This window comes from Periplaneta americana, chromosome 7 (assembly GCF_040183065.1).
Source record: "Periplaneta americana isolate PAMFEO1 chromosome 7, P.americana_PAMFEO1_priV1, whole genome shotgun sequence".
Lineage (NCBI taxonomy): Eukaryota > Metazoa > Arthropoda > Insecta > Blattodea > Blattidae > Periplaneta > Periplaneta americana.
In genome coordinates this window covers 123,255,318-123,371,626 of record NC_091123.1, presented here as the reverse complement: position 1 = coordinate 123,371,626, position 116,309 = coordinate 123,255,318, and the positions used below count along the sequence as shown (strand labels likewise).

At 36.1% G+C, this 116,309-nt stretch overlaps 2 protein-coding genes across 2 annotated transcripts in view; both read right to left on the bottom strand.

Annotated features, from left to right (window-relative positions):
- Positions 1 to 21,987: 21,987 nt before the first annotated feature.
- LOC138703423 (cytochrome P450 9e2-like) lies at positions 21,988 to 73,173 on the bottom strand. Its single transcript, XM_069831269.1, has 9 exons — positions 72,819 to 73,173; positions 66,988 to 67,217; positions 59,980 to 60,168; positions 49,940 to 50,055; positions 48,726 to 48,945; positions 44,041 to 44,231; positions 33,496 to 33,717; positions 26,647 to 26,907; positions 21,988 to 22,298 (listed from the first exon to the last, which is right to left on the bottom strand). The coding sequence occupies exons 2-9, from the start codon at positions 67,188 to 67,190 to the stop codon at positions 22,126 to 22,128; spliced, it is 1,575 nt and encodes a 524-aa protein (XP_069687370.1). The 5' UTR covers positions 67,191 to 67,217; positions 72,819 to 73,173; the 3' UTR covers positions 21,988 to 22,125.
- Positions 73,174 to 109,571: 36,398 nt separating this feature from the next.
- The window catches only part of LOC138702790 (uncharacterized), a 120,051-nt gene continuing 113,313 nt past the window's right edge, over positions 109,572 to 116,309 (bottom strand). The window contains exons 18-19 of the mRNA XM_069830088.1: positions 113,592 to 113,852; positions 109,572 to 109,822 (exon numbers count right to left, since the gene is read on the bottom strand). Coding sequence (XP_069686189.1) covers positions 109,656 to 109,822; positions 113,592 to 113,852 — 428 coding nt within the window. The 3' untranslated portion in view covers positions 109,572 to 109,655. The remainder of the gene's footprint in view (positions 109,823 to 113,591; positions 113,853 to 116,309) is intronic.

The window sequence follows — 116,309 nt, the reverse complement described above, 5'->3', positions numbered from 1 at the left end:
CCATAAAGAATCAAGACAGACCGGCCTCACGTCCACATGCCTCAGCATAGATGAACGATCATCCAACCAGTACGGAGGTATCGTGTAGTTACCACGATGTTGCCCCCAGAGCCTTCTTCAGTTACAAGCCGGAGCCATAGGCTACATCGGCAACACTGTAATTAACTGTCAACCGGAGATCTACTTTCCAGAACACGTGTTTGTGCTAATGCCGATTTTCAATTAAATTAATGTTACAATATAAGTGTGTGTGTGGAGGAAATTATGTTCGTGTTCGTACCAAACGTTAATTGTTGATATATTATAAACTAAGTGCGTGTTGGCGATAAAAACAAGTCAATAAATGAAAATTTGGCCGCAGTCGTTAGCAATTTTTACGGTTATTATTAATGACAAAGTGATTGACAATTCTTCCAAATATTAAATATTGTATAAACTACATTTTTATAGTCTTACTTGTGGCTTGTGGTGTATCAGAATTCTGGCCAAATTGTTGGGTCTCGCCTGGTATATCAATAAAGTTACGCCGTTGATTTTCAAGTTCATTGTAAACAGCTGTTTTGTGATCCCATGTTACAGTTTTGTTGAAGATTCGGAATGCGTGCTATACGTCAGAACTACCTTTAATTTGTAGGTGCATACACTCAATTTGTTGGTTTTCAAGGTTTGTTACTTTATTTATTTTTCGTACAAGTAACATTTTTTTTAAGTATTTATTTATTTTGCCTTATACTATCAATAAAAAACATGTATGCTTTTAATTTATGTAAGTTATAAGTGGCTGTATGCAAGTGCTTATGCGGTATTTTGAAACTCAAATAAAATGCCATTTCGGACTTCGTAATAAATTACGTACATCAATACACTGGATCTTGATCATATGCACTTAGTTTTGTATCAATTAATGTCGAAAATGTACATGTGACAACGAAATCAAAGCATTAAAACGTCAAACGTCATGCCTTTATTTCGTCTCCGCCCGCCTCCACTCAGCGTTGCCAAACCTGCCCATGCTCCGGCTTGTAACTGAAGATGGCTCTGCCCCAGCCGTTATAACCCTGTTCACACGTTGCTACTTATAAGCTGGGCGCAGCAGGTTCGGCAGTCGCAACTTTTCGGGTTGCACCGTTGTTCACGCGTCGCAGTACGAGAGTTGCGCAGTTTTTCGTACTGCAGCGCTTCAAAAGTAGCGATGTGTGACCGTACCTTTAAGGTACGGTCACACGTCACTACTTTTGCAGCGCTACTTTTGTACTGCAGCTGCAAAAGTTGCGTGTCGTGTTCACACGTAAGCCGAAAGTAGCGCGCTGCATGCTACTTTTCGTGCTGCGCAACCCGAGTGCTGCAAAAGTTGGAGTCTGTTCACACGCAAGGCGCTATTTTTGCAGCCGAAGTCATGCTGCAGGTTCCCATCTCCGTGTTGACTTCTCAATATACATTTTGTGGTTATGTTCTCATTATTAAGAAACTCATGCGAAAGCTTTCTTATCTATTATTTGCTTTTCTGTCGTATCTAGTATTCAGAAATTGACATTTTTACTATAAGGCTTTTAAAAACGCCTATATATTTAAATGATAACCAACAGTATATTCACGTAATCAATGTTGGCAGCCCTCCTGTTTGGAACTACGCTATGGAAAATTTAATAAATGAATTATATCGTCAGCAATTATGCTCAGACTGTGTTATGTATTTAATAACTGTTACAAATAATTTATTTTCATCACATTTAACATTAAAATATATCCAAACAATAAAAGTATCATTGGCACATTTGGGTGGTAACGCTGGTTGCAACCGCAGCAAAAGTTTCAACAAAACCGATATCAAAAATGCTGCGGCTGCAACCCTGAGAACCCTGTTCACACGTCGTTACTTTTAAGTTGCGCGCAGCATGGAAAAGTAGCGGGCAGCAGGTTCGGCAGCCGCTACTTTTCGGGTTGCATCGTTGTTCACACGTCGCAGTACGAGAGTTGCGCAGTTTTTTGTAATGCATCGCTGCAAAAGTAGCGACGTGTGACCGTACCTTTAGATAACGAGGTTGCAAGTTTTACAAACACGTACCGGTACACGTTTCTGTGATATCTTACAACTATAAGCAGAACGACTTATGGTGCGGCGGACGAGCCGTGTCAGAAGCTGTTGTCATCAGTTTGTGGTAGAATTACAGACCTACGTACACTGGCTCGCAAAACTTTTGTCCTGTGAAATAATGTGGAAGTGAACTTTGTGTGATATTATGTTGGCAATATGTCTACATACCCGTCCTGGGAAGGGAGGTATGTGAACTCTGAGTTGCAGATATATACCTAGCTAATCGAACCAAAGACAAACTTTTAGAGCAATAACGGTATATGTAACCGACAGAAATAAAACATTGAGTCTATTTTGCACCGAAATTTTTAAAACATGTTGTTCACTTCTCTTGAATATTATACAGAGTGATTCATTATTGTGTAAATACTTTGTGTGTGTATTGTGGAGGTGAAACTAAGACTGAAACGTTATATACAACTTTTTCTCAAAACCTTTAATTCCAGAGTTCCAGTAGATAGCACTTACGTCGTAGTAACTGCATAGGCATTACTGTTCTCCCACACATTTGGTGTGGTATTGTGGGGAATCAGTTACTCGGACCTCCGCGGTTGAATAGGGAAATCTACCGTGCATTCTTGGAACGCGAATTGCATGATCTGCTACATGATATCCCTCTTGCAATGCGAGTGTACTTATGGTTTATGCACGATGGTGCTCCTACGCATTACTGCCGCAACGTAAGGGCGTATCTCAATGCTGTGTATCCAGATCAATTGATAGGCCGCGCAGGGCCAACTCTTTGGCCAGCCAGATCACCGGACATGAACCCTCTGGATTTCTACCTTTGGGGCCGCCTGAAGTCGTTAGTGTATGCCTCTGCTGTACCTAACATAGAAGTACTACAACAGCGAATTGAACATGCGTGTGGAATTGTTCGTAATGAGTTGAACGGGCTGTGTAACGTTCAGAGATCTTAAGGCGGCGAGCACAGGTATGTCTTCAAGTTGAGGAACAGCACTTTGAACATGCATTATATTAAGAATTGTGCAAATGTGTAAAGTGTAGAAGAAATTGCTTTACATTCTTTACTGTGTTTGGTTTTAGTTCACAAAACGTGCATAAGTGGACTGCCGAGGATATGGGTTTAGCGACTTTGGTTGTTTTGTATTGAAGTCCAAATGCACTGTCGAAAGTGATAATTAGTTTACATTTGGTGTGTTATCCTTTCTTTGTTTGGGAGCAGAAGTTCCACGCAAAATGGCATTAACTCTGAAATTAAAGGCTTTGAGAAAAAGTTGTACAGAACGCTTTAGTCTTAGTTTCACCTCTAAATTACATACACAAAGTATTTACAAATAATAATGAATCATCCTGTATAGTATTCCGGGAAATTTTTCATCTTCCCTGCACGTATAAATATCATATTGGATAATAAAAATAGAATAGATCACATCGCGTTTTGACAAGAATATTATGAATATCCATGGGAAAATGTAATATTTTCAGATTAAAAGATTTTCTCAAACACCAGTCATGGGCCTATTCAGGTATTTCGTCCTATTGGGTCCACAAGGTTCCAGCCAGAATATGTAATATCAACACAACGTGGTGGACGTATTTCTGTAGCTGTTTGGGGATGGATTTCCAGCCTATGAGGAGGAACTCTGTGTAAAATTGAAGAGAATTTGTCTTCTCAGCAATATATCCACATACTGGAAAATACGCTACCTAGCATGCGCATGTTGCAACCTGATAGAATTATATTTTTTCAAAAGGACAATTCCTCCATCTACATATCTATTTGTATCAGACATGGTTTCAATATCATGTTTGGTGTTGAAAGCACAGACATTTGCTTTTTCTATATTGTATGCTTTGCTTATATTTTTGTTCGTTACATCCACATTTTCCTGCCATTACTATGTATATGAGAGTAATATGCAAATCTTTTTTTATATGTGCAAAATATAAATTAAACTGCTGTATCCTACGGGATATAATTGACAATCAATTTTTAAATTATACACATAGGCTTACTCATAAAAATTTGTCTTAATAAAATTATTTACCCAATTTTTCAGAATATTAATCTATTGATTGTTAGTGCCACCTTTAATCAATGTAATTTTATTAGCGTAGTATTATTACCATGACAATAGCCAAGAAAAATAAGCTATAGGGGCATTATAACGCAAAGAACCATGGCGTGAGGAGGAGCTACAAAATGCCGTGTTTATTAAATAAATTTATCTATATCACTAGACCACTAAGTAAACATATTCTCTTTAAGTTTACTAAGTAGCTTGGTTCAACCTTTCTGTTTTGAGGAGGGGTGGTTTGTTTCTTTCTCTTTTTCTTTTCTTTCTTTCTTTGTTTTATTTTATTCTTTCTCTCATTCTTTCTCCCTTTCTCTTGTTTCTCTCCTTTCTTCCTTTCTTTCTCTCTTTCTTTCTTACTTTCTTTCTTTCATCCATCCAAACATCTATCCATACATCCATTTTTTCTCTTCTTTCTTTCTTCCTTTCTTTCTTTCTTTACTTCTTTCTTTCTTTACTTCCTTTATTTTATTCTTTCTCTCATTCTTTCTCTCTTTCTCGTGTTTCTCTCTATCTTTCTTTCTCTCCTTTCTTCCTTTCATCCATCCAGCTATCTATCCATACATCCATTTTTCTCTCCTTTCTTTCTTTGTTTCTTTCTCTTTTACTTTTCTTCTTTCTTTCTTTACTTCCTTTATTTTATTCTTTCTCTCATTCTTTCTCCCTTTCTCTTGTTTCTATCCTTCTTTCTTCCTTTCTTTCTCTCGTTCTTCCTTACTTTCTTTCTTTCATCTATCCAACCATCTATCCATACATCCATTTTTCTCTCCTTTCTTTCTTTGTTTCTTTCTCTTTTACTTTTCTTCTTTCTTTCTTTACTTCCTTTCTTTTATTCTTTCTCTCATTCTTTCTCTCTTTCTCGTGTTTCTCTCTATCTTTCTTTCTCTTCTTCTCTCTTCCTTTCATCCATCCAGCCATCTATCCATACATCCATTTTTCTCTCCTTTCTTTCTTTGCTTGTTTCTCTTTTACTTTTCTTCTTTCTTTCTTTACTTCCTTTATTTTATTCTTTCTCTCATTCTTTCTCTCTTTCTCGTGTTTCTCTCTATCTTTCTTTCTCTCCTTCTCTCTTCCTTTCATCCATCCAGCCATCTATCCATACATCCATTTGTCTCTCCTTTCTTTCTTTGCTTGTTTCTCTTTTACTTTTCTTCTTTCTTTCTTCACTTCCTTTATTTTATTCTTTATCTCATCCTTTCTCCCTTTCTCTTGTTTCTCTCCTTCTTTCTTCCTTTCTTTCTCTCTTTCTTTCTTACTTTCTTTCATCCATCCAACCATCTATCCATACATCCATGTTTTCTCTTCTTTCTTTCTTCCTTTCTTTCTTTGCTTCTTTCTTTCTTTACTTCCTTTATTTTATTATTTCTCTCATTCTTTCTCTCTTTCTCGTGTTTTTCTCTATCTTTCTTTCTCTCCTTCTTTCTTCCTTTCATCCATCCAGCCATCTATCCATACATCCATTTTTCTCTCCTTTCTTTCTTTGTTTCTTTCTCTTTTACTTTTCTTATTTCTTTCTTTACTTCCTTTATTTTATTCTTTCTCTCATTCTTTCTCCCTTTCTCTTGTTTCTCTCCTTCTTTCTTCCTTTCTTTCTCTCTTTCTTTCTTACTTTCTTTCTTTCATCTATCCAACCATCTATCCATACATCCATTTTTTCTTTTCTTTCTTTCTTCCTTTCTTTCTTTCTTTTCTTATTTCTTTCTTTACTTCCTTTATTTTATTCTTTCTCTCATTCTTTCTCTCTTTCTCGTGTTTCTCTCTATCTTTCTTTCTCTCCTTCTTTCTTCCTTTCATCCATCCAGCCATCTATCCATACATCCATTTTTCTCTCCTTTCTTTCTTTGCTTGTTTCTCTTTTACTTTTCTTCTTTCTTTCTTTACTTCCTTTATTTTATTCTTTCTCCCTTTCTCTTGTTTCTCTCCTTCTTTCTTTCTTTCTTTCTTTCATCCATCCATCCAGCCATCTATCCATACATCCATTTTTTCTCTCCTTTCTTTCTTTGTTTCTTTCTCTCTTTCTTTTCTTCTTTCTTTCTTTCTTTACTTCCTTTATTTTATTCTTTCTCTCATTCTTTCTCTTTCTCTTGTTTCTCTCTTTCTCTCTCTCTCTTTCTTCCTTCCTTCCTTCCTTCCTTTCATCCATCCATCCATCCTTCCATCCATCCATCCTTCCATCCATCCATCCTATCTTTCTTTCCTTTTATCTTTATTTCATAGCTTTCTGTCAGAATTCTCCAATATTCCCTATTTTATGCCTTCCTCTTAGTCTCTGCTTACGATCCGTATGTCTTAATATTGTCTATCATTTGATTTCTTTTGCCACGAACTTTTTCCCGTTCACCATTCCCTCCAGTTGTTCTCTAACAATTCAGCCTTCCTTTTGTCACTCTTCAAACTCAGTTTTACGGGTCATACGTCAACATTGACACTGCCATCGCTTTATAAATTGTGTCATGGTATTCCTTCTCGTTCTGTCTTGATTTTATATTTATTGTTTCATTTTTATTTACATTATTTTTAATAAAGCCCGTATCGTAATTAAATATATGGTAGATACTAAATTGAAAATATTAAAAAAATACACTTTTGGTTTTCCACCGTGTCCTGGAATTTAACAGTACCAACGTTTCGGAACTCAACTGCGTCCCACAATCTTTGACAGACGACAAAAACTTTGCTGTCAGATGGACGGAGGAGAGTAATGGCTATTTAACCAATGGTAACAGTCATATTCTATGGTTACCTTGAAGGCGATCTGAATTGTTCTACTGCAAACTGCATTAAACAAAAGATCATGTTTCTGTACCTTCATTAACGGTTGTATACCAGTCAGTCGTAAGTCTTGTGTGATTACTGTCAACATGGGACCAAAAAAAGTTGAACATTCATCCTCTGTTCGAGATAAAATTGTGTTATTGCACTCACAAGGAAAAAGTTACAGAGTAATATTTAGAATACTTTCAAGAAGCTTCTGTACTGTGAGATCTACAGTAGGCTACACAAACACAGAGAAAGAGGATCCACACGAAGCAACCAAAGATGTATTCGCCCATGAAAATTCACATATCGAGAGAAAAGAACTATCATACGTTTAGTCCAAAAGAAACCTACAAAAAGTGCTGCCTCTTTAGCTGCTGACATCGCAACAACATCTAACAAGATGGCAAGTGCTCAGACAGTATGGAAGGTCTTGAATTGTGCTGATATTCACGGCAGGTCTTCCAGCAATAACCAAATATTTCCTAGGTAAGCAGGAAGAAACGAATATTGTGGAAAACCATGGGAATTCTGGGACACTGTCATATTCTCAGACGAGTCCAAGTTCAACTTGTTCGATTCTGAAGGACAGAAAAAAGTGTGGCGAAAACTTAACACAGAATTACAACAACAACAACAATAACAACAACACATAGTTCCAACAGTAAAACATGGAGGTAGGCATGTTATGGTCTGGAGGTGCATGGCATTCTCGGGAGTTAGAAATCTGGCCTTTACTGATGGAGAAAGAGATCAGTACAAATTCATTGGTGTATTGCGGGATATTTTGTCAAACAGTGTGTACAAACTCAGCCTGATGGGGTCTTCCGTTTCCAACAAAATAACGACCCCAAAACACCGCTATAAAAACAACAGAATGGCTACTATTTAATGCATCCAGAACACTTTCTACTCCACCACAGATCCCAGATTTAAATCCCATTGAATATTTGTGGCATTATCTTGAAAAGACCAATCGCCGCCCATCTGATACAGAAGAGTTTAAGAGGGTTCTTGGATGTATGATACGAAATTTTGTCGAAAACATGGGGTTGAAGATTTAAATAATTAAATTGGTTAAAAATATCCGTCAAAAAAGCTAGTTCACTAATTCACTCTTCATCATCTAAATACACACCAGATCGGATTTCAGTTTTGTAAAGTATTTACTTTATCTCGTTTTTTCATTTTAAAAAGGCCAGTCCATACGCGTATTAGTGATAACTGATAGCCAACGCACCTCGGTAATCAAAAACAGTTGAGTGTGTGTGTGTGTGCTCGTGCGAGCGTGCGTGCGCCATCTCCTCAGTGCACGCAACTTTATTAAATTTACCACTTTTACAGCAATGTTTAGCATTTCGTGTGAATCAGGAGTTTTTTTCACAACCAAGATTTCTCTGTGTAATACAATGTTGCCAAATTATTTTATGGTTTATTTCGCGAATACGAGCAATAAGTTACAGAGGATTGTTTGGAACGACTTTTGAATGACGTCATATGCATCAGAAATCAAACGACAGCTGAACTGCGGCGAGAGATAATAGATCTGTAGTGAGTGATTTCATAGTCAGAGTGCACGATGTCTCACAGCAACAATGCGCAGGAAAAACTAGCATTTTGAGAGGGGTACATTACGACTCTTTTCGATGCCAAGTACAGTTAAGTGAAAATAATAGAAGTCTGCAAAAAAACGTGGTTTCGTTATTTCCAAGAAAGGCATCTTCTGTGTACTTAATAAGACTGATGAAGCTCGGATCGGATTAATTCGTTTCATTTCGAGAGGTATGGCTTGCAGCGGGGAGTGGATTTGCTTGCTTTTTCCCCCTCTGGAATTAATCCCATCCAAACTTTGTCGGTCTTATTAAGTACACAGAAGATACCTTTCTTGGAAATAACGAAATCATGTTTTTGTCGAATTCTATGATTTTCACGTAACTGTACTTGACATCGAAAAGGGTCATAATGTACCCCTCGCAAAAAGATTACATTTTTTTGGGCATTGCTGCTGTGAGACACCGTGCACTCTGATTATGAAATCATTCACTGCTGGTCTGTCACCTCAAGCCGCAGTTCAGTTGTGTGGCTCTTGGACGCACATGACGTCATTCAAAATTCGTTTCCAGAGATCGGAAAGAACCTTCCGTACTTTTCTGACTTGTCAATGAAGCAACTCCATTTGTGGAAACACTTACACACCAGTCCCATGCCAAATTTAATTCTAATCTTTTGAAATTATCAAGAATTTTAAAAATATTATCTCACTTTGTATGTTATGGCAATTGTTTACATCCCAGAAATTCATCAGCAAGGCACATTTCTTAACATGAAAATAGCGAACATACAGGGTGATCCGTTTGGGTATGGGTAAATAAAAACACCGTAAAACATTTATTACTAAACTTTAATTTGTTGAAACTTTGTGCATACAACATTGAAAGATGTGAGATTCCTCAGAGCTCAACATGACTCCCATTGCGCACCCCGCACAACTCATAACGGTGATGCAATTCAGCCCATGTCCGTTGTAACAGAAGAGGGGTGATTTGTTGAAAAGGTTGGGTAATTTTTACTCTCAGATCATTAATGTTCCTGGGTTTCTTCTCTTGCTTATCGAGACAAGGTATAGCTGAGTATCTCCGTCACACCAGATGTAGAAATGTTAAATGTTATGTTTTATTTAACGACGCTCGCAACTGCAGAGGTTATATCAGCGTCGCCGGATGTGCCGGAATTTTGTCCCGCAGGAGTTCTTTTACATGTCAGTAAATCTACTGACATGAGCCTGTAGCATTTAAGCACACTTAAATGCCATCGACCTGGCCCGGGATCGAACCCGCAACCTTGGGCATAGAAGGCCAGCGCTATACCAACTCGCCAACCAGGTCGACCCAGATGTAGAATCCGAGAGAGAGGACAATATATAGGAAGATGATGAGTTCATAGTAGATAATGTTAATTCCAGAATTATTGATTTCGATTCGTGTACAACGTACAAATTTGCTAATTAAGTTCTTCTTCATACGAAATGTGCAAGAAGATGGCAATATACTGTAAGTGAATTTCGGCAGACTGATGTTTCGTCTGTCCTAGGAGTATTCTTATAATATTATTGTTATATCATCATTATTGTGTTTAATTTTATTGTTATCGTAAAGTAATGAAGTTATTTTTTTCTGATGCTTTTTTCTATTCATAAAAGCACATAATGTACATAGCAAGGCAGAAATGATTGTAAAAATCATAAACACATACCGGTAATACTTAAATAAACAACTAAATAAAATTATTATCATCACCCTGAAGGGGAAGGTGATTTCTAACAAGAGAACGTTTATGCTAACAGCCAGCTCGGCGCATTCCTATACAAACTCCACGGACTGACTACATCAAGGTTCGCTGAGTATCCAGGTTCCGAACAGAAAATCCCACTCGTCCCTTGCCCAGACACTTCTGTGCGTCATCAGCCAGCGAACGCGGAATGTTGTGTGGAATGGTAATGGAATAAAGATAGATCGTAATCATATACTGTATATGACTACCATAGGCAAACAGCAGAACCCTGAGAAAACCCTCAACGGCTACCTTGTCTACCACAAGTTTCATTGTGGATTTTTCAGTGAAATATTTCAGGCATGACATCCACTCAAATCCGGACCGCCAACATGAGAGGCTACGATCTACATGTAAAGCCCTAAACCACTCTACTAGTCCAGAAACTTCAACCACGTTCATTCAATAGACCTTTAAACCAGTTTCATATCTACTTTGTGAGGATTACGAACCGACAGTGAAAAATACACGAATAATAAGCACGTAACAAATGTTTTGCTGTTTTCACGAACAGTGAGTCAAGGTTTAAAAACAAGGCAGAGTAGTTTTGTGCCTCGTCTGTTGTCTGAACACTATAGCAGATGCCACACATTACGTCATGAAGCCAAGTGATAAATGTCAAATTCTGAACCAAGGTCATGACCTGGTGACGCTATGGCGAGAACTACATTGACTGTGATTAGGACCTATAAAGACAATAACATACATCCCCTCTAATATATTTGACCCATATCGTGGTACAGATTTTTCGGTGAATTGTACACGTGTTGGCTGGCTGACTGGCTTTACATACACTTAGGCATACTTTGGCCCATGGTGCGCTCTATATACGATAATTTTCCAAGTCCGACAGGTGGCCTGGGTGACGTTCGTGAATTTGACGTTGACAGGTGGGCCATCATGTCTCGGCGCCCATTGGAGCCAGGTCCTGTTTCACGGTCGAGTAGCCTGGAAAGTCCTAGGGGCTGTGGAACCCCAAGTCGTTCCTGATCAGCCGAAGCTGACAGGTGGGCCATCCTGCCTCAGCTCCTGATAGAGTTACGTCTCGTCCGCAAACGAATAGCCTGAAGCTCTGATAAGCCCCAGGGGACCGCAGCCCCAAGCCCTTCCTATATGAGCACAGAATTAAATCTATTTCATTTACCGTCTAATGAAAATAAAAATAAACTAATATATATGACTCTATTTATAAGCAATACAAAGCGTTTATATTTGAAGCAATGCTCACAAGGGAGGTTTTTCAGTAGAGCGCGATGGACTTGGCTGAAATTGTTAATGCAGACTAATTTAAGGTTCCTAAAAACGATGGTGAAGGTCTCTCGTTTCGGAATTGCATATTTGTAAAATTATAGCAATTTTTAAAATCTGGATTGTAGGCTATGTCGTTCTTGCGCGCATCTTGCTCATAATCTACTTGCAGAGGTGAGGAAACTACTTTCTTTCAGCCCTGTTAGAAATCTAGAAGTGGAATATGTTCACATTCAGTTGTTTACCATCAGTTCTGCTCTCCTCTTCTACAAGACATGTTAATAAATGCTTGGCAAAAATGTGGCTGATATACAGGAAGAAAAATAAACTCCTTCAAAAATGTACTTCAAACACTGTTGCGTGGGGGAGTTAGTGTCTGTTGTGTCGATGAGTGTGAAGAAGCAGCCATTATAAGATGCCTGTATAGTGAAAAGATGCTGTCCTGAACATTTCTTGGTGAACCCACATTATCATGTGCGAACGTAACAGATGAGTTTACCCATTACACTAGTCAACAAATTTTAACTTTTTGTCTGTCACAAAAATGAAATCAGCTGATTTTTACTAAATCGACTCTGCTGATTACAAAAATGGCAGCGAAAAATCTGTAACACGTAACGTTTTTGTGTGACAGAAGGGGAAGTATTTTGATTAAAAAAAACGTTTTCCCTCATTTCGAAATACGTAATTACAACAGTGAAAATAAATAAATTCCTAAAATGCAAAATTTATACACAAAATACACTGACGTTTCACAGAAAAATAATATCGCTGCATAAATAATAATTACAATAAGAAAAAATGGCCTTATGTCCCTTTTTTACCTTCAAAATAGGCTTTTACTTTATTAATTTAAAACTGGATCAAATGAACTATAATTTGTTAAGGTTTATAAATTAAATAGATTAAAATCTCAAATCAAATAACTTAGGAGACCTGCATTGAAGTAAACAACCATATACAGACTTCAAGCTAGATTTTTTAAAAAAGTATTTAGTTAATTACAGTTATTTTTTTCCTCTTGTAGTCTGAGTCACCTTCTCTGAACAAAAACCAACAGTAGGCCCCCATCATACTAGAATGCCACGTTCCTTGATATCGTTGTTCCATCTGTGTATATCTTGATGGAATCTTGCCCCTTTTTCATCGCTTACAGCTCCTATGTTCTCTGGGAAAAAGTCCAGATGGGAATGTAGAAAATGTATTTTTAATGACATTCGACAACTGAGCTTCTGGTAACTATGCAGGAGTTCTTGTACATGCTGTTGGTAATTGTCAGCTTTATTGTTATCCAAAAACCCACTAACAACACTTCCAAAGGGATTCCAAGTTTCTAGTTCCTCAACACAATTTTTTTTTTTTGAAGCTCTCATCTTTCAAAAGTTTCCTAATTTGAGGGCCAACAAAAATTCCCTCTTTCACTTTAGCCTCACTGAGTTTCGGAAACATATTCCTTACATATGCAAAACCTTCTCCATTTTCATCCATACCTTTAACGAAATTCTTCATTAAACCAAGCTTGATATATAAAGGAGGAAGCAGTACTTTTTCCGGTTTTACTAAAGAGACATACTTGATATTATGTTCTCCTGGGACATAGCTTTCTCTGGGAGGCCAGTTTTTCACTATATAGTGTTTTTCAGTCACTCTAATATCCCACAAACAGAGAAAGCAACAGTATTTTGTGAATCCATCCTGAAGTCCGAGCAATAAGGCGACAATTTTCAAATCTCCGCAGAGTTGCTAGCAGTATGTTTTATATTGGATTGCATCTGACAAATTTGTGTAAGTTTCCTTCATATCTACTGAATACGCCACTGGAACTGATGGTTTAGTGTTTCCATTGTGCAATAGCACTGCTTTTAAACTTATTTTGGAAGAACTATGAATAACCTCCATTCCTCTGGGATGTGCTGAAATCCTAGTTCTTCCATTAAACCGTCTATATTTTACACACATGCACATAGAATGCTTCATTATAAAATACTTCGAAAACCGTTCATGTCTCTTCTGGTACTACCAGGTTCCATTGTTGCAGTCTAGACCCTAAAATCTCAGCTTGTTATTTAGTGAGATTAAGATATGTATCTTTTTAAGTCGTTCAGTTCACATTGTTGAATTAAATGGGGTTCTTTATGATGTTCTGGGCCATAGGACTGATTAGAGGATGTTGATGGTTGAGCCAAGTTATCTGTTTGTTCTATTAAAAGAACCAATTCCTCCAATTGCGAAGGATGATTAGGAACATGAAGTTTTGGTCCATGTAGTATAGGTCTTATTGCAGATGGAACGTTAGGATATTCAATTTTAGATCTTGTTTTCTTGTTAAACAGAAATAACAGTCTTCTGCATGACTTGTCGGTTCACGCCAGATCATTGGAACTGCGAACGACATACTTCGATTCTTCTCTCCATGCATCCATTTTATCAGTTTTGAGTAACATGTTATGCAGTACACATGGGGAGCTCATGATTTGCCCTCATCACACACATTGCATTCAAAATGGCAATAATATGCTTGTTTTAATTTATCTGATAAAGGCCGACGCTGCGATTTTGCCGTAAATTCTCCACATACGTAACAAAAGCTGTCCGGCGAATTTACACACGCACGACGAGATTTTTTTCATTCTGAGAAAGCGTAAATGAACGCGAAGATAAACACTTAAAACCAGCGATACAACTTGTCACAAGCTCAACCAATATTCAACTTATCCTAAAATGCAATCTATTTCACTCTAAAAGCCCACCCTCTCAGAGCTTTCTGTCGGTCTAGCGCCATAAAGCAATAAAGTAATACAGATATAACTTACTGTATATCACCCACTACGCGCCTTATTAATGCAGACTCATGTATTTGAAAGAACCTATCCCTTAAAATACACTTCTAGTATATCCTGAGCAACAATAAGTTATAAAACGTATGAATTTACTGTGTAACCATTTAAATAAAGTCCATAGTTCGATACCCGAGTTCTTTGGTAAATTCATTCTTTTTTTTTTTTTTTTTTTTTTTTTCAAATTTCCAATTTTCCTCTTAAATGGTGCGTGATGGAGCATTTTCAAGTTTAGATCTACTATCAGCACACAAAAATTGATCTAAAATGACCATTTTCATCCTTGTGACAAAAACCTTGTTGACTAGTGTTATTATCCATTTCGTCTTAAATGCAAATGTGAGCACATTCCATTTCTAGATTTCTAACAGAGATGGAGGAAAGTAGTTTCTTCGCCTCTAGTGCTCTCTGCAAGTAGGTTATGAGCAAGCTGCGCGCAAGAACTACATACAATCCAGATTTTGTACATTGCTGTATTTTTCACAAATATGCAATTCCGAAACGAGAGACCTTAACCATCGTCTTCAGAAACCTTAAGGGCTTAGGTACAGCTTACAGCAGTATTTTTTTGGAAATATTCACCATTTTTTCCTCCATTACTTTATCTTGTACAATAATGAAAGTTAGTATGAGTAAAAATATTTATATATATATATATATATATATATATATATATATATATATATTTAATTCAAAAAGGTGACGGTTTACTATGCAGTCATGAAGCATTTCCCTCATAACTCATAAACTTGTTAACTTTTTCATGTTCTCTCTCTTTTATTTTATTGCTGAAACTCATGTTTACAATATCATGCTCTTTCAACAACATTCCTTAAAAATATATGTTTTTTTTTTATTTTGTATTAGAAGAAAATACTGATATTTGACCATTTTTAAAATGAATTTATTTTTTTATCAGACAATCTATCAAAGGTAGACAAGTGATTTTGCATCATATTGTAGATAAGCATAAATACACATAAAAAATTTCATCACAGAATGTTGGATAGTTTTTTAGTTATTTGGGAAACGCTTCATCACTACACAGTGAACTGAATTTTGAAAAAAAAAAAAAAAATGTAAATAACTTGTTTAAATCATAATTTTTTTTTTTCATACAGCAAGACAGTCTTTTACACATACTGATTTTCATTATTGTTAAAGATACAGTAATGGAGGAAAAAATGTTGAATATTTCCAAAATTTTACTGCTTTAAGCTGTACCTAACCTCTTAAATCAGTTTACATGAACACTTTCAGCCCTACTGAAAACCCTCCCTTGTTAGTTACATACAGTATTTAGATTTACTTCTCCTAGTGCATTTAGGCCACGTTAGAAAATAAGTAAATTAATAAATTAAGTTATACACTATCTACCAAAAAGTAATTGGGCACTGTTTTTTGCCCCTTTAGAACCTCGTGATACCACCTCTTGTTGCTACAACAGCAGCCACTCTATCAGGCATGCTCTCCACTAGTTTGAGTAGGATATCCACTGGAATGCGTCGCCATTCCTCTTGCAATATGGCACTCAGTTGGACAATGGAAGTTGGCCGAATTTCCCGAAACCTCAATCGCCGGTCCAATTCGTCTCAAAGGTGCTCAATGGGATTGAGATCAGGACTCTGTGCAGGCCAGTCCAACCGGTGAATATTATTGTCTGCATACCACTGCATAGTAGCCGCCGAAACATGGCATCTAGCACGTAAAATCCTAGGTGCCCAATTACTTTTTGGTAGATAGTGTATTACAGTGAGGGGGATTGTTCGCTAAGAAAACGGCTATACGAGTATACCCAATGATATTTTCTAAACTTCAAATGCTATATAGTTTAACTAAGCCACGTCATGACGCCTTAAGCCTTGGTTTTTCTGTACCGACGCATGCGAGTTGCGACGTGCGAGGCCCGCCTCGCACAAATCCGGACTATACGAGAGACAGTGAGTGGTTTCTATAACTACGAGGTACGTAGACCTCGCAACTCGCAGTTATAGAAACCACTCACTATCTTTCGTGTAGTCCGGGCCTCGCACCTCGCAACTCGCATGCGTCGGTTCAGAAAAACCAAGGCTTTAAGCCTAGGGTTGCGATGTATAAGACAAGTGAAATCGGAATTACTTTTCGGGATTGGTGTTGGTTATAGTTGGGAGGGATACATAATAATAATAATAATAATAATAATAATAATAATAATAATAATAATAATAATAGTCTACGTACAAATATAAAGAAACGAATTTATTTTTTAAATGATTAAGCATATTTTTCTGACTCTATTATACATCCCATCACGCTCTTATATTTTTAAATATTATCATAAAACTCATTACAACTGAAGTTTATCATGCTGTACTGTAAGAACAAGATTGCTATAATCGATTGTACTTTCTAACCTATTACGTTCACCAAACCACTGAGTGTACAATAATTATGAGAGAAAATATCCTCTCTACATTAGCATTATGGCTAGGAATGTTAAATAAAAGCCAACCAATTTCAGTATTTCTGAAAACTGCTCGGAATACGTGCATGAAGAAAAAATGATACCCACATTGCATCTTCTTTATTTTTGTAATTGTCCTCATCTAATTCTTCTGCACATATTGTTTCAAGCATATTTACTGCTCAGATAGTCAAGAATCATTTATCTCATTGTATTGCATTGTATTGTAATATATTTACATTTCATGGTATTCGTACATCGCTTTATAGCGAGAATACGGAATATGTCAAAAAATATTAATAGTATATGACAAAGTCCTACTTATAGTTATAGTCTAGTTTAAATATATATAGAAGAGTTTCACAATATAATCTACTAGTACAGCACAAAGGCTTAGTATCAGTACTTAATACAAGACAGGAATATTCATGGAGCGTTATTGAATGTCATAAATTCACCAATAGAATAGAAGGTGTGAGAAATTAGGTACTTCTTTAATTTGATCCTAAATAATCTTACGTTTTGTGTCTGATTTTTTATATCCAAAGGGAGGCTATTAAAAATATTTACTGCCCGAATAGCACTATAGACTTGCCGATGGTGTATGAAAGTCATTTTTCAAGCGTATTTATGCCATGAATTGTTGAGTTAGTTACAAAGTTTTCAGGATTACATACGAGGAAGTTTATTACAGACATGGACAAATTATTAGACTAAATTAATTATATGTACAATGAAGCTGTATTTATCGGTAGAAATAATGAACAAAAATGTATTTTGCACAGATATAATGAACAGAAAATTGAGTCTTGAGGTAACTAATATTTTGTCAACATTCCCTTATTCTTTATTAACACGTTTATTTTGTCAGGGATGCTGGAAACCAAAGTTTGACATTTTCTTTCAATATCAACATCATTTAGCCAGATATCAGACAGTGCTTAAATGAGTCCATGTTTTGCTGTAAGTTTCTTTTTGTTGACTTTCTTCTTCAGTATAGATCACAGATTTTCAATTTCGTTCATGTCCGGTCTTCTTGCAGGCCATGGGAGAATATCTTCTGCAGTATATAATTAAAACACCAGTAGTACCAACATAGCTAGAAAAAATATACTTAACCTTTGGAAAAATATACCAGAAGATGTAAGCAATCATATTTACAACAAAAGAGAGACTGTTAGTTGATACTGATTTTTGATATGACGAATTATATTATGTTTACAAGAAAAAGTTTTAATCTAATAATCTGTCCACATCTGTAATGCAAAAAATATACTGATAAGTCATGAATATTATTTGTAGTTTTATATGGTCCTACACGATTTCTTAGATTTGGAACCAACTATTATTCTAATTACTTTTTTGTATTAGGAATATACTGTTATTACCTGTAGAATTTCCCCAGAATATTATTCCAAAACTCATTACCAAGTAAAGTATGCAAAATATATTGATTTTAAGGTATTGATAGCAAAACATGCTGAATTTAGTTTGGGGTAATTTCTTTAATATGATTTTTCCAATATAACACATTATCGATTTGTAAGTCAAGAAATTTGGTTGCTGTTACTTCTACTAGGGACCTATTGTTAATATTATTGATGTCCGGTATTTTATAAATTCTACATACTTTTCAGTCTTTTCCCACTGAGGGATCTCGTGAAAAATCATCCACTTAAAACACATTAAATCTTCAAAATATGCCACCTATTTTTCAACATACAGTATGCATAACATGCATTATAAAACTTCGTGGTTTATTTCTTCAAAGACTTTACTTCGCAGTCTGACAAGTTATTTAAAATAATTTTAATCTTAACGTCGTGTTTATCATGACTCATGACTGTTCACACTGATATCTGAAGTCACGGTTTTTATAATTTTCATAGATTTCTGGCGGGACACTTTTCTTGGTACACAAAGTCAGGACAATCCCGACTTCTAGGGACGTATGGCAACTCTACTTAAACCACGATACTACGCCGCGGGATGACAAATTTTACTACATTCTGTTCCAAAACGATTTCTCCGATTTTAGCATATTTGTAGACGACATATTTATATAACTATTGAAGCTACAGCAGCGAAATAAGTACCAATAGATAGGTAATCTCTCCAAGTTTTGTTTGATACCTTACAAGTTCACGATATGTGAACCTCTGTTTACACGGCACACATGTAAGAGATATTCCAATTCCCACCATACTCTGCGCAGCTTGTCAGTCATCTACAGCAGTGATGCTATGCCGTACCTCCTGCAGGTTATTGGCCAAAAAGGAGACGTAAACATCGCCCTTGAAGGGAAGACGACACTGAAATTTGACTAAAATTTACATTTTTTTTTTATTTTTTTTTTTTCGTTTGAAATATTTTTTTTTTAATTTTAGAGCATATATAAAGAATAAAATTCAAGCCCTAACTCAATAGTATGACATTTAATGAAACCATTTTTAAAACTCTATTAGCCCATTTTATTTTCAAATCTCATTTGTAGACAGTGGATGCTCGATGACTTATCGTTGAATGTAGGTGCACATTAACTATATGGTACATTTTTTTCATTCAGACCATTAGCTCAACATGTTTTAAACTTAAACAGACGACGTCAACATGCTACTGTATCTCCGTACAGTCAGAAGGAAAAGAAAAATGAAATACTTAGCACATACCTCGTCATCATTGATGGAATTACTAGCGTTGCAGTAAACGACGATATATTCCCGTAAGTTGTCGAAGTTGAATCGTCTTCGCCTATCGCTTAAACAGTTTTTGTACCGAGAGAATTTCTGAAGAAAGCCTCTAAAATGGGGATCACTCAATTTCTTTACAGGAATATTTGCACTGAGCACATGTTGCACATGTCTTTGCAAAACGTTTCGTTTAGACCCGCACAAATGATGATGATGATGATGATGATGATGATGATGATGATGATGATGTAAATGGTTCCTCAGATTTCATTTGAACGCATTTCCTGTGCGATGTACTGTTGCAATATTTCTCTATAACCTGCGTTCTGTTTTTTTTTTTTTTTTTTTTTTTTCAATTTTACATACATTACAGACGATATTGTCTTCGTTAATACATAAAATGTCATCCCCATACTTCCTAATTGCACTTCGTATCTCTGAGCGACTTGAACGTTTTGCCTTCGACGTTATGAATGGATCAGCACAACACTATTCAACGCGTACTAAATACTTGAGCAGGATAACACAACTGCACACATTGCGTTGCAATATTACTATGAACGGACTGGGGTGCCTTCGTTCTGTACGCTGCTGTACTCTCCTGGTACCCAAAAGACGGACGACGCGGCATGTGCCATATACTCTGATACGAAACAACTTCACTTTTCCGCAAGTTATCCCGCATACACTGTCTGCTCATTTGTTTCAAATTTACCGCATTCTGAATTTGATTTCAATTGGTGATTTTATTTAATTTCTTTCTTCAGTAGTGTAGCGGCCCTATCTCCATTAGTTTTTCGTTGTATTCTGCAGATAGCAGGAGGTGGTAGACTATTATTTCTTGAGTTGTTTATGTTAGACATGCTCGAAAATTGTTTTGATCCAAAGTATAGAAATGTGGTACCGGTAGTTACATCTTGACAGAAATAGTTATTTAGTGTCTGAAATTCCGTCTTTGTTTGTATAGTGGGCCGTCCTTCAGAGGTTTCACCCTCTCAAGGGAAATGATTGGGATTGTATGTATCTTGTAATTCCCGCAGATATGACATGACAGTAGAAGAGTGACTGAATTTTCTCTTAAGGTCAAGGACCTGCGAATAAGTTGCGTTGTTGAATTTCGTGAGGTTATGGGCGTGTTCGATTACATGTTACGAGTACCACCTGTGAACTTTTCTGAGATATCTGTGCAGTCTGTCTTATTCTGGCCCTTCTGGTGTTAACATTAATATGTTTTATATTTTGTGTTTTGTTAAGCTTTGCCAAAACAAGTGAAATCATATTTATTACGAAAATGTATTGGAAATTATTTCACCTTTACCACCGAGGCAAAAGTTATGTTATTTAAAATTGACTGTAAGGGTACATTTTTAAGAATCAGGCAATTTTTGCGACACCTTTCACAGTTGGCCAAAAAACAAAAAAAAAAACAAAAAAAAACTGTTTCATGACTATACTTCGTTCCATAATCTCTGACAGGAAATATAAACATTGCCGGCAGAGGAGGACAGAAGTATAATTGATATTGCACCAATGGCAGAAGTCTCATTCCACGCGTGTATCGAAGTTGGGCGGCCTGAAACGTTCTAATCCCGCCCAACTTCAAGACAAGCGTGGCGTTTACTGTACAAATTTCAAGAGAGGATCCCTGCGAGGGGAATATGGTCCTTGCGGGGTAAGAGGAGAGGGTAAGCAAGTAACTCATCTTCTCCGAAGGAGCAGGTGGATGGGGATGTTGTCATTGGCCGGCTGGGACAAACAAGGCTCAGTCATTGGCCAGCCGACTCCGTATCGAGCATTGGTTGTAAGAGTGGGGGAAAAACTCGAATTCCTTGCTCGGATTTTCTCCTGAAATGCGAACAGTAGAGTAAAACAATTCCTATTATGGTGTCTGACAATCAAGACAATACTCTATTCACAGAGCGAGGTTGTTCAGACGGTAACGTTTGAGATTCGCATGCGGGAGGTTTCGGGTTCAAACCCCATAGTAGGTCAATCTAATAGATTTATCATTAATGGTTTCCCTCAGTCAGAAATACAAGATTGTAAATGTACATACCTGTACAGTTGTTCATTACCGCCTTAATAATCAATATCATAAGGATTAGTCTAAAACAAGAAATCTAAATCAGTTACATAAATAAAAACCATCTTTAGCACACAGCAATAGAAACAGAAACTCAGCAATAGTCACCGACCTATTGATATAGCCAAAGATCCTACACAAGCGATATGATCATATGTTAACAAAAAAATATTTTTGTCGTTACTTAATGACGCCGTCTCGACTGCGAGGTTATCCAGCATCATGATATTCTTTTATTATACTTTGTACATAGAGAAGCCCAAAACTGGAGGTGAGCATAACTTTGCTATACAACCACGCCAAATTGTCGGTTGACGCTCTGATAATGGTAGGTACTACTACATCCAAGACACATGAAGGTACTTCGCTTAAAAATAACAAAAAAACACCTATCTAAGCCCTAGGGGCAGAGCCAATTTCTGCTCTTTCTGTGTTAAGAAGGATTTGATTTCTATAAGGTGAACGTTTTTAGAAGCAAGAAGGCGACATTTATGTAACTGTAGATTTCAGTACAGTTCTTATGAAGTCATATGGTACCTAATAATTTGATTTTATGAGACACTTTCAGAAATATCTGTACATTTTTCTGGTTTGAATTAGTGTTTATTTGTCGGTCCGCTTGACCAATTGCATCCAGAGTCCACCCTTGGAGGAAAGTATGAAGTAGATGGGATCCGGCACAATGGGAACTGGAGTTCGACCGCAAGACCGCAATTCAAAGTTGGACAAAAGGGAAGCAATTCCTGCTTTGGTCATCATCATCGCAAAGCGATATCCTAGAACAAAGCAAAGGAACAGGTCATATTAAACTGATTTCCTAATATACAATAATAATAGCAAATAAAATTTTTTGAGTTATAACTGTGATTCTTATTTTCTATCCGATTTTATGAATCATAAGCCTAAATGTCACAGAACGTAAAGGGAAATGGACGAATTATTGAAAGAATTTGTCAGTGGCTAAATTAGAAAAGGAACATAGTAGTTTAATTAACTAATGGTCAATAACGTAAAAGTGAAGGGAATGCTGACGGCAGAAATGAATAGTGAAGGAAATAACAAACCAACAAAAAAAATTAATGAATAAACGAAAGAATTAAATAATAATGTATAGAATGAAGAAAATATCGAAACAACAAATTAATTAATGAATTAACTAATGAATGAATGAAATAATAATATATAGAATGACGGAAAAAAGAACCATTACATGATTGAGCGAATGAATCATTGAATAAAATTACACTGTATAGACGGAAAGGAGATAGGCCCTAATGAAAAACAAACAAATTAATTAATTAATTACTCTAATAATGCATAGAATGAAGGAAATGTCGAAACAACAAATGAATTAATGAATTAACTAATGAATAAATGAAATGATAATATATAGAATGACGGAAAAAAAGAACCATTACATGATTGAGCGAATGAATCATTGAATAAAATTACACTGTATGGACGGAAAGGAGATAGGCCCTAATGAAAACAAGCAAATTAATTAATTAAGAAATTACTCTAATAATGTATAGAATGAAGGAAATGTCGGAAATGTCGAAACAACAAATGAATTAATGAATTAACTAATGAATAAATGAAATAATAATATATAGAATGACGGAAAAAAGAACCATTACATGATTGAGCGAATGAATCATTGAATAAAATTACACTGTATGGACGGAAAGGAGATAGGCGCTAATGAAAAACAAACAAACAAATTAATTAATTAATTACTCTAATAATGTATAGAATGAAGGAAATGTCGAAACAACAAATGAATTAATGAATTAACTAATGAATAAATGAAATAATAATATATAGAATGACGGAAAAAAGAACCATTACATGATTGAGCGAATGAATCATTGAATAAAATTACACTGTATGGACGGAAAGGAGATAGGCGCTAATGAAAAACAAACAAATTAATTAATTAATTAATTACTCTAATAATGTATAGAATGAAGGAAATGTCGAAACAACAAATGAATTAATGAATTAACTAATGAATAAATGAAATAATAATATATAGAAGGACGGAAAAAAGAACCATTACATGATTGAGCGAATGAATCATTGAATAAAATTACACTGTATGGACGGAAAGGAGATAGGCGCTAATGAAAAACAAACAAATTAATTAATTAATTACTCTAATAATGTATAGAATGAAGGAAATGTCGAAACAACAAATGAATTAATGAATTAACTAATGAATAAATGAAATAATAATATATAGAATGACGGAAAAAAGAACCATTACATGATTGAGCAAATGAATCACTGAATAAAATTACACTGTATGGACGGAAAGGAGATAGGCGCTAATGAAAAACAAACAAACAAATTAATTAATTAATTACTCTAATAATGTATAGAATGAAGGAAATGTCGAAACAACAAATGAATTAATGAATTAACTAATGAATAAATGAAATAATAATATATAGAATGACGGAAAAAAGAACCATTACGTCATGATTCATCGAATGAATCATTGAATAAAATTACACTGTATAGAAGAAAAGGAGATAGGCCCTAATGAAAAACAAACAAATAAATAAATAAATAAATTAATTAATTAATAGGTCAATGAATAAAACAGCGAGAAACTGAGTGAGTTAGTGAGACAATGTAGGAAAGAAGTAAATATTGATCAAAAGAATTAAGAAAACGACGAAAAACGAATTAATTATAGTCTATTATAGTGTATTCCGTATCTCCTGAAACTTACCTGCGTGTGAAGGGAAGGAAAAAGTGAACTGGTAAGCTTCCCTCGCTCGCTATGTTTCAACTTGCAGCTAGCTAACTCACATAAGGTTCTTACTATAAGCTACGTCGCACACATGCATTTGGCATTTGAGATAACGAATGGTCTATAATTAACGATAGAACGAAGGAAATAACAAGTAAAAAAGTGAATAAGGCCGTGTCTCAAAGCTACATTCTCAGCTGAAGTGAAGATTGTTAGCTAAATAGCCGGATGTGACGTCAGAAGTTATGATCCAAAGCTACATAGTGCGTAGCAATCAAGTCCGTAGTAGCTAGTAAACGAAAATGCTTGCTTGATTGATGACTTGTTCACTAAACAAACATGGATACCTCATCAGCAATTGAGGTTATGAAATCTGAAAATGCTTTGAAAGTGAAATAATGTAAATATAATGTAGAATAACACGTTAACTTTGAACACTGACATTGTTAGTATCTTCTGTACAATGTTTTAAACATTATTGTAATATATTAAGCCCTTATCTTTTCCACATAACTCGTAATGAAACTGCATTAGGACACTGCCTTCTTAATTCAGTGCTGCACCGTGATGTCATGGTTTTTAGAACAATTGGGCGGGTTGGCTGCCAAGTGGTGTAAGTCACAAAAATTGAAAAATGGACTAACACCATTTATAGTTACTAGACATTCAGTTCTTTGTATCCTACAAGTAGTGTGCGTCCAAGTTCAGTAGTTCGCTCACAAATAGAGCAGAATATTATTACACTGAACGAAACTGCTGAGCGCCTTGGCAGTGAAATGGTGTACGTCCAAGTACTCCTGCCAGTGTTATCAGCAAACAGATTCTGTGCTGTCGCCGCCTTTGCACATTGTTTACTCTGTTGTGTTCCAAACATTTTTATTATTAGGTAAGTGTTGTTCAAGAATAAAATAACGCAGCCTGTATATGAATCATTCATATTAAGTGAAAGTTGCTCACGACTGTAAATAACATAGTCTGTATGTGAAACATTTATAATGTTAGTTTGTGTTCCAAACTGTGAAATAAACGTGGCCACTGCCGCATTACCCTGATGGAAGATTCGTCACAAAAGCAAAGAAAAATTATATAGGGGACCCCTTGTCACCATTTTTTTTCTTGGCCTAAATTGTAATCTTTGAACTACAGTATTTCAATGACGATGAATAAGTTGATGAAATCATAATATCAGATCCATTTTGTTCTTTTCAATGTTCATTTTTGTTTGTGTTTCTTAACAATAAACAACAGTTCTGCTTTTGAGTACGGTTTCAACTTTTATTCAATCTCATTTCCTTCCCCAATTTATTTTTGTTGTTTTTGTTTTATAATTTTAATTTGTACTCACTAGCTAGCTAGTTAAATAAATTAAATAAATAAAATTAGGGAAACAATATCTTTTCCATGATCATGGTTTTGAAAAGTTCACTTTTGAGGTAGTTAAACCAATTGCAAGATAGATTTATAACTTGTAATTGAAAGTGTGTATGTTCCACTTATTGCCAAGCCATTATTTATTCAAGACATATACAATTCTGAATTTACAGTGAATTGCAAACTTTAAATTTGCTCTCCTGAAAACTTAGAAATTTGGACGTACACCACTTGGCAGCCAACCCGCCCAATTATCTATGAAGAAGGCCATGATTCCAGCATACATGTCCAAAGCTCCCTAGTGTGTAGTTTACAAGTCACCTAGTGCCAGTCACTAGTGTGTAGCGTAGACTTGAGCTTTGAGACACGGCCTAACTAATTGATTGGATGGGTGGGTGGGTGGGTAGATGAATGAATGGGTGAGAGAGAGAGAGTGTGGGTGTGTGGGATGTGTGTGTGCGTGCGTGGAGAAAACAACAAAATGAATGAATTAGTGAATGAATTAATAGATAAATTAATGAATGACTATAGGAAGGAATAAATATTCAGCGAATGAAACAAAATAATTAATTAACGATAAAATGAAGCAAATATCGAAAAAATGAAGAAAACGTCTAAAAAATGTATGCATGAATGGTTGCTTGGTTGGCTGGCTGGTTGGTCACTTGGTCAGTCCGTTGGATGAAAGGAGGATGGAAATAATAAACAACGAATGAAATACATAACGAACAAACAACAAAATTAAAAGAATAACGTACAAATTATAAACTAATCAAAGCTATTATTTGTTTACTACAAAACTTTTATAATAATAATAATAATAATAATAATAATAATAATAATAATAATAATAATGGATATGTCTAAATAACGAAGACACAACATTACCCTCCCTCACGTGCTCTTCCAGCTCTACTCCGAGAGGGGAAACGCGCTCCGACGCCACAGGTTGGTCAGTTGGAAATAATCGTCTTATAGTAGAATCTTACACTCACCCAAGCACATGCGCGGGCCGTCTCCGAAGGGGAAGAAGGTTTGACGGTGCCGAGCCTTTTTGTTCTCCTCCGTGAAGCGCTCGGGGTCAAAGCGCATGGGATCGGGGTAGTGCTGCGGGTCTCGGTGGATGGCATACAGCGGCACAGCCACTGGAGTCCCTGCCTCCAGTTCGAATGACCCGCCCGATGGTGTCTCTAGTCTGAAAGGCTTGACGCATTTCTTAAGGAGAACAACTGCTGGCGGATACATCCTCAAAGACTCTGAAAAGGGAAAACATCATATTATTATTTTGTACAGTGCGATCAATTTTGCTTTCCATCAGAGTGTTTTGCCTATGGACATCGGCGGGCAACTCGTGCTCTCAAACTGTCAACACAACCTCAGTCAGGCAGAACGAACTCTCTTCTATCTGTAGTGTCTTTACGCGATTCTTGTAAGACATAAGTGCTCTCGAGTCTGCAGTAAGCGGCGGCTCGTTATGAGTGAAACAGTATAATCTGATCAGATCGTTTCCCTTTTATTGACGAGTGAGAAAAAAAAGTAATTTTTATTGAGAAGGAAGGTAAAGTAATACAGAGTGTTTCAAAAATACGGGGCATAATTTCAGGTATGTATTTCCCACATGTAGACAATCAAAATAGTTCATTACAACATGTGTCCGGAAATGCTTCATTTCCGAGTTATGGCCTTCACAACATTGAAATTCACCGGAACGTTTTTCTTTCCGCAGGTCGTTGTCATTAAAGAAGATGTTCAAAATGTCCACCTCCTGCTTGAATACAGATCTCACATCGATGTCTCATTGACCTGCGAACACGATCCCAAACTCCAGGAGTATTGCGTATGTCCTCAGAACATGCCACAATTCGAGTCCGAAGGGATTCCAAATCAGGCACCGGAGACGAATAAACCAATGATTTTAAATGGCCCCACAAGTAGAAATCGAGAGGGTTCAGATCAGGTGAGCGTGGAGGCCAAGAAATTGGGCCACCTCTACCTATCTATCGATCAGGAAACCTTCGATCCAAGTACCGGCGAGCCGTACGACTGAAGTGTGCAGGAGCGCCATCGTGCAAGAAGTGAATTGTTGACGATTGATCAGTGGAGCGTCTTCTAAAACATGAGGTATGGTGTTTTCCAGGAAGTTTGTGTACGCCTGCCCCGTAATCTGTTTACAAGTACATGGGGTCCAACTAATCGATCACCAATGATACCGGCCCACATGTTGAGGGAGAACCGCACCTGGTGATGAGATGGAACAGTTGCACGTGGGTTTTCATACGCCCATACATGCTGATTGTGGAAATTTGTTATGCCATCTCGTGTGAACTGTGCTTCATCCGTAAATAATACTAAGGCAGGAAAGTTCGGATTTACACTACACTGCTGCAAGAACCACTGACAGAACCTAACTCGTGCAGGGTAATCTGCTGGTGACAGGGCCTGTACACGTTGCAAATGATAAGGATACAATTGATACTTTTTCAACAGTCTCCAGACAGTCGTATGAGGAACATTGACTTGCAACGCTACCCTTCGTGTGCTGATAGAAGGAGTCATGTTCACAGCCTCCAGAATCTCCTCCTGTACTTCTGGAGTTGTAGATCTTGGTCGTCCCCTTCCCAAACCAGGAGAGTTAAATTTTCCATACTCGCACAGACGGTAATGAAGACGTACAAATGTCTTCCGATCTGGACATTGTCGCTGTGGGAACGTACCTCTCCTGGTACAAACGACGAGCCAGCGCAGCATTGCCGTCCGCCTTACCGTACATGAAGTGTATCTCTGCCAGCTCTTGATTTGAATACATGTCGCACAGTCTAACGCCTACACAACACTGAATGTAACCTTCGCCTTGGAATTAACTGTCAGAGTGCCCTCTTAATGTCTCCTTTGACGGCAACGATCTGCGTAAAGAAAAACGTTCCGGTGAATTTCAATGTTGTGAAGGCCATAACTCGGAAATAAAGCATTTCCGGACACATGTTGTAATGAACTATTTTGATTGTCTACATGTGGGAAATACATACCTGAAATTATGCCCCGTATTTTTTAAACACTCTGTATATACGAGTATTATACTCGTTATATGTTTCTTGCACATAACATTTTAACTATCAGAAGACATTTTACAAATAAGTTATATATGGCGAAAGTTTTGGTAAAGTAATACTGTATGGCCCTGCAAGAGAAAGCTTGAGAAGAGCTAAAGGGAAAAATGGGATATCAACAAGGTGAGACCGATATTACATGTCATCAGCTCGTTGTGCAGGCGAATTACAGAATTGCGCGACATATGGTCGACCAGCTACGAGTATTTGTATATATATTTAAAATCAAGCGGAACATAAACAACTTTTCCACTTTCCTTCACTAGAAACTGTCGTGAAGAGTGATGAAGAAAATCTTATCAAATATAAAGCTCTTCTCCAAGACCTTACAACAGAATTCACTGGTAGGTTTGGAGAGATAGTGACAATGGACAAGACTTCCCTATAATGCTTCCAAATTTGAACCAGATTTTAATGCAAGAAAGAAGTGTCAAACCTCCAAATGTACAGAAAGATTTCAGAAGTAAGTTTATTTCATTTTTATTTGTAATATTATTTGACGCTTAAAACTAAAGAATAATGGTATTTTACAAACAACTTCAAATTAGTGTAACTGAAAATATTGATATTAGGACACATGTGTATATGACATTTTTTGCTCAGAATGCCTTCGGAAAAAGCTCCGTAATTGACGGTAAATCTTCGTGAATCACCCTGTATTTTTAGACTTGTCATGATTGTAGGACTTGTCAGCTTTATGAAACAGGGCCCTGACCGGGAATCGAATCCGGGCGCTAGCACATCAGCCGCAGTCACGGCTTGAACCATACACTACAACAAATGAAAAGGAAAACCGAGAAATGAAGTCAATTGCACTGTTATTTGAAGTAGGCCTACGTTCGAACCTTGTTTTACTCAAACATTAATAAATTGTATTGACATCCACTGAGCAATGAGTTGTTCGTATAGTCACGTACACTGAATTTTTTGTGAATTATTTGAGTTGTTAATGGAAAGCATCCTGCGCTAGGAAGAGTATTGCACTCTAGCAGATGTTGTGATGTACTGACGACCAAGTTGTAAACTTCGAACAATGCCTTTGTTTTAGATGTTAAGTATTGTTGTGTATAAAATAAATCCGAAAATTTCATGTTAATGTTCATGTTTGGGTTTCGTTCTAAACCGGAAGGGGGGGGGGTATACAGTGGATGACATTTTTTTTTTTTTTTTTTTCGTTCTCGTGAACTGGAATTGATAACTACAACAACTAAACACCGCATTTATTTATCATACATTCAGACATTCAGAGATTAAATATATCAGTATCTGCACTAATTTTAGCAAAATTGCAATGTTACAAGATGCCCGTATTAACATTTTAAAATCTGGCATATGTTAAACTATGAAGCAGAAAACAAGACGTAGGCCTAAATATACATTACTAAACAACGGAAAAAAAAAAGTCATTCAGATGTGAAGGTAACTACAACGCGAGTAGTTTGTCTCGTCAGAAGTTTGTTGTTTACGTTAGCACAGCAGGCATACTAGAGGCGCGTCCAGGTAAGAACTGTTTTGAAATCGATGATTCAGAAGGTGCCTGATATTTTGTGTACTTTTCTATAAACCCTGTAAAGCAGCCGTGTCGAGAACCTGACTCACGAGCACATTGTGGCTCGCTGTGCATTTCTCCTGCTTTCTACCTCCCACAACCCCCACCCTCTCACTCACTGGAGTCAAACTCCGTTCCATTTGTATTTGTCTCTGTATCGTCGCAATGTCTCTCTCGAATACATGTACACCTACAAAAACGAAAGTTTCAAGTAGGTTGGAAGGACGCATTTTTTTTTTTCCTGCCAATATGATGAGAATATTAAATGTATTATTTGTTCACAAATATTACGAGGAAAACGGTTGTGTAACATAAAACGGCATTATACTACATGTTACTGATGAAACATTAAAAGGTTAAGTGTTATTATTATTATTATTATTATTATTATTATTATTATTATTATTATTTTTATTATCTCTGTACGTCGATCCTTTTTCAGCAGATGTACGAATAATGCGGTTAGATCTTCAATTTAAACTCACAGATACAATGTGATGTTAAATGAAAGCTAGATGTAAGGACTTGACAAATGTGTAACTTTCCAAATCTTTGCCAAAAAATAAACATTCGAAGCTTCATTCATTCGCTTTCTCTTTTGAAGCCATGTTCGCTACAACTTACGTTTGTGAAAAATTATTTTCAACAATGAAAATAATAAAAGCCAAATTTAGATCATGACTGACAGAAAATACCTTCGTGATTAACTACGACTGGCAGTAAGTGACATCTTTCCTGATTTTGAAACTCTGTCGCAGGAACATTCTGAAGACAGTTAATTTTAGTTTGTGATAATGTGTCCTATGTTTCATTGTTCATTTCTTTCTTCGTTACACGTACTAAACATTAGTTTGTAGCCTTGTACTGTATAAAATTGTACTTAAGTGCTTGACGTAAGGAAAATGAAAATCCGTTAATAAGTCAGACAGTTGCTTCACTTCCCCTTCGGGTGTTCGCCTCCCTCCATAGGTGCTATGCACGTTGCAGGTTACACAGTGGCTCGGCGCACGTTGACACTTTCGCGACATCTGCTGTAAAGTGAGGATTGTCGAACGTTTTGAATGGAATATTGCAACTTATCATCATTCGACACAAATCCTGGCAAAAGTCGTATTTCATATTTGAGGCGGAATTTGAACTTGAACCCTTATTTTCTTCTGATATAGTGTAACGTTTTTCATTTGTTTCTGTATATTACATTGATGTTCTATCGATTGTTTTGTTATCTTTTTTAATGCACAGATACATAACTCACATTTAATTGTTTCACCAATATCACTACTAAAGATGTGGACACCATATTCTTCTATTAAAAAATACACTCTATGTTTTTTAACATGTCTTCTGCATTATGATCACTTCACCGAACACAAATGAATAATATGTTTACGTATCTCAATGTTCTCTGTTCCCGTACGGACGAGGACTGACTGATAACGCAGAGTGGCAGTTGTTTTCGGTGTTCGCGTGGTGCTCTCTGCGGACGGTACCGTGTTGTAGCTACCTACTTGGAAGCGTGCACACCTCATGCCATAGTCTATGCGTACAAAACTTGTAAACCGTAGACAAGACTTTCATTTGACTTTTTTTCTGCTGTCTACTCATATTTTCAGCTCATGTTTTGCTAATACGAATTTTTTCCAGAATACAAACTCACTGAAAATGTAATTTAGATTTATGCTTTCTTTAAAAACCTTTGTCCTCCGTATTTCCCCGTATAATCATTATTTTCTCTACTGTTGCTACTACTGCTGCTAGTTTTGAGCACGACTTACTTAAAATAAAGTATTTCTCCTAAACTCCACACCAATATTCAGTAGCCTCAATAACAATGTAGCCCAACTACAGAAACCTCCTATGACATACGAAACACGAGATGTCAGAATTTCATGACAATTCTACAAATATGTACAATTGTCAAGAAATTAGTTGACACTTTTTCTGTTTCTGTTTCTGAATAGAAGTTGTGCCCGAGAGGAGAGTTTTAAGCTTAGTTCATAAGAGTCCGATATGTAATAATAGACAACAGAGTCAGAAGGACTGAGCAATGGATCTTGTAAACCGTGCGCTAATTTGTAAGTGGGGTTAAGAGGATTAGAGACATTTAACGACACCAAAGGGAAAATACTGAATGACAAGAATGGCATTTCAAAGAAGTGGAGGCATGGCAATGATCTTGTAAATCGTGCGCTAGTTTGTAAGTGGTGGTTAAGAGGATTAGAGACCTTTAGCGGTATCGAAGGGAAAATACGCAATGACATCTCAAAGAAGTGGGGGCATGACTTCATATTTATAAACTATAGCTAGGAACAATATTAACTTTTAGCACCTAAAATTCTGAGCTCCACTAATAATTAATAACCACGTTTATTGTAGTGCTTGAACAATGTGTATGTTGGTACACTGTACTGAAGATATAGACATTGACAATGGAAGAAGGGAATGTTGTCGAAAATATGAAAATTAGAGAAAATTATCATAAGGGGAAATATAATCCAGAAACCTGGCTAAATGAAAGATTCGATTATTTTTTGGGGGTTAGCAGTGAACGCAAATATTTTTTATGTAGAAGATAGTTTTCGTGATTGTTCAGTGAGGTTTAAAATATATTTCTTTTCTAACATTACAGTTACATTATTTTCGACAACAAACAGAAAATCGGTGACAAAAATTTGTAAATTTACACTGTATGCTTGTAACTCATGTTAATAAATGAAGATAATTTGTAATTTTTTTCAGCCTCATCCACAAAACTCTATTTTTCTCCATTTAAAAAACAGTGTGGGTTAACCCATTCTTTCGGGCATGTCTTAAATGCAATATTTAATTATTTTTAAATGAACGAATCTGGAAAATGTAAGTTACAGAAAATGTGAGACAAAGTTTCGGAAGGTGTGAAGTTCTGTCCATATTTAAATGGTTAAGTCATTTGATATTCTCACTTTTATTTAGATCATGACTCGAAAAGTGAGAGAGATAAAATAGATTTTTTTCACCATACTATTGAGGAAAATCCATTAAAAAAGTCTTCTTCCGAAAGTGCATATCCTCCCTTAAACTAAAACCCTTCTTCCGTTCTCCATTTTGTAGAATTTAGCTAAGACGGAATTCTCATCTCCAAACCGAGATACCGAAATTGGAACCATTGTGACCCATCTTAATAACACGACATTCTAATATTCTCTTACCATTAACAACCATATCCAAGTATGTCATTTCCTGAAGTCCATCATAAGTAAATTGACCACTATGTTTCTTCAGCACGTCGTCCACCTCTTGTCGCACTTTCGTCTGTACATCGGGATTGGTAGCCAGGCAGTACAAAGTGAAGGCCATACTGGCAGAAGATGTCTCAAAGCCATCCACAAAAAATGTAGTTGCCTGGCCAATCACATCGTCTTCTGTGAATACTAAAATAACAAATGCAATTATTTGCTTACTGCATCTTTGTAACAGAGGTTATAATTAATGACAACTACATAATGATGCGACAGTGGTGGCTTGAGATTGGAAGGGATACCAAAAGAGTAAGAAAATATTGCCACCCAGCCCCTTTTCCGTAATATTATACAGTATATTCCTGAACTTTCATCTTATTTGTTAAAACATTTCAAACTGCCTTAATCATAACGGTATCCCTTGTCATACGCATATAATAATTACTTACTTACTTACTTACTCACTTACTTACTTACTTACTTACTTACTTACTTACTTACTTACTTACGGCTTTTAAGGAATCCGCAGGTTCATTGCCGCCCTCACATAAGCCCGCCATCGGTCCCTATCCTGAGCAAGACCAATCCAGTCTCTATTATCATATCCCACCTCCCTCAAATCCATTTTAATATTATCTTCCCATCCACGTCTCGGCCTCCCCAAAGGTCTTTTTCTCTCCGGCCTCCCAACTAACACTCTAGATATATTTCTGGATTCGCACATACGTGCTACATGCCCTGCCCATCTCAAACGTCTGGATTTAATGTTCCTAATTATGTCAGGTGAAGAATACAATGCGTTGCAGTTCTGTGTTGTGTAACTTTCTCCATTCTCCTGTAACTTCATCCCTCTTAGCCACAAATATTTTCCTAAGCACCTTATTCTCAAACACCCTTGACCTATGTTCATCTCTCATAAAATATGTAGTAATATATAATAATTAATAATAATAATTTATTTATTTAATCTGGCAGAGCTAAGACCAGCAGGCCTTGTCTTCCGCCCAATCAGACTCTAATTCTAATTGAATACAATTGGTTACATAGTTATTACATTAATATCTAGACCAGTCATGTCAATTGATGCCCATAGGAGCAAGCGCGCGCTTTACAGCTCAGGAGAGCCTGAGCGCTTTACAGCGGAAAGGAAAGAGATAGACGAAAGAGGTAGTATATGCCGCTTGATCAAGCTATATTCAGGGATGGCCACCACTGAGTCAATAGATAAAGGGAAGAGAACTTATTAAAATTGTATCCATGTTAATTTTTAGATTTTTTGAGGAGTATAAGTGCATTTATAAGAATGTAAGTTTTAATTTTAATGCTCATTTTTCACAAGTTTGATTTTTTTTATTCAAAAGAAATATGTTCTCAACTTCTTTTTATAGAAAAGTGAAATTTTCAGATATAGGCCTATTCATTTAGTAGGCTTACAGAATGTTTTCGTAAATCTAATATAGCGTAAATACGTATTACTGGAGAGATAGTGTACTGAAAATTTTGAAAATATTCGCATGGAAATTGTTTGTAAGGAAATCAATTAACAAAGCAACTACTGTTACATCATAAACAAAAGATACGTGCTCATGTGTTGTAAAAATGTCAGCTCTATTGCTTCAGCACATTTCGAGAAAATAATTTAATATTCTGATGATAGGAAATTGCTCACCAATATCACCTTAAAAGCACAATGCGATAAGAGTTTTGTTATGTAATATTAATTACAGTTAAAACATATACAGACCTAGGTAACTTTGGTTTGTTCTATAATAATGTTTTGATTAGTTTATTGATTACTTTTATAAGGCTAAAGGTACTATCAATATCAATTCCAACTCATCATGTCACACTCAGTCTCTTTTTATGGGATATCACTTTATGAACGATGTGTTTCGTCCATTTATGTGAATATTCCTTCTTAACTCTTTATTATGTTCTTAACATTTAAAACACAACTGCAGTATTAAGTAATCGGTGTTAGTACTTTTGTTTTACGACAATATAGATAATATCAAGCAGAAAGAAGCCATATAAAAATAACGACATAAAATTTCACGTTCCGTTTGAAGTTTGTGCACCACTGTTTTCTTAATCCAACAGGCTGCTTATTCATATACACAACCCTTCTTTCCATACTTAGCGCCTGATGCCCGCGCAGACGTCAAGTTCAGAAAAATGCGCTTGGTTTGACATCATTGATCTAGACCATAAAACAACACAAAAGTAAATAATGAAAGTTTGATAAGTAATGTTAGTCAGACAATAATAAACATTGGTAAGAAATAGTAGTAATAATAATAATAATAATAATAATAATAATAATAATGAGATAATTTATATATTTATTCTGTGATATATATAAAAATTGAGAAACTTGAAACATCTATTATTGTTAACAAGAATTGTTATAAAAATATTTCCTTAGTCTACTCTGAAATTGGTTTGATGTCTGAAGTCCCTGACATTACTCGGTAGGGAATTCCAAAGTCGAGGAACAGCCACAGTGAAAGAAGATGAATATGAGGATGTTCGGTGGGAGGGAATTGATAAAATTGAGGAGTGTTATGATCGTGTGTCTAGGTTATGGTGGGTGGACAAATTTGGAAAACGAGTCGCAAGATAGACAGGAGTGGAGTAATGCAATGTGTGAAAGAGAAGGGAAAGACAGTGGATTTCCCTACGATCTTGTAGACGGAGCCAGGACAACATATGGGACATTCCATGTGAAATCGGACAGGAACAAAACCTTATAACTGTGTAATTCCTTGAAATAAATATATGTATATATATATATATATATATATATATATATATATATATATATATATATATATATATAGAGAGAGAGAGAGAGAGAGAGAGGCAGGAGATACTTTGTTGTATGAAATCTGTTCTCGTTTAAATTCATTAATTTTCTTGTTTTAATGAGTTAAATTTATCTTATTTCAGTAACAAATCTCCGATTTCATAGGGTATAAACTTGAAACGATTTATGACAGACATTCCAACAAAAGTTCATGTTATAACTGAGAGTACAATATGTATAACAATGTATACACTATATTTTACATTAATACTAGCTGGGAACACCCTTCATTGCTCGGGTTTTCATTTCTGATTTTGTTTTTAATTAAACTGGTTGCTAGACTTGTCGGAAATCTCGGAAACTCAACTATAGACAACCTTGTTCATAAAGATGATTCTTTACGTAGCGTCACTTATATGAATTAATTAATGCCTACCAGGGTTAACTCAATTTAAAACAGCTGTTGTAGATCAGGCACCGAGAAGAAAACTTTGCATCATGAGTCTTGCGTTTAACAGTTTTTTAAATTGAATTATGTATGTATTTTTTTATTTATTTTTTTATTTATTTAATCTGGTGTAGTTAAGGCCACTAGCTCATCTCTTCTACAACACCAGAAATAAAATAAAATAATAGAAAAAATCAAACTATAAACAAAGTAAAACCAACGAAAATATATAAACGCTACAGTTACACGAACTTTTAGCATTGTCTTGAAGTTCAGCAAAACAAAAACACACCTCTTGGTACTTACACATCCACTTAGCGTTGCTCAATGTTCTACAGATCTTACATTTCATTTCTGGTGGTCAATGACTGTTAAATTTCAAGTGGCTTATCTTATTCGTGGGCATTACAACCTTTTACCCACCTCTTTTTCTCCCCACGCAAATGTGACCCTACACAGAGGCAGAGATAAAATGATATAAGATCTGTACATTGATGTGAAGCTGTCCTGACACACATTTCACGTAATTTCATGACTATGTGTGCTTTCATTTGAACTTCAGAGAGAGCTAACGATAAGTAGGGAATTCCCTTGTTAACAGTCTTAACCCGTTGGGGTGTCATGGTCAGAAAAAATTCTCTCTCTGTCGGTCATACCAAAGAATCAATATATACGTCATGTAATTTGATATATATTCGAAGATTTTATACCCCTTGACCGCTGTACGCCAGTTTATATCGTACCCAGTTTTTTTAAATATGACTTGAGAAATTATATCTCAGAAATTAAGAACATATTAATTATATTATATCTTATTTTATATACAAAATAAAGATACGTTATATAAATTCGCAATAAGTCAAAAATAACAAACAACAATAGCAAAAATAATATTTTGGGATATGTACATTTTAGAAATTAAGACATTGCCCGCCGAAAACGATTTTAAAACCCAACAGTTTTGTAATTGTTTTCCATGGGAAAGTCTATGAAACATCTATATATCTGCTAATGTCCCTGTTAAACATTAATATAAAATATGGTGCATGAATAGGCTAGTTATGCAAATCGTACTCTCGGGTATAATAATATGAACTTTTGTTGGAATGTCTATTATAAGTTGTTTCAAGTTTATGTTCTTTCAAACTGAAGATTTTTACGGAATTACGATAAATTTAACGCATTACAAGAAGAAAACTACTGGACACGAGAACAGACTTCACACAACAAAGTATCTCGTACCATTCCATATATGTGTTTTTTTTTCTTTTTTCTTTTTTTTTTATAGGAATTACACAGTTATAAATTTTTTTGTTGTCCGATTTCACATGAAATGTCCCATATGTATAGTGAAAAGCAAATTTTTGCTTGTTCTTCTTACTGCATGCATTATTTTTGTTAGCAATAAATTTTATTCTCAAGATCAGCTCTCACTTTTTCTTCCCTCTCTCATGATATAAAGCATATACACAACCAAAAGAATTTTCGGTTTCAGGCAAGGGGAAATCTGTTATGTTTTTCGTGCTCTTTAATTTAACTTGCTTAGTTAGGGTCGTATTAATAAACGAGTCTTTGGATGAAGACTTTCCAAAGTCGACTTTCGTAGTAAAGTTTAACTTTGTTGAAAGTCCTATTGCAGAGCCTTCTTCAGTCACAAGCCAGAGCCATACGTTGGCAACACTGTAATTAACTGTCAGCCGGAGGCCGACCATACAGTACACGTGTTTGTGCTAATGCCGATTTTCAATGTAAATTAATGTTACAATATAAGTGTGTGTCGATGGAATTATGTTCGCGGTCGTACCGAACGATCATTATTGATGTATTATAAACTATGTGCGTGTTGGCAATAAAATCAAGACAATAAATAAAAAAAAAATTGTTGCAGTCTTTGGAAATTTTTACGGTTAGAGATGGCAAAGTAAATATTAAATATTGTATTAACTACATTTTTATAGTCTTACTTGTGGTTTGTGATGTATCAGAATTCTAGCCAAATTGTTGGGTATCGCCTGCTATATCAATAAAGTTACGCCGTTGATTTTCAAGTTCATTGTAAACAGCTGTTTTGTGATCCCATAAAATAAGTTGCAGTTTTGAAGATTCAGAATGCCTGCTATACGTCAGAAATATCTATAATTTGTAGATGCATACATTCACTTTGTTGGTTTTCAAGGTTTATTTATTAATATTATTCCTTTTGTAATAACATAAACATGTTTCCTTTCACTTCGTATTTACAGGATTTAAAGTTCACGCTAATTGGCACATACTTAATAGATAATGATGTGTTTTGTTACGTATGTTGGAGGTATTTTTCTTAATCTTTTCATAGATCTTTATACTTGGCCTTGGCCTATTTAAAATTATATTTTTAAAAATTTATAACAAATAATTTAGGATAACAGTATTGTTATAATGACTGGCGAGGTTCAAACTAAAACTGGCTTCCTGGGTATCGGAAATATTTATTGAAAAGCACGACAGATCACATGGAATTAAAATGTAGGCCTATGTGATATTCTAGACCCTTCACGTCAGAGGTGAAACAACATAAAGCGACAAAACATTGTCAATTTAATAGCCACATAATGGTTAATTTATTTGAATAGGGTATTGCGAAAGTACGTCGTTATTTTATTTATTTTTGGTAGAAGTAACATTTCTTTAAGTATTTATTTATTTTCCCTAGTACCATCAATTGAAAACACGTATGATTTTAATTTTTTTGAAGTTATAAGTGGCTGTATGCAAGTACTTAGGCAGTATTTTGAAATTCAAATAAAATACTATTTCGGATTCCGTAATAAATTACGTACATCAATACGCTGAATCTTGATCATATGCACTTAGTTTTGTATCAATTAATGTCGAAAATGTACATGTGACAACGAAATCAAAGCACTAAAACGTCAAACGTCATGCCTTTATTTCGCCTCCGCCCGCCTCCACTCTGCGTTGCCAAACCTACCCATGCTCCGGCTTGTAACTAAAGAAGGCTCTGCCTATTGATAGACAACACTTCTGAGACTTTGACTTCGGTAAGTCGAGATTTGCCGATATTGTTCTAATGTTGGCAATCACAATCACTGCTTTCTAAACGAATTAAATTAATAGACAATTGAAACAGAGTAGTCATTGCCACAATTAAAGCCATCTTTTGAGACACAAATCAATGAAACAATTGAACATCGGTACATGTTAAGCGATTGTTAGCCGTTCTTGCAGCTTTACATAAGAAAAAATTCGTGGGCTAGTGTGAAACTAACGCAAGTAAAAAAAAAAATTGACATTTTTAGACCTTTACATCAATAGATAATAATTCGTTGTTCTACTTGCTCACAAAAAGTCGTAATTCAGTTCCGAACTGTCTTGTACTCGTATATAATGCAATAAAATTAGTAGCTACAAAACATGATGGTATAGTTCATCCGAAATAGTATTGCCTGCTAAGAATTATGTTGTGAATAAAACATCGATTGTAATTACGTTATGTTCACATTAAAACCTCGAATTATTTCATTATGAAATAATTTTATTCTGAAAATATGGAAGATAAGAAGATTCCATTAATGACAGACTACTTAAAAATTAATTGAAATCAATTCAGAAAATATTATTATGGGACCGCAGGATTAAAAATTAACTGCATATCCAAATATATAACATATTATCTATAGAATTAAACAGTCAAATCAATATTAAGCCAACAATTTACCTGTAGCGTAAAATCTTGATGAAATCAGAAATTCAATTATTGGTGGAACAGATAGTACTCCTCTTTGGTTATTATTCATCAATGAATGTTGAAACATGACGAGGATATCTAATACTGTCTGTTTATCAAATCTGTACCTTGATTTGAATTTATTATCTATATCTAATAATACGCTAAGGAACATGAACAGCTTTAATAATCCCCTAGATGCCTAAATATTATCGGAAAATTCAACAATTTTCGAAATGTCAGCCATTTTCCTTATGTCCACGAACGACAGTCAAAGTCAGTCTAGATTTTCGGCGACTTCGAAGTAAAGTCACAATAATTGAAGTTTACTTTCGTCGAAGTGTCGACTGTGAATAGGAAAATGGTGATTTTGTACTTTCCAAAGTCAACTTTGGTCCAAAGTCTTGTCTATGTATACGCCCTTTAGAGGAAGCTGTGATTACGTGTCGCAAATCTCGGAGATCAAAAGGGATAACCTCGAGAATAATCCTCTGCAATTTTGCTTTATTTACAACAAATTTCATCACTGCCAGGCCGGGGATCAAATCTTGGCCACCTAAATGACAGACCAGCACACTAGCACTCAGACACAGACGTGGCCTATATCAAACATCCATTAATGAATAAAATTCTTCACTGCGAAAAAAAATATTAATCATCAATATAAAATAACACTAGTCTGCGATGAAATTCCTGCCTGCAAAGTTTTAATGTTTTTAGGGTATTTTTAGCATGCTGAAATCAAATTCAAAGCCAAAAAGTTCGTATCACGTACCATTTTTTTGTTATTTTAATTTTCTTATAATATATTACGACAATATATAGCGTAATTATTTAAACTGTAATACTTTAACATATGAAGGTTTAGTATGTTAGGTTATGAAATCCAAATGCATTCAACATATTTTTAAGGTGTTTATATTGAAAACCAAGGACACTGGATGTTTCTTAGCAGATAAGGGGTGCAAGCACATAAGGAAGTTAGGGCGAAATAACGTGCAGCCTTGTCATTATTTTTATTTGTTAAAGACAGAAATGTCAGCCACTCCTTGGTGAGAGACTGAACACAATTCGTCTAGTTTCTCTCACATTTCATTAGTCTGCGTTTCATCTGGAAACGAAACGAAATCAGTTTGATGCTTTATTGTGGAGAAGAATGTTGAACGTTTTTAGTTCAGTAAGAAAGTATTTACCATGTTGCATCGAGGATGTCTAAATAATCCATACCACTTTTGTTATATAACTTATGTAGGATATACACATTGCCTAAGCAGAGGTGTAATATTACAGATTTTGTGAAAAAGTCATACCATGAGTATTTTGGAATCAAACTTGGAGACAAAAGTAAAGCTTGGGCACCACACAAAGTATGTAGGCCTAGAGTATGCACTGAAGAACTTCCGTCATTTGATCAATTGGAGAAGACCGTTGCTATCTTTTGGAGTACCTATGGTTTTGAGAGAGCAGTCGAACCATAGTAATGACTGCTACTTCTGTTCATGTGATGTGAAGGGGTACGACTCTAAACAAAAAAACCAAATCGTGTATTCAGTTGTTCTGTCAGCCATTTTACCTGCGCCTAATGTACCAATCCCTGTGCGACCAGAAAATCTTAAACAAACATCATTCTATTGGTACTGACAACGTGAAATAGGTTTTAAATACTTTTTCTCCGAAGATGATAATCTTGTATATTGCAGTAATGTGAAAGAATTTATGCTAAAACTTGGACTTCCAAACTATGGCCTAAGTGAGTCGAGACTGTTCATTGATGCTTCCAAGCGAAGTTTAAAGGATTTCCTCCTTCATAACGGAAACATTTTTGGTTCAGTGTCCGTTGCCTATTCAGTGATCCTCAAAAAATCATACACAAATTTGCAACTGCTGTTATTGCGACTAGACTATAGGACCACAACTGGCAAGTTTGTGATGATTTCAAAGTTCTTACTATGTTTCTGGGTCAACAATCTGGTTTTACCAAATTTCCATGCATTCTTTGCCTGTGGGATAGTAGGGCACGAGTTGATCACTGGACTATGAAAGACTGGCCACCTCGACAAAATTTGGAAGTCGGTTGTAAGAATGTTGTGCGCCAAAGCCATGTGAGTTCTTCTAAAGTTGTGCTGCCATCTCTCCATATCAAGCTTGGCTTAATGAAACAGCTTGTAAAAGCTTTAAGTAAGGAAGGAGGCTGTTTTAAGTACATATGTGAGAAACTTCCACACTATCTGAAGCAAATTGAAAGAAGATTTATATTTAATGGTCCTGACATAAGAAAAAATGTCTGGTGTAGCATTTAAAAACAGTATGGATGAAAAGGAGAAATCAACATGCATGTTGTTTTGTGAAGTTGTTTTAAAATTTCTTGGCAACAAGGATCCTAATTACCGAAACATTGTGGCTAACATGCTTGAAGCATACAAGGAATTTGGTTGTAACATGAGTATCAAAATTTTCTGTTTTCTCAGCTAGATTATTTCGCCGAAAATCTAGGATTTTTCAGCTAAGAGTAAGATGAACGATTTCACAAGGATCTGCAGGAGTCCGAAAGAAGGTACCAGGGACGCGGGAGCATCAGTATGCTTGGTGATTATTGTTGGATGTTAAAGCGTGAAATACCTGAAGAGAAACATAAAAGAAAGAGGAACAGGAGGACTTTCTCAACTAAGAAGAAAGTGGTGTAATTTTTTGTGTGACACATTGTGCTAATTTATACATCCAATAGTGAAGTAAACAAGACAAAACAAAGTAAAAACAGTCTAGTGACATGTATGAACAACCATACACATAATTTCAGCAAGTGAAATGAAAAAGTTTGTGATGAAATTCACGTAATTATAAAATACATTTATAGTGATTTTGCAAACAAACCTGACGTGATAGAAGCAAACGGATTGAAAATTCGGATTCAGCACATCGACATTATATAAAATCACATTACTTAGTTTAGGCAACAAACACAAAGTTGAAATTCGCAGGCTAGTGTAATTAAGAAATTAGTTCTAATGATGAATATTATGTCATATTAAATAAATTTCACTTCTTTTCTGGCATTGGGATTAGCTCGAGAACAATTGAAGCACACGAAATTAAGCTTTCTCAAAATTTGTTGTTCATTGAACCTATTACTTCTTCTGGTCTATGATGCATTGATCTTAAAACTATGAGATCGCAACAGTCACCTTTCGAATTTTACCGAAAAAATTAAGTCTCGGGTTCAGGTTCCGATGACTGTAAAAAATGATGACCACATGTGATAACAGATAGCTCAAAACGTATTTTTAGAGAAGACAACCATGCTTCATGAGCTAGTGCTTAGCGATAGACTGTTACTCCTTACAAGCTTATTTTCTTTTCAGTAAGTTCCTTTAGTGGGCGGCATAAATCGGGTTGAGACAAGTGGACAATAGCCTTGGAGCTCATATAGTAATTACATGATTCTCGACATGAATGCACCGCTTAAGATCGCAAGTGTCAGTTTTTATTTTTATTCTTTCCAACATCCCTCTTCGTTTTTATATCTTTGTATCTTACTGTTTTTCTCTGGGGCAAATTCCTTGGGGTCATGTCCGTTAGTGGTATCGTCGTCCGCGATGGTACCCTTTGCCTTGAGAGTGATGAGGTGCTGCAGGTAGTCGGAACGGGTTATGTTGTTCTGCTCTCTATATTTCGTCACCTCTCTAGTGATGCGGCGGAAGAATTCTTGCACTTTTGGAGTAGCAACTCTGAAAACAGCACAAAATTCTGCTTTGGTGTTCATCTGTTGAGAGTGGAAATGCCGTTCCATCAAGTACCCACAATATTTTTATTTCATTACATATATTTTACTTCTCCCAACGCATATACAATTATTGTATAATTAGGACACTTATGTTGATAAATTAAATGACAAAAAGTCGTTAGTAATACCAATTGTTAGACAAGAATACACTCAACTACAGTAATAATTAAAGTATATACAAAATCATTCTTACTAAAAGCAATTTATAATGTACACTTAGCGGCAAAAAGAATGGGCCGGCCGACAATTTCTAAGTTCCAGAGACATAACATTGCGCATGCTCGTCTTGTCAAAGCCATAGTTCACTAGGTAGCACATAATTAAACCATTTAAATTTGCTGTATTTTGTTTAAGAGTCTAAAAAATGTAATAAAATCAAATGGCGGGTTGATTCTAGATACACTCTTGAAGAGAGAAATAATAATAAAATTGATAAATACAAAATCAACCGGAGCGAATATGAAAAGGAAAACCACGTATTATGCCGAACCGATATTAACAGTCACAGGTGCCTAAGTCGTTACGGCAGTGGTTTATTGGACAAGTTGGTAATAGTAGCTCAAGGTTCGAATCTCCCCCAATCTTCTTTTTTTATTACAAATTTGCCATCATATGTGTCTCGCAAAGCCATAATTATGTGGCGATATCTCTTAGAATATGCGCAAACTCTAATAAATAATAAATATCCCTCTCTCTTTCAAGCAATACTGCTGTCTATTAATACAACGTTCTGTCTCGTTATTACGCTTGAAGATGGCACAGAAACAATAACTCATTGCCCTGGTTCGCGTAGGTTATTCTGCGTATGCTACTATCCGACAGGACTTCGACTGGAGAAATGTAATTTTCTCCGACGAGGTAATTGTCTCCAATAGCAACGATAGTACTGCCCTAGTTTACTGTATGAATGGCCAACGATACGAAGAACGCTTCGTGAGATGAATTAACAAGTCGGGTTGCGTGAGGGTCGCGTGTTGGGGGTGGATGTCATACGATGGGGCAGGACTTCTGGAACGCATCCACGGGCGGTTTACGGCAGAAGTCTACGAACACATTTTGGCAAATGTAATGATCCCTTCCGCCCGATAACAAAGTATACGTGACAATGGAGTTTTGTATAATGCCTCTTTATGGTGGTAATATGAAGCCCTTTAAGTAGTTTAGAACATAACAAACATATTATATTTTCTTCCTGTGCACAACAAAATAATTTCTCTTTCCATTCTTCTACAAATATTCGTTATGCTGCACTCTTTACGTTGAATGGTTTGGAAACAGACATGCTGATCGCCAGTTACAACTATTTGTACTCTCCCTCTGGAACTGCTCATGACATAGCTGCCGCTTGCCGCATGAAATGCCAACTGCTGCTCTATAATATACTGTATCGTATTTTTCGCTTCGTTAAATATGTAGGCCTATCATGTCGTAGCTCCTATGATAATTTCACTGAGACAGAGTTTAATTAATGGAACTAGTTTCTTAGGAATACCAAAATCAATAAGAGTATTATATGAAACATATCTCTTAACCGTGTCATATTGCCTTCTTTAACCACTTCCCTGATTAACCCGAGTTAACTCGGGTTGCTAACTTGTGTCAAAATTTATTAACCCGAGTTAACTCGTTTGAGTCCCATTTTCGCTGCTAAGGATTATATCCCGAATATATACGTTTCCATTCTTACATTAACCTTTTCCTCACTAGATGGCTACATAAGTTAGTAATATTGCTATATCTGGTGATGTTTTCTGTACTTCTTCCTTGCGAGTGGAATTCTATGCTCATATAGCATTCACATACAGTAGTGAGTAGATGCTAGTTAGTTTTGGCGGTTTCTGTTTGTGTTTAGTGTTTTTTGTGCTGTTTTGTGTAAAGATGGCTCAAGTTAGTGATTCCGAAATTTTTGATCAGGAATATATTCCTGTAGAAGATCAGAAGACGAAGTTATATACCAACAAACAAATTCAGATCAGTTGATGTCGCGTCTTTTCGACAGTGGTTTGAATAGAAGACATCTGGCACAATTTCTTCTGCACCTCTGGGGTCCCCATTCCCTGAAATTTTAACATTGTTTCTGATAAAGATAATTCTCAATTTTTTTAATTATTCTTTAATAATGACCTCATCAACATTATATTCGAGGAGACGATTCGGCATGCTAATAAGTGTTCACAGAATGCTGAAAATAATTCGTAGCGGCCTACTACAGACTCTGAAATACGTGTACTTATGGGTATAGTGATACTGCAGAACATTATTCACAAACCTGAAGAACAAATATTCAATGACTGCTACACCATTCTTCCCAAAACGCTCTCGTATAGGAGAGCAGATACTACTGTCCGGAATGCAATGTGCCACTGTGCGTAATACCCTGCTTTCGAGGGTATCAGACGACAAGCAACATTTAACGCCTTGATAACAGCACTGGTATTGTACTCATAAATTACCGGTAAGCCATAAAAAAAACATAAGTTGGTAAATAGTTCAGGGGAAAATCAAAGTGGGACAACTACCAGAGCTGGAATCAAAGTGCACGAGATAACTCGGGATAATAATTCAGGTATGAATGTATGTCTATTTCATAGTGATTTTTTTAGGCATGTAAGAAAATTAGTTATGTACAGTGATTCTGCAATATTAAATGACCTATTTACGAAAATAAAAAAAAATATGACACTTTTTTTTTCACAAAACTTTTAAAATATATAGTAAGGGAAGAGGTTAAATCTGTGAATAAGACGCTGCTCTCTTAAATCAGCTGAGCATATTGGGAATGCAATCAATGGCTTTCTCAACACACGCTATGATGTGTTTCATATAAAATAATTTTTATTTCGAAAAGGAAACAAAAACGAGGAAAATTGTATTAAATATTTTGTTTGAAACATCTCAATTAATGACATTATTGTCCGTTCACTGTGTACAGTTGGATAGTTGTGAACCACTACTAAGTGCAACGCTTGACAAGCTTTAGGTTTCTGCACCACAGTTACTGGTTCTTGCTCTTTTTCTGTCATCCCTATCGACGGGAATATACATGATACCAATCATACCTTATCTTGCAAACAGATAATTTAAAGCCTAAGTTACTCCATGAGGATGACTGTTATTCATAGACATTCTTAGCGCGGGCTTTCGGTGGATGATCAGCGAACTAACGTTTTTCGTATTTATAAACCAGTGTCAGCGATATGATACGATATGAATCCTGTTTAGCACGCTCGTAGCCCAGGCTAGCGAAATGTCTATGAATAGCACCCCAAGTTTTTATTTTCCCTGTTAGTGCCAACGTACTCCCTCAAGATATGGGTTCTTGGTTACAATGGATTTACTGATTTAAAAAATTAACATGGGGGTATAATACGATGAAAGAGTAATGGAACGGAGAAAAATTCTCTCCGGCGCCGGGATTTGAACCCGGTTTTCAGCTCTACCTGCCGGAGAGAATTTTTCTCCGTTTCATTACTCTTTCATCGTATGATGACGCAGACTATCTGCATGGAAATATCATATGTACTTCGGTACATTAAATAATATATATGATATGCGTAAATCACTTTGTGATTTAAGACGGCGCTTATTCCGTCGGATCCCGGCCAACTAGTCACTCATAACGAGTGCACCTCAGCACGTGTGGGCTTCAGTCCTACGTTCATAGACATCTCTGATGTAGTGCAGAGGGCGGCCACTAGAGGAAACCCAAGAGTTGGAACTTAAAACTGAGACGAATCTGTCCAACGCCGGGGTGCGTATCTGCTGTGGCTTAGTGGATAAAGCATCAGCACGTAGAGCTGAAAACCCGGGTTCAAATCCCGGCTCCGGAGAGAATTTTTCTCCGTTCCATTACTCTTTCATCGTATGATGACGCAGAATATCTGCATGGAAATATCATATGTACTTCGGTATATTAAATAATATATATGGGGTATAAGATAAGATTCTGCCTGTCATTTTACTTCACTCTGGCTCCACTCATATTCGATTCGATTTCGAGTCAGACGTTTTCACGCCTAAGAAATGACGGCGCTGTCTTTACCTTTGATCAAAGTTTTGGGCAGACTTCACTTTCTCGGAGAGTGAAAGGGCGCTCTTCTCTAGAGAGGCCACAAACTCAACTTCTGCATTAATCTGTGGTCAAACTCAACTTCTCTGGAGTTTACGCAGACACTCCTTCGAACTGTTTTGAGGCTTCGTATGTCCTACTCTTGCTTTACCTTTTTCATGTTTATTAGTATAGGTGTAATTCTCAGAACTGTGATTTCCGTACCGTGTGGAACAGTAATTATTAATTCAAATAAATCTGTATTCATTTTCCGTCAAACAGACAAGTTGCGCCCTTATCTGTAATCCATTTCCCTTCCTCTGTGGCTGTAAATACTACATCTGAGAGAAGCACGACAGGATTATACTCTTGATCAATTATTGTGCTTACCCCAGTCGCAGGAATCTTGCAAGCCGTGGAATGAACAATACAATCATTAATCTAACATTCTTCCAAAATGATGGCTCCAGCATATCTCGTCCTATTCTACGGAACTCGCAGTCTGGATCCTGCAAGGCGTTGCCTCGAATACCGAACGCGCAAGAAGCCACCACGTCAGTCGTAAATCTAGCGCACAGCTCCTTGATCTCGAACTCTGTTCCAGAAGGCCCTGCAATCCCAAAGAACAGAGAGGCTTAACTCTGAGTTACTTTCGTGACGTATGTAAGTATGCATGTATGTATGTATGTATGTATGTTTGTCACGTATGTAGGCTATGTATGTATGCATGTATTGTATTGCATTGTATGTCTGGGAAGTGAAAGAGTTGCTTCTGATTTATTTCGATCATATGAGAACGACAGACAAGAATAAAATTGGTTAAACTTAGGCATACGAAAAGTTAATGGTGTATTAGTGTGCCACAAGATCTGTTTTAGGATCAATTCACTCATGTTTCTTCATGTGAAATGGCGAAAATGTGAATGAGATAAGTGGCCAATAGGCTTGGAGCTCACACAAATGCTTAGTTTTTAATTTTTAGTTCGGAAATCCTCGTCCTAACTCCAGTTTCCCTTACAAGGACGTGTTTTGGCGTATATTTTAAATGTTTATCCTTCCAAAATCCACATTTATTCTTCTATTATTCTTTCTTTACATATCTTTAAAATTTACACTTTGGCTGTCGCATAAGAAATTTTCACATAAAAAATCACTATCGCCATTACAAATGAAGAGTCCACTGCAAGAATGATGGATGTCATTTGGAATACATTTTGCAGGAGAAGCAATTGAAAGTTTGAAATGCTTAGCGCTCAAAGCTTAACTGTGATTTTTCGATCATTACTGGACAATGACTATCAGTGTTAATGCCATATAACTCTCTATATACATTCTATATGTCTTAAGCTATGCATTGACAGTCATGGTTCATTTTCGACAAGAAAGTGACATCCATAATTCTTGCAGTGGACTCTTCAAATTTTCTAAACGTCAAGAGATTACGGTAAACAATTTTATTCCAATACTTGTACTTTTCCGTTATAAGAAAAGTACTTGAACTCGCGTAGTAGGATGATTTAAAGGGAAATGTAATGATTTGAAAGAAGCTGGTTTATCATTAACATTGTCATTGTGACGATAATTATTATGACGGCAAAACTCACCTGTCTTTTCTATACATTGCTTCATTTCCTCACATAGTTCGGCAATCAGAGGAAAATATGGCTTTATCTTGCCCTGTGAAAGCGCAGGGGTTACCTGGGATCTCGTTTTCTTCCATCTGCAAAAAAAAAAAAAATGCTTTTTACACTGTTGTCCCAGGATCAAATCGCAGTGAGTCTAAGTAAAAATTTTTATGTCACAAATACTGTAATGGGGCAAGCTATTTTTCGAAATTGTGAATCTCCTCTCTGTGAAGAGTAGTCTGCCGTAAGCCAGTTATTAGTTTTCCACCAAATAGGCCTGTATTTTGGGGTTTCGTAACAAGCTGTTTTTTATGGTTAGCCCTTCGCTCAACCCCTAAGCTGGAGGACCACTCATTACCGGCTGTCCGCCACTGCTTATTCAATATATTCGCAGCTATTCTCCATATTTGGATCCTCTATCCGCAACCAGAGAACGCGCCATGCCGTGGTGATAGGGACCCACAACGCATGGATAATAATAATAATAATAATAATAATAATAGTGATGATGAAAAAAATAAATAATAATAATAATAATAATAATAATAATAATAATAATAATAATAATAATAATAAACTTTTCGCAATGTGCCTTGGTAGTATTTTATTTACGACTACATTCTTGCCTGTAATTTTCATCGTGGTATTCCAATGCTATATTTGTTCACCATAAATTCCAATCGATCTTGCAAGTCGTGTTCCTGGCTTCAAAACCAACGAATTAGCTTAAATGGCCGCACACTAGTTGCGGAAAGGCTCAGGTATTCATTTTTTAACATCCATGTTGAGGATTCAATGTTGAAGACATAGGCTACATACCAGTTTCGCGAACGAGCGAGAGATGGTGATCTACCTTATATTTACATTACCGGTAGTATCAAAATATTTCCTGATGTTATAAAGAAGGTTGTCAACAAGCCATCTATATATCAATTTCTTTTCTTTTTTTTTTTAGTTAGTTATTTAACGACGCTGTATCAATTACGAGAATATTTAGCGTCGAGATTGGTGATAGTGAGATGGTATTTGGCGAGATGAGGCCGAGGATTCGCCATAGATTACCTGGTATTCACCTTACAGTTGGGGAAAACCTCGGAAAAAACCCAACCAGGTAATCAGCCCAAGCGGGGATCGAACCTGCGCCCGAGCGCAACTTCAGATCGGCAGGCGAGCGCCTTACCTACCTTCTTAAATACATTAAAACTTAAAGTGTGAATTTCTTCAGGCAATTTATTAAATAGTAAAATGGTAATTGAATTTAGACAACTCTTCGACTTTGTCAGTTTGACATAAGGTTTTAATATTATTGTAAAATATATAGGTTGGTTACAGTTTAAACATTTTAGGCTAATGGCCTGCAATGAACGTTATGAAGAAAATCCATTTTCTTTTTCGCCACTGCCATTTTCCCACATACAGATACCTTAAGCCAATATGCTATGAGGTCCACCGCTGTGGAGTAAGGTTAGCATTACTGACCGTGAAACGAGAGGGCTCGGGTTCAAATTCTGGTTGAGGTTTTTCCGGTGTTTTCCTACAACAATTAATGCTAGATAATTTTCGGCGCTGTACCCTGGACTTATTTCGCTGGAATTATCACCTTCATCTCATTAAGACGCTAGATAACCTTAGTAATTGATAAAGCATCGTAGAATAACCAATTTAAGAAAACGTGCTATGGAAAAGAGCAAAATGGGCATTTTTGAGATACATATTTGGTATGATATTTCTTTACTCTTACTCTACAACAGCGTCTAGAGTCTTTTACCCTCGGATAAAACATTGCACTGGAGTGCATCCGTGGCTGCTGGCACGTATCCTTTCCCTCTCTCTCTCTCTCTCTCTCTCTCTCTCTCTCCTCTCTCCCTTCTGCACGACGGTACATATTGCAATACACTCCTTACCCGTTACCCATTTCAGCGAGTGCTGACGACCACTGCTCTAGAGTCTAGATAGTTTCATACAATTTGAATCAATACAATTGGAACCATATCATTTATAATTCAAAGCTATTCCGGAAAGTTTTGCCTGAGAATCACAATACGTTCTTTGTCAAATTTATTTTTAAAAATAAATAAAATATTTTGTGTTTTATTTAAATTAAGACAAAATCATTGAGATGCCTCATTTAATGATCGGATCATAGATTAATTTAATTATATAAAATTATTATCCGAATAAAGTAGAGTGTGTCTTCAGTAGAGATGGATAAAAAACACAACAGTTATTTTGGAACTGTTCCGGTCTCGGAACTTGTACAGCTGTTGTGGGCCTGCAGTAGGGGAGAAGTGGGTACAGTAAGACAGGGAGAACAGTGAGACATTGTTTATTAGATGGTAAATTTTGATATTGAGATGTTGGTAACAGTGGAATTGTATCTTGCATGAGTAAAGTAACAGTATTTTCATACTCGATTTGATTGTAGTTATAAAGGCGAATGATGAAAAAATAATTAGTAATTTTTCACTCTAGAAGTAACATTTTGGCTTGTGTTTAATGAAGGTTATATTGGATATACAAATGAGATATAAATATGAATCTCTTGTTACCTAATACTATGGTATTTGAGATTGTGTTTGGCAAAGTTTCGTCTTTCTTGTTTCAATTTTGAAGTGACGGCGTCATTTTTAAATGAACTATGCGTAAAGGGAACAGTGAGACATGCCATTGAAGGGTACACGTCTCACTGTTCCCATGTACCAATGATTTGCAAAAACAAACTGTAATTATATTACATTTACCAGTAACTAACATTAAAAATGAACATACTAGTAACCGATTTAGGGACTGTAGCTTAAAATAATGGATACATTACGTCTTAATGGTTTCATAAATAAAAAAATTATTCACAAAACTTAAGAAAATGTTAAAAAATAATAAAGAATTACATTAAATTCTTATAATTATAAGCTTTGTTGTCACCAAAAGTTCATTTCATTTTTTCGCAAAAGTTTTAAATGTCATGGAAAATTCACTTTTCCAAATGTTCCAGATGTTTCAATGGTTTCGAAGTCAGACATGAAAATGATTCTAAATAAACCTACAGAACATGTCAAGCTTTCCTTTCTTTTGAAATAGCCTAAATGTAAATCATTTCAATGTCCGTTAATAGACACTGTGGTGTCTCACTGTACCCTCCTGAATGGGAACAGTGAGACATTTGCATTTTTTTGACAAACACGTATTGTATATTATGTCCTTTATCTATTAAAATTTTTGTTTATGTGTTATTATACTCCATGTTTTAATGTCTATTTCTATTGCACTTGATTTTAAAAACACTTGAATTATCTCTTGCATACATATGTCTTAATATTTTGTATCTCACTGTACCCACTAGTCCCCTACTGCGTTGCGCAAGGCATGTTCCGACTCCGAGACAACAGAGAACAGTCGGAACCCGTTCCGTTGAACCATGATAGCTCCAGCTACACTGTTCTCGTTGTTCCTTAAGCTGGGTCCACACTATATAACAAAAACGTTATATAACAAACTTTATACGCAACATGTTTCTTTAACTTGTTATAAGTTATATTTGTGTTGTTATCAAAATAATATTTTTGTAACGAATTATATAACTCGATAATTAAATTTCACGTTTGAAAATGGCATCGAGTGTAGAGCATGTAGTTCTTGCTCCTGCTGCTGCTTGTATGATTCTGGTAGGATGTAGTAGGCCTTGTGAACGAAAATGTTGGGTGCGACCATCATTACAAGCTAGAAAACAATACAGTGGAATAAACTTTGAGCAGATCTTAAGGGAGATGGCAGGGGGAACTTCGATGTGATGGAAGTTTCAAAAACTTTGTTTTTTATTTCTGTCTCTGTACAGCAGTCTTGCGATGGTGACTAGCGGGCGAGAACTATTTTATGCCCGCTGCGCGCGCGCGGAGCTCTTTTATCTGTAAACATTGCTAAATGATGTACAGATCTTAGAACACAGCGCATCATGACGGAACGGAAGCGCTTAAAGCTTTCAAGGAAGTGTGGAAGATACAATATTTTTTATGCTTCGAACATGGTGATGAAGTCCAGTGTTAGTTGTGTAAAAAAATATAATTTGCAAAAAAAAAAAAAAAAAAGCAACATAAAACGGCATCATGACACGGAACATGAAAAAAAAATATATATAGGCATTATTCAGGAGAAGAGAGAAATAAATTCATTTCGGAATTGACTCGAAGGTAAATTAATTTACATTTGGGTCAGCAGATAGTATCTAGATTCCTTTTATTTCTTTATTTTAAATGTATTATTGATCTTTTATTTGTTGCTTGTTTCTGGATATTTACTTTTATTAAACTACGTGTTTCTTTAATTCAGAAATAATATTTTATCTTTGATTGCACTCTAACTTATACTATTACTAAACTCAAAATGCTAATTCACTTTTATTCCAATAACTATTTTCAGGATTTTTAGCAAATATGAACTAAACATTCTGAAAACTTTGATGCAAGGAGTTTTTCTAGTAACGTCAATATAAAATATAGTTAAACATATAATTTCAAAACTATTAGACCTAATTGCACAAAATTTTGTACAGATGATATTATTATAGTTTAAATTTCAAAAATTTTGGCCGAAATTGTGGAAGTTTTAAAAGTCATACATATCCCCTTAAATGATTGACCCCGAAAATTACGATGGCTCTCAATATCTTAATTTAATCAATTTGTTTTTTTTTTTTTTTTTCGTGTTACGTGCATCTCACAAATCACTCTAAGAAAACTCATTACATAATCACGACTGGAGAGTAAGGACTACATTTTCACAATCACACAATCAATATACTCTATTTCAATCAATATTGCCATTATTATTTTTTCAACAAAAACTCAAAAGTACTTAGAGATCACACACGTCGAGCAGGTAGACCCTATTAGTTTCTCATAACCTATGAAGTGAAGTATTTACATAATAAATAATTACTTTTAACAATAAAATGGTTTACATACAATTAACTTTTCCTATTTCTCTTTTTGTTCCTAAAAAACCCCTTCCCTTTGCGATTTGTTTATATGTGTACATGTATATTAAATAACTGAGTAATTAGCCCTATTACATAGCCAGAAATTTAGTAACGCAAGTTATTGTAATAATCGCTGCCTTTATTCGCTCCATGTGCATGTACTGTACATCCCTGTTGTCTACGTTACAGTGAATGCGCTATGCGCTCGTGATCAAGGTCGAGCTCTTCTACCATGATTGGGAGCTAATATCGTCTCATCCCTGCTGTACAGTGTTGTTTCCGACCTATGATAACGAATTTGAATGACACCATGTGCGTCAGGAGTCACACGACAGTTGAACTGTGGCGCGAAGTGACAGACCAGTAGTGAGTGATCTCATAGTCAGAGTGCACGGCGACTCACAGCAGTAATTCCCAAGAAAATCGAGCCTTTTTGAGGGGGTAGCCTACATAACAACTCTTTCCGATGTCAAGTACAGTTAAGTGAAAATAAAAGGAGCCTACAATAAACGAGGTTTCGTTATTTCCAAGAAAGGCATCTTCTATGTACTTAATAAGATTGGTAAAGCTCGAATGGAATTAATTTGTATCATCTCGTGGGGTGCGGCGACTTGTGACTGGAGGTGGATTTGCTTGCTTTTTCCACTCTGTAATTAATCCCATCCGAGTTTTGCCAGTCTTATTAGGTACACACAAGATGCCTTTCTTGGAAATAACGAAACCACGTTTTTTGCAGACTCCTATGATTTTCACGTAACTGTATTTGGCATCGGAAAGAGTTGTTATGTACCCCTCCCAAAAAGGTTAGATTTTCTTGGGCATTGCTACTGTGATACACCGTGCACCCTGATTATGAAATCACTCACTACTTGTCTGTCACCTTTCGCCGCAATGCAGCCGTCATGTCGGTGTGATTCCTGACGCACATGATGTCATTCAAATTTGTTATCAGAGATCGGAAACAACCCTGTAGTCCATATCAGTCGGATCCCATAACGTTGGTTTTTCTCTGAACAGCTCAATTAAGTCACAAGTTGCAGTCTTGTTCACTCCATTATGCCAAGTTGACTTCAAACACAGTTGAATAGGCCTAATCACGCGAAGCGCACAGAGGATGCATACAAGATACTACGCAATAATGCAAAACACATGACGTGATGATTCCAGCAAGACTCCGCTCGTACCGTTTTATGCAGCGGGTGTGTTTTATAACAAGTTACATGATGCGCAAACACATTATATAACGATGTTTTATAACATCCTTTGATCTTTACCGACACCCGATGCATAACATATAGTCCACACCTGTGGAGTAACGGTCAGCGCGTCTGGCTGCGAAACTAGGTGGCCCGGGTTCGAATCCCGGTCGGGGCAAGTTACCTGGTTGAGGTTTTTTCCGGGGTTTTCCCTCAACCCATCACGAGCAAATGCTGGGTAGCTTTTGGTGCTGGACCCCGGACTCATTTCACCAACATTATCACCTTCATTTCATTCAGACGCTCAATAACCTAGATGTTGTTACAGCGTCGTAAAATAACCCAATAAAAATAAAAAAAAAACATATAACTTGCTATATAACACAAAAAACTTATGTTCTATAACATTTTCTTCCCGTTTCTACAACAAGTTATATAACTTTGTTATATAACGTGTTTTGTTGTATAGTGTGGACCCAGCTTTATGTTGGAACAAGTTGGAACTTGAAACTATCACGTGGATGGGTGGGGAAGCATGGAAATTGAAATCCTTGGAATGTGGTCATGAGTAATGACACTAATGACACAGAGCGAGGTGCGATGCGAAGTTTAAATTATTACAGAGGTACAGATGCGTTTCTAATATTTTACTAAACCAGTGTGGGGGTTTCAGATTTCACTACTGCTAATATATATAAATATATAGTTATAACTATTTTATTATTTATAAAATTATAATGTAATTATTAGTGTCGTCGATCGATCAGAATATTTAACCGATTTACTAAGCTTATTTGAATTTAATCGATTAATCGATAGAATAATCGAGTTTTGATTGAGTTAAAAAAATGTTTTAATATACTGTAATACACAATTTTTGTTACACCTAAATTTAACTTGTGTTCGTGATAAGCGTATTAAATGATGTATATCTGTATATATTGTATCATTATATTACAAAACAACTATTTTAATTACTTACTAACATATTTATTATGAGGCTTATAATTTATTGTGTCAATTTCTCCGGGAATTTTCGAGACAAACATAAATAACAAAAAGTATGAAGACTCGCCTAGTTAATACTGCTTCATCCATGATTTTAAACATGTGAGTGCACTCACATGCTCCGAATTAAGTGCCGCTCTACGTTTAGTAACAATATTTCCTGCATCACTAAACACGAAAAAAGAACTTTTTTTCTGTCAAGTACTTCTTCATGATCGTTCAATTTAAATCCAAACGTTTCACCGAGTTTACCTCTCAAATTCTCTTATGACACAATGGAGTTTACACTTTTCACAGACCACAGAAGACAGATTTTTTTTATCAAACTAAACACACAACCGTCATATACGAACTCAGTACAGAAACTGCAAGCATCTGCAAAAGTACAGCGGTCGAAACAGAAGACTAGCCCCTATTGTAATCCGAATTGCCAGATTTTAGAAAAAGAAGATAGTTACGCTCTCGCTTGCACACAGTGTAGACATGACTATTTTATAAGGAATGAGGGGGACGAATCCCAGAAAAGTATTTCATAAGCTAGGAAGATCAGCTGACAACAAGGTGGAAGTTTTCTTGGAAAACCATAAAACCTATTAAGGATTTCGCATTGCGTTTCAACTTTCAATAGAGGTAAGCTAGGTCAATGTCCTCATAACTCCATCTCTTTCTGAAATGTTTGTGGAAAGATTTTCTCTACGCTATCTGGTTTACATTTATAATAACAGTAGTATTGTGCTTTGAAGTAAGCAATTTCCGAGAGAGAAATATTGTCTGAATTTTTAGTATGAGTTTGTATTAACAAAACTATAATTAATATCAAGTACAACTGATTAATTTTAATCGACTCAATTATTGGATTAAATATTTTTGATCGATTAATCTTATAACAGAAATTGATCGATTAGTCGATTAAATTCCACAACACTAGTAATTATTATTATAACTAAGCATTAAAAAAAGTAAAAATAAGTATTAATGATTTTAATCTTTTTTTCTATGTAACACGGAGAACAAAAATGGAGTTTACACTTTTCACTTTTACTGGAAAGTCATGTTAAATTTTTGAGTTGGCTACCGTGTCATTATGACTTTATGTACCAAAACTAAGTGTTGCATTCTGACCTTGTATTCAACAGCTGTTTATTTACTAAACATGAAGCTTCTGCCCGCATACACAGCAAGTTTCCAAAACCCATTCGAATGTGCGTTGGAATGTCATCTATTGAGAAGCATGTGTGCTACTTTATGTCATGCCGATAACGTATTTCAAGAGGAGTCCGAGCAATGAGTGCTCCAACGCTATGTGGAAGCTGCTTGGGGTGCAGTCATGTCAATTGATGCCCATAGGCGCAAACGCGCGCTTTAGAGCTCAGGAGAGCCTGAGCGCTTTACAGCGGAAAGGAAAGAGACAAACGAAAGAGGTGGTATATGCCGCTTGGTCGAGCTATATTCAGGGATGGCCAGCACTGATTCAATGGATAAAGGGAAGAGAACTTATTAAAACTGTATCCATGTTAATTTTAGATTTGTCTGAGAAGTATAAGTGCATTCTAAAAATGTAAGTTTTAATTTCAATGCTCATTTTTCACAAGTTTCATTTTTTTTTTATTCAAAAGAAATATTTTCTCAACTCCTTTTTATAGAAAAGTGAAATTTTCATATATATAGGCCTATTTATTTAGTAGCCTTACAGAATATTTTCGTAAATCTAATATATTGTAAATACGTGTTACTGAAGATAGCGTATTGATAATTTTGAAAATATTCGCATGGAAATTGTTTGTAAGGAAATGAATTAACAAAGTAACTACTGTTACATCATAAGCAAAAGATACGTGCCCATGTGTTGTAAAAATGTCAGCTCTATAGCTTCAGCACATTTCGAGAAAATAATTTAATATTCTGATGATAGGAAGTTGCTCACCAATATCACCTTAAAAGCATAATTCGATAAGAGTTTTGTTATGGAATATTAGTGACACTTAAAACATATAGGCTACAGCACCTAGGTAACTTTGCTCTGTACTATAATATTGTTTTGATTAGTTTATTGATTACTTTTATAAGGCTAAAGGTACCATCAATATCAATTCCAACTTCTCATATCATACTCATCTCTTTTTTTGGGATATCACTTTCTTTATGAATGATGTGTTTCATCCATTTAATACAGTATAATTGTACTACTATGGAATTTATGTGAATATTCCCTCTTAACTCTTTATTATGTTATTAGCATTTAAAACACAACTGCAATATTAAGAAATTGATATTAATACTTTTGTTTTACAGAGAATATAGATAATATCAAACAGAAAGAAGACATATAAGAATAACGACATAAAATTTCACGTTCCGTTTGAAGTTTCGTAATCCAACAGGCTGCTTATTCATATACACAACCCTTCCTCTTTCCATACTTAGCGCTTGATGCCCGCGCACGACGTCAAGGTCAGAAAAATGCGCTTACTTTGATATCACTGGGGTAAAGGGAGGGTACTCTTTTGAACGACTCCTCAAAAGAAGCGAGAGTCAAAGAAATAGCTCGCATCAATGAACGATTTCGACTCATCTCTACCTGTAACTGTTATTTCGGAACTGTTGTTTGGAACATTGTATTTTTCTGGAACCGGAACAGTCGGAAGTGTTCCGAGAAAAGAACAACTTCGCCCATCACTAGTCTTCAGGAAACAGATTGGAGTTGAGTACCATATTTTTGAAAGGAAGGATAAACAGCATCTTGAGAGCCTCTTATAATATGTATTTTATTATTTGACGAGCCTATTCTTATACTTTTAGCGTATTTTAGACACCTAAACATAAATTTTTAGTATAGCTATTACCTCTCGCCTTTCAGCACGAATGGATTTCGTCCAAACATGGGGTCCTGGTCAACATTGGTCTCAACATCGTTGTCATGGAAACTGACGAAGTCTTTGACAAGCACTGTCTTGATTAGGTCCGGGTCTCGTACTAGTAGAGCCGGTTGTCCAAATTTGAATATCCCTCCATATTTGTAACCATCCAGCTTCCTGCAATTACATTATTTACAACCATCATACACATCTTTAAACATGAACTGATTCTGTTACCTTGTTATTCAGGAATCATTTACATAATTTGTGTTACGGCAGCTAATTATTGGTATTATTACCTGCAAAGTGCAATTAAGGCGTTCCCTGTAATAACAACTTAACCTAGGCCTACGTTATGTCGTTTTTCCAATTTCAGCATATATTGAATCCTTAACAGCACAACTGCATCCAGACAAAATATTATTTCCTTCTAAAATACAGCGCCCTCTAGAAATACTTTAATGTCGTTCTGCGCCATCCTGTTACACGAGATCTAAAATGTTTGACGCTCTGTTACTGAAATTCAGCATTTTGCGGTTAAGTTCTTCTTCCATAGAAAGCCTTAATTAGGAACTCATCAAAAGTGATTTCAGGTGGACGCTGCTGAAATGATCAATTTGATAGGGGAGACTGTTGTACCTTTAAACATTTTTCACGTTTTATTTTTTTTTTAATTTTGAGAAATTGAGTTTTTTAAATGAAAAAAAAATTGAAATAATTATTGAGTATTGCTTTACAACTTCCTATATGTATTTTCCTGTTCTACAGATCTATCAAGGATGGAAAAAATAAAATAAAGGAATATGTAATGTGTTCGAAGGTACAATAGGTTCGTGTACCTTGGAACATACCCTCTTGTAAGTTGAAACACATGGAAAATAGGTGAGAACATAGCTGTAAAAACTGATAATCATATTTAAAATGTATTTGCCATCACAAACCGGAGCAGGCTCCTCTGATTGAGATTTTATTTCCTGGAGGAGCAATAACTGCTTGAACAGCTTTCTTCAAGGCATCCGGATCAATTGAGGGGCCTCTTAACTTCGTGGCATGATCTTAAAATGAAAGAAAAACAAAAACCGATAGTATCGTGTACTTTGGAACATGTTCCATAGTACAACATGTTTTGTGTTCAAAGGTACAAGAGGATGCACGTTTAAACAAATATGGCTCCCAAAACTAGAGATTCGATTAAGTCATGGAATTTAAAATATGTTATTACTCACCAGATGATAGGGAACACACCGTACTTGGAAGATATTAACAAATGCAATCTGGTTTTGTGTTAGAAAACATATATAAATGAACGAAATATTTACTTTTGGTACTAAAAAACTTCTTTTGTCCATGGAATTAACATTTTGCAATAAATCAAACTGAAACTACGACCAGAACTACTTAGCGGCTTTCTCTACAATCTACTTCAGTTTGAGTTCTCTAGGTAGTAGCAAAAATTAAAAAACAAAAAATGTTCAAAGGTACACTATGCTAAAGGTACAACAGTCTCCCCTACATTTCAAATGTAGCTACATAAAATCCTACATACTATATGTAATTTTATAAAAACAAAATTTTGTATTATTCCTTTTTACAAAAAGTACCCATTTTTAAGTCATTACCTCTGCCACAATTTACATCCAATTAATTTTAAAATTTACATGCAACATCACTATTATATTGTAAAAAAACGTAGTATTGGATTTTAATACACCGCCTAGTTTTGGGGAAAATAAATATTTCTTGACCTATCTTAAGTTAAAAAAAAATAAATAAATTTCAGTCAGATTTTATTTTAATGAGTTTGAGGGTCGGAGGTTAAGATGTTCAATGCAAAATCACCATATACAGAAATGTCCACTCTGTAGGCCTATTAATGTTCATTCAAGTAAACGCCTACTGGAAGAAATGTCCAATTTATTCAATGTCCACTAATTTACATTAATGTCCAATATATGTTTCATATTGCTCAACCTTTTCGTCCTGTGCCTCTAGCTGTGTAAGACTATTTAAGTTGTATGATATATCATGAAAAGAAAACGTTTAACATTGTTATTCTATGTTCACTTTACCTCCTTACTGTGTTTTCTACTCTCCTATGGTTGGTAATATGTTCTGTTTATAGCAGGCCTAATGTTTTCGTGGCTTGTTTAGATTCGGGTTATCATAATTATTTCGTTCTTGTAGTGTTCTGCTCTAAGTGCTGCAGACACTTCCAGATACTACCACCTTTTGGAATTTACTATGGAACGCTTTTACTGCGTTATTAGTTCTTTTGTGCCCATGAAGTGTTTCTAAATACATGTTTCAAATTTATTGCTCTTCTGCGTTCTTAAGCACGTCACATATGTACTTTGAATGTAGTAAGCCAGTTCGATTACGTCCTCATCGCCTAACAACATACTAAATGTGGCACCCAAATCTTAAAATATGTATACATCTTTTACTTTTGTTTTGCGAACGAATGATTTGAACTATTATGTTTATTAAAGTTTGTAACAAAACTTACTATTCATAATTTGCTTAGTAACTTAACTGCTATAATGCAGCACAAGGCATTGAACAATTTTGTTCATGAACATTCAACAATGTACTATTTCTGACTGGACACGTGTGTCCATGTTTCCATGGACATTTTTCGTTGGACATTTTGCACTGAGCATTTTTGCATATGGACATTTTAACCTGGAAGCAGTTTGAGATTGAAAAAAATCTTATAGATAGTTTCGTATTTTGTGTAAAAGCAGAAAAAATGCATACTTCTAATATGAAAACTGTAAAAACCTTAGGGACTTGAGTGAAGAAAGAAGTACAAAAATTCAATGCGCGGAAAAACTAAACAGTTTTACGCGCGTTATAAACTAGACACAAAACATACCTCCTATAAGAAGTATCCAGTGGTGGTGGTGGTGGTAATAGTATAGTAGTAGTAGTGGTAGTAGTAGTAGCGGTAGTAGTGGTAGTAGTAGTAGCGGTAGTAGTAGTAGTAGTAGTAGCGGTGGTAGTAGTAGTAGTGTTGTATGGTGGTGGTGGTAGTAGTAGTAGTAGTAGTAGTAGTAGTAGCGGTGGCGGTGTAGTAGTAGTAGTAGTGTTGTGGTGGTGGTAGTAGTAGTAGTAGTAGTAGTAGTAGTGTTGTATGGTGGTGGTAGTAGTAGTAGTAGTAGTGTTGTATGGTGGTGGTAGTAGTAGTAGTAGTAGTGTTGTATGGTGGTGGTAGTAGTAGTAGTAGTAGTAGTAGTAGTGTTGTATGGTGGTGGTAGTAGTAGTAGTAGTAGTAGTGTTGTATGGTGGTGGTAGTAGTAGTAGTAGTGTTGTATGGTGGTGGTAGTAGTAGTAGCGGTGGCGGTGTAGTAGTAGTAGTAGTGTTGTAATAATAATAATAATAATAATAATGTTTTATTTTCGCTGGCAGAGTTAAGGCCATAAGGCCTTCTCTTCCACTCAACCAGCCTTAATCAATACAATACATAAATTTAAATTACAAATATTTTCACTACACTTAAAAGGTTCTCCAGCAATATTCTTCACTACACATTTATTTAAATTTAGATAAATCTATAAGGTAAAGTAGTAACTTAATTTATGAGCTAATTTAATTCAATGAATTATAATTAATTTAATATTTGAGATAGCTAGTAAAATGATGAAAATTAATTTAATATAAGCTTACTAGCACTATGTTACAGGGAGAAAAAAAAAAAAAAATATATATATATATATATATATTTCTATTTCTATAATGAGAACATTAATGTAATTGCCATTAGAGGTTTTGTAAATCTATTTAGAGAAATTAAAGATAATAATAATAAGAATGGACAGATGTTAGTTTCATTATAAGTAACAAATATTAATCAGCAATTCATCTGTTAAGTAAGAATTTATGTAATTTTGACCTAAATGAAGTTACTATCCAACAACCCCTTATATCACTCGGAAGCGAGTTCCAATTTCTAGCAACTGAAACTGTATAGGATGAAGAATATAAAGATGTCTTGTGGTAGGGTATAATGAGTAAATTGTTATCATGAGATCTTGTACTTAGCTGATGATATGCGGATAAATTTTGAAAACGAGAAGCCAAATAGATTGGGGTAGCGGTGCGCAGAATTTGAAATAAGAGAACAAGAGAATGCAGGGCTCGTCGATCGCTTAGCCTTAGCCAAGACAGAGTTTGGAAAGACGGGGAAACATGATCATACTTACGAATATTACAAATATAACGGACGCACGCATTATGCACACGTTGTAGCCTGTTGCTCAAATTTGCATTTAGGTTACTTAATATAATATCGCAGTAGTCAAAGTGTGGCATCACGAGTGTTTGTACAAGGATTAATTTTAATTTATCAGGAAGAAAGTGCTTCAGTCGCTTTAATGAGTGAATAATGGAAAATATTTTTTTGGAAGTGTGATTCACTTGTTCATTCCATTCCAGGTGACAATCCATATAAATACCAAGGTTCTTCACAGTCGTACTGTATGGAATAGTAGTATAATTTACAATTATCGGTGGCAAATTTTGTTTGTCACACTTCGATCTTTGATGTTCTATTAAGATTGTCTGCGATTTACTTGCATTTAAATTAAGTCCGTGCGTTTTCGACCATATGGATATAGAATTCAAGTCATTATTAACTTTAGTTATGGCGTCATTTATGTAGTTAGGTCGAGTATGCAGATAGATTTGTATGTCGTCAGCATAAATATGGTGTCGGCAGGATGTTAGATTAGAAGAAATATCATTAATATAAATAGAAAATAGTAAAGGACCTAGGACAGAGCCTTGTGGTACGTCAGTCTTCGTGGTACGCCAAGTGGAATAACGATTATTAATAGACAGGCACTGTTGGCGTTCACGAAGATAGGAGTCCATCAACTCTAACGCATTATCAGAAAAATGCAGTACTCTTAATTGTAGTGGTGGTGGTAGTAGTAGTAGTAGTAGTAGTAGTAGTGTTGTATGGTGGTGGTAGTAGTAGTAGTAGTAGTAGTAGTAGTGTTGTGGTGGTAGTAGTAGTAGTAGTAGTAGTGTTGTATGGTGGTGGTAGTAGTAGTAGTAGTAGTAGTAGTAGTAGCGGAGGCGGTGTAGTAGTAGTAGTAGTAGTAGTGTTGTGGTGGTGGTGGTAGTAGTAGTAGTAGTGTTGTATGGTGGTGGTAGTAGTAGTAGTAGTAGTAGTAGTAGTAGTGTTGTATGGTGGTAGTAGTAGTAGTAGTAGTGTTATATGGTGGTGGTAGTAGTAGTAGGTAGTAGTAGTAGTAGTAGTAGTGTTGTATGGTGGTGGTGGTGGTAGTAGTAGTAGTAGTAGTAGTAGTAGTAGCGGTGGCGGTGTAGTAGTAGTAGTAGTAGTGTTGTATGGTGGTGGTAGTAGTAGTAGTAGTGTTGTGGTGGTGGTAGTAGTAGTAGTAGTAGTGTTGTATGGTGGTGGTAGTAGTAATAGTAGTAGTAGTATCGGTGGCGGTGTAGTAGTAGTAGCGGTGGCGGTGTAGTAGTAGTAGTAGTAGTGTTGTGGTGGTAGTAGTAGTAGTAGTGTTGTGGTGATGGTAGTAGTAGTAGTAGTGTTGTGGTGGTGGTAGTAGTAGTGTTGTATGGTGGTAGTAGTAGTAGTGTTATATGGTGGTGGTAGTAGTAGTAGGTAGTAGTAGTAGTAGTAGTGTTGTATGGTGGTAGTAGTAGTAGTAGTAGCGGTGGCGGTGTAGTAGTAGTAGCGGTGGCGGTGTAGTAGTAGTAGTAGTGTTGTAGTGGTGGTGGTAGTAGTAGTAGTAGTAATAGTGTTGTATGGTGGTGGTAGTAGTAGTAGTAGTAGCGGTGGCGGTGTAGTAGTAGTAGTGTTGTGGTGGTAGTGGTAGTAGTAGTAGTAGTAGTAGTAGTAGTAGTAGTAGTAGTGTTGTATGTTGGTGGTAGTAGTAGTAGTATCGGTGGCGGTGTAGTAGTAGTAGCGGTGGCGGTGTAGTAGTAGTAGTGTTGTGGTGGTAGTAGTAATAGTAATAGTGTTGTGGTGGTAGTAGTAATAATAATAGTGTTGTGGTGGTAGTAGTAGTAGTGTTGTGGTGGTGGTAGTAGTAGTAGTAGTGTTGTGGTGGTAGTAGTAGTAGTAATAGTGTTGTGGTGGTGGTAGTAGTAGTAATGTTGCGGTGGTGGTGGTGGTGGTGGTGGTAGTAGTAGTAGTAGTAGTAGTGTTGTGCTGGTAGTGGTAGTGGTAGTACTGATGTTGTGGTGATAGTGGTAGCACTAGTGTTGTGGTGGTACATCATAGTAGTAGTAGTAGTAGTAGTAGTAGTATGGTGGTAGTGGTTGTGGAGTAGTGATGGTAGTAGTAATAGTGTTTTGGTACATCATAACAGTAGTAGTAGTAGTAGTAGTAGTAGTACTAGTAGTGTTGTGCTGGTAGCGGTAGTGGTAGTACTGGTGTTGTGGTAGTATTGGTAGCACTAGTGTTGTGGTAGTAGTAGTAGTAGTAGTACTAGTAGTGGTAGTGGTTGTAGTAATAGTAGTGGTGGTAGTAGTAATAGTGTTTTGGTACATCATAGCTGTAAGTAGTGTAGTAGTGCTGTAGATCTTACTTAAAATGATATTTGTAACTACTTGGATTCACCATTGAAATTCAATATGGAGTCACCTTTCAAAAACCGGGTATTTCAGGCATCTGTTACGTGCCTTAAATGTACGTTGAGGGATATCAGCTTTACTTTCCTCCTGAAGAAAACTATGCTAAAAATTTGATCTCCTTTTAAAACCCATCCTATTCCGAAAACTTTTAAGCCACGGACCACTATTGCGAGGAAAACTTTTCTATGATGCCAGTGTTAAAGTCCGGATCCGAACTTGAATCTATTTTTTCAGTTTTGTGTAAAAGAGAAGTAGGGCTACTTATTCAATTCCGTTGAAATTCTAAGATGCGTTTTTTAACTCTTGTTCTAACCTTGAGCTCTTATCTCTGGCTCATATCGCTTTACTTGTCATACAGCATGCAGGACTTTTTTACGAGATGTTCTTACCAGTACATATCTTCATACACTTCTCCAAGTTGCTTGCGCATAAGCATAGAATCCGTAAGGTTCCCAAAAAGAGGCAGTGGCTTTACATAAGGCACTCCCCTCTTCTTCCAGTAGTCGTGGGACCATGTTAAGTACAAGTATAACAGGCCACCCAATGCTAAGATCACAATGGCCCACCAGGGGTCAAGTGACGGTATCTCCATCTCGTCGTTGAATTTACTTTATTGTGGCTGCGAATAAAGAACACGGTTTGCTTATAAACATGATGAAAATTAACTAATTGTTTCTATTGTTTTGACCACAGGATAAGAGGACATGAAATTCTTACTGTACAAAATTTGAAGTACCTATCCTTGTACACATACGGAATTAAAATTTGGAGCGATTCTTCATGGGAGTCCATTTTTATGCAGCCAAAAATGTTGTACGACTGTTCACAAGTAGCATAATATACAATGGTTTTTGTACTGTAGACCATCCGAGGCGAAAATGTGACTCGCGAGCACATTGTGGGTTGCAATGATAGCTTGCATTTCTCTTGCTTCCTACCTCCCCCAAATCCCCACCCTCTCACTCACTGGAGTCAAACTCCGTTCCATTTGTATTTGTCTCTGACCTGCGAGTGGCGTATCGTCGCAATGTCTCTCTACAAAAACGAAAGTTTCAAGTAGGATGGGAGGACGCATTTTTTTGCTGCCAATATGATGTGAATATTAAATGTATGATTTGTTCACAAGTATTACGAGGAAAACGGTTGTATAACATAAAACGGCATTATACTACATGTTACTCATGAAACATTAAAAGGTTGTGTTATTATTATTATTATTATTATTATTATTATTATTATTATCATCATCATCATCATCCTCTCAGTACGTCGATCCTTTTCAGCAGATGTACGAATAATGCTGTTAGCTCTTCAATTTAAACTCGCAGATTTACAATGTGATGTTAAATGAAAGATAGATGTAAGGACTTGACAAATGTTGAAGTTTTCAAATCTTTGGCAAAAAATAAATATCCGAAGCTTCGTTCTTTCGCTTGCCCTGTTGAAGCCATGTTCACTACAACTTACGCTTGTGAAAAATTATTTTCAACAATGAAAATAGTAAAAATGAAATTTAGATCACGACTGACACACAAAAATCTTCGTGATGAACTACGACTGGCATTAAGTGACATAATTCCTGATTTTGAAATTCTGTTGCAGAGACATTCTGAAGACAGTTAATTTTAGGTTGTGATAATGTGTCCTATGTTTTCTTGTTCATTTCTTTCTTCGTTACACGTACTAAATATTAGTTTGTAGCCTTGTACTGTATAAAATTATATTTAAGTGCTTGACGTAAGGAAAATAAAAATCCATTAATAAGTCAGACAGTTGCTTCACTTTTCCTTCGGGTGTCCGCCTCCCTCCATAGGTGCTATGCACGTTGCAGGTTATACAGTGGATCACATTTTCGCTGCGGCTGCTGTAGACTACATGCGCAGTGTATTGTATGCGAAACATACCTAACAATAAGGGAGCTCCAGATTTTATGTCCGTATCTGTACATAGCTGAAGATGATAATGTAAGCTTCATTAAAAATATGACACCATAAATTTCAATAAACATCATATCACAGTATGTGAAAGGCTAAGAAGTGGTACCACGTAACTTGAATTACCAGATGAATCAGAAAAATGGTTTAAAAATTAATTTCTCTCAAAGTAGACAAATTTTTATACAGAATACCTCAGGATGAATGTAAAATACTCGAGGACAAAATGTTACTTAACTGTCCAATTTTTAACATTAATAACATAGTTAATATAAATAGCAGTGAAATTACATTAAATTACAATATTTTTGTAGCCATCGATAAGTGATGTTGCATTTAATAGCTGTAAGATTTATTTCTTAGGTAAGATAAAATGGACTAAGATCTCAACAATCAGAATTAATTAGATCGTTAGTGTGTTGCAGAGAAATAGATATAACTGGAAAAGAAGTTATTTCGAATAAATAGAAATAAAACACACACACACAATGAAAGTACCACAGAGCTCACACAAATGAGCTTTCGGGTTTCTAACACGTATAACTTAAGTTTAACGAATCTCAGATAGCTACTTAAAATTCATACAGATAGAAAGAGAAACTCAGAAAGTTTTGTTTTAGTACATCACATAACAAGATGGGTCAAAAGTCGCTTTCCCCAATATTCGTTCTTATTTTATTTTAGTAGGTTATTTTACAACGCTTTATCAACATCTTAGGTTATATAGCGTCTGAATGAGATGGTGATAATGCCGGTGAAATGAGTTCGGGGTCCAGCACCGAAAGCTATCCAGCATTTGCTCGTATTGGGTTGAGGGAAAACCCCGGAAAAAACCTCAACCAGATAACTTGCCCCTACCGGGAATCGAACCCGGGCCACCTGGTTTCGCGGTCAGACGCGCTACCCTTGCTCCACAGGTGTGGGGTATTCGTTCTTAGGCTTCATACTTGTACACATATACAGATGTCATAATTTGAACAAACGAGTAGCTGGTGTAATAAGTGGTGGGTTAGCAACCATGTCCGTGCGTCAACTGTTTTTCCTATGTTATAGTTTATAGTGGCAGTGCAAAGAATTTGAACAGTGAAATGTTTTTGAAGTGTTAGTGAAATCAGGATAGAATCAGTGAAATGTGTCGTAGTTCCAGTGCAGTGAGTGAGTTGACAGAGAAATGAGTGTAATGTTGAAAGGTACTTGTGCAGATATGAACATATACTCTTGGGTTTTAGTTCGATCTTAGTTTTAAGTTACAAATTAGAATATTTCAAATGTTATTTTAAGTGATCGTTTCATTTAATTTAGTATATTCCCTGTTGTTGTTGTTGTTGTTGTTGTTGTTGTTGTTGTTGTTGTTGTTGTTATTACTATTATTATAATTATTAGTATTAGTATTAATTATTATTATTATTAATTGTATTTTTAATTAATAAGTTTATTATTGTCATTATTGATTGTAATTAGTTACCACTGCCACCGGGTATATACCCATTGCAGTGTGAATAAATACATACACATATATTGAAACCAGCACTCGTTTTGCCGATATGCAGTTAATATAACAGGATGGAGCACCACCTTATTTTGGTGTAGGAGTGAGGGACTTCTTGAACCATCAATTCCATGAATGGATTGGACATCGTGATACACAAGAATGGCCACCCAGATCATGCGACCTGACGCCATGTGATTTTTCGCTGTAAAATATCCTAAAAATTATGTTTTTGCTCAGAAGCCGCGCGATCTGCATCAGTTGCGACAGATGATCGAACAGTCATTCGTGAAAATCGATTAAAATCGTGAGTTATGTTCTGCCATCTGTAAATCAGTGTCTAAACGTTGTGAATTGTGTATCGCGAAACAACGCCTCCATTTTGAACAAAATCTGTAAAGGAATGTATAGCCAAATATAAATTGAATGTAATTAAATGTAAGGAAGTGTTTAGCCTACAGAAAGTGACTTTTAACCCACCCTGTATAATAAGACTGCTGCATCACATTAAGCCTCAGGCTGCAGTGCAAACCTTCAGGTCCCTCGTCCGTACTTACTTACTTAATTACTTCCTTACTTACACATGGCTTTTAAGGAACCCGGAGGTTCATTGCCGCCTTCACATAAGCCCGCCATAGGTTCCTATCTTAAGCAAGATTAAACCAGTCTCTACCATCATATCCCACCTCCCTCAAAACCATTTTTATATTATCCTCCATCAACGTCTGCGCCTCCCCAAAGGTGTTTTTCCCTCCGGTCTTCCAACTAATACTCCATATGAATTTCTGGATTCGCCCATACTTGCTACATGCCCTGCTCATCTCAAACATCTGGATTTAATATTCCTAATAAAATTATGACAGGTGAGGTATACAATGTATGCAGTTCTATGCTGTGCAACTTTCTCCATTCTCTTGCAACTCCATCCCTCTTAGCCCCAAATATTTTTCTAAGCACCTTATTCTCGAACACCCACTCCTTCGTACAAGAGAAAAAATTGTAATATTTGTTCATTGTTGATACAAAATGGCTGCTATGAAGGACAGAAAAACATACTGTTGCAGAAATAATGTCGCAACAATTTCTCCTCAGGTTTCAGGGCCTGCATCAACTTTAGAATTTTCCACACAGTTGACTTCGGTATTTGTAGCTCTATGCTAGTTCTGATGGTAGATTTTCGCGGACTACGTGAGAAATTTTCACGGACGCGCGCAATTGTTTCTTCACTTACTGGCGGGAATCTGGTTGATTTCCTCTTAGAAATACAACGGAGTACCCCTTGTGAATAACTGTAAGCCTACTGGGTGGTTCTGGATAAAACATTGTTCGGAAATGTTGTTGGATACTATTTTAATAACTGACACTTTCCACACGTATATTTTAGCACATATAACCATTCTCTTAACTCGTTTCACTCTCACTTCACTTACTGCACTGGCACAATACTTGTCACTGTGACTTCACAAACTTTTTATTTCCATTATAACACTATAATTTCACTGCCACAACACACTTCGCTGTCACAACAGCTCAAATCACTATCACTGTCTGTGTTTTTGTCATTTCTTAATGAATAAAATTCCTCTCTATTAGTAATAGTTTTAAGCCTATTTTTAAACACCTTACGCTTCTTCCTGTAGTCTACATGTAAAGAATTCCAATTTCTTATAAAGTATTGCAGCCCTTGATAACCATTCCAATCCCAGATGGTCAGATTATTTTGCAAGGCTCGAATTTGAGAATTGACGAAAGGTGTAAGCACTGAATTTAGCAATATTTAATATTGATTTTAGTAACGATTTCACGATGATGATCATGATGATTCTCATATATGTACCGATACACACACATACAGTTTTTTAATATAATACTACCGCTCTATTATTATTTGTTTTATAAAAATTTTATTCGTAATATTTTCATGTGAAGATATGATCTGGCTACAATTATTTTAATGGCACCATTAGTAGAATTAGCCTAGCAGTTGTCATTTTTTTTTTAGTTTGCTATTTTAGTTGTGTCAATTAGTCGATTATTTAGCGTCGATTGGATTGGTAATAGCGAGATGGTATTCGGCGAGATGAGGCCTAGGATTCGTCTTAAATTACCTGTAATTCGCCTTACGGTTATGAAAAACATCGGAAAAGAATCAACTAGATAATCACCCAAAGGGAATCGATCCCACGCCCGAGCATAACTCCGGATCGGCAGGCAAGAACCTCAGCCGACTGAGCTACACCGGTGGCTGCAGTTATTATTTCACTTCACTTAATCATAATATTTGTGTTTGCTCTATTATTATGTAGTTCAGTCGAAAAGCAAAAGTAATAATCATTATATTATATTCAGTATTGCTATTATGGCTAATACAGTAGTAATGCAATTATAAGAGAGTAAAATTAGATTTTATGAGCAAGTAGAAAGTTTAGCGCCCGAGGCGAAGCCGAGAGTGATAATTTCCACGAGCGCACAAAATCTGTTTACTCTCGTGTGCTATAGAATATTTTATCCATGATTAGTATCTAAATTTGATTATTAAATTGTACGACTTTTCTTTGTAATGTAATCCTTGTGAAGAAGTCATAAATGAATGAATGTATGGATTTTATGGTTGCTAATGTGTTGGTTGTCATGGAAAAAGTTTTTAATTCAGTGCTGTGAATAAAGCCATTGTTTATGTTGCTAAGGAAGATGAAATAAAGACCAGTATAGGTAGCAGTCTTGGATAAAACACATTCGCCACAGTATGTACACTGTCTTATACGCGGTCTGTAGTCTATTTCTGGCTCTAACTTACTTGAACAGCAGGTGGTTTTCGCCAGCGCCTTGTTCTGCGTCCTCACGCAGGATGTTTCACTCACGTAATAACTCAGTGAGCGAGCTGAATAGTCGGACGACCTTGTGTCTGCCTGCTTGTTCGTGTTGTTAATTTCTTCTACAGGCCTCGACACACATTCGTATATAGCATACATTCTAATCCTGGTCGCACTGACTCTTTCTACTGTAAATATCCAAGTTCACACCATATGAAGAATTACTAGTAGCCACAGTAACAGAATGAAGCCGGCGTAGGACATAAACGTTTCTTGGACGTCACGTTCGTGAGTTCGTATTTTGTCAAAGACAAGAGTGTCTGTTTACTGTCAGTATCAGGGCTAGCCTCAGGAGTTGAGGGCCCAATTGGAAACATTATTCGGAGCCTCGTGTTCACAGACATGTTCTCTAGAATTTATACTGACTATTACACTCTTACTGCGTCATACTACTTTTGACCAATAAAACGGTATGAAAGGACGTATTTCAACCAATCATGGCTGCTTATCGCACAATTTTATCGCATCCCTATCATTTGTTTCTTTGTTTGCCAACATTTGAAACTGCGCTGGTCTGGACGTCAAATATATATATATATATATATATATATATATATATAATTACAAACCACTCCAGTCGATGCACAGCAGTTTCAAATATGACTCGCATTGGCATTCAAGAACAAGAATTAATAAAAATCACTGATCATACCTATGCATCTTCTGAAATCCGATTTACAAATAAATGAAGAGCACCATTCGGAAATCCTGAATAAGTTGAATACACCATGTAGGCCTAAATCAACGAGTTCCACTTCTATTACACACACGTCCAATATAACATCAATTGAACCACCAACCACATTCAAATTTGAAAATTGTACATTCAATAATTATTCCTTTTAAAATTATTCATTCGGAAATCCTGAATAAGTTGAATACACCATGTAGGCCTAAATCAATGAGTTCCACTTCTATTACGCACACGTCCAATATAACATCAATTGAACCACCAACCACATTCAAATTTTAAAATTGTACATTCAATAATTATTCCTTTTAAAATTATTCATGTTTGTTTTTTATGTCATCGTCGTTAATTAAAACTTTTCTAACACTTGTGTATATTAGTTAGGTTATGTTATAGCTTCTGCTATATGATATTATGGATAGTCACGTATCAGAGATTGTTTAATATTAAGATTTATTGAAAATCATCTGTCAAGTGACGTTGATTACTGGGATTCGGATAATTGAAGTGGAATGCAACTGTTTTAATAAAAATGAAACTGAATCAACAAAGCCTTCTTCACTAGTAACATTGCCATCGTGTATAGAGCGAGAACTTCTCGACGAGAAGGCATTGCTAGTAATCATTACAGTGTCTGTATAAAGACACTACTGCCATCTAGCATGCATCTAGCGTAATATTTGTAATGTTGAGATGGTACAATAATACATTTGAAGACAGTTGTATTTTCGTAAATCAATTAATATTTTATTTTATTGGAGTACTTCGTTACTTCTAATCTTTATATACTTTCTTCTAATCGTGTAATAGTCAATTAAATCCCACTCGAGTTTTGATTTTCTCTAGATAAATCAAAATGTCTAGTGAGATTACTGTTGATAAATATAGTTTATTATACACATATCTCTATTAAAATTTAAAAATTTGACCCTTGGCGCGACAGCCCATAAAGGACCAAGGCTGACTAGTAGGGACCGGATTTTTATGTGATTACATATTATATTCCTTTCAACCTAATCGTATATAAATAACAAATCTTTGCGAATCTTATAATTACTATTAATATATTAAAATTTGATACTACATATTTTTATATATTTACCCCACATTACATATTATGGCTTGGTATTACATAAATCTACATATTTAGGGGTTTTATTCATTTTTACTTCTCTGAAAAGAAAAAAAAACTTAAGCTGGGGAAGTTTACAATTTGAAATACACAGATTTAAAAAGCCTTTTTACCTACCCAAGAAAGGATATATATATCGGGATGAAATATAACGTCCTTAGTTCCAGGAAGTAATAGAGGCACTCACCCCATACCGCCCACTGTAAATATGTGTGAACAAAAGGCAACCTTACTCATACAACTACTTTGAATTGTAAAAATCACTCAGAAAGTAGCGTTGCCTTCATGCGGTGGATGGGACGAGAACGACATGATTTGTTTAGAACTGTAATTGTTCTGCACACGTCTTAAGAAGCCGTTCCCATGCAATTTGCAACCTTACCCATCCTCTTCCTATAATTCTTCCAAGGAAAACCCGTGTCAAGTCTGACATGAGACTTTGAGGTTATTGCTTGACCTCTTTATTTTAAATTTAGTAGATCTATATGAAAATGGGATTTTCCGAGCAATTAGAAAGTATGGTTCTCGGCTAGAATAATCCTACCCTTCTGAATGGGACAGGAATGTCAGATTTCAAACAACAATTTATAAATGCCTATAGTTTGAGGTTTTAGTAGGTACTTGTTTCTCACAGGGAGCAGCTAAAATGCATGTGTCCCACATCTCCTCTTATTTTCTCCTAATCCAGTAAAGCGAAACAGTGCTTGCAGTATTGTTGTGTCATTCATTTCACTCAGTTCTCTAGTTTTAGTACTTATAGTACCTATAAAGTACAAGTTAGTTTATATACTGCTTTTAACTAACTAAAATGGCCCCTGTATCTTCAATCCTAAGCTTTCAGTACAGATGAAAAAATAGTAATGTGTCAAGTGTGCGGTAAAAAAGTCGGGTGCTCTATGAAATCACAACTGGAGAGTCTTGCCTATCCTATACCTGCCAGATAATGATATTAAATATTTTCATGATTTTAAATATTTTGGTACATATTCAGCTCATTTTTCTTACATAAATATGTACATATTTCACACATTGATATTACATAAAAATTCGGTCCATACTGACTAGCCTCACGTTCACATGTCTTAGCATAGATGAACGATCATCCAACCATTACGTAGGTATCGTGTAGTTATCATGATCATGCTCCCTGCCGTTATATAACTGGTTTCTGTTTTCGGATTTCGCTACCTATCATAGCTCCCCCAAGTTACAGATTCCCTCAACCGTTATAGTTGGTTTACGTAACCAGTTGGATTTCGCTACATATAGTAGCTCCCCAAATCCATCATATTTCTGAGTAGCACCGGTTCCATACACTGGCCGAAATTTCATAAGGACTCGAACCAGGCATGATGCCTTAGACCACGAAGATACGGTGTGCGACTTATATGTATGTTATTCAATGAAAATCAATCAATATGCATTTAGAAAGTGAATGTGACTAAGTGGAAGTTAAGCATACAAGTAAACAACATAATAAATATGTTGATTATCTTTAGATAGTCTAAATAGGTAGAAAATCACTATTTTATTCACTCTGAATTGACAGAGTGAAAATAGTATACTTACTTTTAATCAAAATGTAAAAGCACCATTATTAGGAAATTATTTATGTTTTTTATTTATATTAATTCTAAATATTACTTCATATGAATAGATAATAAAAAGACATAGGCCTACCAGTATTATTTTTACTGCCTTTAATGTGGAAAAGTTATCTTTCTTGCTCTCTTCTCTATAAAGAATTTTAGGATTTTGCCTAAGTTTAATGAACTCCAGATAAATTCCATATTCCATTGACAGAATAAAATTATCAAACTGTTGGATCGTTCTTGCTGCATTAATGATTTCAAATAAATTAATCAAATACTCATAACATTGGATTTTCTTCATTATGTTTCTAAAATGCCAGTAAAAATCTGTGATTTTATTAACACTTATTACATCTGAAATGCTGATAGCTGTGCAGTTTAGTATAAGCTGCAAGTTCTTAGTTGAATCTTCTTTGAGTATAATCCCCAGTTCTGAGGAGATACGCTGCCGAAGACCTATGTCCAGTTACTAACCTGAAGATAGCTGTTGTTGCTCTTTTTTGGAGAATTAGAAATCACAATTTTATTTTCCTAAATTTCGCACCAAGATTTACTTTCACTAATAATAATAATAATAATAATAATAATAATAATAATAATAATAATAATAATAATAATAATAATAATAATAATATTATTATTATTATCACTATTATTATTATTATTATTATTATTATTATTATTATTACTGTTACTGCTACTGCTTAATACGGTCAGTCTATAATTTTTCCTTACTAATAATAATTTTGCGTCCCGCGCCGTGGCGTCGCAGTCTAAGGCATCTTGCCTAAGACTCTCCTTACGGAATGCTCGCTGGTTCGAGTCCTCGTGAGAGGAGAAATTTTCCCACGAAATTTCGGCCAGTGTATGGGACCGGTGCACATCCAGCATCGTGATGCACTTGGGGAGCTACGATAGGTAGCGAAATCCGATTGCGAAAGTCTGCTATAAAGGCTGGGGGGATCATCGTGCTAACCACACGATACCTCTATTCTGGTTGGATGATCGTCCACCTCTGTTTGGGCGTGAGGCCAGAAGCCGGCTGGTCGATCTAGACCAGTGGCCGGCAGAAGTTGCAGTTATGACGTAAGAGGCAGTCAGGCCTGAAGAGCTTGGAAGAGCGAGCAATTGAGTCATATTACTGTTAACACGCACCAGGGTAGTGGCATCAGTGCAGCAGTGATACGACAGTTCTTGGAGATAAATTGATGGAATCACATTCCTGTATTTTGCTAGGGAATAACTTCTCTGCGGTCATGATGGCAACATTCTTGGCAAATTCCCCGTCATTAAAAGAACTCATGTTCTTTGCAATGGCCAGTGAAATCCTATATCCTAAGCATTAAGCTTACCATTGATTCACTGACAGTGTGTTCTCTAACTTCACTTAACAATTTATCTTTAAATTGCTGCACCAGTACTTGCCGATCTTCTCCCCCATATTTTTCATAATCATTTGTGTGGCATACAGAATAATGGCGTTGTATATTAAACTTCTTTACATGCTGAAACAGCGTGCCGCAAATCAAACACTTCGCCATTCCTCCATACTCCATAACACAGTTTGATCTCGACAAAGCATTTAGCTTGGGCACGGTAGTGACACAGTGATGGTGTGTTTCAAAAGTTGAAATATACTTTGCATACTACTCACCAAGGTAGGTCCTAGATAGTTCAATCTGTATATTGCGTAGAAAAATGTCTGTTAAAAACACTTGAACTGTTTTCAAGTTTCCGAGTAGACAAAGTGTTGTAGTACTGCTTAAATTATTTATTTCTATATTTGTATATTTATAGCAGTTTCGGATCCTCATTTATATAAAGCGAACGCTTCTGCAGCTGGCTGTATTATGAATTTCATATTATTAGACTATAAGTATATTAAATTTGATTACAAACCGAAATATTTTGTTACATTGATTTACCAGGGTTGTACAGTTTTGTTTTCGTACAAATGTATTGTAATTGTGCTGTTCCCATACTACCTCAGACGAATGGATCGCGCTCTGTCAGTGTATAGGCGCCGTACCGCCACTGTTCAGTTGAACCATCTCTCCACGCTGTGCTCAGTATGCAGAGTTTTCCGTGCAAAGAGCATGGCGGCTCCGTGGTATGACGTCACAGAGCACGGAACATGCCAGTCACTGGTCTAGACCCTTCACGGGCTGTAGCGCCACGGATTATTAATAATAATTTTTCCCAATAATACAATAGGCTTATATCAAAGTGATATCTTTTTCGGATTGCGCTTCTTTTCTTTGATGTCAAATAAGTTTTGATCGGTTTAAGCTTGGGGAAATTTCTTCTCACTCGACAGTCACGATCCTAGGTGCTTAGAAAATATTTGGGGCTAAGAGGGATGAAGTTACAGAAGAATGGAGAAAGTTACACAACGTAGAATTGAACGCATTGTATTCTTCACCTGACATAATTAGGAATATTAAATCCAGACGTTTGACTTGGACAGGGCATTATAGCACGTATGGGCGAATCTAAATTGCATATAGAGTGGTAGTTGTGAGGCCGGAAGAAAAAAGACTTGTGGGGACCGAGACGTAGATGGGAGGATAATATAAAATGGATTTGAGGGGGGTGAGATATGATGGTAGAGACTGGATTAATCTTGCACAGGATAGGGACCGATGGCGGGCTTTTGTGAGGGCGGCAATGCACCTCCGGGTTCCTTAAAAGCCATTTGTAAGTAAGTACTATAAGGAGTAACATGAGTTGCTGCCAGAATGTCAAAAGGAGGATACCAATGGACAAGGAAGAAAAAGGAGTAAGCTTATCTTCTGCGGACCTCTGGAAAAAGGACTAAGGAAGAGACTAGTGAAGTGCTTTGTATGGAGTATGGCATTGTATGGAGCAGAAACATAGACATTACGACGAAGTGAATAGTAGCGAAATGAAGCACTGAAATGTGGATATGGAAAAGGATGGAACGTGTGAAGTGGACAGACAGAACAAGAAATGAAGCTGTGTTGAAAAGATTAGGTGAAGAAAGAATGATGCTGAAACTGATCAGAAAGAAGAAAAGTAATTGATTGGGTTACTGGCTGAGAAGAAACTGCCTACCGAAGGATGCATTGGAAGGAATGGTGAACGGGAAAAGTGTTCAAGGCAGAAGAAATCAAATGATAGGCGACATTAAGATATATGGATCATGTGAGGAGACAAAGAGGAAGGCAGAAAATAGGAAGGATTGGAGAGTAATAGGTTTGCAGTGAAATACCTGTCTTTGAGCAGAACAATGGATGAATGAATGAATTCGATAAATAAACAACCTCTGGTAACAACTAAATAATGTAAACTACCACTGCCATACTTCGTGATTTGCACAGGGACATCATTTTATTTTTTCCTAACATTTTTAATATTAACCTGGCTATACCTTTAGAGAACCGGAAACACAGTTTGCTACCCCCTTCCACGACTGTAGTTCGATGATACCGGCGTAAAACACAAACAAATCACTTTACTAGGTATAGGAGGGAAGAAAAGTAATTCATCCATTTACGTAAACTAGGAAATATCGCGATTTTGAATTCGATAATTTTCATTAGGTTTTAGTTTAATCAAAATACAGTAGAGTATTAAGAATAAGTGTTTTTACTCATGAACTAAGTTATCCATGCGAACGATTCGTTACGCAGTTTATATTATACTGTCTACAGCACATTAGCGTACAATATAGAGAATGAAGTTAAATTGAAAAATAATTATAAAATGGATATTTAAACACATTTTTTAAAATGGTAGCCGCTCATTTCGATACAGGCTTCAGTTCTTTTGTGCATATTATCGCAATATACTGTAAACTGTTGCATCTAATTCCAATTGCCAGTTTCGTCCTTCGTACCAGTAACTCATGTTGAAATAATTCTGTACATACTCTATAAAAGAGTACCTTACGTACTGTAAATTCAATCTTCACTTCTGCCCGACACGCACAGATAAAATTAGTCAGACATGCTATCTACTGTCCGTCCAAGTGGTTATGTCGCAGGATCATAGAAAGGGAGGAAATCACGTGACAGTTAATTACTTAACGAGACCCTTTTATTTAAGTTATTTTAAACAGTTGTATAATATTACGTAAACGTCCAATTCCTACCAGAAATTAATGTTTTCAGAAAAGAGCTAAGACACCCCAGCTTTTACATGGGGAAATCGGGATGCGACGTAGGTAAACGGACAGTACCTGTACGAAAATATAATTCAATATTGAAAGCTCTTTCGTCACTGGAAAACACGAACATATTTCTGGAACGTACTGTACTCACTAACTCAGTGCTGTTTACTATATGCGGCCTTGATTCTGTGTGGAGGACAGGTGGAACTTGATTAGTAGAAGGGGTGAGAGTGAAGGACATTCAAAAACTCAGGTACAATAAAAATTGAAGTAAAAATAAAATGATGTCCCTGTATCAGCTACCTCTTCATACCTACTCCTCAAGCAAAAACTGCAGTGTTGCGGGCTGTATTCAACAGTGATTCGGCGCTAGCTATTCCTTTGGGCATAGACCTACTGTATCTGGTATATTGTGTTCTGTGAAATTGAAGTATATTTGTAGAAAGTAGAGAGTGTCTGAGAATCGATAGAGATGGCATGATTTCATTAAAAATCTATTGAAATAAACGAGAGAGTTCTGGAGGAAGAGACCTTATCTTCCCTCTTATATTCCGCAATTAACACTCCAATCCGTGGATTGATAAGACCGCTGTCTAGCATTGATATCTGATGTTGATATATGCTTTGCTCTTTCTGGTATCAAGTGGCGGTGGGTATGTATGTGTACATTTCTGTCATGTTATCGGTTAAGCAAATGTTGACATAGACCTATGTAGCTAAATAAACTGTGCAGGAAATCATGCTAGAAATTACTGAATTAGCTAAAACGACAGCGAATAATTTTTGTCAGTGTGAAATTTTCACTGACCTCGCGAGAATCACTATGCGACTTTTTGCTAAAAAAAATTGTAAAATTGAGCTTTGCGGTCGCTAAGACATATCAAGGAACCCAGAATGATAATGTGAAGTTTATATTAAATATATGAACTGTCAAATGCACAAAACGTTAACGACCGTTTCATTTTATTATACGGTCGGTATTATAGGCATCCAACAAGGAAAACGCAGTGCGCAGAAACCAGCGGGCGTGACTGTCTCGCGCAGATGACGTATGCTCCCGTTCCCAGCATGCTCTCACGCCTACTGCAGAGGAATAAGAGGGGTATAGCATGCGCGCCGCGAGGAATCCGAGCTGAGTTTTGCTTGTAGGATAGCTATAGGCGGCAGGGTCTGTATAATGAAGATAGCGTTGTTACAATTCGAACGTGCCGCAGCACCAAGCACAGGGATTATATTGAAGGAGGGGTAGGAGGACTATGCCTTATGTCGATGTAGATTTTGTTACTCTGACAGTGAAAAATTAGAAAAAGAAAAACGATTATGGATTTCAAAAAATACTCAAATCTAAATATGTCAATTTTCAAACAATTCAAGAACAGATTGAAACCCGGTGACCTCCTCTTTGCGTACGCCCCTGCTCTAAAGAGTGCTACAGAGGATTACTGCTATAAGTACGATCAACCATCATTTTGACGGGTAGGTAGCCTACATTCAATATGCGTTAGTAAACAATAACGGATTCAGTATACAACGAAACTGTGTTCAATATTATTCTTTGTTGGTGATCCTCTAATGGTCGTTTTCTCAAGTTGAATGTTATTTCAAATCAGCTAGAGTGTTTTATTTACAAGATCAATGTAACAACTAATAAATAACACTGACAACCTCTATTCGTCTGCTCTATTTGCATCATTATCAGTTTAGTAACCAACATGTTGCACGAATATGGGTTATCAAGAGAAGTTACGGATGAGTACGTCAATAATACCAGATGTAGAATTCGAAGGGGAGAACAATATTTACGAAAATGATGAGTTAACAGCAGATAATGATAATTCTAGAATCACTGTTGTCAATTTATGTACCGGTACCACCCAAACGTTTGTTCATAAGTTCTTCAGACGAAATGTGCAAGAAGATGGCAATATAAGTGAATTTCGGCAAACTGATGCTTCCTCCATCTTAGAATAATTTTCGTATAATCTTACTATTATTATTATTATTATTATTATTATTATTATTATTATTATCATCATCATTATTATCATCATCATTATTATCACCATCATTATTATCATCATCATCATTATTATCATTATTATTATTATTATTATTATTATTATTATTATTATTATTATATCATCATTGTGTTTAGTTTTATTGTTAGTAATGAAGTTATATTTTTTTCTGATGCTTCTTTTCTATTCAAAAAAGCACACATAATCTATATAGCAAGGCAAAAATGGTTGTAAAAATCCTAAATATTACTTACTTATGGCTTTCAGGCAACCCGGAGATTCATTGCCGCCCTCACATATGCCCGGCATCAGTCCCTATCAGTCTCTACCATCGTATCCCACCTCTCTCAAATTCATTTTATATTATCCTCCCATCTACGTGTCGGCCTCCCCCTCCTGGATTAAAACTTATGTACTCATAGTACTCATACTATATTACATATATGAATAAATTTAAAAAGTTTTTAAAATTGAACATTTCATCACTCCTGATTGGTGTTTATGCTATCCTTCAGGTATCAGCTTTTTTTTGTGTGTGGGTCATCAGGTTCTCTATCTGTAATACTTTAGTATCAGGTGTAATACTTTTTAAAATTGTTTAGTACAGCAGCACTTAATTAGAAAATCTAGTACTTGTTTTTACAATCCTGCCAAAAATTCTTCCTTCAGATGCTTTCATACATCCTAGCAGGATATTTCCATGTGATGTACGCTGTCTCAGGAATCTCAACAATCACATGAGGCCAGACAATTCAGTGACCAGTTTTCCACTCACGGTGGCACAATTATAGCGTCCTCTAACTGACGACTGGGTTTATTGTCTTTTTGTCTTTTACCACTATCAGTCTATGATTACTTGTGAAAATTGTGATAGTGAATGGAATTGAATTAAATAGAGTGAACTATTAAAATAATCGGTGAAAATATAAATTCAAGATTCAATTGCAAATAAGTTACTGTTTGATATTTGGCACATTTTATTATATTTTATTAGTGTTGTGAACCTGTGGCGTTATTAGAATATTAAGGAGAGGACGGCTAAACAGCCGATTGGAAATCTCAATTCTGATTAAGTTATAAAAAGACCCTATTTTTAGTGTTCTATATTTTATATAACGCGCCGGTATTTGTAAAGCAATTATGGATAAGTGGAAAGAGAAGATCGTAATTTCAAGTACTGCATATTAGACAAAATAAGGGGAGAAAATATTGGTACAATTTGGGGGAAAAATTAAGCTAATGCTTCTCTCCCAATTCTAATACTTTTTTTCTCCAAGTTCGGTGCCTTTTATTTTTCACTGGTTGAGACCTAGCACGCCATGAGAGATAGGATGAAGCCTAGATCATATATACCCAGATTACTCGGCCTTATAGGCTTTGATGGTAACAACTTTTGTCAGGCTTATTATGCTGCCATCTAGTTGTTACATAAGGAGTCACGTCATAACTCCCATTTGAATTGCATTAGCGACTGTACTGCCATCTCGTGTTAATTTACGGCTGACGGGTGGCAATTCTGGCGGTTGTTCTCTTCAAAGTGCAACCGATTTTAACATATGAATGAGCAATATATATATATATATATATATATATATATATATATATATACATACATATATATATATATATGAGCCAGGAATGAAGAAAGAAAGAAATCACGTGAAAACTGCTTGAGTGGTGAAGCCCCTTCCCCGAAATTAGCTGTGTAAACCAGTGAACTGTCTTTGCCAAGCGGCAATAAACAAAACTTAGAGTAAGTGCAATTTATTACGCTGTGTTGTGTTTTGAAATGATTGGATATTCAGTGTGTGAACTCTGATATGTACAGTACTCCTCTTATTCATCAGGCAGTACATCTCACTTGAAGATACGTGTCAGAGGAGGAATAAATAAAATTGTGTGCATCTTAAGTCTGTTTAGTGAAATATGTTACTAGTCAGCGATGTATGCAATGGAGGGGGGAAAGGAACTGGTCACACACACACACACACACACCATTATCTCCTGGCTTAGCCGCCTCATGAGTGGTTACTTGTTGTTACATATCAGGTTCAATCTGTCTTCGAACAGTTCACTAAACAACAACGTGTACACATTTTGAAGGCGTACATACAGAAAAAGAAATCGTATGGCAAAACAAGGAAAAACTGTGTAGTATCTTGCTATCCAGATACGTGCAGAAAAATAATGCTAAATTTATTTAATAGAATTAATAAAACAGGTTCTGTGAATTATGTGATGTAAATTATGTATCACATTACATGGATAACACTTCCAGCAGCTACTTTGAGGAGGGTCAGTACCGAATGTTAATCTAATATGATACGCAAATTTTAATTCGGCGACGCGTCGTGAATTCGCGGATGGTAGAGAAGAACCTGCCGCTGGTCGGGAGACATAAACAATGATAACGTTCGCTGGAACTCATTGTATCATCATCATCATCATCATCATCGTGAAGGGGGAGGGTGAATTCTAACAAGAGAACGTTTATGCTAACACCCAGCTAGGCGCATTCCTAACCCAAACTGCGCCGACTGACTACATCAGACGTCTCAATAGGGCCTTCTCAGAGCACTTCCTCCTCTTTCTCTTTTTCAATGTAAGAGTGGAACAAGATGCAGGAGCAGTTCGTGTATCTCCGGATGACGTCATTGACCGCGACGTTTGAATAGACATCTGCAACCGCTACGATGTAACAGTCAGTCTTTGTGTCCATCTCCGAGGAAAGAATGTTCTTATTACCGCAAATGTATGAAAAAAAAAAAGCTTTCATAGGGAAAGCGAAATTGTGGGAGACGCAAGTTTCAGTGGGTAACTGGTACCACTTTATTAATCTAAAATTGTTACATGATTTGAATCAAGAACAGTGTAACAAATATAATGAAATACTGAAGGACTTGAGAAAAGAATTTCAGATCAGATTTAGGATTTGAATAGTTCTAATTTAAAATAATTGCTTGTGAATTTCTAAGATGTTTAGGTTATTTTTAATTATTGAAAACATTACGAAATATATTATTTAACTATTATTGTAATTAATATATTAATATTAGCGTAACGTAAGAATACTTACTTTAACAACCAACAAGTTTAATTGTAATTTTATTATTATTATTTATTTGAATTTTATTTTATTAAATATAGTATAAACTTAAAAAAGAGCGATACCAAAAACCTTCATTAGAAATGAAATATTGTTATTGTTTGGTCAACTGTCCGAAGACAGGTCTGAACCTCACAAGTGATACCAACAAGGCACCATTTATGAGTCAACTAGGCCAGGAGATAATGGAGTAAGGTGGCCAGTTCCTTGTGCTTAAATAATTACGTAACATGTATGGTTCTTCATGCTTCAGATGTCTTCTTTTAACTCATTGATAGTATATAATTAGAAAGTAAATGTATTATTATTATTATTATTATTATTATTATTATTATTATTATTATTATTGTTATTATTGTTACTGCAATCTACTTAAGAAATTCCTTCCGAAAACAACCGTCTATTGTGCCAGTACAACTCAAAAGTGCAGCTTTGTGGCATTTCTCCCGCGACAGTTACAACTTAGCTCGTTCATGCCTGTGACATGAATCAGCGATCGGCTATCTTCGGGTACTGCGCTTATCTCTTCAGCTGACTATGTTATCTATACTTGCTCCCTGTGACTACTTTTATGCGTTGGCCTTGAGACGCCTGGACTACATCAAGGTTCGCTGAGTATCCAGGTTCCGAACAGAAAACCACACTCATCCCTTGTCCAGACACCTCTTTGAGTCATCAGCCAGCGACCACAGAATGCTATTTGAAATGGTATGGAGATACTGTAGGTATTAATCATATTAAATAATTTGTATGACTAACATGTATTGTGGGTCCCTATCACCACGGCATGGCGCGTCCTCAGGTTGCGGATAGAGGAGACGGCCTCCAGATATTGAGGGTAGCTGCGAATATATTGAATAAGCAGTCGTGGACAGCCGCTAAGGGGTGGTCCTCCAGCTTGGGGGTTGGGCGAAGGGCTAACAACCCATCACCGTAAAAAACAGCTTGTTACGAATCCCTACAATAAGCTTTTATCATCCAGTCTGCTGTCAAAAAATATGAAAGTTAGAATTTATAAAACAGTTATATTACCGGTTCTTCTGTATGGTTGTGAAACTTGGACTCTCACTCTGAGAGAGGAACATAGGTTAAGGGTGTTTGAGAATAAGGTGGTTAGGAAAATATTTGGGGCTAAGCGGGATGAAGTTACAAGAGTATGGAGAAAGTTACACAACGCAGAACTGCACGCATTGTATTCTTCACCTGACATAATTAGGAACATTAAATCCAGACGTTTGAAATGGGCAGGGCATGTAGCACGTATGGGCGAATCCAGAAATGCATATAGAGTGTTAGTTGGGAGACCGGAGGGAAAAAGACCTTTAGGGAGGCCGAGACGTAGATGGGAGGATAATATTAAAATGGATTTGAGGGAGATGGGATATGATGATAGAGACTGGATTGGTCTTGCACAGGATAGGGACCGATGGTGGGCTTATGTGAGGGCGGCAATGAACCTTCGGGTTCCTTAAAAGCCATTTGTAAGTAAGTAAGTAAGTGACATGGGCAAACAGGAGAACCTGACAAAACTCCTGCGGCGATTTTGTCTCCCACAAGTTTTATTATGGATTTTTCAATGAAATATTTCAGGCATGACATCAACTCGAACCCGGAACGCCAACGTAAGAGGCTAATGGTCAATGACCTCTATGCAAAGCCCTAAATTACTCTACCAATACAAAGACTTCAACCACGTTTATTCATTAGAACTTTAAACCAGTTTCGTATCTACTTTGTGGGCATTACGAACTAACATGAATTATATTCGAATAGTAAGCACGTAACAAATGTTTTGCTGTTTACAGTGAGTCAGGGTTTAAAAACAAGGCAGACTAGTTTTGTGCCTCGTCTGTTGTCTGAACGCTATAGCAGATACCCCACATTACGTCATGAAGCCAAGTGATAAATGTCAAATTCTGAAATAAGGCCATGACCTGGTGACGCTATGGCGAGAACTACATTGACTGTGATTAGGATCAATGAAGACAATAACATACATCCCCTCTAATATATTTGACCCATATCGTGGTACAGATTTTTCGGTGCATTGTACACGTGCTGACTGACTGGCTTTACGTACACTGAGGCATACTTTGGCCCACGGTGCGCTCTATATGCGATAATAATATTTTGTGCGAGATCGTGCGTATTTGCTTGGTTTCCGCACAAAACTAATCCACATTCAGTATTCCCAACCTTACACACATAACAATTTCCCTCTTCCTACCACTTAAGTGACATATTGACTAACGTTTAGGCTTTTAACATATTATTTTTAGAGACGTTCAATACAGTAATAATTATAAATTGGAAACTTACCACTGCAATTTCACCTAAATTGCACTGTTAATTATTGTTTTTAAATATTTGCAAAAATTAAGTAAACTCTAAATCATTACATAACCTTACCGTTTGTTTTAAGTTCGCATTTATAGACTGGGGGGTGGGGGGGGGAAGACAGACGTACCTATATCACGGTCTGGTGGAGTATAGTAAACACAGAAAACATATTAAAGCAACAATGTTGAAAATAGATTTCGTTTTGCAAATTTGCCGTCATTGAACAGAAACCAAGATGGAGATTTCATTGCAACTAATTAGAAATTCCTCTTTCAGGTATGTAATAAACGATCTTCGCACAAAATAATGTACGATACACGAGCGGTATGTTTTCTTTCAATTCTCGGAAATTAAAAAAGCTCAACTACGTTTCGCTTTTTCAAACTTTTCCTCGAACATGGAAACTTCAACATACCGCTCTTGTAACGCATATTACTATTGTCCGAGATCGTGCGTATTTGCTTGCTTTCCGCACACAACCAATACGCGGTAAGTGTGAAATAGCACATTCAGTATTCCCAACGTAACACACATAACAATTTCCCTATTCTTACCGCTTAAGCGTCATATTCATTTTACTGCTTTAGGCTTTTAAAATATTATTTTTAAAGACGTTCAATATAGTAATAATTATAAATTGGAAACTTACCACTGCAATTTCACCTAAATTGCACTGTTAATTATTGTTTTTAAATATTTGCAAAAATTAAGTAAACTCTACAACACCACAAAAGTTACTGCATTTGTAATGCAAGTAACATTAAGGAAGCCGTGAAAAAATCAACAAGATTCCAGACTCATCATAGACTGGGGGAAAAAGAAGACAGACGTATATCACGGCCTGCTGGAGTATAGTAAACACAGAAAACATATTATAGGAACAATGTTGAAGATAGATATATTTGTTTTCCAAAGTTACCGTCATTGAATAGAAACCAAGATGGAGATTTCATTGCAAGTAATTAGAAATTCCTCTTTCAGGTATGTAATAAACGATCTTCGCATAAAATAATGTACGATACACGAGCGGTATGTTTGTTTTCATGTTCTCGGAAATTAAAAAAGCTCAACAACGTTTCGCTTTTTCAGTCTTTTCCTCGAACATGAAAACGTCAACATACCGCTCTTTTAACGGATATTACTATCCCAAGTCCGACAGGTGGCCCGGTGTTCGTGAACTGTACGCTGACAGGTGGGCCACCATACCTCATCGCCCAATGGAGCCAGGTTCCGTTTCGCGTACGAGTAGGCTGAAAAGTCCTAAGGGCCTGGAGCCCCAAGTCGTTCCTGATCAGCCGAAGCTGACAGGTGAGGCAACCTATTTCTTTTATCCGGGTAATAGAAATAATAATAAACTAATATATAACTCTACTTATGAGCAATACAAACTTTTATATTTGAAGCAATGCTTAGTTACGATGTTTAGATTTACTTCTGCATATACGTTAGAAATTAAGTAAATTAAATTTTAGTTATATTACAATGAGGAGGACTGTTCGCTAAGAAAACGCCTATATACCCAATTGTATTTTCTCGAACCTTAAGTTTAACTACTTTACTCCAACAACGAGAAAGTCTCTGGGGAATGAGACGCACCGGGGTAATGCTGTGAATGAATGTTGATGTCATAAGATGTTATAAGGTCACACACGTGGGTACTCGTATCTTTAATGGCTAGCACAAACGATAACATTGATACACACATATTTATACTACTCTAGTTACAAAATTAGATCACTGTTAATCTCCTGGTCTTTTAATCCCTCCATACAGGAAATAACATATGCAGGAGAGCGCATGTTTTTTAAACTGACGTTATAACGGTAATATTATATATCTACTTCGCTCCAATAGATGACGCAATAGTAAGCACATTCCTTTCACGGTTGATCTCCTGGTTGGAGAACAGTAAGCCAAGGCATGACTCCTTAGGCAGGTCTAGGGTTGCGATGTATATGACAAGTGAAATCGGAACAACTTTTCGGGATTGATTCCCTACCACCAAGTTTTCTGTTGGATATATCTTATTTGCACACATCAATACTTGTAACATCAAGCAGTGCTGTCACGTTTTTTGTAAAGATTATTCCTAGTTTAAATTATTTTTATAATTACATCAGTACCTTGATATCTACCACAGCCATACACAGTGAATAAGTTTTAATCTATAAGATTACTTTTAAATTGAAATTGACTTTAAAATAATTATTAATCTTTTTGTCCTCAGTCAACTCGAGATATGACAAAGTTGTTTCATACTCCACGTGAAGTTGAGATGGGCATGTCATTTAAAAATTGTAATGCATTATTGTTAAGTATATTGTCACGGCTTCTTGTGATTGGAGAGGTATCTGGGAAGGCCAAATAAATAATCAAACGCTTTTCTTATGTCTTCAAATAAAAGTTACCGCTTTAACAGAATCTGGGTATTAATTGGCGAGGATACTTTACTCTGTCCGGAAGATGCTCATTTCTAGCTTTCACAAAGTAGTTTTATTCGGAACGTTTTCATTGCAATTCCAATCTTCAACATCAATATTTTTCAAAAGTTGGTCCCAAATCTAATCTTTGAAAGCAACACTTCTTTAGCCAGAGTACGTGTAAAACACTATGGAACAAAACTATGTGATTGATAAGAGAGCCGTGCCTATTATGCCTTCAGAATTTTGTACGATGCTATGTTATCGTATAAATAACATGTTTGGTGTTTATGGTTTTTCACCAATTTACACAAACTAATGTATAATTTTAATCAGAGAGTGGGACAGTGCGTTTTCCTGTCTAGAGTTGTAACATTACGCAGTGGAAACCAGTAAGTGAAATTACATTGTTGAGAAACTTTTCCCTGGATAATATGTCGAAATTCAGAGCTGAACAAACGACGGCATGGCGTAAAAGAAGAAATGCAAATGAACAGCCGAGAATTGAGCAAAGAACGGAAAACAGTATACTGTAACGAGTTCGAGAAAACAGGGCAAAGAAAAAGACATTTTCTAAGTTCTTTTATGCAGTTCAGTTACAAAGTGTTGACGATTTAGTGAATGTTCCTACATCGCCAGCAGTCAACGGGTGCTAACCGACCGGTGTCAGTGATACAGAATAAAATCGTAGATAATCATATAAAGATCTCAATTAAAATAAAAATGCTAATGAAATATTTGAATAATAATTATATATTATAATTTGTAATTATATGATATTTCCGTGCATGAATTCTGTGTTACCATATGAAGAGTACAGGGGAAAAAGGGGGGATGTCCACTTTTAAATAATTCTCAGGAAACCAATTTTAAAATGTGAAACTCTATCATTCCGAATATAATACTGAGAATTTAACCAGCAGTTATTCTGTGACTAAGAACTTTTTCCCCTGTTCTCAGTGTAGAATGAATTCACTTCATATGAAGTATATAAGGGAATGGAAATCTGAATTTTGCCTGAAAGTGGACATCCCCCCTTTTTCCCCTGTACTCTTCATATGATGAAAGATGGATAAAACAGAATGGAACTGATATCCTGTGTGTTTTAGTGGTTAAAGCGTCAGCACTAGAGCTGAAAACCCGGGTTGGGGTCCCGGTGCCGAAGAAAATTTTTCTCTGTTCTATCCCTCCATCATAATGAATCAGTTTTGTTCTGTTTCCTTTCTCACGTCCTATTTTAGCTTTCATAAATATAATTGTTTCATATTTTTAAGTTTTGAAGATTACTGACTACAAAACTGTTAAATTCAACCTCAGTTTTTCATTTCTCATTTTAAAAAATCGCTACATATAAATCTTAAGAAGTTTCGCTTATTATTTTATATTAGAAGTAATGTAGTACACCCATTTAAAGTTACTGTAATTTAACTGTGTTAAGTGAAGGCAAATTAAATTCTCCTATTTCCCTACCTATAACGTTTATAAATATTTATCTAGTCTCAAAATGCGTGATTGTGTTACAGTACACAATACTGAATACAACTATTACATCAATTATATCAGCAAATAAAGGCATTATATTGGCATTAATTTCTATTTGAAACATTGGCAACACTGACTAGGTTGAATTGTTATCCAATTATTTTCGTTGCTCTTATTCGATGTACAGTACACTCCGCAAATTCAATATGACAGATTGTCATTTGCTTTTATCTTCAACAGCATAGCTGCATAATATACTTCGAAATGCTAAGTACAACTAAATCGTTGTAAGCTGTATCGAAGGCACAGCTGCAAATTTTATGCGTAAATACGTCGCTCATAGAATTTCAGTTAAGGTAAACGTGAGCAGACAATCAACATCTATTCTTTCCAGATATCCAGAAAAGCCGCTATAAATTCGCTGTGCTGGGACTCTGGGAGTAGCCAGTAGTCATCTTTGTATGTATTGAGAGAAAACATGCTGGTTGCTACAGAAACCATTGTGTTCTATCGTTTGCTACCATCTGCTTATATGCCTGCCCCATTTGCGCTCTACATGCCTCGACATAGTGAATGTTTTCCTTTCGCTCAACTTCAGCCAGGGAATATTGACTAGTGGAGTAAAATATTTAAGAATACAGTCGCGAATTTGACTATCACCATTTCGATTATCTTTTGTTTCACAAGGCTCGGTACAGCCCGGTGACTAGTGGCCAGCATAGTCGGCGTTGATCTACCGTGCTTATTATGCAGTTGTTCCAAAATCTCAAATAACATAAACTTTTGACGAAAGTATAAGGATTCGACATATCCCCTGTATTTCTCTCTTTTTCTCACTTACTTACTTACATTTAAGGAACCCGGAGATTCATTGCCGCCCTCGCATAAACCCGCCATCGGTCCCTTTCCTCAGCAAGATTAATCCAGTCTCTACAATCATATTCCACCTCCCTCAAATACATTTTTATATTATTCTCCCATCTACGTCTCGGCCTCCCCAAAGGTCTCTTTCCCTCCGGTCTCCCAACTAACACTATATGCATTTCTGGATTCGGCCATACGTGCTACATGTCCTGCCCATCACAAACGTCTGGATTTAAGAATACAATACTTGCACTTCTGCGTTGTGTAACTTTCTTCATTCTCCTGTAACTTCATCCCTCTTACAAGCAAACGTTCTGATGGGGGCAGATAAAAAAGTTAACTTTTTTTCTTCCACCATGTTAATAATGTCAAAAGAAGTCCTTATACAAATTTTGGCCACTCGACCGCAATTACGAGGCCGTCCAGAAAGTGATTTACCCTGGGGTCGTTTATAGAAAAAAGCACAATTTCACGCAAATATTTATTGAAACAGATACAGCAATTTTTGCTCTATTTGTCAACATATCCCCTACTGGAATTGAGACATTTGTCATACCATGGGATCAATTTCTGTGTCGTAGAAGTCAGCCGCCTCAGTCCGGAACCAGAGTTTGACTGCGTCAGCACCTCTCTCTGTCCTATGATATATTGGAAAATAGCTCAACAAGTTGTGTCCGTTCTAATAAATTTGTCCAATGAAATTGTGTTTTTTCTTTCTGTTAACGGCCCCTGGCGAATCAATTTTTTACGGCCCTCGTAATTGCGGTCGAGTGGCCAAAATTTGTATAGGCTTAAGCACTTCTTTTGACATTATTAACATGATGGAAGAAAAATATTTGACTTTTTTATCTGCCCCCATCAGAACGTTTGCTTGTTAGCCCCAAATATTTTTCTAAGCACTTTATCCTCGAAACACCCTTAACCTCTGTTCCTCTCTCAAAGTGAGTCCAAGTTTCACAAACATACAGAACAACCGGTAATATAACTGTTTTATAAATTCTAATACTCAGTTTTTTTTTTTTTTTTTTGACAGCAGACTGGATGACAGAAGCTTCTCAACCGAATAATAAGACATTTCCCATATTTATTCTGCGTTTAATTTCCTCCCGAGTGTCATTTATATTTGTTACTGTTGCTCCAAGATATTTGAATTCTCTCACATAATTGGAATAAATCATTACCTCTCTGCAGTTTACATATTTGTATTTTATTTGCAATTCAACGTTCGATTTCTTTCGCCGCGACCAGTTATTACACACAGTATTGTTCAAATGTTAAATATAATTAAGCATTTCTTGTGTATGAATATAGTGCCGTACCAATATATCTCTATGGCCACGAACAGTTGAAAGATGGGGATAGTTGGGGGAGAGTTAGTGGGGAGGGTACGTTAACCTTTCCTACCTGTTTGTCAGTTCAAGAGTTGCGGTTGAGGTAGACACATGCTGGAATACAGACGTAAACACATAAGTCTGTGGTACCGTATCGAATGTAACGAGTGTTTGTCGAAAGCCATAGGATAATAGAAGGTAAATCAAGGTGATAATGAACTTGGACGAGTTCATCGTGTGGCAAGAACTGAAAATAATAGAACAGATTGATATCGATACCGAAAACATCTAATTACATCAGAAAAAAATCGAATGCATGTACTGAAAATTATGAAAAGAGTAGCGGAATGTAACACAAGTGATTTTTATATGTGCCAATCAAGAAACAACGTCGGAATACGAGTAAAGGTAGCATCACTTTTTAAGGTTTTACGTAGTTTAAGGTGCTGTAGTTATATTTTCCCATGTTTGTATCAACGCAATTAGCTATTATTGTTATTGAAACTTCGATCTCGCTACACACCACACACGGGACTGACGTCGAAATTGTGTTATTTCAATATGAAATAAAATTCAGAGACGGTATAACTTTACAAATATACATGTAGGCTAGATATCTGAAAAAAATAAAGAAACAAGTTTTAGTAATGTCAACGATCTGTGACAGGTTAGGTTTTGCTTTTTCAGACCGCTAGTGTGTCTTACATATACGATTTTTATTAAATAGGTATTCAGATAGATTTACCCTGGACCGAGGAAAGATTTCCGGGATTCTTTTATTATAGGATATCGCTTAATTTTCGTCAAGTTTGACAAACAATTCTGACGTCACAACATGGCCGACGTAAACCAACACGACGAGTAAATAAAACTCACTGAGATATCACCTCAACTAACCGACTAACCTTCTCACATACGTCGACCTTATGTCACTGAGATATCACCTCAACTAACCCACTAACCTTCTCACATACGTCGACCACGTGACATCACCCCATTCTCCAATCTAGCCAAAATATATTCTTATAAACACACTAATGCTGAGTAACTTATATTCACCCTATATGGTTAATTGAAGAATATGTCAAGATTTTTCGAATTGAAATTTGATTTAATCCACCAATAGATCCAATCTGTTTTTTTGATAACACTGTCGCTATTATTATAATAATTGTTGACAGTGGAACCCGGACTCATTTCACCGGCATTATCTCCTTCATCTCATTCAGACGATAAGTAACCTAAGCTGTTGATAAAGCGTCGTAAAATAACCCACTTAAATAAAAAAAAATAAACAGACTACCGATATCCTATAGTCATATAGACCCAGATTTCCTGCATAGTGATACATCATGGTGATATCACTGGATATTTGGGGCGAGTTGGGTCGATTTATAGCTTTCGCAGTGGTCGCATAGTTCTCTAGAGTTGTATGCTACGATTCTGAAGTTATTTTCAGTGATTGAATATTCTGCCCCCACTCCCCCGCTGTTGTGCGTAGCGGGATCGAATCCTCACCATTGTTTTTGTGTGTGTGATCATTCAGCTTATTTACGGGAGTTTATTTTATAGTTATAGTCTGGCAAACATGTCTTCTTTTACGTTTGATACTGTATAGATCGTTGCTTACGAGATTATATAAGCTGGCGCATAGCGCTTGAAATAAGGGTCTAAAGTGGTTCCTTCGTAATGCCAATTCCGCCGCTCGGAGCGCTGTTCGTTCCTAGATACTGTATTCATAGCAGAACACTTAAAGGACTCACCGTTGCTTATTAAATGCTCTCTACAATAATTTATGGTCAATAGCCGTAATTTCAAAACTTCTACGTCTCAATTATACAGGGACATCATTTTATTTCTACTAACATTTTTAATATTAACCTGTCTATACCTTTAGAGAACCGGAAACACCGCTTGCTCCCCCCTCCAAGACTGGAGTTCGATGATACTGGCGTAAAACACAAATCACTCTACTAGGTATAGGAAGGAAGAAAAGTAGTTCATCCATTTACGTAAACTAGGAAATATCGCGATTTTGAGTTTGATAATTTTCATTAGGTTTTTCTTTAATCAAAGTACAGTACTGTATTAAGAATAAGTGTTTTTACTCACGAAGTGAGTTATCCATGCGAACATATTCATTATGCGGTGTATATTATACTGTCTACAGCACATTAGCGTACAATATAGAGAAAGAAGTTAAATTGAAAAATAATCATAATATGAATATTTAAACACAATTTTGAAAATGGTGGCCGTTCATTTCGATACAGGCTTCAGTTCTTTTGTGCATATTATCGCACTATAGACTATTGCATCTAATTCCAATTGCCAGTTTCGTCCTTCGTACTAGTAACTCATGTTAAAATAATTCTATACCTACACTACGTACTGTTAATTCAATCTTCACTTCTGCCCGACCCGAAAATATAAAATTACTCACACATGCTATCTACTGTCCGTCCAAGTGGTTATGCCGCATGATTGTAGAAAGAGAGGAAATCAAGTGACAGTTAATTACTTAACGAGGCCCTTTTATTTAAGTTAAATTAAACAGCTGTATAATATTACGTAAACGTCCAATTCCTAAGAGAAATTAATGTTTTCAGAAAAGAGCTAAGACAGCCCAGCTTTTACAGAGGGGCGAGCAGAAGCAGGTGGGGGAAATCGGGATGCGACATAGGCAAACGGACAGTACCTGTGCGAAAATATGATTCAATATTGAAAGCTCTTTCGTCACTGGAAAACGCGAACATATTTCTGGAACGTACTATACTCAGTAACTCAGTACTGCTTACTATCTGCTGTCTTGGCTCTGTGTGGAGTTGGAACTTCATTAGTAGAAGGGGTGGGAGTGAAGTACATTCAAAAACTCAGGTACAATAAAAATTGAAGTAAAAATAAAATGATGTCCCTGTATTAAAATGAATGGCTGTTATTCTTCATATTAAAAGATATTACATATTATAAACTAAGGTACTACCTTCCTGTTGTTCAATTCATACACCATACCTTTTCGGAAATAATGAAAGAAACTTAATGTATTTTACATGACCACTATAGTCTACGCTTTTCACGTATTTGTTATTATTATTATCATTATTATTATTATCATTATTATTATTATTATTATTATTATTATTATTATTCCAATGAATTAAGGTAGGCCTACTGTAGTTTCTTCCATTTCCCTGACTTCATAATTTAATCATTTGTAAGTGGGCGTAATTTATCCCTTTCTATTTTAAAAATATATTGACGTTGAAGTGTTATGATTTTTACTATTGCAAACTGTAGTCACAATACATAATTAGTACAAATGTGCGATTTTTCTTGCACACCTTGCAGTGATGAAATAAATATCTAATAGGCCTGTAGATTAACCTGTAGTGGATAGTAATAGCAAATGCTATGATATTTTAGTGTGTGTGTAAACAGTTTTTAAATTAGGAGTTAGAATTAAATTAATTAGGAAGTTAGTTAATATGTGATTAGAAATTGTTTTCGAATTTGACCATTTTCCAAAACATAAACAAATATCTTAGACTTGGTAAGCTCAATATTAAAATCGCATTGCTGCGTATATTGTATCCTAAATAATGCAAATCGTATATGTGTCAATATTCCGCAGTAATAATTAAGCGTTGTCGTGGAATATTTCGCCACTATAAATGATGATGGTAAATCATACTCTTTTCCTCGAATAACGCTTCTGATTGTCTTAAGGCAAGACAAACTAAGACCTATACTAGTATGATGATGATGATGATGATGATGATGATGATGATGTCTGAAAGTAGAAGACACCGGTAGTTCACTTTCAGCAATTAAACAAATTAGAGGGAATGAAATCTAAAGGAAAAAACGGAACTGAAAACAATCAACTTGCCAAAGTAAAATGAACCAGATGAACAATGTAGTTTGGAAGCGAAATTTTTAATTGAACAAATTGAGACTTTCGGGAAGCAAAATTGTAAATTCCATTAAACGACGCTGAAAATCTGCATAGTGATATTTAACATGTCATCAGTAAATCTCAAATGAGACTGTAATATGCTTGTTATGTTTATAATCTTCGTACTCGATCAGTAATGTAAAATTAATCAAAGAATTTTCACGATACACAATGCTTGGTAATGGAACTATTCATCATTTAATAGGACTGCGAGGCGAACCTGGCGGCAGAAATTGTCATGACGCTCAGAGACCCTCTCTCGATCGTGCTATGCGCCAGCTTGTATATAATTTCGTAAGCAACGATATGGATACAGTATAGTGAAAATTTCTCAATATCGATTTGCGCATTACATTACAGATGTATTAGTGGCTTACCTTGCAGTAAGTGCTGCAAATATAGCTCAGAACATTTCACATCTTTTAAAAAGATTCTTAGACAAACTTTGGATTTCGACAGTATTGAATCCTAAGCACATGATCCGTTTGATTCAATTTTAGAATGATTGTTGTCTTACGTGGCTTTTAGTTTTAATAATTTTGTAGTTTTCAATCTGATATCTTGGATTTACCTGCCTGTTGAGCTAACTTTCTTAACGGTTTCGTGAGAGACTCTCCTATCCTATAGCCCAGTCTTGCGATGGGGACTAATAATTGCGAGCGAGAGCTATTTTATGCCCGCTGCGCGCGCGCGAAGCTCTTTTACCTGTAAACATTGCTAAAGGATGTACAGATCTTAGAACACAGCGCATCATGACGGAACGGAAGCGCTTAAAGCTTTCAAGGAAGAGTGGAAGATACAATATTTTATATGCTTCGAACATGGTGATGAAGTCCAGTGTTTGTTGTGTAAAAAAAATATCATTTGCAAAAAAAGCAACATAAAACGGCATTATAAGACGCAACATGAAAAAAAAATATAGGCATTATTCAGGAGAAGAGAGAAATAAATTCATTTTGGAATTAACATCGAAGGTAAATTAATTTACATTTGGGTCAGTAGATAGTATCTAGATTCCTTTTATTTCTTTATTTTAAATGTATTGTTGATGTTTTATTTGTTGCTTGTTCCTGGATATTTACTTTTATTAGACTACGTGTCTCTTTAATTTAGAAATAATATTTTATCTTTCATTGCACTTTAACTTATACTATTACTAAACTCAAAATGCTAATTCACTTTTATTCCCATAACTATTTCCAGGATTTTTAGCAAATATGAACGAAAAATTTTGAAAACTTTGATACAAGGAGCTTTTTTAGTAAAGTCAATATAAAATATACTTAAAAATATAATTTCAAAACTATTAGACCTAATTGCACCAAAGTTTGTACAGATGATATTATTATAGATCTGTTTATATAGTTTAAATTTTACAAATTTTGGCCGAAATTGTGGAAGTTTTAAAAGTCATACATATCCCGTTTAATGATTGACCCCAAAAATTACCATGGCTCTCAATATCTTAATTTAATCAATTTGTTTTTTTCGTGTTACGTGCATCTCACAAAGCACTCTAAGAAAACGCATTACATAATCACGACTGGAGAGTAAGGACTACATTTTCACAATCACACAATCAATATACTCTATTTCAATCAATATTTCCATTATTATTTTTTCAACAAATACTCAAAAGTACTTAGAGATCACACACGTTGAGCAGGTAGACCCTATTAGTTTCTCCTAACCAATGAAGTGAAATATTTACATAATAAATAATTGCTTTTAACAATAAAATGGTTTACATACAATTAACTTTTCCTATTTCTCTTTTTGTTCCTAAAAAACCCTTCCCTTTGCGATTTGTTTATACAGGATGTTTAAAAAATACGGGGCATAATTTCAGGTATGTATTTCCTACATGTAGACAATCAAAATAGTTCATTACAACATGTGTCCGGAAATGCTTCTTTTCAGAGTTATGGCCTTCACAACATTGAAATTCACCGGAACGTTTTTCTTTCCGCAGGTCGTTGTCATTAAAGAAGAAGTTCAAAATGTTCACCTCCTGCTTAAATACAGACCTCACATCGATGTCTCATTGACCTGCGAACACGATCCCAAACTCCAGGAGTATTGCGTATGTCCTCAGAACATGCCACAATTCGATTCCGAAGGGATTCCAAATCAGGCACCGGAGACGAATAAACCAATGATTTTAAATGGCCCCACAAGTAGAAATCGAGAGGGTTCAGATCAGGTGAGCGTGGAGGCCAAGCAATTGGGCCACCTCTACCTATCCATCGATCAGGAAACCTTCGTCCAAGTACCGGCGAGCCGTACGACTGAAGTGTGCAGGAGCGCCATCATGCAAGAAGTGAATGTGTTGACGATTGATCAGTGGATTGTCTTCTAAAACATGAGGTATGGTGTTTTCCAGGAAGTTTGTGTACCCCTGCCCCGTAAGTCTGTTTACAAGTACATGGGGTCCAACTAATCGACCACCAATGATACCGGCCCACATGTTGAGGGAGAACCGCACCTGGTGATGAGATGGAACAGTTGCACGTGGGTTTTCATATGCCCATACATGCTGATTGTGGAAATTTGTTATGCCATCTCATGTGAACTGTGCTTCATCTGTAAATAATACTAAGACAGGAAAGTTCGTATTTACACCACACTGCTGCAAGAACCACTGACAGAACCTAAGTCGTGCAGGGTAATCTGCTGGTGACAGGGCCTGTACGCGATGCAAATGATAAGGATACAATTGATACTCTTTCAACAGTCTCCAGACAGTCGTATGAGGAACATTGACTTGTAACGCTACCCTTCGTGTGCTGATAGAAGGAGTCATGTTCACAGCCTCCAGAATCTCCTCCTGTACTTCTGGAGTTGTAGATCTTGGTCGTCCCCTTCCCAAACCAGGAGAGTTAAATTTTCCATACTCGCACAGACGGTAATGGAGACGTACACTTTGCGGCAAAAAGAATGGGCCGACTCTTGGTCGATAGAAATGCTAAGTTCAATCGCGCGGTTCACTCGTGTAAACGTAACCCAGTGCAAGGCATTGCTGTGGTGTCTCTTCATTGAAAGTCATCCGTCTATAATGTAATAAACCTTATGACCAGTGTGTGGCTCAGTGGTAAGAGGTCTGACATCCGTGCCAGAGGTTGTGAGTTCGCCTCCCGGTACGGTAATTTTTTTTTTTTACTTTTACTTATTTTATTAGTTTAAATGTGAAACGGCATTTGTTAACAAACTTCGTTATGCCTGCCTTTTAAAAATATTAGCCATCACCTGTGGGCTATTAGTAGGTGAGACCTGAACTGTATAAACAAAAATACTTGTTTCACGTCCTGAAAAAAACGGACGCATATCAAACGCAAATAAATAATTAAATTAACAAAAACAAACAATTTGTTAATATATTAACAAAACAAGGCTGTGGTGGGGACTAGCATCTCGTCCACAAACCACCTGCATCAACATCTGCCCTCATTCTGCGCGGCATGGAGTCCACAAAATTATGGAACAGGTCTAAATTCTTGGCCATCTTCTCCCACGCATCTAGAACTCTGTCCCGCAATTCCTCAGGTGTCCGAACGGGTGGTTGTTCTGCCCAATTAGAGCGTAGGTTCCTTTTGACTGCAGCACACAAATTTTGAAACGGATTCATATCTGGTGAATTTGGAGGCCAGTCGACTGGGTCGACATCACGCCTCCTCGTAAACCATCTTTGAATCCGGTTGGCGGTGTGTACTCTATCGGATGATTATCCTGCTGGAAGAAAAGTGTTCCTTCTGGATATCGTTTACGGGCGGAAGGGATCATTACATTTGCCAAAATGTGTTCGTAGACTTCTGCCGTAAACAGACCGTGGATGCGTTCCAGAAGTCTTGCCCCATCGCATGACATTCACCCCCAACACGCGACCCTCACGCGAAGCGTATCGGTGGTGATTCATACAATAAACTAGGGCAGTACTATCATTGCTATTGGAGACAATTACCTCGTCGGAGAAAATGACATTTCTCCAATCAAAGTCCTGTCGGAGAGTAGCATACACAGAATGTTACTGGAGACAATTACCTGGTCGGAGAAAATGTCATTTCTCCAATCGAAGTCATGTCGGAGAGTAGCATACGCAGAATAACCTATGCGAATCAGGGCAATGAGTTATTGTTTCTGTGCCATCTTCAAGCGTAATCACGAGACAGAACGTTATATTAACAGATAGCAGTATTGCTTGAAAGAGAGAGGGAGGTTTATTATTTATTAGAGTTTGGGCATATTCTAAGATATATCGCCACATAATTATAGCTTTGCGAGACACATATGATGGGAAGTTTGTAATAAAAAAAAAAAGAAGATTTGAACCTTGAGCTACTACTACTAACCTGATCAATATACCAACGCCGTAACAACTTACGCTACTGTGACTGTTTATATCGCTTCGGCATAATACATGGTTTTCCTGTTCATATTCGCTCCGGTTTATTATGTATTTATCAATTTTATTACTATTTCACTCTTCAAGGGCCCTGATGTATATATAATCAACCCGCAATTCGATTTTATTACATATTTTAGCCTCTTAAACAAAATACAGCAAATTTAAATGGTTTAATTATGTGTTACCTAGTGAACTACAGCGTTGACGAGACGAGCATGCGCAATGTATGTCTCTGGAACTTAGAAATTGTTGGCCGGCCCATTCTTTTTGCCGCTAAGTGTACAAATGTCTTCCGATCTGGACATTGTGGCTGTGGGTACCTCTCCTGGTACAAACAACGAGCCAGCGCAGCATTGCCGTCCGCCTTACCGTACATGAAGTGTATCTCTGCCAGCTCTTGATTTGAATACATGTCGCACAGTCTAAAGCCTACACAACACTGAATGTGTTGTGAACTGTCAGAGTGCCCTCTTAATGTCTCCTTTGACGGCAACGACCTGCGGAAAGAAAAACGTTCCGGTGAATTTCAATGTTGTGAAGGCCATAACTCGGAAATAAAGCATTTCCGGACACATGTTGTAATGAACTATTTTGATTGTCTACATGTGGGAAATACATACCTGAAATTATGCCCCGTATTTTTAAACACCCTGTATATGTACATGTATATTAAATAACTGAGTAATTAGCCCTATTACATAGCCAGAAATTTGGTAACGCAAGTTATTGTAATAATTGCTGTCTTTATTCGCTGCATTTGCATGTACATCCCTGTTGTCTACGTTACAGTGGATGCGCTATGCGATCGTGATTAAGGTCGAGCTCTTCTACCATGATTGGGAGCTAATATCGTCTCATCCCTGCTATAGCCCATGGACGGCAAAATGTCATGATTCCGCCGACTCACTTGAGTAGAGCTGCTTCGGTACATGGCCTCAGGGGAAGACTAGAACAATGGTGGATTCATTCATGCATTCAAGGGCAGGCCTTTCACTGTAAACCCAATATTCTCCAATATCTTCTATTTACTGCCTTCCTCTTTGTCTCCCCATATGATCCATATATCTTAATGTAGTCTATCATCTGATATCTTCTTCTGCCCTGAACTTTTCTCCGTTCACCATTCCTTCCAGTGCATCCTTCAGAGGCAGTTTCTTCTTAGCTAGTGACCCAACCAATTGTTTTTTGTATTGCAGTTTTACTCCTGATTGAGTGTTAGCGAAGGCCGTATGGTCTCAACTCTGCCAGGTTAAATAAACTTTTATAATAATAATAATAATAATAATCATAATCATAATAATAATAATAATAATAATTATTATTATTATTATTATTATTATTATTATTACTGTTGTTGTTGTTTTCTTGGAATTTGTACACACTGTGCCTGAAATTAGGGTAATCATTTCGGGACATTCTGTAGAACGAGATGACGTCGCTGAAGTAACATATACACATACTCTACCCTTTCAGGTAGTATGATGCCGTGTCGTTTGTGGACATTTAATCTCTACTCTACCCAGCTAATAAATATATCCTGCCCTTTCATTTGCATATTTCAAAATTTCGAACCGTGTCCGCATTCTCACAAAAAATAGTTGCCTTGACTTATGTCCCAATCCTCGTAGAAAATACATAACAATGAGTACAGCATTAATTCTTAAAACAGGTAATTACACTTTATCGTCATTCCGTTTTTTCAGTAAGTATAATATCTATATATAATTTGAACTGCTAATGGAAATTACGGGAAAACGGTTGAACGGATTTTAATAAATGACCCCTCATTTCGAAGCTTGGAACCCAAGGTTTTTCAGAAAAATAGTATTTTTCAGTAAAATGTTAATTTTTCAACATAATTTTCCTATTTTCTAAAATCCATCTGTCGTCACTAATTGCATTTCAGAATAAAACAAAACACACACTACAGTAAACAATATTACACGAAGGCCATGATCTGCAAGAATGCTGACATATTTAGAGCTCAAATTAAATTGGTTATTAAAAACTTCAAGACTTACTAAAAATAATTTACAGGTCTGATTCTGTGGTGTGTAATTTTCTGAGTACAGCTGTGTATTGGATATTAAAAACTACAAAACTTGAGGTGGTTTGATGACATTATTACCATTAGAAATGAAATATTATTATAGTTAACGCCATGCTGTGACTATTTTTCATTAATTATACATATTAATGCTATATTGATGATATGAAAATGAAAGGTTTTGAGGTTATATAAGTATATGTAGAGAACATCTTAAATTGCATCTTGATTTCTATAATTTACTGAGTGGCGGCTATATAGTAGGCCTATATATAGTATATGTTACTGAAAACTATAAAACTTACGTAATATAATAATATTATTACAAATCAAATATTTTTATAGTTATTAATTAATTTGGGGTTGGGTCTTTTTCATATATTTAATGGCGGTGTGGTGTAGATATTTATATGCGTGATTCTCTTCAGTATTGGCTCGAGAGAGCGCAAAAATTAGAGTTCCTGAGGGAAGACCAAAAGGTATTAATTACTTACTGATAAAATAAGAGGCCTACAAGATTTTGTAGTCTTCCGATCATTTCAGCAAGATCTCTTAGCAGGATAAAATGATTTTACCCTCTACATTTCAAGGTAGTTTACGAAACATGCAGCAGCTATACCAAGATGCTATGTCTATTGTTCGAAAGCATAGCAAACCTGCCATTTTTTTAACTTTCACCTACAATCCGCAATGACCTGAAATAGCTACTGCTTTACTCCCACATGAAAAACCGACTGATCGTCCTGACATTGTTACTTGCGTTTTCGCGTTCAAACTAAAAAAACTGAAGGTGTATAGGTTGAAGAAAAAGAATTTGGCATAAAATAAACCATTCAGAGGGAGTATGTTTCATTATTATGGAAGCAAATAACTTTCAAAATGTCTGGTATTCTTCATTGAAAATAAATATGAAAAAATTTTATTTGAACGTCTAATGAACTTTGTTTGCAGCATTTGCTGCACAAGCCACTAGCACTTTTGTAATATTATAAAGCTTGTTACATAATATTATTTAATGATCACTATAGGCTAGGCATGCCAAAACCCTGCACGTTGTGTAGTAGTGTCTGTGGGATGTGCACTTTCTATTCCCCTACCTGGAGGGAGTGAATCGCCTTGGAAGGGAGCGCGACAGGGCTATACAGTACCTGCGGCAAAGTACTGTACTCCACCACGAGAAAGTCTCCAGGGAATGAGATGGAGCAGGGTGATGCTGTGAATGAATGTTGATGTCATAAGATGTCATAAGGTCACACACGTGGGTTTTCGTATCTCTATTGGCTATCTCTCAAAGCACAAACCATAACACCGATATACACATTTTCATACTACCCTAGTTACAAAATAAGCTCACGGTTCATCTCCTGATCTTTTAATCCCTCCATACAGGAAATAACATATGTAGGAGAGCGCATGATTTTTAAACTGACGTTATAACTCTAATATTATCTATATACTTCGCTCCAATAGATGACGCAATAGTAAGCACATTCCTTTCACGGTTTATCTCCTGGTTGGAGAACAGTATCAGCTTTTGTTTTAGTAACACAGTTTCAGTACGGGTACTGATTTGGCTGTCTGTGAAATGTTATGGTTTATTTAACGACGCTCGCAACTGCAGAGGTTATATCAGCATCGCCGGATGTGCCGGAATTTTGTCCCGCAGGAGTTCTTTTACATGCCAGTAAATCTACTGACATGAGTCTGTCGCATTTAAGCACACTTAAATGCCATCGACCTGGTCCGAGATCGAAGCCGCAACCTTGGGCATAGAAGGCCAGCGCTATACCAACTCGCCAACCAGGTCGACGTGTCTGTGAATGAGTTATGATAAATAAAGCGAGGAGTTCACAGGTAACGAAGAAGAGAAATTGCGAATGATATAATTGTTATAATATTTTCCTCAGCCAACAATAATTATTTTAAAATGAAAGGCTTTCATCAGCCCATATCGAGGTATAGTGTTGTGACAGTTCAGATCAGATTAGTATAGTTCTCAGAATATGATATCGCCAGCGCTTATTCTGTAATCAGTACTCTTACGGCAAAACGAACTTGATAATGTCGTTGTTTTGGAGTCTGTACTAACACAGCCATCAAAGATTAAGGGCCGTTTTCATAGACATTCTTACCGCGGCTTCCGGTGGATGATCAGCGAACTAATGTTTTTCGTATTCATAAACCAGTGTTAGCGATATGATATGATATGAATCCTGTACAAGTAATCAGTCGATAGCCGGTGCTAGTTTAGCATGCTCGTAGAGCGGGCTAGCGAAATGTCTATGAATAGCACCCTATACTGTTTTCGCTGTAAGAAAAATCCTAATGTAAACATAAGCACGTTGATGTCATACCCGTGATTGGCTTCCAGTCGAAACAGTCACATGAGGCAGGAAAATATAGTTCGTATTTGGAAACCACAATCTTGTATTATTTGTAAATAAAAAATTGAATTCTAGTTGTTAAATACGATGAAACATTTAACTTCACTCATGTGTAAAACGGTATGTAAAAGAAAAGCTACTTTTATATTTTATTATGTATTATGAACGCGAATGAATACGAACAGTAATACCGAGGTAGTCTGTTCTTGTAACAAGCTGGCGTTACTTGAGCTCATAGTTGTTAACGTAAGCACGTGGTACTGAAGTATGGCTTCTGTATCCTCAACTGTCCATTGTGAAGACATAAGACTTAAAAATAATTTTATTGCAGTAATTATAAAGTAAATGTTTCCTAAGCAAACGAATGCATAGTAGTGAGGATAGGCCTACTTGACGAGTAATGGGAATTGTTTAACATGAAGCAGAATGTACAACAGTAGGCAGGAATACGTACTGAGAATCTATGGCGCCAAACAGCGGCCAATAAAGCCTCACCTCAGTCACTTGCTATTGTTTATATTAGGATTTTTCTTACAGCGAAAGGATTATAGACGACTTACGACTTTCATTTCATAAGCTGCCAAGTAATGATAATATAGTGAGGAATACATGTGAGGCTCTTGAGGTTGTAAGGAGCGAAGAAAGCAACTATTTGCAAGGCGGAAAATTTTTCTGGAAAAATATATAATGGCAAATTTTCCATCTCACGTCACTATATTATGCTAATATACTTACATTAATAAATCTTTAAACCTGACGTAAATAGAATATCGTCGCTTCACAGCTCGTGAACTGCACTTTTAATTTCTTTCAGTAACGCTCCCAACTTGTCGATACTTTTACAATTCATGTTGGGAATAGTCAGCTAAGCCTCGTGTTAATAACATATATCAAATGTAATTAATCATTTATTCCGTCTTATGGCTTAAGCATTGAATTGCATATGAAAGGAAAACATTGATGTGTTACATCATATTTAGTCTTAATACTAACGTTTTCGCCCTTTGTAGGGCATCTTCAGGTACGAGATATAACAAAATATCATCTAAAACAATTACAAAACATGCTTTACATTTGGAAATGACATGACTGGAGTAAATATGACATAGTAACAATATTAATCAGCTACAGCAACATTAAAATATCCTTTCAAAATATTAAGGGCCCTATTCATAGACATTCTTAGCGCGGGCTTTCGGTGGATGATCAGCAAACTAACGTTTTTCGTATTCATAAACCAGTGCTAGCAATATGATATGATATGAATCCTGTTTAGCACGCTCGTAGCGCGGGCTAGCGAAATGTCTATGAATAGCACCCTAAATGTTTTAATAATGTTAATGTTTGATGTTTTAATATTTTGACAGGATATTTTAATGTTGCTGTGGATGATTAATATTGTTACTATGTCATATTTACTCTAGTCATGTCATTTCCAAAATATGTAAAGCATGTTTTGTAATTGATTTTAGATGATATTTTGTTATATCTCGTACCTGAAGATGCCCTACAAAGGGCGAAAACGTTAGTATTAAGACTAAATATCACGTAACACATCAATGTTTTCCTTTCATATTTAATTCAATGCTTAAGCCGTAAGACGGAATAAATAATTAATTACATTTGATATATGTTATTGTCGATACTTGCTCTCAACGTTTTCCAAATAAACTACATGTGAATTTAAATTCTAAGCTTAATTTATATCATTTATTAATATTAATGTTAATTTATATTGACATACGAGGAAATTATTTCAGTGTAAAAACTTCACAATGTCCTACTGCATATAATTAATTGGGAGTATAATATTTTCTTCAACATTTGTGTACCAATCGTCCCAATAAATAATAATGTTTGACGAACAATGAAAGAATAGGGTCTAGTACCTACTAAAATGAAATACTCGTTGGTTTTTTGTTGTTTCGAAATTACTGCAATATTTTTTTCTCTTCAAATACTATATAAAAATCATATTAATAAATTATCCTTTACAAACCACTACTTTCTCAAGTTAACTGAGTAAGCCTAAAGTTTCTTGTATTACAATTGTCAAGTATAGACACTGATAATCGTGTTTTTTTTTTCCCTCCTTCTGCTAAGTGTGTTTATAATGTCCAAATGCCTATTTAATCCAACTCTAGAAGCGCAGAATAGATTATTGTACACCCCTCCAGTTAAGAAATGATAAGAGCAACCCTCGAATGATGTAGTCTGCACAGACCGGCGATCCGCGCACATAACTGCACATTTAGAGTCTGATTTCTGGCATAGGGCTTTGAATTCTGTGTATATTAGAAGTTCAAAACAACACGGATTGTACCTTAGAAAATGTGATTCCGCCAAGAGAATTTTTAGGCCTGATTCACATCCGACGAGAAAATAGCAGTCATCATTACGATGTTGCCAACCATCTTCCTCCCATGAAAGAACAAAGGTTGTTCTGCTGCTGTGATGTCATCACCATCAGTCATGCATCTACAATAGCGCCGAGCCTTTTTGGTTGGTGACCTTGATTATTCATATGTAGGAAAAAGTCTGTAACAATTACAAGGTCAACAGAAGAGCCAGGCTGCGTGTTCAGTTGTGCCTGAGGAACTTAGCTCCCCACTCTCATCAAGCAGCTGTTACGTAACGTTCTCTATTAGTGGAAAACAACAGTACCCGCTGTAAACAAAACGCCCATAATCTTGACTTCATAAACATGTTTTTATTTTCTTATAGTCGCTAAAACTTATCTCAACGAACCACTGATTTCAGTAAAATGATAACAAAAAGATCTTCGGTAGGGTGTAAACAATTACATAATCATTTATTATAACTCCTTTACAGCAACTTTGTTGGTGAAGAAATAAATTGGAAGGTTCATTTTAGTTTTACAAATTGCAGCCAGAGCCCACCTTTTGCAGCTAACAGAAAATAGTTAGGATCTGGAATCACACGAGACGGTGTTCGCTTAGTGGCACGAATCTCAAAATTCGTTATGAGTGACGCAATTCCAGTCTTCACTTGCATATTTGCAAACTTGTTTCCTGTAAAGAAAATGAATAAATATTTAAGATTAACAACAACATAATTAAATGTAGTTCAACAAACACTACTACTGGTACGGACTCCTGTACGAAAAACAAATTAGGTGCAGAAATATGGACTTTCATATCTCAAAATATACAGAGTGTCAATTAACATTATTTACTTTAGAGACTAGAACCAGAGTGTACAATAGATATCTTTGACAGCTATCTTTAGCATGTTATCTCGTGAAGCAAAATACATACGTGCTCCGTATCTTATATAGTCGACCTCACGTTATGATGACCACTTTTCTTGGAATCGAAACTTCAGTACCCTAATCCTTACGGACACTTAAGAAGCAATACAATAGCGGTTTTATAGTAAAGGCCCATTCACAATGAAAATTAAACATAACCGTAACATAAACACAGAAGTTTGCGCCCAGGCTACCAAATGGGATCATTCACAATGATTCACATAAGCATTGAAATAAGCATTACCGTAAGACGTTAACATGAAAGTTTGCAAACTCCAAACTTTCATGCTTATGCTTACGTGATTTGCAAGCAGAACACAATCGTGGAGCGCTGAAGTATACGACAGAATATGAGGAAATGGCTTCGTTGTTATGTTTCTATGGTTACCAAGTATGTTTGCTGTTATGTTTATGTTCCCATCGTGAATGATCTTGATTTTACCGTAACGTTTATATTCTTAAGTTAACGTTTACGTTATGTTTAATTTTCATTGTGAATCAGCCTTAACAAACTTGTGGTGAAATAAGTGAGCTAACTTGGTAATATAAGTGGAAGCATAGATAGGGAGAGAATCTTCTCAGTCCACATTCTTTTTCCCCTTACCCCAAGATAGGTTCCACGAGATAACGAATGGACTATATACATTTTTTTGCGAAAGGTGTAGTGTACGGTAGATCGAAACGCTTATTGATTTTCACACCAGATACACGAGTTAAAATCACATAGACACCAAATGGAATATCTTCTAGTGAAGGTTCTCACGGAAAAATTCCGTTTCTCCTGCCAGCATTCCATTATTTCTCCATTAATAATAATAATAATAATAATAATAATAATAATAATAATAATAATAATAATAATTAATAGTCACAGCCGGGGATCAAATACGGAACATTTTCTTGGCAGGCTGACAGACTACCATTCAGCTATCAAGGAGGTAGGGATTGCGTGTGTATAACCCTAGGTATATTATGATCTAGGGCAGCCGTGGCGAAAATGTGACTCGCGAACACATTGTAGCTCGCAATGATAGCTATGCATTTCTCTTGCTTCCTACCTCCCCCAACCCTCACCCTCTCACTCACTGGAGTCAAACTCCATTCCATTTGCATTTGTCTCTGACTTGCGAATGGCGTATCGTCGCAATGTCTCTCTCTCGAAACCATGTACCTCTACAAAAACGAAAGTTTCAAGTAGGATGGGAGGACGCATTTTTTGCTGCCAATATGATGAGAATATCAAATGTATGATTTGTTCACAAGTATTACGAGGAAAACGGTTGTATAACATAAAACGGCATTATACTAGATGTTACTCATGATACATTAGAAGGTTAAGTATTATTATTATTATTATTATTATTATTATTATTATTATCATCATCATCATCATCATCATCATCGTCATCTCTGTACGTCGATCCTTTTTCAGCAGATGTACGAATAATGCGGTTAGCTCGCAGATTTACAATGTAATGTTAAATGAAAGCTAGATGTAAGGACTTGATAAATGTTGAACTTTTCAAATCTTTGTCAAAAAATAAATATTCGAAGCTTCATTCTTTCGCTTGCTCTGTTGAAGCCATGTTCGCTACAACTTACGTTTGTGAAAAATTATTTTCAGCAATGAAAATAGTAAAAACCAAATTTAGATTACGACTGACAGACCTTCGTGATCACTTACGACTGGCAGTAAGTGACATAATTCCTGATTTTGAAACTCTGTCGCAGAGACATTCTGAAGACAGTTAATTTTAGGTTGTGGTAATGTGCCCAATGTTTTCTTATTCATTTCTTTCTTCGTTACACGTACTAAACATTAATTTGTAACCTTATACTGTAAAAAAAGCTACATTAAGGGCTTTGACGTAAGGAAAATGAAAATCCGTTAATAAATCAGACAGTTGCTTCACTTCCCTTTCGGGTGTCCGCCTTCCTCCATAGGTACTATGCACATTGCAGGTTACACAGTGGCTTGGCACACGATCACATTTTCGTCACGGCTGATCTAAGGTATAACCACAGTCTAGTATATACAGTCACGAAGCTCAATACGTAGTAAGTATGCATCCGCAGATAGTTGCTGACCACTAGGTTCGCTAATATCGCCTCATTACATATAATGCGAAACAGTTCCGGCACAGTCTCTTGTTCCTAGCACCCTCACAACTCAAGCTTCGTGACTGTATATACTATACTGAGGTATAACGCTGAAGCTGATTGGCATATATTAATATATCTAATGTCTATTTTTAAATCAAGAAGCATTCACATAGGTTTTCGGAGCTTCTCAACATTATAAATCTTTAATATGATGCATGTTCCTGTACATCACATCATCAGACTTAGTTTTCATTTCATTACATGCATGTTGAATGTATGCAGACAGTTGTCCCGTTTGCCACTTAATGTTTCCGTGGCTGTACCATGCATGTTTGATATGCTTGGTACTCGTACTATTTCTTACTTACAAAAGATACAAAAGAGGCTGCGTATTTGGCAATGTAGAGTCTTTTATCAATCCAACAGTGACTTCCAAGAGTATATTCGAGAATATTCCGATCTGGAGTTGCGCTTGAGCGTCATATTCCCACTTGGACTGATTACCTGAATGGGTTTTTTTCGAGGTTTTCCCAACCGTAAGGTAAATGTCAGCTAATCAATTCCGAATCCTAGGTCTCATCTCGCCAAATAGGCCTACCATTTAACTATTACCAATCCCATCGACTCTAAATAGCCTACTAGTTGTACAGCGTCGTTAAAGAACCAACAAAAAAATCGAGGATATAGTATCGGCTTTCCATGCTGCACATTCAAATTCAATTTCAGTTAAGTTCAAATGGAATTCTTGGTTTTTAACAACTTCCCAGAAAACTAGTTCTTTAAGGTCTTTATAGTAAAAATAATAATTACTGTGTTATTGTCATACTCCACAAATAAATTACATTATACTTTTTTTTTTGCCATCTTCGCATTATAATCAGGTTGTTACTACATCGAAAATTGTGCGTAACTGGCTTATTATAGCACTGTGCCGATAAAAGTAATGACATATTTGCTATGACGTAATACCGAAACGCTTGTTATCTTAGTTATCGCTTCTACGCGCGACGTAACGAGAAATGAAATGCAGGACAGAAGGTAACGTATCATTTATTTCGAATCTTTAACAATTTTGTATCACTTTTGTAATATCACATAAAACAGTTCTGTGGTTCTGAGAAACTATAGTAACAAAATGCAGGAACATTTTTGTAACATAACCTGCAAGGTCATCCATTACTCTTTACTCAATGCCAATGCCAGGCGCAACTAATCGATACGAACATTTGAAGACAATTTGTCAGCTATGGATGCCGAATTGAATTTCTTTCATAATTTCTTTCCTTCAATTTATAATGCTAAGATGCCATGAAGTGTTGTGTACAACTCGTGGATAATGTTATTATGACAAATATTCACTCATGCCATAATCATCAAGATTATCCACTTGTTGCATAAATAACTATTATGTGTAGACAATTACTTACCCAAACAAATTCTAGGTCCTTCTCCAAATGGAAGATAGGCATACTTGTTTAAGTTTTTCTTGTTCTCCTCACTGAAGCGATCCGGATCAAATGAATCAGGATTGGGATAATACTGAGGATCGTGGTGAAGTGCATACAGCGGTATGACAACCGGAGTCCCTACTTCGACTTTGTACATTCCTCCAGAGGGCGTCTCCAAATTGAAGGGCCTGGTGCATTCTCTCGTAATGGACGTACCAGGAGGATACATTCGTAGTGTTTCTGTTATGTAAAGAAATATGAATATATTATATAAGAATTTGATACAATATAACTATGCATCCAACACACAAATTATTAAAAGTACCAGATGTGTTTATCTCGAAAAAAAGTTACAGTTTCAAATTCCCGCAACTGTTTTATTTTTAAGTTCACTCATAATTTCAATGGGTCATCCCAACAACGTTGCAACAGCCATACCTAAGTAAGTTCAGAATGTTGGAAAAAGTGTTTTAACGAAACATCCACACTCTAGATTAGAAGGTTTAGCTGAGTATTGTAATTAAATATATTACGTAAAACCGTGAATGTGAAGAGAAACCGAATAATCGTTTGCGAAATAACAATACAAACGTTTCAGCGGCTCGACCAAGAGAAGCTAGAGTCGAATACTTTGAGTTACTAGCGGAGACCTCAGTTCGAACTTGCTAGGGTCGAGAAAGAGAAAATAGCACTGAACGTCCTCAGTGGATTAAGGAATAACGAATGCGTATTACTAGAACTACAGAGCATAGTTGAGCGTCAGTACGCAGTACTAGTATATTAGCATTCCATTATGATTCAAATATAGATTTTGATGATTTGAATGGCATTCAAATCGATAAGAAGGATAAAATATACAATAAATGCAATGCAAAATTGGACTAATGAGCCAAACGGATTGTGATGAAAATGTCTACCCGAAACCAATAAAAGTCTTATTTATAGGATTACATCCGTCATCAACACACTTTTGAAATTTTATAAGACAGTATAGCACTTTATTCTAAATGGCATCGTTTGGTACAAAAGAAATACAAGAAGAAAATTGCATGCCAACTTTTAAAGTTCAAGGACACGCTTACCATTTAATTGGAAGCCTTCTTCCAGCTCTCAGTTCTTAAAAATATATTTTGTTTCATACGCTTGCCAATTGCCTGTTATGTTTAATGTAATACCAAGCTTACAAGTGGAATTGATTGAACAACTGAATCGAATTTTTTAAAGGATATAAGTCATGATTTTTTTCATTTTTATCGTACTTTCGGAAATACACTGATAAACCGATCGCTTTTTCTTGAAGGGGCGCCAATAATGTTGATCGTTGGGTTCTTAGAGACAAGTTAAAATCACAATTTGTTTTAATTGGTCAGTAGTCAGTGACATGCATCGATTTTATAACTATTCAATTGGCAAACTGAGTGCGAACAGCTGAAAACAGAAGAAACATTACAAAGAGACTGCTGTTTCTGAAGAAAGAAGGAATTAACAAAGAAATGAGATAATCAATTTTGCAATGTGTATCCTATTCCACTTTGAGTGTACACATGACAGAGTTGGATACATCAAACTATCTAGTAGCATCGATGAATTAGTATTCATGGCACTTCTGCGAGAATCTATTCCTCCACCAACACGCCCAGTCTACCCAGCAGGAAAAGTGCCAATTAAATAGAAAGAAATGCAAGACGAAAAAAATGAAACGGTACTGTACAGTAGTGGCAAAAAAACCGGACCGACCCTTGTAGCTGACTTCAGAGTCACAGATTCAAATTTTGCTAGTCACAAAACACATCCATTTTGTATGATTGTAACAATGAAATTTATCGCATTTGTTCGATTCTTACCGTCTTTTGTTTCCTTCAGTGCCTCAAACTTACAGACGAAAAAACTTTGAGAGTTTTATTTTCATCTGGCATCAATATTACATTTCTACCTCTATTCGGCAAAGATAACTGCGTATAACTGGCTTCACTATCCATATTTAAATTACCACAGTTTGACACAATACACACCACAGGATTCTTTTGTACATTCCAAGTGAGCATACAGAATTTTATGAAGAACTTTTCAGCTGTTCTACAGACAGTAATGCTGCGTAATTACATCCCAAGTGAAAAATACTAATTTCTCTTCATCATTCACGATATTTTCCTATTTTTTTTAAATTGATAATTATTGTACATTCTGTTAATTGTGTATTACAGGTAAAATAATTCAATATTAGCATGAAAATAGGCCTATCTATGTCGTATTTTATTTTACTTGTCATAAAATTGTTTTTTAAAGGCGGCTTTTTTCTTGTTTTAAATCTCAATAAAACCCTAAGTATCCATATAATGTGTATAATTTCTTTAGAAACAAACAACAGTAATCTAGACTATCAGCCCATATGCCCGGAATTATATATTTCCAAGTAGTTTCCCACAAATGTAGCTACTTTTCCTGACTTACGCTCTAAAAAAAACGATTCAATCCCAGAAACTATTGCATGATTGTAACAATTATATCCATAATTTTAAATGCAATTCTGAAAAAATTCATGAGCAAATGATTTGCAACTTACAACAAATACATTTTTTCCTAAGTAATAACAAATATGTAAAATATTTAAGGCAGCGTTATTTATTTCTAATCAATGTAGCGAAGCGCGCGGTTATGGCTAGTAGTAAGAAATAAAGTTATGCTAGAAAGAGTGGA

Excerpts from the sequence above, each read along its gene's own strand:
- LOC138703423 (XM_069831269.1), bottom strand. The coding sequence starts at position 67,190 with ATGGAGATACCGTCACTTGACCCCTGGTGGGCCATTGTGATCTTAGCA. Across the intron at positions 33,718-44,040 it reads ATTTGCCCCAGAGAAAAACA|TATTCACAGAAGACGATGTG; the intron begins GTAAGATACAAA and ends TTGTTATTTTAG. Across the intron at positions 26,908-33,495 it reads CTTGGATATGGTTGTTAATG|AGTCTTTGAGGATGTATCCG; the intron begins GTAAGAGAATAT and ends TTCCCTTTTCAG.